This window comes from Acomys russatus, chromosome 20 (assembly GCF_903995435.1).
Source record: "Acomys russatus chromosome 20, mAcoRus1.1, whole genome shotgun sequence".
In the NCBI taxonomy this organism is placed as follows: Eukaryota; Metazoa; Chordata; class Mammalia; order Rodentia; family Muridae; genus Acomys; species Acomys russatus.
Window position 1 is genome coordinate 22,782,180 of NC_067156.1, and position 133,727 is coordinate 22,915,906.

Sequence of the window (133,727 nt, forward strand, 5' to 3'; positions counted from 1 at the left end):
GAGACCTTTAGGTTTTCTTATATTTTTAGAACACAGTAAAAACTTATAAGAGAGTGTCTTGATAAAATGGTGCCCTAGTTTGCTTCTCTGTTGCTGGGATAAAACATTGACCCAAAGCAACTTGAGGAAAGAAGAGATTTATTTGGCTTGCAGGTCCTAGCATCGTACCGTTGACAGTGCAGAGGCAGGGGACTTGGGGCCAGGAACTGAAGCAGAGAGCACAGAGGAACACAGCTTACTGGCTCGTTCCCGATGGCTTTCGCAACTTGCTTTCTTACACAGCTCATGACGTCCTGCCCAGGGGTGGCTGAGACCTCCTACATCAATCATCCATTTAAGAAAATGCCCCCGCAGATGTGCCCACTGTCCGGTCCAACAGGCAGTCACTCAGTTGAGGTTCCCTCCTTCCAGGTATCTCCAGTTTATGTCAAGTTGACAAAAAGCTAAGCAGCACAGATGGACTGGGGGCATTGGTTCAGGTTAAATGATTGCTCGTGTGGCATGCTGGGTAATGAGTCACATGGTTGGGAGGGGTGAACAATGCTTCCCCTTGGTGAAGTAAAGGACATTGCAAAAGTGGAGACTAGAGGAGAGACTTGGGATGACTGAGGCTGCTTCTCCAGGACAGTCAGTTGTAGAGACAGATCCAGGGCATGATCTGGCCTTGGTTTGCCCATCACTTTCTGTCTTCGTTTGTCAAATTCTCTTATTAACTGATAAGACATACTCTCATCCTCAGTAATCATAGATTTATTTCTATTATGTACACCTACTGTCCCGGAAGGAGATCCAGATTTTGTTATGAATGAGTGTTGGCTCTTATCAAATTTGTTTTCCGCATCAGTTGATAGCGATGCTGTGTGAATTTTCTCCTTTCGCCTGTTGATATGTGATAGACCGTGTGTAGTTAGGATAGATAGTAGCTATCTATTTGGCCATATTGTGTACTTTTAAAATGCATTTTTATTTGACATACTAGCCCTTTGTTGAGATTTTCTGTGTCTAAGTTTATGAGAAAAGTTGCTCTCTAGTGTCTTTTATTGCACTCTGTATGGTTTTGGTATCAGCGTAGCACTAGCTTCTGCAAGTGAGCGTAGAAGCATTCCTTCCTTTTCAGTTTTTTTCTGGGAGGGATTGCAGAAAGTTAGTAATAATTCTGTAGATATTTGCTAGAGTTCCCCAGTTGAAACCATCTGTATCTTCTTCCAGGGCATTTTAATGACAAGTTCAATTCCTTTAATGGATATAAGACTATCCTGTTTCACCTCGTTTGAGTCTCAGTAGTTTGCGGTTTTCATAAATTGGTCCATTTTCTTCTAACGTTGTCGAATGTGTCAGTACGACTGCGTGGGCAATGTTCTCTTATTCCCCCAATGGCTGCTGGAACGGTGTAATATCCTGCTTCAGGACTGACATGGGTGATTTTTGTCTTTTCCATTTTATTTTGTCAGGCTTGCGAGGAGCCAGGCTTTCGTGTCATTAATTTTCCCTGTAGTTTTTTTTTTTCTTTCAATTACGTTGATTTCTGCTTTCATCTCTATTACTTCTTTATGCTTGTTTTGGGTTATTTTATTCTTTTTTTTTTAATCCTCTAGATCCTGAAGACTGTAGTATAGATGATATCTTGAATCTATTTAATGTGATCTTTTCTTCTCTTCTTTTTTTAGAAGACTAATGTATTCATATAAACACATAAATGAACAAGCACAAGCATGCCACAGCAATGGAGGGCAGAAGACAACTTGCAAGCATCAATTACTCCTTCCACCATGTAGGTCCTAGAGTTCACACTCTGACATCCAGGCTTCACAGCAGACACTTCCACCAGCTGAGCCACCCTCTCCTCATCCCCACCCCTCCCTACCCCCAGTCAGAGTTTTTCTGTGTAGCCCTGGCTGTCCCAGAGGCCTGCTGAGCCATCTTGCTGGCCCTGTCTCCCTCTTTTCTGATGTGCTATGCATTTTCCTTAAAGAGCAACACCTTAGCTTTGTTTCACAAATTTTGATGCCTTTTATTTACATATCACCCAGTTTATGTTTTATTTTGGTTTTGATTTTTTATTTCCCTTGAAACCTCCTCTTTGACAATATTTTTTAGAACTGTGTTGTTTAACTTCCACATGTAACAATGGCCTCTGGCTTGGAACCTTCGTGTTATAAGGCTAAAAGCGCTACACTGTTAGCATGTCCTGGAAGCACTTCCTCCACCATAATGCTTAGCAGTAAGACACTGCACATAGCAGAGACTGTGAATAAACATTTGCATCTCAGGCTCAACCTCCTTATGGAAGTCACAGGGAAGTCACCGCAGCTACTCTTAGGACACCAGACACAAAAATAACTGTGACAGGTCGTAAGTCATACTAAAAAGAGATAATGCCTTTAACCAATTGGGGTTCCAGAATGTTACTTTTATAGGTTTCACAGAAGCTTATGAACAGATCCCTGAGACACCTTCCATCAACTCAGGGCCCATGTGAGTTATGCTCTATGACACTTAGCAGTCATTAGTTTCATCAAAAAGTAAACCCTGCTGCTGAGACTTTAGTCGACCAGAGAGAAAGGAAGTAGACATTTGTACCTCACTTGCCATTTTGAAGTAGCAGCTTCTGAGCTGTCTTTAAAACCTTACTATTAAAATTCCCTAGCATATCCAAGAGTAGCAAAGACAACAGCATGAATAATTGTCATGTTCCTCGTTCAGCTTCTAAAATTATTAATTTTCTTGGTTTTGGTTGAGTGCTTTCAGTTCAACACACACACACACACACACACACACACACACACACACAGAGAGAGAGAGAGAGAGAGAGAGAGAGAGAGAGAGAGAGAGAGAGAGAGACACAGACCAGACCTCATTTATTTCCTCATGTATGTATCTAATGAAAAAAGAAGAAGAAAGGGGGGGGATGAGGAGGGGGGATGAGGAGGGGGAAGGAGGAGGAGGGATTTGTGACACACGCCTCTAATCCTAGCACTCAGGAGGCAGAGGCAGGTGGATCGCCATGAGTTCGAGGCCGGCCTGGTCTACAAAGCAAGTCTAGGACGGCCAGGGGTACACAGAGAAACATGTCTCAAAAAAAAAAAAAAAAAAAAAAAAAAAAACAAACAAACAAAAAAAAACAAGATGTGAACCCAGCTAACAATAGTATTTTTAAATCAAAGGAAAATTATAGGCTATGAAAAAAGATGTGTCCTCTAGACATGGATGGCCATCAATAGACTCACAGAAGGAATGGGCCACTTAAAAAAAAAATAAACACACATACTAACTTGTCCAAGTTGAGATAGAATAGAAATACCTAAAATACACATTTGTGGATTTGTATCCTAGAGTTTCTCGTGATGGCTAGGCTCTTTGCCGTTTATCAGTTTCCCTAACCATATACTCATATATAGTCATATTTAGATAACATTTCTTGACTGTTCATATGGTAGTTAATGGTATATATCAATTTAACTAGATTATGGAATGCTGGGGGTGGGGACGTGGGGGGGGGGTGATGGAGGCAAGCTCCCCCCAACCCCCCCATGTCTCCTGAGGCGATCTGCATTTGGTAGGCTGAATGAAGCGTTCCTCAGCAGTGTAGCTGTCTTCCTGCTCCAGCCCTTACACACAGGTAGTCTTGTTAGGAGTTTTCAGATTCCAACCAGGACTTATACTCACGACACACTCAAGTCACAGAACTTTGGACTCACCGAACTGTATCACTGGGTTTCCTTTTGGCTTGCAGACAACAGATTATGAGATTCCTAGGCCTTCATAGGCCAATTCCTACACACATACACACACTATATCTATACACATACACACACATACCATACACACACACAAACCCCACATATACAACACACACACACACACCATACATACAACACACATAGACACCCACACCCATACCCCCCACATATACAACACACAGACACACACCATACATACATACATACACAACACATAGACACCCATACCCATATACCCCACATATACAACACACACACACACACACACACACAGACACACACACACACTATTGGTTCTGGTTCTCTAGAGACCTTTGTATAATATAGCAGGTACTAGGCACTTTCACATACACTACTTCATGTACCCTTTGAAAATCAGCCTGAGGTAGATGTTACCATCCCCATTTCTGAAGGGGAAAAGAGAAGTTCAGAGGGGTAACTTGGCCGAGGCTGCACAGAGAAGACAGAATTTCTAGTTCAAATATTCTCATCATCATCTTCATTTGCATTTCTCTTTTAAGGTTCAAAGTACTTCTCCAGTTTACAAAATGGATAAAATTTGTGGGAAAAGTCCTTAATCTAATTTAATTTATCTTCCAGCTGCAGAATTCTATCTTAACTCTCTTCCTCTGTTTAGAAGTCTATGTACTGTACTGACATTCCTGGTGGATCAGTTGAGAGCATATGTGGCCACTCACCACACGTGAGCACTAAGCACTTAGAATGGGGCTAGTGTGCACGCTGAAATGATATTTGGACATACTGAGTTAAACAAAATACACTGTCAGGTAGCTGGAGAGATGTTTCTGAGGTTCGCAGCACCCTCGCTGGGCAGCAGCCAGCCACCTGTACCTCCTCCAGCTCCAGGGAACCCCGTGACTTCTTCCAGCCTCAGGGAGCACTGCACTCATGTCCACAGTCCTTCTCCACATACACACATGACTAAAATCTTTAAATCATATGATCAGGGCTAGGAAGTGGTGGCAAGTGCCTTTAATCCCATGCAAAAGGCAGAGCCAGGCAGATCTCTGAGTTCAAGGCTAGCCTGGTCTACAGAGTGAGTTCCAGGACAGCCAGGGCTGCAGGGAGGAACCCTGTCTTGAAAACACAAAAAAATACAATAAAGTATGTTACTTTAAAATATATTTTTATTAATTCCTTGAGAATTTCATATATATTGTATTTTTACTATATTCACCCCCAACTCTGCTCAGATTCATCCCAGATCCACTCCCTACCTCCAACCCCATCCTGACCTTGTTTTTTGTTTTCTTTTGTTTTTTGTTTTTTGAGACAGGGTTGCTCTGTGTAGCCTTAGCTGACCTGGAAGTCACTCTGTGGACCAGGCTGGCTTCTATCTCAGAGATCCCCACTTGCCTCTGCCTCTGGAGTGCTGATTAAAGATGTGTGCCACCATACCCAGCAGTTTTTGTTTTTTAGATTTTAAATAAGACATCAAGCCCAATTTGTGCTGCCTTTATATTCAAAGACATAAGACCATCCACTAGAGCCTAGTTAACCTATCAGAGGCCACACCCTAAAAAAAAAAAAAAAAAATACTGCTCTGGATCACGAGTTCAAAGCCAGCCTGGTCTACAAAGCAAGTCCAGGACAGCCAAGGCTACACAGAGAAACCCTGTCTCAAAAAAACAAACAAAAACAAAACAAACAGACAAACAAACAAACAAAAAAAACCTGATCTGTTCTTCCCTAGAAACTATTAAGTGTCAACAACCTCTCAGCTAGGAGTCAAGGGTCATGACCTCCACCCTACTTCAACCTGGACTATTGACTGGCTTGATCTCGAGCAGGTAGCCACAGCCTTTGTGAGTTCCTGAGGGCAGGAGTCCTGTATGTACAGAACACACTGTTTTACTCTGGTCTTCCCCAAACTTTGACTTCCAAAATCTCTCTGTCCTCTCTTCTGCAGTGTTCCCTGAGCCTCAACTTGAGGGTTCACTTGTGGTTTTAAAAAAACAAAACAAAACAAAAAAACCAAAAAAAACAAAACAAAAAACCTTTCTTAATGTGTCTCTTGAAAATCTTAAACCACAAGTGGCTTACATTGTATTTCTGCTGGACAGCATGATGCATGCTCAAGTTGTGTCAATCATGTGTGCCCACTGAAGCTGAAAGCTAGTGCTGTGAGACACTGTGACCCTCTATACTATGCCACTGGGAGTAGCGGCAGTGCCTATTTCTGTATCTAGTCTTGGGGGCATCAGAAACAATATTTAATGTCTAACTTATGAGGCATTACACTCTCAGTGTAGGTTCCCACATCCAGAAGTGCTACAGTAGAGGCTTCCTGGACCCATTGTGAGCGTTGCAATGACCATCGCACATGAAGAGCCTACAGGTACCTAAGAGCCCTCTAAGAAATTCTTTTCCTGTGAAGGCTCTTCATGGCGTTCCCTTCTCTGGCCTGCTTCACAGGATAGCTCCTCCTTTCAGCATCAACAGTGAATAAGATGCAAGACACACTTGTGATCCGCTAGTGAGATTCTCGCAGTGAAGTGGCCTGCCTTCTCATCCACACTGGAGAATTCTCTGTGGCAAGGACTCCATGATGGTTTGAATGAAAACGGCTGCCACAGGCCCACAGGGAGTGGCACTATTAGGGGGTGTGGCCTTGTTGGAAGAAGTGTGTCACTGGGGGTGAGGGGAAGGGCTTTGAGGTTCCAGATGCTCACGTCAGGTCCACTGTCACTCCCTCTCCCTGCTGCCTGAACATCTGGTTGTGAAGCTCTAAGCTCCATTTCTAGCATCATGACTGCCTGCCTGCTGCCATGCACCCCTGCTGTGACAGTGATGACTTGAACCTCCGAACTGCAAGCCAGCCCCAACTAAATGGTCATGGTGTCTCTTCACGTGGATACAAACCCTAAGACAAGGCCTGTGTTTCACATAATTGTTCTTAGCATCTGTCAGACCCTCTCCATGATGTCACTGAACAAAATACTTGTTATCACTACAGACCTCTGAATTAGGCAGGGGGATCGTTGTCTGTGTTGGTAGACAAAAGAAACTAGTGCTTTAGTGACCCCTTTTGAAGCCGGTTTGCTGTCAAGTGGGAACAGAAGCCCTACAGCCGCCTCTCTGTCCTTCATTCCAGGCTCTGCCACACACATAAGTGGCTTGTTCATTTCCTAGGAACCCCAAAATAGATATCACAGGCTGGGCAGCATAAAACAGTGTGTACACTCAGGCTGCTGAAGGGTGGACAAGGGCAAGTGAGGTGTCGCCAGAGCGTGCTGCTGGCTTTCTCTGGCTTGCTGATGACATCAGGCTCTCCTTGGCGTGTGGTTGCACTTCTCCAATCTCCACCCACGTCTCCCCCACCCCCAGTCTGTCTCTTTCTTTCTGCCTCCATCTTCACGTGATCGCCTTCTCACACAAACACACTCACTAGGTTACTTTTCCCACTGCGCCATGGCTCGGTTTGCACTTGGTTGTGTCACTAACGAGCCTTCTTTCAACTATGATCACATTCTCTGGGGGTCAGAAGCTGAACCTATTTGGGGATGAGCACAGTTCAACATAAGGTAGCGCTGTCATGGTTCCGTTTCCGTGATCTGCCCCAAGGCTTACACTATAGTGAGAAAGAAAGCAAAGGTGAGTCGGAAATCGTCCCATCTACTGCTCGGTTTATATATGGACTGACAGAGTTTGGACAGCATGTGTCGTCACGAATTTAATGTATCTCTTACCTCAAAGCAGGACTGAATGGTCCCCAGAAATAAAATGGCAGCTCTATTCTAACTAGCGCGACTCTCTCTAGCCATCTCAAACAAAGATATAGGATTGTGAGAAATCAAGTGAAAAAGAGGTTGGTGCATTGATCCTGTAACTCCTCCAGAAGGTTCCTTTGGGGTGCAAGGAGCTGATGGGAGATTAGATGAGAGAGCTGGTCAAACACATCAGGGAAGCCTAACGAAGACGTAGAACTAGCACTTAGGATCTGCTCCGTTTTCCAGGCATTTTTTTCCTTCCCCACACTGAAAATGTACACCTGTTTTTAAATAAAAATACAAACATTTAGAAATGAAAAAGGTAAAATGGGCGCTGCTCTAGTCTAAGAGAAAAGAATGCCAGCGTGCTTCTGTCAGGACCTCAGTGGTAATCCACGCAAGAACAGCATAGGACGGGCAGCAGCTTAGGCACTCAATGGAAGCCGATGACAGAGTCAATTGCCAAAGAAGCTGTCTGTCTCCACATCCAATCCCCCTAAACCGGAAGGGCACACCTAGGCTCTGGGTCAGCACTATCTCTAAAAGTTTTCTTGGTCAAGTGACTTAAACTCTTTGGTTTTGCCCCAGTGCGAAGTGAGGATGGCTACCTAGCTGGACTATAGTAAAGATTAAGATGTACCATAGGACAACAGACACACAATAGACATCTCATTAATTTAAATCTTTCCTTTGTCCACCCCTACAAATATATTCAATAAAATATCTGTCTACCGATCCACTCCCCCAACATTAAAGAGTGATTTGCATTGTTGTAAAAGCCAGTAGGTGAAAAACAATATAATAAGCTTCTAACTACTCAGATTCGGATTTCCACATTCATCCATTCAACAGACAATTGGGCAGCCACTCTTGCCAGTCATGGTGTTAAAAATAAACATCTCCCCTCTCTTAGGGAGTTTGCTGTTTAATGAGGAGATGGTGAGCAAACAATACATTCATAATTTAAAAACATAGCCAGACACAGCGGCACATGTCTGTAATCCTAACACTTGGGAAGTAGAGGCAGGATGATCACAGTGCATCTGAGGACAGACTGGGACAGACTTGCTCTCTCTCAAAAATGAAATAAACCTGGAGGGCCAATTACAGTGGCACCTACCTATAATAATGGGGACGCTAAGCAGGAAGACCGCCGCCGGTTGGAGGTCAGCTGGGTTAGAGTGATACCCTGTCTCAAACCAAAGACGATGTTCAAAAACATCCTTTGTGCCGTGGAAGAAATGACAAGCTGTGACGATGATGAATCATGCACAGGACAGGAGACAGATTTAGTTAGGAAAGGTGACTGAGTGGCCTTTCTGGGGTGGCAATTAAACCCTAACCTGACAGATAACAAGAACTTAGACACCTTCCAGCTCTTTCCACGCAGACTACTTTTTTCGGTCCCTCCTTCCCTCCAAACTCAGTCCACCTGAAGGTCCTGTTTTTCTGTCCTCTTGAAAGGCTCTGTCCCATGGCATCTGGTCAGTCAGTCTTAGAGTCATCCATTACCTGTGGGGAGAGACTGCTCAGACACTGTTGACTAGTGTCCGGTCTCTTTCCCGGTTTGCTCTTCTCTTATTCCTTATCACTACCATTATTTTAGGTTTTTTTATTTTTGTCTATTTCTTTCCACTGGAGTGTGGACTCCACAAGTTTATATTCCCCCATTGCTGTAACCCTAGACTCGGGATCATTATCTGTAAGAGAGATACCTAAAGGCTACTTTTTTTTTTTAAACACCCAAAGAAAATTATGCTGGACACTTAACGCAAGGTAAAGAGCTGCTTCAGACAAACTGGGATGGCGTCCAGAACAGGTAGGTTTGGAATTAAAACCGGAGATGAGGGCCGGAGGGGCACCAACGGACCAAAACTCAGTTTGTCTTTTCCATTGGGCAGGGCCTCCCTTTGCTCTAGGGCCCATTTTCAATCATTTTTCTATAATCAGTGCCTAGCCCAGGACCTGGCACTTGGTAGATGCTTGATACGAACGGATGCTCACAGATTAACCGTGGCATACACAGGAAACGTCTACTAATTTGTGTTCAGCTCAATTGGGAAAGGTGAGCAGGTCGGAGACTTAGGACCCCCGGCTCAGAGAAGACAAGAGGCTAGCCAAATACCGCAGAGGCTGGGCTTCGGCCGCTGCGGCTGCGCAGTCCAGTCCCTCGCTCTCGAACCAGCGGGACGCCCGCCCCCGCCGCTCCCACCGCGCGTGCGCACTGTACGCTTCCCGCCTCCAGCAAGATGGCGAAGACCGTGCACTGAGGGGGCGGAGTGTGGCTGCCGGAAACCCGGCCGCTGCCTTGGAAGAGCTACGGGCGAAGGCCCGGGAGCAGCGGGCCACGGCTAGCGAGATGCTGTCCCCGGGAAGCGCAGTCGGCTCCCGCTGAGGAAGGTGGAGCGAGGAGTCGCCTTTCCAGCGCCCCCTATGTACGCCTCCCTGCGCTCGGGGCCGGTCGCCGCTTTGCCCGCCTCGGTACCACCCGTGACTCTCGGGGCCCCGAGCTCCGGCGGCGACCGGGGCCGAGTCCCGCGGGAGGGGAGGCGCCCAGGCAGCGCCCGTGCTTGCGGCCGCGGAGCGAGCGTCTGGCAGGTGAGTGCGGCTGCGCACGCCGGCGACTCCCACCCGGGCGGCTGCTCCCCGGTAGCCGACACCCCCTCCCCCGCCCCCCGAGGCCCGGTTCCGCCGCTCTCGGGTCTGCACGTTCCTGGCCTGCCCCTCTCCGGCCTTCTGCTTGCTGGCTGCCTGCCGGCTCACAGGTTCTCCTTCCCGCACCTCGGGCCATGGGGTCGTGGATCCCGCCGCCCTCGCTCGCACCTCTCCTTGCTTCGCAGGCAGCCTCGCCCCTGCTAGCAGTCTTCTGTCCCGCTCTAGGTGCGTGGGTCGGGTCGTCCAGCCCGTTTCATTCGCCTTTCAACCATTTTCTTGCTTCCTTTTAAAACTTTTGGGAGCTGGGAAGGTTATCCGAGCCTGGCTTGTGGTGTTAACGGAGGAAAGGCTTGTTGTTCAGAGGCCGGTGGGATCCGTTCTCGTTGAGTTAGAGCCCCGGTAGACTGGCATGGGTTCAGAGTCTGACCCCTGCCTAGTGGAGTCTGCGGTGGATGGCAAAGTGATTGTTCGCTTCTGAAACATTAATCTCTCCCCACATATCAGTCTTTGGTCTCAGCTTTTGAGGAGGAGGCATGAGTTTTGTGGGGCGTTAGGTTTTGTAGATCCACTGAAAGAACTGGGGAGTGTATAAACGTAAGATAACACACAATGTCACAAGAAAGAATAAATGATTTATACTCTTTAGGTATCAGTCTTAAGTGGGCATGGAAGCTTTAGAGTTCCCAATGTGCAATCCTTGTGTGTGTGTGTGTGTGTGTGTGTGTGTGTGAGAGAGAGAGAGAGAGAGAGAGAGAGAGAGAGAGAGAGAGAGCGCACTGATGGGGAAAAGAATTTTAAATTAAAAACTATTCAAATTTCTTTTATTCTCAACCTTACTAATGCTTAACAGCACGTATAGCTCTTGATAGTCTCGATAACGTTGGTTTGTGCTAATCTCAGCTTCCCCTCAAGGATAATGGTGATTACTGATACCAAAAAACCGTCCTTGCCAAAGTTTGCAAGTGCAAACTGCCCGTCAGAGTGGAGGAAGTTGTCTAGTAGTTTGTCTCTGTCCCTTTACTTGGATGTGTCAAGAGTCCCAAAGCGGGCTTACAAATACTTAGACCTTTCCCTTCGAGATTGCAGATGAGTGGGGTCTTGAAAGCTAGTTTAGAAGGCTGGGCCCTCAGCTCAGTGGTAGAGTGAATTAAAGGTTTAGAAATAGAATTGCCCACTTTCAAAGAAGAAATCTTGCTGTCCTGGAACTTCCTCTGTAGACTAGGCTAGCCTTGAACTCACCGAGTCCCGCCTGCCTCTGCCTCCCGAGTGCCGGGATTAAAGGCGTGCGCCACCTTTAATCTCATTTGTTTGTTGGTAGCCTTCGCTCTTCCACCACTGAAGACCGTGCGCCCTCCGGTCTTGTCTGTCACCCCTGTGCTGTGCTTTTAATTCAAGAGGGAAGTGGGGCCTTCTGAACTCCAGTGGCTGAGAAAAGTCTCAGCTAAGGTTATACTTGGTCAGTTTCCCAGGGCTCCCCCCCCCACCCCCGCCATGTTAGCTCCTTATTTGTTCATATTTCAGAGGAGAAAATGTCTTGTCTTTGCAAGAGCTACCCCTTCCCATCATGTTTACTCAGAACTATCCATTATTACTACTTGGAAGCCTCCTCAGTCTCTCCTTCTCCATCCTATATATATGTTTATGTTTCCCCCTGAGCTGCCAGGTGCCGATCTACTAGGCCATCCCGAATTCCAAATTTTCCTTCAGGCTTCTTTCATCCAAGGACTCTGATGTAGTCGGGTAAATCTTTCAGTCTTGGTTTTGACTCGTGTTAAAGCTGTTTATTAGTGGCTGTGGTCACAGTACCACTTAGACTATTCTGTACCTATAAAGTGGGATGTAATCGTTACCTTGCGCGATGCACATAGAGGGAGTTAATATGTGCTAAGTGGCCGTGTGTTTTGACTCATCCTTATCTTCATCTTTCATTTTCACAATGAAGTCACTGAAATGGAAGTTCCTTGCCGACTCACTATGCTGTGGGGCCTTCGGGATAGGCCAGCAGGTAAAGGTGCTTGCCTTGGAGCCTTACAGTCTGTCCCAGTTGGATCCCCAAGACCTCACTTGGTGGAAGAAGATAACCAACTCTTGAACGTTGTTCTGTGCCCTACATTACACACAGATACACGATAAATAAATGTAATTTTAAAAAATGACTAGAGAATATTAAGCACTAAACCTAATGGCAGTTCTGTGTCATTTTTGGTTTCTCTAGACAATTTTTAATTTATATCATACTCTATACAAATAAAAGACTGCAGCCCACATGGAGTCGGGTGAAAGAGCCCTGCTTACGTGCATAGTTCATGCCGCCAAGGCAGTATATGATGACTCTGTAACCCATAAAATAAGAATGTATTCGGCATCCTCTCTGAGTTCCAGCTTTGTCATTTTAAGCATCCCTTGGCATCTAAGGGAGATCTGGTTTCGGAAATCCCATGGATGCCAAGACTCTTACATAAATAACATATTGTTCACATATAATTTCTGTGTATCATCCAAATACTTTGTCATCTCTGGATTATTTATAATACAGGTTGAACAATCCTAAATACAAACACCTGAAACCTGAAAAGCTCCAAAACATGATTTTTATTTTTTTTTATTTTTTTAGCATCAACATGACACAATTGGAAAATTCTACTTATGACCTCATGTGACAAGTCACAGTCAAAATGTGAGCACGTTAAAAATATATACACTACTTTCAAGTTAGGTGGCTAATAAGTACATCTGTATGCAGCATAAATGAATTTTATGTTTAGGCTTACAGATCATCCCTAGGATAGCTCATGCATATCTAAAATCCGAACTTTTTAATCTAAAGCATTTTAGATAAGAGACTATGTATCCAATGCAGTGTAAATGGTAATTAAACTATGTTTAGAGAGTAATGGCAAAAAAGGCCATACATGTTCAGTGCAATGGAAAAACTCCTCCTAATTGTTTCTAATCCACTATCAGTTAAATCCAAAGATTCAGAAGTTGTGAAATGTACAGTTCACTATGTTTTCTCAGTCAGCAAATCTAAATATAAATGTCACTCATTTAACAAATATTTTAGGTAGAGTTCCTGTCTAGATGTGTGGGGCCCTGGGTTGATTCCCAGCACCTCACAAAACAAAGCAAACAAAACCCAACTACATTTGAGGCGAACTGTGTAACCAGGGCAGCAGGAATAGAGAGTCAAAAAGCCCGTGGACTCTGAGCTTACTGTTAGTAGCCAACAGTACGTCTATGCACAGGTCACGCTTAGGCTTTGAAGTAAGTCAAATGGATAAATCATCGGTCAAGGACCCGAACGGAGGGAGTAGTGAAAGTCATGGAAGGGTCTATTGAGGGCGGGTCCGGATTGTCCTTGTCAGGATTTGAAATCACCATTACACTAACTTTGCAAAATAAATCGACCCTTATTTCTGCTCAGAAATACTTTGTACACACCGAGTTGGAATTACTTCTTTGAATGCTTGTTATAGTCCAGCAGAGAAAACATCACTTTGTCATGTGTAGTCATAGAGCTGGGTGTTTTTTCTTTGTGGAACAGTTTTAACTGAAGGTTTTACAAATTAAATTTCTCCTTCTCTTACCCTCTTTCCTCTCCTTTACTGGGAATTGAACCCGGTGCCTCACACAAGACCAGGTAAGCTCTCCACCACTGAGCGATGCCTGCAGTACTGCATTGCTCATCTGTGTGCGCAGGTGAGTGTGGAGGTCAGGAGATGGCCTCGGGCGTCCTGTCTGGAGCCATCTGCCTTGCTTGAGTCAGGATCTCACCTGGACAGGAACCCCAGGGGGCTTCCTAGTTAGGCTAGGCTGGCTAGCCTAACTGTATAGCTGTGTACCATCAACATTACTTAGAGCACCGCATGTATTTACTTTGTGATCTTAAAGAACCAGAAGCTCAACCTTTAGAATGTCCTCCTCTCTGCTGGAGAAGTCTTCGTTTTCCACTCTTAAGGTGCGTTTGCAGAGGACTCTGGGTTAGCAGCTTCCTGTGGAGTGCGTTCCAGGTTGAGAGCTGCTTTGTGTCAGCTCGTTCACTTCTTAGCGACACCGTGGCTCTTTGCTCTTTCTTTCTTTTTTCTTTCTGAGACAGGGTCTTACTGCATTGCCTGGCTGTCCTGGAACTCACTATGGAGACCAGGCTGGCCTCAAACTCAGAGATCTGCCTGCCTCTGCCTCTGCCTCCCAAGTGCTGGGATTAAAGGAATGTGCCACCACACCTGGCTGACACCATGGCTCTTAGTATTTCCTTTTAAAATAATCTTGTCATGTTCCTTTTAAGGAAGGAGGACTTTTTAACTTTGTCTTCTGCTTTACTGTTCTGTGATGAGGCAAGTTTTGGGCTTCATGAGTGTATGGATCAGCTCTCTTTTTAATTAATTAATTAATTCACTTTACATCCCAATCATAGCACCCTCCTTCCCTCCCTCTTTCCCCTATCCCCCTCCTACTTCTCAGAAAAAGGAAGTCCCACCCTACTAACCCACCCCAGGACATCCAGTCACATGATGACTGAGCACATCCTCATTCCCTGTGTCCTCTCAAGGCAGCTCTGCCAGGGGGAAGTGATCAAACAGCAGACAACAGAGTCCATGTCAGAGACAGCCACTGTTCCCCTTACTAGGGGACCAACGTGGAGACCAAGCTGCCCACCTGCTACATCTGTGTAGGGGGCCTAGGTCCAGTCCATGTATGGTCCTTGGTTGGTGCTGCAGTCTCAGCAGGCCCCTCTGGGCTCTGCTTAAGTTGCCTCGGTTGGTCTTTTTGTGGAGTTCCTGTCACCTCTAGGTCCTTTTATTCTCTTCCCTTACTTTTCCTTCCCCCACCTCCACTTTGCCACAAGACTCCCTACACATCACCCAGTGTTTGGTTGTGAGTCTGAGCATCTCTTTCAATCCACTGCTGGGCAGAGCCTCTCAGAGGACAGCTGTCTACAAGCATAGCAGGGTACTATTGATAGTGGCAGGCCTGGCTCTCTCCCATGGGCTGAGTCTCAGGTTATCAGTTATCAGTCCCACACATTTGTCAGCCAAAGGGCCTTCAAATATCACCTTTGCTCCAGTGTTCTCTTTTGTCCTTAATAAGATTCTGCTTTAATATGTGAAGATCTTCCTGCCTTTTGTGTGCTCCTGTTTTGTCTTACAGGCTTTATATTTGGACAGTTTTATCCTCAAAGTACCCATTTTTTTTAACCTATATTTACTATTTGATTACTCACCCAGTAAGTGTTTAATTTAGATTATTTTATAGTCCAAATATTTTTCAAAGCTGTGCAACTTTTTATAGCTTGCAATTCCATGCCATATACATATGTGTTTATATACACATATACGTGTAAGTTTGACCATTATCCTCTTGAATGATAATTATGAAATTATACTCTGTTAATTCCAATGTTTACAGATCTCTGTGGATCTGTTGGAAGAATAATTTGACATAGAAGATGATGTTAATCTTTTTGTGAAGATATTTATTTGGTATTCCCAAGAGGTTAGGCTATAAACCCACCTTAATTAAATTTTACATTGTTAGCTCTGCTTGACTACCTGCATGCCTTATTTATGTATGGCCAGAGTTCATGATTTCTTTTATGAATTGGATGTGGGAAGTGACCTGCAAAGGTCTCCAAGGTGGCGCTGTTAGGAGCTCTACTGTGAGATGTTTAGTATTGGTGTTGTCCTCTCATGGGTCACTTTGCTTTTGGGCCTCCTGAGATGAGCTGCTTGCTCTGACTGGACAGCTTCATCTTGTGCTGCTCACCAGAGTCCCAGAGTAGTGGGCCCAGTCAGTTACGTGGAGTCTTCGCTTTGTTAATTACTCAGGTGTTTTGTTGATGACAACGCGTAATATGGTCTCCTAGTTCTTTTCTATCTTAACACAGAGGGGACTTTGAGAACCTCAGCTGAAAGCCAGAGATGTTTTTACTACAGTACTGTTCTTGTCTGGGATTCTTACTTAGCTCCCAGTCTTGCAGTGCAAGCAGCAGTAAATGTTTGCTTGTTTTTAATAACTCAAAAAAAAAAAAAAATCAAAAGTGGAGATCACTTTCCTGAGCTCCAGCTTCTAATGGGTTTGAACTGATTATTTCTCATTGTGTAAATAGCTATTTAATACCCTTAAGATTATTTTAATATCTAACTTAAAATCATTTTCAGAGGGATAGTTGGTCTCAATTGCCTGATGTACTGTTTCTACACGCAGACGTCCAGACATTTGACAACTTATTCAAAGAATACTAAAACATTCTTCATTAGTCATTTCTTGTGAAGGAGGTGTCCATCTACCCTGGCAGGACATAATGTGAACGCTGCAGAGTGGGATGTTACACGGACGGAGAGGACAAGCACTGAGTTTACAAGGCCTGCCAACAAATTGTCCTTTAATATTTTTGCTTGTAGTTGGGTATGTTTTTAATAAGTAATGTTAGAACTCTTGTGCTATTTAGATGTTCTGATGTTTAATATTTGAATTTTGATGTTTAATATGTTACATATTTATTTTGGGCTGTGGGTGTACACCTGTGTCACATGCTTATGGAAGTTCAAGGACTATTTGGGGCATCATGTGTGTCCCTGGGATCAAACTGAGGTCAGCACCTTTATGCACTAACGCATTTAGCCAGCCCAGGGTGTTGTAAATTTTATTCTTTTAGAGACAGAATAGGAATTTTAAATCTTACACATCTATAAAAATGCACAATTTTACTTGAATTCTGAATTTAATTAAAAATAGAAGTCAAACTTCTAATTTAGAAATTCTGGCTTTACATTGGTGGATGGTCTTCCTTGTTTGAAAGGCAATGTTGGAAATTTAGAATAACATCCATATTTAATAGTTATTCGACTTGATATTCATAACTGATAGCATGAAATACTATCTATATTTGCAATTAAATCGATGCATCAAAAAAATACAAGCTGGGTGTGGTAGCAACATACACCTTTAATCCCAGCATTTAGGAGGCAGAGACAGGCGGATCGCTGTGAGTTTGAGGCTAGCCTGGTCTACAAAAGCGAGTCCAGGACAGCCAAGGCTACACAGAGAAACCCTGTCTCGAAACAACAACAACAACAAAACAAAAACAAAACTAGCCCTCTTGGGAAGGAAACCTAGAATTTTTTAACTTTGCTTGATTCTTTTATTCTCTGCCAAACGAATGTACTAAATTGAAGCTCCACGCTGATTACTTCCCTCGGCTCCCTGCTTTGCTACAAGTTTTGTTCACCTGCCTTCAAAACACTGGCTGATGAAGTAAGAAAGAACTGTAGAGTCAGAAGACACGCGCAGCAGGACTCTCCTGTGCGCTCCCATCTTCAGCCTGTTAAACTGTGTGCCATCATCTCCTGGGGGCTCCCTGCCCTGTGCCACTCCCGCGGCAAGGCCAGGATGATGACTTATCAGTGTCTTTTCAGGTGTGTTGAATGGTTAATACACCTTGATAATTTATGTATTTGTTGCCAGTGCAGCTAACTAGATTTCATGCATTCATGGGTGTATTTTAACATCTTGGTTTTTTGGTTTTTTGGTTTTGGTTTTGGCTTTTGGTTTTTGGTTTTTTGAGACAAGGTTTCTCTGTGTAGCCCTGGCTGTCCTGGACTAGCTTTGTGGGCTAGTCTGGCCTCAAACTCATATTGATCCGCCTGCCTCTGCCTCCCGAGTGCTGGAATTAGAGGCGTGTACCACCATGCCCAGCGTATTTTAATTTCTTAAAGTTTGCTACCTGATGTGTTCAGGTTTTGAGTCAGTCTCAGCCTTCTGTCTGTCTTTGAAGCTGTTAATTTCCATGCCAATCCCTAGCCTGGGCTGTCTGAGCATTTCTTACCCAAAACGCTTGAGACTAGAAGTGCTCTGGATTTTTATCTTTCCTTCCTGGATTTTATAGTATTTATATATGCATAATTTAGGGATGGGACCCAAGTCCAAACATGAATTAGTTTGTATTTCTCATCATATACCTCAGGCTGTGTATATATACATATACATATACATAGATTCTTTTGGTTGGGCTAGGGTCAGCCCTATGGCCTAATGCCCCATGGTAAGCACATACTGTCTTGCTGTGTATTTTGTACATCAGTTTATATTTTGACTATAGACTGTTACATGAGACCAAGTGTAAAATTTCCAGTCCTGTTGGTACTTCCAAAGTACTGGATTATGGAAAGTTAGATTAGTGGTTTTCAGATTAGGAATGATCAACCTATTTTTTTCTGAAAATTTGTCCTTAAATAGCAACCTCAGCAAAGCAGCAGTTATGTTAATTATGTACCCCAGACCAGGAGCAAATGGTACTATCCACTCTCATAGCACTAACGTTTTTACTTAGCAATCCTATCATCTTATTTTCAAAGTCTTGTCGTGCTTGACTGACATGTATAATGCTCAATTTTCCTGTTACATTCTTTTGTATACATTGATATGGTTTTAGTACCTTTATTTAATTAACCCTAGGACATTCTACCCACCTCATTTAATTATTTCTGTCTTTGCTGTAGTTTCATTTCAGAAAATCTTTGATATGTTTTATAATATTCCGGTGGCCTTTCAATAGTTTATTTCTCCAGACGCATTTCTCCTACGCCTTCTCTGACATCAGTTTACGTATTGATAGCGTTTAAGAATATATTGGTTAAAAAAAAAAAAAAAAAGAATATATTGGTTATCCGCTGACACAGTGTTCTGTGTTTGAAAAGTGTTACTGTGGACAGAAATCTTAAAATTTATTATTGTTTAAATAATTTATTTCATTTTATATGTATGTGTCCAAGTGTCTATAAGTCTGCAGGATCCTGAGGTGGTCAGAGGGGCCATCTGGTCCCCAGAAATGGAATTACAGACAGTTGTGAGGAGATATGTGGGTGCTAGGAACCAAACCCATGTTCTTGGTCAGAGCGGCACTTAGCCACTGACCACCTCCAGCCCCTAAAGGTATTCTGGTTACTGTACTTAGTTGGTTTGCCACGTCTCACTCGCATATATGTTCTAATCATATGTCATTTTGGGTTGAAACTAAGTTATGATTTTCATAGAAATTTAATACTTAAAAAACAAGTCATGTTATAGGAAAATCAAGTCTGTAACAGCAATATAACATTTATACCCACATTAAAATTCCTTTACTTTCATAAAAAATGTATGCACTTTCTGTATTTGTAGAATTTTTCTCACAACTTAGTGTTATTTTATCAGGAGTTGCCATGTTATGATTTCCCATTAGTTTCTATTGAGCTAATGAGTTTTTTGGTTCAAAATAGAATTAGATCTTTGACAGAGTTATATCCTAATGTAGTCAACAACTTGTTCATTAAATGTAAGGGCGTTAAGGACTGAACTTTAACCGTGAAAAGAATGGCTTTTTACCATCTGTAACCAGTGTTCAACGTTTGGCATTCTGTGCCTGGAAAAGTATATTGCTGTATGCTATTGTTTTTCTCCTAGTCTGTTTCATTTTTATTGAATTTCAAATTAAAATGTTTTATTTGACGTATGCTGGCCATTAAAAGCCCTATGATTCTTGAACTACAGCCTTCCAGTTTATTATTTGATCTGTAGTTACCATTTACTTTGAGTATTTGATATAATTTAATTCTTACCTAGTAGATGTATACTCATTGTCATTTTATTGAAATTAAATACCCACCATTGGTATAAGAAAAATCTGTTGATGATAAATAAATATATTCTTGTATCTATATAAGAATTAATTATCTTTGGTTCTTAGAGAAAGAAAACCTGGATTTAAATTTGGCTGCTGTCTTAGTGTTTTGTTAACTGTGAAGAGACACCGTGACCACAGCAACTCTTGTTAAAAAGAACAGAAAAAAGAAAGAAAGCATTTAATCAGGGCTTGCTTACAGACTCAGAGGACCAGTCCGTTCTCATCATGGCAGGAGAGTTCGGGGTAGAGGGCAGGTGTGCAGCCACACCCTGCAGCAGTAGGGACCAAGAGATGCTGGGAAAACCTAGAGGCCAGGTCCGCCTTGGTTGAAAAGGTGCCTCAACTGCTGTCCCTGGTCTAAAGCCCAACATCCCAGCGTTCTATTGATCATAAATAAATAAGGGATGGTGTATTTGACATTGGGCGTCGTTATTGGGATGAGGGGGATCCAAAAGCTGGAATGTTGGCCAGCTCTGGGAAGAACAGGCTGGTTTGCTTGCTGTCCAGGCTTTGTGGGACAATCTGCGCCTAGGAAACTGCAGGCCCAGCTGAAGCTGCCTGTGAGGTTAGGCCAGAGCCCTTGTGTTCTGGATGCAGCCCTTGAAGAAACACCTGGACCTGGCAGGATGTTGGAACAGTCATATGATAGAGACAGAAGATAAAGTTTTAAGGGGTTTAGGGAGAGAATGTTTTTTCCTTGGGTGTGCATTTGAAACTTTTAGGCCCATGGTCTTGGTAGTTTGGGGGGGGGGGGGCGGAATCCCAGGACCAAGAAAGGGAGACTAGATCCCACCTCAGGAATAGGCAGGTCTGGAGGGAAACAGGCAGCTGATCGACAGTGCTTATCTGGAGTCCATCCAACCTGAGAGACTTGGATTCAGGTGGATTCCCTGAAGCTTACAAAAAAACTTTTTAAGTTTACAAAAGAAACAAATTGGCCTGGGAAGACAATTTAATATCTGATTAATATTAAAGCTCTGAGCTTTGCAGTCTTAAAACAACAGTAGCACAGTGAGGGAAAGAAATCTGAGGCGTTTTTTATTCCTTTTATGCACTTTAAATCACTTCCTTACACCCTAAAACACTTTTTTATATCCTCGTAATGCCTCTAGCCTTCATAACTTGCATTGCTAACCTTAAAACACTTTCTTAGACTCCCAAACACTTTCTTAACTCCTCAAAAACTTTCTTATGTCCTCATACCTTAGGCTTTGTTAGATCCTCGTAACTTACATAAACTTGACAGCCTCAGGTGTCATTTCTTAGGTGCCAGCTATGAGTTTGTAGCTTGCTAAACAGGCTAGGTTGGCTGGCCAGTGAGTTTCAGGGATGATTTTGTCTTGTCTCTCCAACAGCTGGGATTGTAAGTGCATCACCATATCCCAGAAGTGTGTCCTGGAGCTGAACTTAAGTCCTTGTTGCTTACAAGATTAGTGCTCTACCAGTTGAGCCATCTCCCCAATTAGCGTCACTCCATGTTGTGGTTTTTTGGAGCAGGTTTTTTTTTCCGTGTAGCCCTGGCTGTCCTGGAACCCATTCTGTAGACCAGGCTGGCCTTGAACTCACAGAGATCAATCTGCTCGGCCTTCCAAGTGCTTGGATTAAAGGTGTGTACAACTACCAACAGGCTACCACTCCCATTTTAAACATAAAAGAGTTCAGCTATATCAAGAAACAGATTTTAAAATGTTTTATGTGTTAGTGGGTATTGCGTGCGTGCAGTATGCATTTCAAAACTGCAAGTATGTGTATAGAAAATGAAAGTAAATCTTGTATACCTGCCTCCCAGCCATCCAACAAAACAGAGACAGTCAGTTACCAGTTTCCTGTCTTTTCAAGTTCTAGCTCACAGAAACACAGATTTCAAAAAACTGCTACGGATATTCTTTTGGAGGGCAGAAATTTATATAATTGGAGTATTAGCATTCAGGAATTTGATGTACTTAAGATTTTTCATTGATATCCTGTTCACGCTACAGCAGACTTTTTATTTCAAACACTGTAAAGGGGATATCAGAAGACAGTAACCAGCCTCTGCTCACTTACCACTTCTGTTTGGAAATCTTACTGTTTGGAGTTTAAAAGTGACTCCATGCCAGGCATGATGGCACACACCTGTATCTCAGCACTCGGGAGGCAGAGGCAGGCAGATTGCTGTGAGTTGAGGTCAGCCTGGTCTACCAGGAGAGTTCAGGACAGTCAAGGCTACACGGAGAACCCCTGTCTTGAAAAGCCCCGCCACCCCCCCAAAAAAAAAGTGACTCCAGAGATGGCAGAGTAATGTGGCTGGAGCAGTTCAGTTGCTAGCTATATGGACAGGGGATTTCAAGGAATTTCATTGGGAATTACCAGGGCAAGGCAAGAGAATCTGAGTCTTTTACTAATAGCATCTCCTTCATCACACAGGTCAGCTTTATGCAGAATAGAAGAGCACACACAAAGAAAAGCCTTGGCTCCAGTTTTAAAGTCACTGGGGATCATCTTGGAGAGTGGTTGTTGTCCCTCAACATAACCGTACACATAAGGATTAGAGTAGCGTTCTTGGTTCAGAGTCTGTAGGCACCTCAAGGATAAGACTTTCAGGATACTTCTATTATTTATGCATTACTTGCTGGCTAGAATAGTGCTTGCTGGTCAAACCCAGAGCCTTGCCCTTTACCACTGAGCTGTATCCCCGGCTCCTGCTTTCCTGAGACAAAGGTCTCTTAGTAGCACAGGCCTCCATTGAATTCCCTGCGTAACCCAGGCTGATCTCCCCTTCCCTTCCCTCAGGTTGGGATTGCCATTACAACATGCCCCACCATGCCTGGTTTGGTAGGATGATGAGGATGATGATAAGAAAATGAAGTCGGAGTAGCTCTTGCTGATTTTCTCTTAGATATTGTAGGACACAGTCTCTGACATAATATTAGGCATGGTTCTCCAGAGGAAGGGAAGCTAGACAGAGCGGTGTGCTGGGCCTGGGAGGGGAAAGATGGGAATCTGAAAGGTGAAGACAAAGGACCGAGGCCGGTGCAGTTTGCTCCGAGTAAGAAGGCCTGTGGGTGGGGGAGGAAGGCTAGGAAGGGCTGGCAGATACCCTGGAGTCAAAGACACAGGGAGCAGGAGTGCTGCTGCCTTAGCCCAGGAGACAGAAGTCACCCTTCTGTCTTGGCTCTGTCTGCATCTCAACAGGCTACACGATGCCTGCCCACATGGATGAGGCCAGAGCTTTACTGTTTGCCGACTGAGATGCTCGTCTCTTCCAGAAGTATTCTCATAGGTACATAACTAGAAACAATACCAGATAGTTGGGTATCATTAACAGTCAAGGCAACACATAAAATTAACCATCACGATAGCTGTTACTCCTTTAATCTAGCCAATGGGTTGTCATGCAGAGCTCAGTGGGCATAGGGCATCTCTCACTCACAAAGGCACAAATTCTAACTATTGTATATCAACTTAAGATGTAGAATTGAGTATGCTGCTAGGATAGTATGGAAGAGCACGGCTGCCGCAGTATAAGATGGAATTGGAAAATTATCCATTGCTCAAAGAGAGCTGTTGAAAGGCTGAGGAGAGGACTGTCAGTTAGCTTGCTCGCCACATAAGAGATCCCAGCCCCCATATAAAAAGCCAGACATGGCAGCATGCACCTGTGATCGCCACACAGGTGAGGCACACACACAGGAAGATCCTTGGGCCTCCCGGCCCACCAGCCCGGCCAAGTTGGTAAGCTCCAGGTTCAGTGGGTGAGGAGCAATGAAGAAGGTATTGAGCGTTAGCCTTGGCCTTCAGGCACATCCAAAGCAATAAAAATAGCCAGAGGCATTTTTAGAAAAGAACTTGAAATAATTAGTTGCAAGAGAGTGTGACGACAGCAAAGCCTGTGGATCACGTGTTTATTTAGTTTATTGTTTCATGCATCCACGTTAAATATCAGCTGGGGAGTTGAATATTCAGGGGAAAAGATTAAACTCCGAGATCCTCCATCCCTGAGATAACTAGTGAGGAGGCAGGGCTAGTGAGTGGAATGAGGGGAAACCCTTAGAACATGGCACAGGAGCCAGGACTTGAAGGCGGCTAAGAAGGAAGAGAGTGGCCAGCTTTGTCGAATATCATGACAAAGATGGACTCTGGCCATGCCTTTGACAGCGATCTAAGATCAAGGAGGGATTTGTAAAGTGAATAATGCTGGTGTGTGAGGGAATGAAAGGAAGTAAGAGAGGAGAGAAGACAGTTAAGAAGCTGAAGAGAAGGCAGACTCTGCTGCACAGGTGCTGGACTTTGATAGGAGCAAGGGGACGTAAGGAATGGAACAGATGGTTGAGTGTGGTGGCTCAGGCCTGGAATTAGCAGCACTTGATAAACTGAGGCAGGAGGATTTCTGTAAGAACAAATCAGCCTGGGGAAAAGAATTGGAACCAAAAACCCCAGCCACAGTGGTATAGGCAGCTGGGTCTGTGGTGGCCATAGTGATGTTTGCGCATGAGACTCCACCCCCACCGCCCAGCTGCATGTCCTGAGTATACAGGATGTTATTGGCAGTGAGAAAACTCATCAAGTCAGAGCAGAGCGGGAAAGGCAGGTTTCCTGAGAACTCTGCAAGGGGGGCCCAGTGCCGCCATAGGAAGGAAGTTGGCTGTGTGCATGTGCTAATGGCCTGTTTTGTTCATTTGCTGTTCCTAACATATAATTGGTTGGTAGGTTTGACTCGAGTCAGGGGCAGGATTTGTAGGGTGGCAGTTCCGTGTTGGAAGTTCGTGTTCAGCCACACCTTTTCCGTAGTGTCCGTCAGCAGCTGGGACTGGGGCTCTTTCTTGTTTATCGTTCGTTCTCCTGTAAGCAACCCGGCAAACTTACTGGTACCCCAGCTGCTCTTGGGTGGAATCTTTTCTTTGGTCTTCGGTGCCCTCTGAATCTGGGTAAATTAGCCACTTATGTCTCCTCAGGAAAAGACATGCTACACACAATTTTAAAAAGTGTGTAATATCTGGCAGATTAAGTAATTTTCACAGCTTTTTTTATTGTTAAATAACTCTATTAGTGCTGGAGAGATGGCTCAGCGGTTAAGAGCACTGGCTGCACTTCCAGAGGTCCTGAGTCCAATTCCCAGCACCCACATGGTGGCTCACAACCATCTATAATGAGATCATAGAACACTCATAGACATAAAAGAAATACATTTTTAAAATAATTGTATTCTTTGAAATTTTCATGCACGAGATGTTGAACATACTTGTCTCTCTCAACCTCCAATCCCTTCCCATCCAACTTTGAGATTGCTTCTTTTTCTTCTTTCTCCATCAAGTTCAGCTGTGTTGTCGGCTAGTCAAGGACTGGGATCTGCTGCGGTGTGGTCAGCCTAGTGAGGGACATCATTAAAAAGCAAACAACTGACTCTTCCTCCCAGCTGCCCCCCCCCCCACACACACACGAAGGTTGGCATTGCCCCTCTACCTTCTAAAATAGAGGAAAACGAATAAACAAACAAACAATACTATTCTGGCCCTAAGAACAGTATGTTGCTTGCAAAATTCTGAATGCACAAAGGAAGTAGGCTCCTCTCTGGCTCTGGGAGATGAACAGTAAGAAGTGGAGCAGAGCAGGCTGCCTCGCTTTACATTTATAACTATAGACACGAGAGGGTGTTCAACACTGCCCAGCAGGGCTACTCTATTTCCTAGACAGCTTGCTTTCCTACTGGGAGTTTTTCATGTTTCCTCAAACCTATAACAAATCTATTTTTACTACCTATGAGATGCTCAGTAAAAGAGCAGCTTCACTGAGATAATAAAAGCAACTGGATTTCCAGGCACAATGGGGCAGAAGCACATACACACTCACAGTGACTGTGACAGCATGCACAAGGCCTGCACAAGCTCTAGCCACACAAAGTCCCAGCAGATAGCGTGTGTGTTGTGTGTGTGTGTTGTCCGTGAGTGTGTGTGTTGTCTGTGTGTGTGCGCACGTGTGCATGTGTGTTGTGTCGTGTGTGTGTGTGTGTGTTGTCGTGTGTGTGTTGTCCGTGAGTGTGTGTTGTCTGTGTGTGTGCGCGTGTGCGTGTGTGTTGTGTCGTGTGTGTGTGTGCGTGTGTGTGTGTTGTGCTTGTAAAAAAAAAACTTTGTATTCTTAGTCATGAAAGAACACTTAGAAAGATGTTCCTTTTCTGCCCCACTTGCTTTCTTGGGCCAGTCTGTTTTTATAATTAAATAGCAGAACTTTGGGGAAAGATTAAGAAAAGGCCCCTTTTATATTGTATGGGGTATAGGATGATTTAAGGTCAAGAAACGTTTTGAAATCGGTTGACTAAGATATCAGTTGAGAGTGTGAAATGAAATTTAGTCCAAATTTTGAATCTTACTTTTGGTGTTTCAGTAAATTCTACCTGACCTTGGATACCTTTACAAAAAACATTTTAAAAGGATTGTAAAATTATATGATGTTTCAGTTCTAAAAACATTAGTTGGACTGGGAGTGTATTTAGTGGTAGAAGACATGCTTAGCGTTCAGAAGCACCCGGTCCCCTGCACCAGGAGAAGCCATCAGCATGCTATTTGAGGAGGGTTCACATGGGTGCATTGCATTCAGTCTCATTTCTGGGAATCCATTGATTAGCAACTTGTTCTCTTACTGGAATGGATGACATCTGCCTGTTACGTATTACCTGTAGTAGCCCAACACACCCAGCATCTCCTGTTCTGAGAGGCAGCATCAGGGAAGGGTTAGATTTGTTCTCCATTTAGTGAACTTGGGTTGTTTGGCCTCTAATAACAAGCACTTATCCTCAGATATACAGGCATTAATGTTGAAAGTTGAGCAGAAAGCGAGAGGAAGGGAGGGTACTGAAAACAGGAAGGAAATGGCGACTTGTCCCTAGGTGCTGCTGATCAGTACAAGGCAGTGGGACAGGATTTGCATTTTCTTTAGGGGGACAAGCTTAGGGAGTGCAGGCATGTGCCGGGGGCCGGGCACATCCTGCGATCCAGCGCTCACTCAGTTCAGGGCTCCAGTCTGTGCCTCAGGAGACCTGGTCTCAAAAAGACAAAGCAAAACAAAACAAAAACAAACAAACAAACAAAAAACCAGAAAGGATACAGACAAATGGAATTGGGAGATATTGACATGAAAATTAATCTTTTGACCCAAGAATTTGCTTTAACGTTCTACTCATAGTATTTATTAGGCACTATCTTGATTCTTTTATAATCCAAGTTTAGGATTTAAAGTTAAATATAAATAAAAATTTTCCTTGCCAGTTCTGATATTTTAAATGCTAATTTATATTATAAGCTGAAGTATTTCATTAAATAACCTAGGCATGTTTATGGTAGGTGAAATATTAATGAGAAGTTTTAATCCTGTTTTACCAGGATAAATAATTTCTCAGAAACAGGACTCTGTGCTCTTCACTCTCAAATAGCCCTCCCTATGTATTCATGTCAGATAGATAGATAGATAGATAGATAGATAGATAGATAGATAGGTTGATTTTGCATGAGAGGAAACATACTTGTCTTCCCCCACTGTCCTTCCATCCCAAATAATCTGCCTTTTTATGTCATGTGAACACACATACACACATGCAGGCGCGCGCGCACACACACACACACACACACACACAAACTTGTACTTTACATATGAGTGAAAACAAAGTATTTGTCTAAGCCTGGTTTATTTCACTTCACGTGGTGATCTTGAGTTCTAACCATTTCCCTGCAAAATGGTACAATTTTTGTTTTTTTCTATAGCTAAATAAAACCCCTCCCTTGTATTTTTACCACATTTATCTATAATGGACTGTTAACGTTAGCTTTTATTCTGCTGGCTCAGTTGTTGTCTAAGAGGTTTCCTATCTCCTGCTAACCTAGGCCTAGTCCTGGAAGCTTCTAGCCTCTGTACAGTCTAACCTAGGTCTAGAATGTTTTCAGCCTCTGAGACTTACTGCTTAATGAGCTCACCCTTACTTGTTCTTTCTGAGCTCTGGGCTGACTGGCTCAACTCAGCTGTTCTGGCTCAAACTCTTCTCCCAGCTTACTTATTTAATCTGGCTTCTCTCTCAGCCCAGAAGTGCTCTGCTTGGCTTCAGATTAATTTTAGCAATCTGCTCTTATCTTCTGGCTTCTTCTAAACTTTTGGCTTGTTTCAACTTCAGAGTTCTCTCTCTGCAACCAATTTCTCTATTACTATCCTGGTAAAAAAAACTGCCTCCTCTCCTTAAAACTGCCTTCAGAAATAGCTTCCTTTTCCTCTCTCTCCTTGTGAGAGTTGAGCATATCATGTTCTGTCAAATCTTCTCTGATTCGTCATCTTTTCTGCCACTCATTAGACATTACTTTCAAACATGGGTGCTTCCTTCTACAATCTAACTTTACTTTCAGGTGGGATTAAAGGTGTGTATCTCCACGCCTGGACCTAAGCTTTTCTTTACCTTTTCTATACCAGGCTGTCCTTGAACTAGATCTGTTTGCCTCTGTCTCCTGGATTAAAGGCGTGTTTGTATTCCAGCTGGATCATACAGACCTAGAAGATCTTTGAATGTGATCGCTTGTCAGAACAGCTATGTTGTGAATGAACATTCCTCCACCAATGGACAGCTAGCCTGATTCCATATTTATTGTGAATATTGCCACAGTAAACACGAATGTTCAAGCATCTTGGTGATATGTTGACTCAGGTTACTTTGGGCATGTACCTAGGAGTGGTGTAGCTAAATCCTTTTGGTGACACTAGTATTAATTTTTTGAGAAACTTCCATGCTAATTTCTGTAATGACCGCAGTAATTTAATTTACAGTGCACCAGCAGTGTGTAAGGATCTGTGTCTGGCTTCCATTGCATCCCCACCTCTTCACTGGCATTTGTGGCTGATTTTTTGGCATTCTGACTAGAGTGAGACGTAATCTTGCTAGTGTGTGTGTGTGTGTGTGTGTGTGTGTGTGTGTGTGTGTGTGTGTGTGTGTGTCTCGGGCTGGGGAGAAGGTGGGGTGATACGTGTGGAGGCCAGAGGTCAGCGCTCAGCATCTTCTATGCTTTCTTCCCCAAGCCCACTCCCTGCCTTTTTTTGGACTTGGAGTCTACTGAACCTGGAACTTGCCAAGGCAGCTGCCCCAGCTAGGGGCGCCCTGGAGTCCCCCTGTCTGCTTCCCGACACTGGGGTCTGAGGCCCTGACCACTACACTCAGCCTCCAAACCCAGGGCCTGGTGCTTGAGCAGGAACACTTATCTCCTCAGCCTAAGTAGAATTCTTACCTGCATGAGATGGCTGAAGATGTTAATTTTTAATGTATTTTTTTGGCTACTTGTATTTCTCCTTTTGAGAACTGTTTGTTGGATTACTGGGTGTTTTTGTTTGATTTTTAGAGTCTTTTTAAAAAATACATTTTCGATGTTCAGCCCCTGTCCAGTATATAATAGACAGATGTTTTCCTCTTCTGTAAGCTGTTTTCTTTATTGTATGGAAGCTCTTTAATTTTATGAAATCCATCAGTCAACCTCTGCTTTATTTCTTGAGCTACTTTCTCCTTTTCAGAATGTCCTTGCCTCTGCTTCTAGCTTGAAGGGTTTTCCTTAGTTTTTTTTCCCCTCTAGCTGTTTTTAAGTTCCAAGTCCTACATTAAAGTCTTTGATCCATTTTGAATTTATTTTTGTGCAGGGTGAGAGATAGAGATCTAGTTTTGTCTGTACAGGTGGCTGCATAATTTTCCCAGAATCATTTGAGAATGTCATTTTTTTTTTTTTTTAAGGGCACTTTTTTTTTTTCATGCCTTTGTCAAAATCAGGATGTTTATTTTCTGTTCTTTTTTCTGTCCCATTCACACACTGCCTGTCTTTGTAACTGTACAGTTCTGATTTTGTCACTGTTGTGTGAGTATATTTTATCATTTTTTTAGAGTTGTTTTTCTGTTTCTGCTAATAATTTCATTAAATCCTCTAAATATCAATGAAATTATTCACAGAAATAGAGAACAACTATAAAAGTCATACGAAAGTACAAAAGACCCCACATAGCTAAACCACTCCTCAGCAGAAAATGCAATGGTAGAGGAATCATAATACCAAATTAAAAACATACTTTAGATTTAGTAACAAGTTTTGTTGCTAAGAAAGAACAGGTTATTGTGTGCTTGATACTGGAGCATTAACAGTTTAATATAATAAGAGTTTAGAAGAAAATTACTTGCTTATACACAGATTTAAAGGTTGATAAATAAAATTCCTACTACAGTCTATACTGTATTCTTTTTCTTATAAACACATTTTTCCAGCTGAAAAATACTTTCGACCATTACACTTAAACTGTAAATTTCATGGATATACTTTCTGATTATTTTTCATTTTGAGTAGGAAGAAACACCAGTCCTGTTGCATTTTGTAAATTTTTACTCTAACTGTACATTCTTCCTTATTAAAAAATACGTATTCCATTGCCTGTAGAATGAAGCTTAAAAGTTTGGCCTAATGGGTAAGACCAGGCTCTGCCCGTGGCACCTTCAGGTCTGGTTCTGTCGCTGCGTTCCCTCCAAAGCCTTTCCTTGCTAAGCTAGGCACGGCCTAACCTGTCATTTTTAACCATAAATAACTTGCGTTAGCTTGGGTATTAAGACCACATTACACGGGCCTCAGTCTTGTCTGAGTTTATTAATTGATGATGTGTTCCTCCTTATGTCGTTTACATTGATACATTGAACAAACTACATGAAACAATGACTGTGCCACATCTGAGTGAAACGCAAGGGCAGGAAAGTCTCGGCTTCTGTCCTCATGGAGTTTACCTTCTAGTTTGAGAAACAATGAGAAGTCAGTCTAATAAATGTGTAGATGGAACCTTCTCTGTTTCAGATGCTGTGAGTAACTACAGAACACCGTGGTGTGTGGTAGAAAGTTTGAGGTTATCAAGGAGAGCGTCTTTAGAAATGGAGGGTATAAAGGAGCAGGCATTAAGTTTTGGGAGCAGAGCTGTCTGTTGATTACTGGGGCCCTACTCATGGTAGGCAAGTACTCTTCCACCGGGCTGCATGCGCAGTCCTTTTTTCTACACACATGCACATATCCACACACAGACTTGCACACACACACACACAATTAAAAATAAAGATGTTTGTTAAAATGTTAGGAGAAAGCGCGGCGCCCGGGCTGTAGCTCAGCGATGCATGCATGCACAAGGCTGCTTCACTCCCCAGCCCCCGGCCGCCACAGTTAGCTCCGATTGTACACAAAATGCATAATGTATTTTTATGTCACGTGAATTATGTAATTATGTTATTGTCTGTATCATTTTAATCGTTTTATAAAGGTATCAAAGGTACAGTTAGCAGTCATGAGGCCTTTTAACATTTTAGTAATATACATGATATTGAGTAGTTTGTACAATGTGAGTTGTTTTGGGCTCATTTGGTTTTGGTGGAACTAGGATTGAACATAGGAATAAACACTATCATTGAACGATGTCCCTTCCTTTTGTTTTCTGTTTGTTTCCAAAAAATTTTTATTTTATGTGCATGGGTATTTCCCTACAGATGTGTTTGTGTCATGGGCATGCTTGGTGCCTGCTAGAGGCCAGGAGAAGGCAGCATATACTCTGGAACTGTGTCTCTTTGTAGGCAAGAATCTGCTGCTTGAATTCCTCAGGGAAGAAAGAGAGGAGGTTATCAATTAAAGCAAGAGTCAACTAGGGGTATCAAAAGAAGCACTAATTTTATCTCACCTCAAAAAATTAAGTGTTATTGCTAATATTGTTGTCAGCTCCTTAAACCATCCATTTTTAAAAAGATGTATTTGTGTCTATGGGTGCGCGCGCACGCACCCCATGTATGAATGGGTGCCCTTTGAAGCTGTAAGAGGGAATAGGATCACCCAGAGATGGAGTTAGAGACAGAGGGAGCCTCCTTATATGGGAACTGAACTTGGGTCCTGTGGAAAAGCATTCTTTAACCACTAAGCCATCTCTCTAGCCCCTAAACTGCAAGCCTTAAGTTAGGCTTGATGAATATATAAGATATAGAGCATACAGTTGAAGACTTAAGAATCCTATTAATCTTACTAGGATGTGTGTGTGTGTGTGTGTGTGTGTGTGTGTGTGTGTGTGTGTGTAATATATATGTAAGAAATACCCAATAAATATGCTGGGATTTTGTTTTTGTTTTTGAGACAGAGTTTCTCTGTGTAGCCTTGGCTTTCCTGAACTTGCTTTATAGACCAGGATGGCTTCCAAACTCACAGGGATCCACCTGCCTCTGCCTCCCTGAGTGCTGGGATTATAGGCGTGCGCCTAGAGTTTTTAAGATAGTAATTTTTAAAGATAGAATTCAGTTTTGAGGAAACTGGCTTATAAGAAAGGCCTTTATTGGATAATTGAGTTTTATTGAATAATCCAAGTCTTTGGGCTTTTTATCCTAGAACCATAGCAGCTCGTGAGCATATAATGGTCATAGCTTCTTTGAAACTTAGTCATATGATGGGCCGTGTGTGTAGAGTTACTCTTAACTCATAGCCTGAGCCTAGAGGACTTTTGGGAAATTATTTTGAGGAACTTTTGAAATACATTGTTGGTTTTGAAAGATATTTTTTCTTTCTGGAAGTCAATCCTGTGTGAGAAATTCCAAATTTGTCATAGATGATGACTATATAATGAGTCCTGCAGACTGAGTGGGCACTTCCAGTAACAGGATCTTAGAGGTCTCAGTGAAACCAAGCCAGTTCATGACACACGTTTGGGGTACAGTCAAGTTGATTCACATATTTCCTTTGTCCATTATGACTGTTATTCTAAATATGTTAAGATTTTAGTATCTAATTCTGATTACAGTTAAATGTGGTCATTGTGGAAGTCTTGACTTCCATGCAACAAATACGTATATAAAGACTAAGAAAGAGAAAAGACTCATAGCACAAAAGAAAAACAGAAACCCTCCCCTATAATCTTACCCTCAAAAGAATAACCCTATTTTTGTTGTTATTGTTAAGATTTCATTTTTATTTTATTTGTGTATTTTTGTGTGGTTCTGTAAACATGAGTGCATCGCCAGTTGAGACCAGGAGAGGGAGTCAGATTCCCCTGGAGCTGGAGGTACAGGTGGATGTGAGCAAGACAGATGGAGTGCAAGCGTGGTGCAGTTCTTAACCACCACACTCTCTCCAGCCTTTAATTTTCTACTACTATATATAATATTTTATAAAGTGGAATTGCCTCAAAAATGTTACTTAGCAGCTTCTTGTCGTACATACTATTTAAAAATATACAAAAGTTATATTAAATATGCTTCATTTAGAACTCTAAAGCTTAGCTTATTTTTAAAACTGAAGTAGATAGGGCCTAGGGAAGGCATGTGGCTTAGTTGGTAAAGTGCTTGCCTAGCATATAAGAAGCCCTGGGCTCAGTGTCTAGCGCCTCATGGGCGGTGGCGTATAGCCTTAATCCCAACTCAGGGAGGCAGAAATCCAAGGTCATCCTTGGCTTTCTTAAGTGTGAGGGCAGGCTGGGAGACATGAGATTCTGTCTCAGAAGTGTGTGTGTGTGTGTGTGTGTGTGTGTGTGTAAATTTTCTTTTAAGTCAAAGCGTAAATCAAACTTTTAAACAAGAACTTAATGTGATTCTTGTCCTTCTAACTCGCAAATCAGTAAATGAAATGTAGAGTATGTTGTAGGCTCAGTATGAACTCTATGCCTGGGAGGGTTTTAAATGTGCTCTGCATATACTAACTCCTGGTTTATGCTTGTTCTTGTTTTATAAAAGAAGAAATGTAATTACTGAGAGGTCAAGTGACTAGAGGGTGGGAGGAGCAAAAACAGTCTAGGCTAGGACTCTGAGGTCAGACACAAGTCACTGTGTTCTGTCATCATGGCTTTTCTGGTAGCTGTCTTAAATACCGGCGTAAGTAGAGTTAATTTACCGAATAAGTTAATGGTTTGTAATGTCAAGTTATTCATTGTAATTCACGGACTAGAATTGTTTCTCTGCTGCTTGTGAATCAAGGGAACGAAATCTAATTACCGCCCCTCCCACCGTCAGTATCCCGCATCCCGTGCGAGGCTTCCCACCCTGGAACCTCCTGGTTATGGGTGTCAGCTAACGTCGGGCTCCCTGGGTTGCTGCCTGTAGGCGTGTGAGGGCCCCCGGAGGCTTGGGGGTCCCACTGACTGTGGGGTCTGGGCGGTGGGGTGGGGTGGGTCTCTGCCCTGCTGTGAAGCGCGGTCAGAAGCGCGAAGCAGCTGTGTAATCCGCTGGATGCTGACCAGGGCGCTCCCCATTCCAGTCAGGAGCCCGCGGATTGGCTGGGCGCAGGCACACGTGACCGACATGTGGCTGTATTGGCGCAGCCTGCCGGGGTGTCACTGGAGACAGAATGGAGGTGCTGCCTGGCTCGAAAATGGGGTAGGTGCCGCGCTGTGATGGCCAGGCTTGATGCAGGGGAGAGGGAGGAGGTGGTTTTCCCATGGACTGCCTTAAACCGGTGACCTTTCCTTGGCACAGGGTCTGCTGCCTCATGCCAAGCCTAGGAGGCAGGGGCGTCGTCCCACTCCTCTCCCCCTTCCCCCCACTGCAGCACAAGAGATGGATTTCCTGTGCTTCTGATCCTGGGATTTTGACAGAAGAGGAAGAAAGGGGGAGGGTAGAAGTGGGAAGGGGAGGCTGGGGAGAAAGGCGTTTTGTTTTTTATAATGCCTGTTGACAGTGGAGTGGAATAACAGTATCTAAGGAAACGAGTAGAGGACAACAAAGAATGGAGCATATTCATGGCGAGGAGTGAAAGCTCTGGCCCTTTGAAAGGCGGCTTTTCCTCCCTGGCCACAAGGACACGGGCAGTGGCAGCCAAGAGTGGGCATACAAAGCTGCAGCTGATGGCTGGTGTGGAATCAGGTGGAGGGGCCACCAAGGATGGGAGGAGAAAGACATGTACTGCGGAGGCCAGGTGATCCTTTGGCTGACTGTTCAGTAGTAACGTGCCTGCTTTGTACAGCATGTAAGCGAACTCGCTGGGAGTAGGGTGGCAGAGAGATAGCAGTGTCTTTGTTAGCTACAGAATGCGGTGCTGATGGCTTTCTGTGGTGACTGCGCAGGGCTTTGCTGTGGGCAACTGCAGAGGAGTAAGCGCCCCTGAGCAAACAAATGCTTGATAGCAGCCCATTACAAGACGCCAGCTCAGACCTACACCCCACACAGGAGAAAACACGTATTTTGCTTTTTAAAGTAGAAGCTATATCAGATTATGAATTTAGGAGTAGAATGTATCAAACAGTTTGATTTTTTTTTTTTTTTAATGTCACGAGAGATGCCAGATACTTTGATTTAACACAAATCCTATAGGAAATATTAGTGCATTATGTATGGAACTGGATATTTCCCTTTGTTAGTCTAGCTTTTCTGCCATTAATTAGATCATTCAAGAGCAAATCACTTTAGAGTGTAAATGACTTTGTGAAAAAATTGTGGACAATAAATTTTTATAGGCCTGATACTTAAGACCTATATCAAGTAAATATCTATTTCTCTTCTGACATTTTAAATTGTAATTTAAGAAAATCTACAGGTAAATATTTTTGTGTACCTCTAGTAAGTTAGTGTCCATAAGATATACTCAGTATAAAGAATTCACATGACATTTACTTATACCTTTACTTGGGTGTCTAAAAGTGTCCATCTGTAGGTTGAATCTTCGCCTTATTTCTGTGAGTGTCTCCAGCAACCTCTCACATCTCCCGGCTCCCTGAACTACACTAGCAGCAGCTTTGTAGGACTGTCCAGGATAAGTGTCCTTCCAAGGCAGTCCCTATACAATATTGTGTATGTGGTTGTCTTAAGAGAATTTTCTATTTTGTCTCAGTAGTTTTCAAAATAATAATAAAAAATTATACTTGAGTAAATAATACAGCAGAAAAATCTTCTTGGCAACCTAGAACAGTTTTATTCTTTTCTGCTTTGCTCTTTGTTGCTGTTTTGAGCCAGTCTCATTGTGTAGTCCAGGCTGGTTTCCAGCTTACTGTGTGCCGCAGAGTGCATGCAAGCTTGGGGTCCTTCGGCCTCAGCCTTCCAAGTGCTGGAATTATAAGACTAGGCCAGTATGCCAGGCCTAACTTCATTCCTAAAAAATTTTTTTAAATGTTTCCATGTTAAGTGATTGTAGATGTCAAGATTAAACGTACTTGGGATAGCTTTTAAACCTGATAGAACCTTCGTGAGGATTAAAGATGTCACACTGAACTGACAAGTGAGATTTAATAGCTAACTCTATCAATCTCTTTAATCTCTGTCCAGTTTTTGAGTTTATAGAATTTTTACAGACATGTTCTCATTTAATCAACTAGTGAATGTAGCATTCTTTTAATTTTATATGCTTCTTATTTGGGTATGTCACATTATCCAAGGTCATCTATTGTATAAGAATAAGCACCTAAATCTTACTTCACTTTATTTCTATAAAGTTACTATCAATGTCTCAATGTACATCATACAAAATAGTATATAACAATTGATTTGAAAAGCAGTATCATTCAAGTGGACAAGAACCCCTACATACATGACTTTGAATATTTTGTTTTGATTTTCAATACAGGGTTTCTCTGTGTAGCCCTGGCTGTCCTGGAACTCACTTTGTAGACCAGGCTGGCTTTGAACTCATAGAGATCCGCCTGCCTCTGCCTCCCAAGAGCTGGAATTAAAGGTGTGCACTGCCACTGCCTGGTGAGGTTTTTTTTGTGTGTTTTTTGTTTTTTGGTTTGTTTTTTGTTTTGTTTTGTTTGTTTGTTTTTTTGTTTTTTGTATTTTTTGGTTTTTTGAGACTGGGTTTCTCTGTGTAGCCTTGGCTGTCTAGGCTGGCCTCGAACTCACATTGACTCTCCTGCCTCTGCCTCCCGAGTGCTGTGATTAAAGGTGCGGTGTTAAAGGTGTGTGCCACCACACCCACCCCCTGGTGAGTTTTTAAGTGTATGAGTGATTTATAAAAGATTTGATAACTCCATGACAGTTTCCTGAACTTGGTTCTCTCTTCCTACAGTGTGGTTTCCAGAGGTTAGACTCAGTCACCAGACTTGATGGCAAGTACCTTCAGCCACTGAGCCATCTTGGCAGCCCCATCAATTAGCATATTTATTAATTACTCTTATAAACATTTCTACTATATTAGATTGCAGTATCTTCCAAGTTAAATAGGAAATAGAAGACTAATTAAGAAAAGATCACTCTGTTTATAGAATAACATTCAGTGCTTCACTGAGCTTTTGTGGTCTTTAAAATTATCTGCTAATTGCTATATCTAGAATTACGTGACCTATTTAGAAATTCATAAATTAAATAGTCAAAAGTATATTTTGTAAAATAAATGAAGGCTATTGATGATTTTGTTTGCATGAATTATGATACAGATTTTTGTTTTACTATTTTTCTCTTTTACTGATTTTACACAATGTAACTAATAGTACAGTTTTACACATTTAACTGCTTTGCAACTGTAAATCTCACTTCCTATTGGGAGGACATGTCCAAGTGAAACCTATCTACACAGCACCTGCCATGTGATAGCACTTGATGTAGAAATATGCTCGGGCATATTTATTAGTGTGCCAGCCACACGCCAGACCTCAGGAAGGCGCTGAAGAACCAAAGAAAACCTGGGAACTAACCTCTACGAGTCTCAGTAAACTGCAATTTGAGTGCAGGTTGAACACTGACTGCTTTGGCTGGTCCTGGGCACCTTTTCAAAGGGTTTTATAATCTGAAATGTTTTCTGACTGGCAGGAAAGGGATGGGTTGGCCCTTGAGGTCCTGTATCCTTTGCAAGGCCTGCCTGAAGTCACGGACACCTTTGATCACCTCGAAGGCTGAGCAGAGTGGGCTCTAGGTCATTTAGTCCCAGCAGACAGTTACACATCTAGTTCTGCTTTCAGACAAGGGAGGGAGCCCAGTCGTGACGTGTTTTGTAGGGCTTCCTCCTCTTTATTTCCACCTCCTCCTTCCGTTCTTCCTTCCACATGTGCCTTGGGTTTGTAGTGCTGGAGACTGAGCCCTGCAGCCTTCTCTCTGCAGCAGCCTCTGCCCTGAGGCCATGAGCAGTTTGAAGTGTATAGTTCTGTAGTGTTGACTGCGTTGTGCACCCATAACTACCATCATCTCCAGAACTTTGCATCGTCCCTTGTGGAAACTTTGAGAACTTTCAAGCCCTATTTCCCTGGTCCCTTGACACCTAGCAGCCAGCACACTACTTTATACCTCTGTGAATTTACCTGTTGAAGGACTTCATTTAAAAAGACTCATCTATTTGTCCTTTTGTGCATGGCTTAATTTCAGCATAACGTCATCATGTATTGCTTAAATTATACCACATTTTAGTTTCCTGTTTCCGTTTCTTCCCTTTGGAAGGCTAAGCAATACTCTGTTACATGCATACTGCGTTCTGTTTATTCACACGCCTCTCAAAGTATGCTTCCATTTTGTCATGTGTGCTGCTGTTGTGAACATGCGTGTGCTGAGAGCTGTTGGCTCTGCTTTCATGTCCTTTGTGTGTTACCCAAATGTTTTGACTCACTGCCGTTTTTAAGACTTGCCCATTTTCTTTTTTGTCCATTGGCTTTTGTGGTGCTAACACAGTTGCTTAGCATCCCATATTCATTATTACTCTAGTGGAGGCTGTGACGTTCTTCTTTCTGAATTCTTCTTACACAAACTCTGCAATGGTATGCACTTGTTCTAGACTCCTCACGGGCTGTCTTAGCGATAGGCTACTATATAACAGTCAGCCTGGAACTTAACGGCTGACATGACATTGTGGCTTAGCTTGTACGCATTTATTGTTTCCGTGAAGCAGGAATTGGGGAGCATCTTGTTTGTGTGAGAACACTCCAATTTCTCAGAAAGCTGCAATCAAGATTTTGGTCACCTTGCCAGTCATCAGGTCTTGACTAGAACTGAGGCTGATTCCAAGTTGGCTCACTCACGAAGCCTCAGTTTCCCAGTGGCTGTTGGCAAGCAGCCCCAGTTGCTTGTTTTGTGCCGTTCCTTGGGCTGCTTGAATGTCTTCCTGCCATGGCCGCTGGCTTTCCCCCAGTGGACACAGCAGGAAGGAGGAGAAAAGAAAACCTGGTCTCAGAGTCTGTACGCCGTCACTTCTGCTGTCTTCCCTTTATTAAGAGATGTTAAGTCTAGCCTACAAAAAAAGATGAATTAGGCCTATTAAAGGAGTAGAGTCAGAATTTGTGTAAACATTTGAAGGTCATTGTATGGAGCAGCCCTAAGAGAAGTGGTTACCATACTGTCATTGCTTTCTGTCACTGTTGTAAAAAAATGACTACACACTTGGTCGGTGGAGTGGGTTAGTTATGTTTGTGGGGTTGGTTGGTTGGTTGGTTGGTTGGTTGGTTTTTTAGACAGGGCCTTGTGTAGCTCAGGTTAGCCTTGAACTCCTTATGCAACCGAGGATGGCCGTGAGCTGTTACTGATCTTCTGCCTCTGCTGCCGTTTTAGGTGCCTGCCTGGATCTGTGTGGTGCTGGGTTCAAGTCCAGGGCTTTGTGTGTGCCGGGCGGGTGCTCTGCTAGTTGAGCCCACTTCATGGTCTAAAACAAAAATGTACTCTTGCCCATTTTGGAGGTCAGAAGTTGACATGTTTTTCACTGGACCAAAGTCAAACAGCACTTCAGAAACTCTGCATTCCCTAAAAGCTATAGACAAGTATTCATTACTTTGCCTTTTTTATTTTTCCTAGCTTCTGGTGCCTCCTTCATTCCCTTTCCTCACCTTCGCTGTTGGCAACATAATTCATTTCCCTCTGAGTGTGACATTTTGTTTCCATTGTCACTTACCTTCTTCTGACTGACCCTTTGTCATCCCTCAGAGAACATATGCGATAACATTAGTTTTGCTACATAATTCAGGAAAATCTGCTTCACATGCCTTACTAATCATTCTGCAAAGTCTCTGTGGCCAAGGAAAGCCATGCACGTATGGGCTTGGGAGATTATGGCACAGACAGCTTCCTGGGTCACCATTTTGTTTACCCCAGTTATACTAACACAGCTTTTTTCCTGAAGCACTTTGAAAATAAGTCTTTTGTGAATGAATGTTACTTTTGAGGTGAGACTAAATTCACATTTTCATTTAAAGTATAATTGGAGAGTATTGTAATAGGTTTTCTATTCTCTATTTTTAGAATACTGGCTTTATCATCAGTTGACTGTTTATCTCTATATTAGCTACTTAAGACTTAGTCTATGATGGAAACTGAGAAATGAAGTTACTCTTTCATGTCTTTTAAGTCATGTTGCACCTTTTATGGACTCTCCCATCAACCCCAGCCTCCTTATCCTGTCTAATCAGCAAGCCGCAGTGGTGTTTATGTCTCTACCTCCATGGCTTCCTTGGTTCCTCCATACTATCTTTTAGCTAACCATGTGTTCTCATATATATTTCAACTTCTAAACTTTGATTATGGCATTCTTGTTATTGAACTCTGGGGGTCATAACCTATGCCCCAGGTCAGGTCTAGTCACCCAGCCTCAGCAATTAAAAGTGAGGAGCAGATTTATTCTGTGTAGCCACATTGGGAAGAGAGACAAATACATAGTAACCAGCCCCCCCAGTCCCATCTTCCTGTCCTGAAGTAAAATTAAAGTTCCAATAGAGGACCTAAGGGGTGTGCGTGACCACCACCATCACGGCTGACTCATCCTCGTCTGGACTTCAGTCTCATTCTGTAATTTGAAAGGTTTTTACAACTGTGAAATCTTTTGCCAGGAAACAAGTTCCCCTCTGGCTGAGGCCTTTTCTTTTTTCCCAGCATGAGATTCTTGGAAAGTTTTCTGTTTCTTTGAAAGTCCTGTTTCAGTAGTATGATAGTCACATTGAAAGGCACAGGTATCTTCGGAATATCTATCTTCATTTCTGCCAGGCCTGTTGCCTCCTTTCCTAGAATAGCATCCTCTCATATTTTTGTTGACGTCTGCAGTGGGCTGACGGATGAAGCAGTGCACAGAGTTGTGAGCAAGAGAACAGCACACAGCACACATATGCCTAATAGGTTTGTGTAGTGACCTTGTTTACCCTTTTCCAGGAGGAGCCTCCTGACCCCCGAATCCCAAGTGATTTCATAACAAGGGACATACTAGCTTATCTTTTATTTGCCCAGAGCTGTTGTAACAGTGTCACAGACTGGTGGTTTAGAACATTAGAAATCTGTGATTTTCCTATTCTGGATACTAGAAGTCCAAAGCCAAGGTGTTGGCAAGATTAATTCTTTCTGAAGACTCTAAGGAAGAAAGAACTTCTCTCTCTCCCTCTCCCTCCCTCCCCCCTCGTCTCTGTCTGTCTGTGTGTCTATCTCTCTGTCTCTCTCTCTCTCTCTCTCGTGTGTGTGTGTGTGTGTGTGTGTGTGTGTGTGTGTGTGTGTGTGTGTGTTTCAAGACAGACAGGGTTTCTCTGGCTGTCCTGGACTAGCTTTGTGGACCAGGCTGGCCTCGAACTCACAGAGATCCACCTGCCTCTGCCTCCTGAGTGCTGGGATTAAAGGTGTGCGACACCACACCTGGTGAACTTGTCTCTTTCTTAGTTTTTGATGCTTGCTGTGTCTATTAACTGGCAGTTACCTCTCCAGTCTGTTTTCATTGTCATGTAGTTTTCCTCCTATGTGTCTTTGTGTTTGTTTATTCACATGGCCTTGATTTGCACCAGTCATTGATTTAGGTCCCACTTTCATACAGTATCTTAGCTCTGTTGCTAATGCAGAGACACTGTCTGCAAAAGGTTCATATTTATAGGTTCTTGTGATTCAAACACAGTCCAACCCATTGTTGGAAATGAAAGTCAGCAACATACAAAAGAACACAGGAACAAAGCATAAATAGTTCTACAAGGTGATTTCTCTTTTTGAAAAAGGTTAGGAACTAGAACGCTGCTAGCCAGCATCCTCTCAAAGTGAAAACTGGCCCTGAGCTTTCCCTGACTTAGATGGAAACTGCATCTCATCCCCCTGATAGGGGCTTGACCTTACAGTCTGACATGATTGGCACTGTCAGCCCAAAGTGGAAAGGGGACCCAGCTGGGGCTAACTACTTTTGATAGAGAAAAGAGTTTCTTACACCATTAACCCCTTATACTGGTGTGGGAGTGTATGGATAATGAGTTATCAAGTATTTGTTGGCTCCATTATGTAGCCACGGAGAGGAATCTATTATTTTATTCTTTAGTAGAAAATTATCTTCGTTTTTCTCTGAATTGGTCTTTTCTGTTTTTTGCTTCTGTAACTGATAGTGCATATAATTTGTATTCTTTTTCTTATGCATTTACCTTCTATATGACTATTATGGGGACAATTTATGGAATTACAGAAGCTACATATTATATACAGACTTCTAACAGTGTGTGTGTGTGTGTGTGTGTGTGTGTGTGTGTGTGTGTGTACACGCATTAGCTGGGGAGACAAAACACATCAAAGTAAAACAGAGCATAGTTAGGCCAAGGTTTATCATGTTTACTGTTCCTTTGACAGGAATGTGCGTGGTTGACTAAAGGCATCAGGAAGGCTTAACAAGAGTAAGATATGTTGTAATACAGCAGAAACTAAAACAGTGTATCGTTCAGAAAGAGGAAGTGCACACACACTACAGGGATACAAAACCATATGCAGTAAATATTGAAGAAAGACGTAAGGGAGAGAGTTATATTGGGACCTATTAAAAGGTAAGTCTGGGAGGTGTCACCAGGTGAAAGAGACAGAAGGTAGAGCCTGCGTGCTCATTAGAAACATAAGCCTTCGACATCAGTGTCCTGGCCTTTTGGTCTGAGTTCTTGGGAGTTACTTGCCGCTCGGGACATCCCTTTCTTCTTAGCTCTAAAAGAAGAGTGATGCCTACTTCATGGGTAGTTGGAAGGGTCAAAGGGGATAATGGACTTCACACAGCACACTCACAGCACATGACACATACTGTGTGGATTTCACGTATCAGACACATAAGGACATGGGTAGAGAATTTAGATAGTGTGCCATAGCTAGTAAACAAGCTATAGAATTTTTAGAATTTTATGCACTCTCCAAAAAATTTCTAGGTAGATATTCATGAAATTTAGTCATGCTCCTGAGTACTAAGCAAAGCTTTAAAAAATTAATGCTAGTTGTTTCCATTGCCTCCAGCCAGTCTCATAGGCAGCATATCAGAGACGATAAGGAATGGACCTGGAGCTGAGAACATCCTTGAAGTGGCCTCCAGATCAGTGGTTCTCAACCTGTGGGTCAAACGACCCTTTCACAGGAGCTGCCTAAGACCATCAGAAAACATTTACATTATGGTTTATAACAGCAAAATTAGCTATGAAATAGCAACTAAAATAACTTTATGGCTGGGGGTCACTACAACATGAAGATCCACAGCATCAGGAAGGCTAAAAACCACTGGTCTAGGTGAAAGAGGAAACCATGAGTGTTCCGGAAATAAAGAGGGCACTTACATCTAAGACCTGTAAAACATCAAGGCTATATAGTCAAAGAAAAGTTGGTGTCCTTAACAGTAAAACTATTAAGGAAGCCAATATAGAAATATGTTAATAAAAGGAAATGAATGTTCACATTAACTATAAGGAAAAAAAATAGAAAACACAAGACTATGTATTAGTAAAAGAGATTTGACACCAATGGTAAGGGTCAATGAAATATATGAAATCCTACCAAGTTTAAAGGAACAAAAGGCTAGACAAACATGAATGAGAAAAGAAGACCAAGAATTTTAAAATGAAAGAATAAGTACAATGCTGCAATGCACTTAGCCGGTTAGAGGAAGCAAATGGGTAAAAATTAGCATGAAGACTGAGCTATTGAAGACATTTGTAAGCAGTTTAAAGGATCTTTCTTCCCAGAAGGAACTAACTTTCTGATTTGAATCCTAGCCGGTTTTCACAGGTTAGTATTCAAACTATTCCAGAGCACAGTAAAAGAGGAGACACACATCTCTTTGTTTTATGGATGTAGCATAATCTTTATTCAAAATCCTATCTTAAAGCACTGTGAAAATTGCCAGTTGTGGTGTAACATGCCTTTTTATCCAGCACTTAGGAAGCAGAGTCGGGAAGATAGCTGTGAGTTCAAGGCCAGTCTGGTTGACATAGCTAGTGCCAGGCTGGCTAGAGCTACATAGTATAGTCTCAAAAGGACACACACACACACACACACACACACACACACACACACACACACACATGCACACACACACACATATACACACACATACATACTAGTTTCTCATTTTGTAAAAAATGTACTGAAATATTGAAAATTCAAAAGAATTAAGCATGAGCAAGTGAGGTTTATTTCAGGAATGGAGGATGGCCCAACGTTAGGAAAACTTTTTTTTTTTTTTTTTTAAGACAAGGTTTCTCTAATAGCTCTGGCTGTTCTGGGACTTTCTTTGTATATCAGGTGGCCTTGAACTCATAAATATCTGTCTGCCTCACCTCCAGAGTGCTACAATTAAAGACATGTGCCACCATGCCCGACTGAAAACATACACTTTCAAAGAGGAAAAAAAATTCAGCCACTTTTATAGGGAAGAAAAGTCCCTAAATATGCTTAAATATTTATTTTATGAAATCTAAGAGTAAGAATTTTAAATGCTGAAATTGTAAGTGATTCTTGTTAAAATCAGGAATAAGATAATTTGTTGTAACATTTTGTAGTTTCACGCTAATAATATGACAAAGAGAAAGGAGGTGAAATGTGTCTTACAGTTTATACAATTGTATATGCAATAGATCTGCTAGAAAAACTTAAAAGTTGTAGTATTGATGATCCGAAAAGGTTAGCTGCATATAGGACATACATGATTTGATGTAACCTTTTTTTTTTTTTTTCATAGAAACTCAAATTGGGAAAAGAGAATAAATTGCTCTGGAAAGCATATGCCCTTTCTTGTGAGGGAATTTAGGAAATTTCACTTAAGGGGCTGAATGGAGAGTTCTGAGACTCAGTATGGTTTAGTATCATAGAAATTTAAGTCTTCCAAACATGTAGCTACAGAAAGTAAAACTCAGCATAAACCTTATGTAGACTTTTAAATGAAATTATAACATTATATGTTAATTTAGGGAGAGATAGCATGTTTATGATGCCGAATCTTCGTATGCAGCCAGCCTTCCCACTGTTGAAGATCTGGTATAAATTTACAGCAGTCATCTGTATTTTTCCAATGGATTACTTCTATAAAAATTAAAGAAGCTATAAATTTATATATGGAAGCATGAATAACAGTTCTTATAAATGAGATTAGCTTCTTTTATTTCACTTTCTGCTTGCACACAAAGGAAACGTTTCTAATGTTAGTGCTACAGTGTTCGTGTGCCATCCCCTCCACCTCAGCTGTATCATCGCCTAAGGTTTGTCTGACTGCTGCACTTACTAATTTGTGCTGATACTGCTTTACTCTAATGTTGCCGTATAAGCAGGACTGGTAGGGCTCACATTAAAGGAGTGGAGTGTCTGGTGGTGGTTTGCTGTCAGGGCTGAACCCAGGGCTCCTCACCCACCAAGCGTGCACACCACACTGAGCTGCAGCCCCGGCCCAGAGCAGCTCTTCTTTTCTATTATTTTCAATAAGCATGGAATTGAAAAGAGCCTCTTCTCCTCTCCTTCCTAGCTCATTGATCTATGTGGATCTACTCGTATGCCAAGTGATAAAAACTAGTAGTAACAGCTTTGCCCTGTGAACCCTCCAACCAAGTCTCTGTGCAGACTTTGCTGGCCCTGAGTTTATGGCCACACCACACACAGCCCCCCCCACACACACACACACACCTCCCCATCCCCTCACCCCCACCCCTCTCCAGTGCTGAGATTGACAGCAAGTATACACCACTGTGCCCAGCCGTATTGTAAATCTGCTTAGATAAGTGTCCTGTCTCTTTATGGGGGTCAATTTGATAATTTATATATTCTGGTATGTTGTCTACTTCCTTGAAATAGTCTCAGATTTGTTTGACTAACAGTCTCTTATCATCTGATGATTTAGGTGGTCTTTTATGTTTACCTGGTTTTCCATTGGTATTTATTCCATTATTATCTAAAAGTATTGATGGATACGTGTCTTTTCTAAAAAAACCAAGATAAGGAGTTCTATTACTAACAAAAACAAAAACAAGCAAAACCAGCAACCCCAGACTTAAATTAGTAATAATGAATCCCCCACATTTAATCCTGATTGTGAGCGTCTGTTTTGTTCCTTGCCTCACTTCTTGCATTTGGCTAAGAGTCTAGATAACAGTCCCCGTGTGCTTGCTTTTGCCCTACCTCATATTTAGGCATGAGCAGAGATTTAATTAGCATCTTAACTATAGAAAAGCAAGTGGAGGTGTTTGCATACTTTCAGTAAAGTCAGGGTTTCCCCAAACACAAGGCATGCTGCTGGTATGTGGCCAAATAAGCTTCTTTCCTGTGCTTGTGTGGGTGCTGGGGATCGAACCCAGAACCTTGCACATTCTAGGGCTGGAGCATCACCTGCAGCTCCCAAATTCAAAAAAGTTGTTGAATGACTTTCCAGTTACACTATTTGGTATGAAATAGTGGGAAATGCATTCTCAAATAAATGCATGAGTTCACAAATTTTGTGTAGAGCAGATACAGGTTAAGGAGTGAACGCTTTCAGCCTCCTAGACGGGTGTAAGGTGGAGTGTTCCTCCGTGAGCCAGCTCCACGCTCACAGGTTCCTCAGGAAAGGCGAGGTCATGAAATAGTCACAGTAAGTTACCTTGTCAGATCCCCACTTGTCAGGTGATTTCAATGTGCTGCTTATTTCTCCACCTGTTTATTAAGCAGAGAAATTATTAACCCTGTGCATTTCTCCTTGTCTTCAAGAGTTCTCCTTGGTCCTGCAGGCGTGGTTTACTTCTGCACTTCTCACCCCTGGCGTAAGGAAAGACGGCTTCACCAAAGATCTTGCTAAGAAGTTACTCTACACCTGTGCCTTTATAGCCCATTTACTAGGATTTTTGTTTTTCAGTCTATATTTTGTTACTGACTCCTAACAACGTTCCTATCTGTTCTATTAAAGCAGTTGGTAAATGCCCACTTACAGGTTGAAGTAATGAAGGGGCAAAAGTTAGCTGATAGATGACAACACCCAAGTCTTTGACCTGGGCTTCCAAATGCAAGTGTTCATTGCTTTCCTATGGGTGGTCTCCAGGCAGGCCTCCCCTTCTCGGGCATCAGTGACTGGCCTTGTAGAACTGACTAGATCCGAGTCCCTTGATTTGTTGTTAGGGTCCCCGAGCTGTCCCACTGCCATATTGCCATGACTAGCCAGGGCAGTAGGCAGCCTGCAGTGTTCTAAATAGATTCCTTTCCTTTTACAGAAGCATTTTACATCAAGATCTTTACATGTATATAATATTTTTGCATTAAACAATTCAGATCTTTGTTTTGTTTTTCGAGACAGGGTTTCTCTGTGTAGCCTTGCCTGTCCTGGACTCACTTTGTAGACCAGGCTGGCCTCAAACTCATAGCAGTAATTCACCTGCCTTGGTCACCCTGACTGCTAAGATTAAAGGTGCACACTACCACACCTGGCTAATTCAGAATTGTTTATACTTAATTTTTTACTCCAAAGTGACTTAGCATTAAACTAAAAAGAAAAGCTGGGCTTCCCAAATCTTTCTTAATTAATCCTAATATCCCTTGTATCTATCTATAATGTGTCATGCCAAGGACCTCTTATTCCTGAGCTGTTTCGTCTATAATGTGTCATGCCAAGGACCTCTTATTCCTGAGCTGTTCGTTCTCTTGTCTTCACTATTCTCTCCTCTTTCTTTGAAGTCTTACTTCTACAGTCATCCACTTTGCTTTTTCTAGTGTCTTTTAGCATCAGTTTGAATACAGAACATTTTTGCCATAGAATGGCTGCAGTTGTGTGACATCCTAAATCTTTAGGACTACTTCAGTATGGATGATGTTTAAAGATAACCCTTCCATTAAATAAAAGTGGTAGAAAGTGGTAGAAAGGACTCTCATTAATATTCTGGCTCTGAAAACCTATGTTATGTCCAAATGAGAGACTAAAGTACAACATCACCTAGACAAATTCTTCATCCATGGCTGTATTCTGTAAGTTTGACTTACAGGACCAGGTAGAGCATTTTTACCTGTGGAAATGCAAGGATCTTCAAATAGGACCAAGGCACTGCCTTCGCTTTAACCCTGTTTCTCTTCAGCCCAGACCCCGTGTTCCATCCGCTTAGGAAACTACTGCTGCTTGGATGACATCGCCTGGAGACCAAGCCCACAACATAAGCACCATTCCTCCTGTCCAGAGAGTTCTGCTTTCCTTGTCTCTTTCTTCAAAACAAGCAGCTACTCCATTCTCAGTAGTGAATCTCAAAATCCTTTTTAACCTTATAGGTCCAAGGGTAGCCAAGGATGGCTGCAGCCTCATATGATCAGTTGTTAAAGCAAGTTGAGGCACTGAAGATGGAGAACTCAAATCTTCGACAAGAGCTAGAAGATAATTCCAATCATCTTACAAAACTGGAAACTGAGGCATCTAATATGAAGGTATCAAGACCGCAACTTTTAATTGTAGCTTGTCCACTTTTATTATTCCCTCTTGTAAACTTGGCATTGCTGAGATGCTCTACTTACTCAAAACTGCATGTATACGCTCTTAAAAACGCTCTTAGTGAGTGAGGTAATCTGCCGAATCATACAAAGAAACCAACCAGCCTTGGTGACTAGTTCATTCTCAGTTTTTAAGTTTAAAAATAAGACCCCAACTTCATCATTCTCTTAGGTGTAGTGGAAAGGTTTTCTGTATAGCTCATAGTATTAGCGTTGTTTTGCAGTGTATCTCAAAAATGACATTGTCGTATTTAGAAAGCACAGGTATGAAGCCGAGGTGAGGGTTTCCATGGCACTTCAAGCCCAGCCAGCTTGCCAGATAGCAGGAAAAGTCAGGGAGCATTTAGTGTGTAGAGGGGAAAACCCTCCATCTTCAAGGTAATTGATTAAAACTTCACTTACTTTAACTTCTACTTAGGCAGCTTCCCACCAGATTTGGTAATTTCATAAAACTGGGGATTGTCAATAGCAGTGTTTTACTTCCGTCCCTTAAAGAAATCTACTTTGTGTTGTTCCTGTTACTTGGCTGTTTTAACATCCTATGCCTGGCTTTCCCTCTGAACACTCTCCATCCCTCATCCTTACACGTTCCTAGTCCGTCTACTGCTTTCTCTAGCGTTTCAGTCTCCTGTCTAGACGGCTGTGTATCACTGAAGAAGCTGTTCTCCTTCCTGCTTCATCTTTAGCTCCAGTGTCCTAACACTTCAGACTTTTGGCCTTCCGTACTTTCTTTCCTATCTTTCCTTTGATCTTTTCCCCATTCTAATTGCCATAAAACTCTCTGGCAATAACATCTCCAAAATACTCATTTCATATCCTTTTGGAAGTGGGCAAACTATAAACAAAACACCTGTTTTTCCTACCACTGGCTACATATCAGTGACCTAGAACCCCTGAGTCAGTTACCTAACAGGTTAAAAAAAAGTCCATTTGTTATCTTAGCGCTCACCTACGCAGTGCACTTTAAACTGCTCTACAAGCATATGGGTCTAAGAGTTCAAGGATGAAAGTACAGATACACTGGTCTGTTTAACTGGTATACTCTGCAGACCTCCTCCCGGAGGACCTGTATAGACAGTAAAGATCTGATTTGTAGTACAGAATTCAGATCTAGCTTTTAAGTTTTTGTTTAATTTCTTAATCAAATCCAAAAGATGTTTTTAAAAAAACACTTTAGAGGAGACATTTTAATTGACACTTGATCTCCATGCTGAAGTAGAGTGTCTTTCAGAGTGATCATATGAGACACACAAGCACCTACCTGGGCTATCAGGCTGTGTGTTTATTAAACTTGGCCCAGTCTATATGAAGAGTAACGGAATTTAAGGTGCGCCTGGATTCAGTGATTACTCGACTGTGTTTCTGCACACATCCTTGCATTCCGTGTGTTTCGTTAGGATTGGGCTTATGGCTTCAGCAGTTACAACCTTCAGTGAAGTTGTTTATGAGTCACTTCCTTAACGCGCTCTGCTGTTAAAGAGCAGAGCTGTGGCCTGTTTGGTGTTACTTTAATTTGTGAAAAGATGCTTTTGAAACCATTGGTGCTTTCCATGATTGGGTAGGGTTAACGTAGTACAGTAGTTATTACCCCTAAAAAACAGTTCGTAGACTTTAGGACACATACAGTCTCACAAAGCATGTTTCCTGACTTTTAACCTTCTAACCACAAAGAAGGCAAGACACACCTTCAGATTAAACTGGGGAAACCTAAAGTGTAAGCAGTAGTACCACCTGCTGGCAGAAGAGGGTACTGTCCTCTGCTGGTTAACACGACATCACTGTACAAACAGAAAAGCCGTGCGGTAACAGCCAGGAGGATGCATATACAAAAAGTTAGGGAGCTGTGAGAAGACCGCAGCTTTCAGTGTATTGAGGAAATAGTTCCTTTAGGTATAAGCTTGGTACTGTGGCTGTGTTTACAAAGAGTCCCTGTGTAAATATACCTACTAAAACATTGTAAAAGAAATGAGATGCCAAGTCCCCAAGCCTGAGATTATTGGTGGCTTTCTCTCTGGGGACATTGACTGAGTACAAGCTGAGCTTTATCTCGGCACCAGCAGACAGCTTTGCTGGGAGGAAACACACCTGAGGCAGGAGAGGAGAGCTCCAGGTCATGGCTGCCCTTGCTGTAGACACCGAATCTTGTAGGAGGTGGGTCAAGGGAAAGTCATAATACAAGCTTGCTACAGGCAGAGAAACTTTAGTTTCACAAGGAATTTGCTAGATTTTAAACTTTTTAGACTAGCTGAGATTAAAAACTTCAGCTCCAAGGACCAGATTTTTGGTGCTGAAAAGGTAAGTGGCACCAGAACACAAGCAGCAGTGGAGAACCATGGTGAGCTGCACAGGGGCTGCATCTGCTGTGCCAGACATGGCTGCTGCTTGAGGCGGATGTCACATTACGTGTCGAGGTTACGTAAGGCAGAAGAAGAAGCTGACTTGCCATATTTTCAGTCTAAGTAAAAAAAGGCATGCTCAAGAAACCCAGTCAGATTTGAATTACCTGAAAACTAAATTAGGTTCAAAGTATTCACTGTGTCTAGTACATGAGAGAGCGCAGCCGCAACAGTGGAAGAGCAAGTTCTGCAAGAAGAGTGCACGTACCCTAAGTCTGTCTTGTTTATCTACACACCATTGGCATGCCATCACGTTCCCAGAAATAAAACGGTAATCAAGAAAACAACATAGGTAATTCAAAAGGAATCCAGAAGTTGGAGTTAGTCCCGGATTCTTTACATAGATATAACAATGTCTTGAAAAAAAGAAAATTGACAAAATGCCAGAAATAAATGTTTAACAGGGAATTATATCTACCATAAAACAAATCAGGCTCTCTGACTCAGGAAACACTCCCAGAAGATTTCACCTCAGCAGTGCTCGTCTCTTCTTAATCACCAGTAGTTTCTCAGCTCCGGCTGACCAGCATCGAGTACCACAGCAGATCAAAGCATTCACTTCAGTAGTTCTGGTGTCTTGTTAATCAAAGTAACAAATGACCCAGTGGAAACGTCACAGGCCAGGCCTCTCTCTTCTGTGCTGCTCTCAACATTTCTTACTTTCCGAGCTCCTACAGAGCAGCTCACCAAGATTTCAACACTCAGTGGCTTTTTTTAGCCCAAAGTTCCATAGTCTCCCCTAAAACATGGTCCGGTCCGTTACAGCAGTAGCCTACTATCCCGGCACCAATTTGTCAGTCAGGTTACATTCCTGTGGTGAACACCATGACCAAAGCCACTTGGAGAGGGAAGGGTTATCAGGCTGACACCTAACGTCACAGGTCACCATTGAAGTCAGGGCAGCAGCTGATGCGGCTGCCATGGAGGGGTGCTGCTTACTGACTTGCTCCTCTTAGCTTGCTCAGACTGCTTTCTTTCTCTCTTTCTCTCTTTCTTTCTCTCTTCTTTCTTTCTTTCTTTTTGGTTTTTCAAGACAGGGTTTCTCTGTGTAGCCTTTGGCTATCCTAAGACTCGCATTGTAGACCAGGCCAGCCTCGAACTCACAGCAATCCACCTGCCTCTGCCTCCCGAGTGCTGGGACTAAAGGCGTGCACTACCACCACCCGGCTTCAGACTGCTTTCCTACAGAACCTAGGACCACCAACCCAGGGATGTCCCCACCCATCAGTCACTAATGAAGAAAATGTACCATAGCCTGCCCACAGCCTGATCGTAGGGAGGCATTTTCTCAGTTGAGGCTCCCTCTTCTCTGATGACACTGGATTGTGTCAAACTGTCCTAAAATTAGCCATTACTGGCTTCATCAAAATAAAAAGCATGTATCTTCTAGGAGGCTACAATAAAAAAACGTAAAACAGGCCATCTTTGACTGAGGAAAATAATTTACCACACTACATATATATTTGACAAAAGAACTTATTTCAAAATGTATAAAGATCTTCTATTATAAACAACAATAAGATACTGAATTTGAGGAACTGATCAGCAGGTGTGCTGCTGGCATCTGCAGTAAGAAGAGGCAGGAGTGCCATTTCCCAGAAGCCCAAGGCCCCAATAGCCTCGTACATCTGGCTCAGCAGCCTCAATGAGATGGAAGAGAACTGACTCCCAAAAGTCTTCTGCCCCGAAGAGTGTACTGAACACACACTGAGCAGGCAGACAGGTAGGTTTAAATAGCCAGTTTTTTGTAGCATGGCCTCAGAAATAACTCAAAAGGAAGATAAATGGTCAGACACACTAATGGACAGTAGTTCAAGACAGCCTGTCATCAGGGAGTGCAAAGTAGTGTTGCTCCTGCTCAGATAATTAAGATTTAAAAGACAATTCACACAGATTGGAATATTGAGATGCTTACACTGCTGGTGGGCCTATTTTACACACACACACAAACACACACACACATACATATCACAGCAGCAGTTTCTTTTCAAGGCAAACCTGTGATTTAGTGTTTGAACTCTGAGAAATCACCCCCAAGAGAGGTAAGTGTCCACTAGCTACTTGTACAGAATGATCATGCCAGCACTCTGCCTAGCAGCCTTCAGATTGTACCATCCAAGTGCCCGGCCAGGAGAAGAAAGAGTAAACCAGCCGTGTGTGCACATGGTAGACTACCATGCTCCACCGAAAAATAGTCAACGGATACATGCAGAAACATGGAGGCACCTTACAGATAATGGTGTTAAAGTAGAAACACAGAGACTCAAAGGGCTGTGTACTGTCTGGATCCAGGATAACGGCAGTTTCTGGGGACTGGAGATGTATTTGCCAGAGCTGAGGGGCCAAGGCTGGGAAGGGTCAGCCGTCAGGGACTGGAGATTGCTGCCTGTGCACGTTGAGCCTCGGACCAGAAGTGCAACTGGGGTTGTTTTTGTTAGAGTCGGCATAGACTATTCATTGCAAGCTGTGAGTAGTGTAAGTCAGGGTAGGTGTCATGTTAAGGCAAGGTAGCCGGATGTGAGTGAGTTGCCATGTCCAGCTGCTCTTAAGTGATGAGTAATCACTTAACAACAGACACATTGGAATAACTTGATATTTTGGAGATTTGCTACTCTTAAAACACTGAAAAGCCAGGCACGGTGGCACATGCCTTTATTCCCAGACAGAGAGACTCTGTCTTGAGGGGGAGGAAAAAAAGCTTAAAACTGTAGCATTAAATTTCACTAGTTTTTGTTTACATTGCTGCTTTTATCAATAGACTTCTGACATGTACAGAGGCTTTGGTGTTGGCCCTGAGAATTAAGCCTAAGGTGACACACATTCTCAACAGAAAACCCAGCACAGAGACTTACGTTCCACAGTTACTTACTTGCTGTGTACATGATGTACATGTGTGTGTCTCTGTGTGTGTCTGTGTCTGTCTGTGTGTGTGTGTGTGTGTGTGTATGTGTGTGTTTTGCACATGTGGAAGTCAGAGGACAATGTGTGGGAGTCAGTTCTTTCCACCACGGTTCAGATGCAGATTGTAAGTCTCTCTTCAAAGACTTAAAACATTGATTTTATTACAAGTTTGAGTCCGTCCTTCCTTCCTTCCTTCCTTCCTTCCTTCCTTCCTTCCTTCCTTCCTTCCTTCCTTCCTTCCTTCCTTTGACACAGGGTTTCTCTGTGTAGCCCTGGTTGTCCTGGAACTCACTCTGTAGATCAGGCTGGCTCAAACTCAGGGATCCACCTGTCTCTGCCTCCCAAGTGCTGAGATTAAAAACGTGCGCTACCACACCTGGCACAAATTGTGAATGTTAACTAGTTTTAAGATTTTAAAAATGTGAACACATATCAGAATCACTCCATTTTTATAGGTATTTGGAGGGGGACTAATGCTCTCAAACTAGGATTTGTGTGTCCTACGTAAGCACTCTGCTGCTGAGCTTTACTGCCACTAGCCCACTGATTTAAATTTGTAATTCTATCACCAGAGGTAGAGAGAAGCTTTCTCCCTGCCCATTCTATACAAATGTGTTTAATGGGATCTTTATTTGCATGCTCTGTTTTGCTGCATGATACACTGCGGTCTTCAAAGATTGCTGCAAGTGGTTGCCATAGAAGGAGAATTAGAATACTGGGGGAAAAAACCACAGGTTGTCTACAGTGGTAGTCTCAGCCTACTGAAGAGGTGAAGTGACCTCAGGTTCACAGTTAACCATGGCATGTTCTGTGCTCACTGAGGAGAAGTGTCCCCATAGGAGGATAGCTCCTTCTCAAGGTAGTGACACACTCTGGAGATGTTCAACATGAAGAGCATTCACCTTCATGTCCCCACACCTTCCTACCCAAGCCTAGCAATAACAGCGTGGCCTGCTCTCTGAAGGGTTATTTGTTGTCAGTTCTCACAGTGACAGGACAAGGCAGAGCAAGCTGCCCCTCCAGTGTTGGCTCACTTCTCACCAGGTCCCTTTCCCATACAGCAGCTCTGCCTTTAGTTCCAGGGCTGCAGTCAGTGCATTTTCAGAATTAAATGGCAAAACCGAGGACATGCTGGAAGTTTCGGTGGCGCGCCTCAGCACATGGAAGTATAAGTAAGTTACCAAGGAGCACTGATAAAAGTTTATAGGCGGCCGGACACAAAAGCATTGTGTAGAAAATTATTTCAAACATTATTTGTCCCTTTGGTTTTTTTTAGAACATTTTATGTGAGAAAAAAGACAGTGGCATCAAGGGCAGGGGCGGCTAGCATGCAGTTATGTGAGGTCTGCTCAGGTGTGGCATGGCACTTGAGTGTTAAGTTACTAAACTACAGACTTTGTCTCCTGGTCATGCAGGTGCAGGCCTGTGTTTTAAGTGTGTCTTAAGTGTGCTGTGGAGTGTCTTGCATGAAGACTCCTCAAATCACCACTGTAACAAATACCACTATTATTGTTATTGGGATATAACAATGAATAATAGGCAGTATATTTAATATCCAGTATAGCTTATGGCGTGTTGTCAGTGTGAGCTGAAATAGCTTTCTCTCCATCATATCTAAATGCCAAGGAATACAGATCATGTCTTCAAAGGTTCTTTAGCATTTCCTGCTAATGCACTGTGCTCTTTTCAATAGGAAGTACTTAAGCAGCTGCAGGGAAGTATTGAAGATGAGACTATGACTTCTGGACAGATTGACTTACTAGAGCGTCTTAAAGGTACGCATTTTAAGTATTTTAAAGCACTGTTTTGGACTCAGCTTAACTCAAGGTTCAGCTGACTCAGTGAGGATGCTGGCCTCAGCTCTCGCGCCCACCTTCCCCTCCTCCGCACGGGGCCTTGGCTGTTGGATGCTAATAGATGACAGGCTGCTTGCTTGTTGTTTCTGCTTCATATCATTGCCTTTACATTTTCTCCTCGAAAGTTCTGATCTATTTTTAAGATTTATTGCACTCTCCCAATCACTAAGTGTGCTCCAGTGTGCCCCATGCCACAGGCTCCGTGCAGACAGGCTCGCAGGGGACTGTCCTTTTTGCCTGTCCTGTGCCGTTTCCAATAGAGTCTGTTTAAAATGTCTTTATCACTTTGCTGCCTAGAAATTCCAGTGCCAAATAGGGACCCTGCTTAGTAATACTCAAACTAGACAAATTACCTCTTGAGTTCCTAATATTATCTACAGGGAATCTAAGGATGACATTTTATGCAATTTTCCCTTTATACACTTGTTTTCTTTATGACTCAAGCTGACCTTGCAGGGAAAATTTCAACTGTTCTAAATAATTACTTATTCAGTTGTGTGTATAAACCTGAGGGTTCAGTTTCACAGTAATGTAATAGCTTTAGGAATATTTTACATACAGTAGTTAACTACATAAGAATTTGTCTCTGTTTAGAATTTAACTTAGATAGCAATTTCCCTGGAGTGAAACTACGCTCAAAAATGTCCCTTCGCTCCTACGGAAGTCGGGAAGGATCTGTATCCAGCCGTTCAGGAGAGTGCAGTCCTGTCCCCATGGGGTCATTCCCAAGAAGAGCATTTGTAAATGGAAGCAGAGAAAGTACTGGATATTTAGAAGAGCTTGAAAAAGAAAGGTAACATTTGTTCCTTATGCAGTAAGTACTGTGTGTGCATGCGTGCTCCTCCTTAGCTGTTTTATAATGTAAGCTACAGAGGAGGGTTGGATGGCAGGCGACAGCCTGTGCCTATAGAGCATTTTCTGTTTTAAACAGCTCCCTTTCCTCTCTCCTCCTCTCCTCTCCTCCCTTCTCCCCCCCCCCCCCCCCCCCCCCCCCCCCCATTGCTGTTTCCGTCTATCTCTCACATTATCTAGCCTTGGCTGTCCTGGAACTCACTCTGTAGACCAGGCTGGCCTGGAACTCAGAGATCCACCTGCCTCTGCCTCCCTAGCGCTGGAATTAAAGGTGTGTTACCATGCTTAGCTTGTTTTAAACATGTTAATGATTATGTTTACAATAGTCCTGAAAGTGGAAAGGACTTTTCTTGACATTCTAAAGACATATTTGATTACTTAAGTATTCAAACATTGTACACATGGTGACACCTTGGTATAGTAGTGGGCATGGCTATCTTCTAAATAATCCGTACCTTGAGTAATACTCTAAATCATAGTGTTTGTATCTAGTTAAATATATGAGTGACTTACAATAGAATTTCTTTCAAATAAATTCAGTAACTACTAGATACTGTGTAAGGAACTGCACTATAGAAGGCAGAATTAACCAAATAAAATGGTTCTTTGCTTAGCATTTTCCACATAGACAAAGCATTGCTTAGCCTGTGGAGTGAGCTGAGATTTCCTGCAATGAAGTATTAATTTTCCTTAAGTTTGAGTTCTGTTATTACACATGGCAGAATCATCAAGACATTTCCAAGTGTTGTAGGACTAAGTGTCAGGTGGCACCTTATACCTAGAAGTTAGACCACACTTGCTATTAGCTTAGGCAAGGCAACACGTTCTGTATTGTTCTTCTGTAAAACACGGATACAGTGCTTGTGAAAGCAGAATATTAAGATATATATAGCAAACAGGGCCTGGAGAGATGGCTCAGCTGTTAAGAACAGTTAGTGCTCTCTAAGGACCCAGGTTCAGTTCCCAGCACTCACATGGTGGCTTACAGCTGGCTGTAACCAGGGCCTCTAACCCAACCCCTCTTCTAACTTCCATAGGCTGCACATGTGTGATACACACACATATAGTTAGGTAAATCACATATGCATAAAAATGCATATATATACATATATGTGTAATATGTAGAGGAAGTAATGCAGCGTGTTTCACTGAGAAATGAAGGCATTATTTTTGACTTGGGGTGTAACCCCTCCCCCCCCCCCAGTAAAACTCACGTAGCCATGTGGACTAGGAGGGGAGGGGAGCTCCTTTTCATCTCTTACCTGCGCCCGTCTTTATTTCTGCCCTGAACCTGGGCTGCCAAACACTGCCCTGATCCCGAAGGAGAGAGCTGGGCTCCATGAGCCTCCACCTCCTTCTGCACTTGCATTCCACGAAGAGGCAAAGGGCACGTGAGCGTGCTGGACTCGCCAGGAACGTGCTCTGGTGATGACATTAGCAGTAGAGAATTTCAGAAGAAGTGACTTTTAAAATGGATTTTACTGTAAGTGCTAGGAAGCCTAGCAGCTATCAGTAATGAGGACCTGACGAAAGTGTTGCTTTTACCACCGCTGCCCTGCTACTTTAGGGGGATGCTCTTGGCTCCTGCTCTGGCATCTTCATGTCTTGCCAGTTCCTACCCACTTACTTCCTCATGGTATCTTTGAGGGTGCTTATCTTTGAAACTGTTCCTCAGGAAAGGCAGTCTTAGCAAGAGCAAAGCCTTCCACATACATTTGTACTTGTTCCAAATGTTTCCCAAGGAAATACCAAGCAGCCTTAAAAATATGGCATCATCAGAGTGGGGAACATCATTGTGTGTGGCCCAATTCCAGGTCCCATAATAGAAAATAGTCACAAGTCTGACTATGTGAAAATCCTGATTTTTCCAAATAATAAAATTAATATAAGTGATGAATTGGAAAACAAAAAACAAAAAACGCATATGCAACCTAGTGACCAAGTTCTGCCATGCTCAGAGTAGATCCCTCTAAATGAGAAGGGGTTATAGAGCAGGTTGGTTTGCAAATTCGGAAAACTGCCTAGTCTCATACACATTAAGCGAACTAAGTTAAATCAATTAAAGTCATGATGGTATCTTGGGGGTTTTTTAATCCAGATATCTAAGACTCCAGAAATTTTGTCTTACGCTTACATTCATGAAAAGTGTAGGTTATACAGTTGGCATAACACCTTACTAGGACAGTAAGTTAAAAATGAATGCACCCTAAGAATTTATCGTGTGTGTGCTTGAACATGTATGGAATTAACTATATAGACGTTCATGTAATACTTAATATTACATGATATAATATTTATGTAATTTATGTAATATGGTGTAATATTTATATTGCAAAATATTTAAGAGGCCCTAAGTGCTCCTGAGCAAAGCACTGGCCATAGTATAGCTCCTTTATGGGTTCATCAATATTGTGAGATACATAGTGTACAGGCAGCTTTCAAGAGGTCTTTTGTTCTCATATGGAATGCCATCCCCCACCCCCAGCAGACAGGCTTGGTTTTTTAAATGAAAAAAAAAAATGTATAGGACAGCATATACACTAATAATCTGGTGTTTATGTTTTTAAATGTACATGTAATTATATATTAGTCTTCGCATTTTTATTGAAAACAACACAAAAAATTATAGCATGTATTGCTTGGGGAAAAGAGGCACACAAAACAATAAGAGCTTGTACTTTCCAGTCCTGTTGAGTTCTCTCTCAGCCACAGCCTTTTGTTGTGTGTTTATATTTGTAGTGGTCAGGTATATAGTGGGGCTGGGTCTTCAGGCATTACATAAATTCATCTTGAGAGTCCCAGCTTGTCTCAGAGTAGCTCCCTGTGGCTGTGAGCCTGATGGCTTTCTGCAGTGTTGTTGCGCAGCAGCTGACTGCAGTGCCCACCGCTGCAGCCCCCATTTCATTGCAGCTGGTCTTAACTGCTTTAGTGTGGTGTCCATTCTTCTGCTTGCTCTGAATCCTGTCCAGTCTGCCCCTTTCTCTCACCTCTTAGACTCTATGACAGACAGCCTTTGGCTGAAGCAGGTGACTGGTCAGGATGTGAACCGTCTTATTCAGGGAAGGAGCACATTTGACACTCAGATGTCAGTGACTGTAACCCTAAGTCCTTCTGCAAAACCCACGTCAGTGCGCTTTCCCTAGTTACCGCTGTCTTCCAGCAACAGCTGGTGAGGTACTCTTGGGCAGTGTGTATTAGCTTCTGTAAACTTACCTTTCTTTTAAACAGATCATTACTCCTTGCTGATCTTGACAAGGAAGAAAAGGAAAAAGACTGGTATTATGCTCAACTTCAGAACCTCACGAAAAGAATAGACAGCCTGCCTTTAACTGAGAATGTAAGTAACTGGCGCCACAGCCTTTACATTTAGTGACTTGGTCTTTGACAGGACTCAGCTTATCTATGAAGAATTCAAGACAACTGAGTTTGGCATCATTTATATAATGTAATGTGTCTTAGTCAGCTTCTAGCCTACATATATAATGCTTAATGAGTACTTTTTGTTGTAGTTCTTGCTTTGTTTTTGTGAGACTTTGTTTCTGTTTTTGACACAGAGTCTCACGTAGCCTGGGCTGACTTCAGACTTGTTATATAGCTGGAGAGGACCTAATCCTCCCGAGTCCTGGGATTACAGGCCTGCTTCACCGTACCAGCTTGCTAATTAATTTTTAGTAGAAGATAAAAATTTACTGTGCGCCAACAGATATTTATTTTAATCCCACATGAGTTTGAATCCAGATTCCACTTGGACAGCTATGTTTTTAATTGGTAGAAACATTATGCCATCTGCTTGGGTTTTCTGTACAATACAGGAATCATGCCAGATAGTTTTTAGTTGTAAGATAATTTGAATCTTACTCTATCTAGGTATAAATGCCAGGATCTATAGTCATGGATCTTACTGTGTTTGTGAATTCTGTAATCCTTTAGTACTAAAATGCACTTATGTTTAAACATTTTTAAATGGAGGCAGTGAGATGGCTCACAGGTAAAAGGGTTTATGTCTAGCTGGTGACCCAGGCTCAGGTTCAGGAAGATACTTGGGAGTAGGAGCAAACTAACTTTGACAAGTTGTCCCCTGACTTCCACATTCATGCTGTGCCATGCACGTAGCTCTGAGTCGATCCCAAGCCCCTCATAAGCTGGATACGATGGTACATGTCTGTGATGCCCAGCACAGCTCCAGAGATAAGCCTGAGACAGTGGGGACAGAAGAAAAGAGAAACTTACATAGGCACACAGAAATCATAGACAGGATGGAGAAACAGCACCCTGCAAGCTCAGCAGGTTTATTATAGTGTTTAATAAGGCACACAGGTAACAAGGAGGCAGGCCAGCTAGTCTCAGTAGGAGCAGACTCTGTAGGGGAGCCGTCTTCAAGCCATCAACATCCAGAGGGAGACGACTGTGGTGGACATTACCTATTCACACTATCAAGAGTTCACACTCAGACCAGGGGGAGGCTTTGCCCTTTCCCATGGGCCTTAGGTGTGGGGTCCTTGACGTGGCCATGGCCATGCTAACAGCACACATTTACTCAGGACTGCACATACTCAGGCCTTCCTCTGCTCCCCACATATAATCTTAGCACTCAGGAATTTGAGGCAGGGGCATCAGAAATTCAAAGTGTCATAGCTAGAGAGATGGCTCAACAGTCAGGAGTCCTCACTGCTCTCTAGAGGATCTGGATTTGGTTCCCAGCACCCACATGGAAATTCACAGTCATCTGTAACTCCAGTTTCAGAGGATCCAGTGCCCTCTTCTGACCTCTGTGGACACTGGCACACATGGCATACACACACATACACACAGTACCTGTACACGTAAAATAAAAATAAGTAAATTTTTAAAAAAATAAATTGAAGGTCATCCTGAGCTATATAGTAACTTGAGGCCAGTGTGGGATACATGAGGTCCTGTCTAAAAATAAAAGAAGAAAAAGCTTCTAAAATGCATTAATATTCTCAAGGTGTATGTTTCATCAATATTCTATGTAATATTTAAAAGGGGGAAATAAGTCAGGGGTGAGGCTCATGCTCTTAGCCACAGACTCCAGGAGGCTGGCCCCGAGGGTACTCGTGAGTTGCGGGCCAGCCTGGGCTGCCGTAAGATGCTGCCTCAGCATAAGCCTCATTCTTAGCTTCGGTTTTCACTTTCTCATAGTAGTTATGAGAGAACACAGACAGTGGAAACAGAAGGAAGTAAAGCCTTCCAAAACATAGGTAAGTCGGTCTCCTGAGTGCAGGAGCTTAAAGTGCTTGCTTTCCTTGAGCAGTCAGGGGGCTTAAGAGGAAGAGAAAGGCGCTTTTCTGACGGCGTCCTTTAGGCTCTCCCTGGCAGTCATAAAAAAGAAACACTTACTGCAGAGCTTCTAAGATAAGCGAAGAATAAGGGACCCAGAAGCATTTGGTGAGATTTTAAATTTTATGAATAAAAAAAGCACAGCATGATTTTGTTACCATTGACTTTGGAGAATATTCAAAATCTAGAGCCCCATTGTTTCTAGGAAGTAAGGGTCAAGAAAGGGCTTTGGTGTGTATTATATCTCAAGAGCACTGGGTTACTGTCAGAAGATTGAAAGTTGCCAAATAAATTCACTACTCACTGTTCATTACATGACCGCTTGAAAGAATACACAGTCGTTATGGACCATTTGTAGCATTAGTACATTTAAGCCTGCTGGAGTCCTACAGTCATGTACTGTACTTTGCTTTCTTATTGGGAAAACAAGTTAACAAGCACATCCATATAGATACATTTATCTGCTTATCAAAATATCATACCAATTACCAACTCCAAACCACATAATTACAACATGCTATGTCACACTTAGCATTTTTATTTTTGCAGGGGTGGTTGGGAAATAGAGGACAAATGAGAGAAATAACAGTATAGATTCAAAGAGAAAAAAATGACATTCAGTGGGGCATGACACTGCTTGTCTTTAGTCCCAAAAGCCCAGTACCTAGAAGACAGGAAGGCAGGTTTCTGTGAGTTGAGCTCAGCCAAGCAGTGAGGCCCTGGCCAGCCAAGGCCACATAGTGAAGCCTTGGCTCTAATAAATAAATGGCATGCAGGCCCCTCCATCTGTCTTGCATTCCTAACTTCAGTGTGCCTACAAGAGTGCACTCTGCATAGGAGTGCTTTGTTTGAGCTTAAAATGACGACAGTTTGGAGTGCTTGGGCCAAACATGCCAAGATCACACTCCTACAGAGAGCATGAGGAGTGTGAACAGTCTACAGTGCTGCCTCATCCTCTCCATGCCTCCGACCGTCTCTGCTACCTGGATGCCTGGCAGTTACCTCAGAACGAGGAGCCATGACCAGTTAACACCCACTTTTTTTCCCGCCTTTGCTTTATGTTTTGATTTTTACCAGAGTCAATGTTGATTTTGTCTGGTTTATTAATTTTTAAAATATTTTTTATGTTTTTTTCTTTTTCAAAAGACTTATTTATTTTTATGTAGGTCTCTAAGAGTGCCAGATCCCCTGGAAGTATAGTTAGAGACATTTGTGAGCTGTCATGTGGGTGCTGGGAATCGAGCCTTGGTCCTCTGAAAGAGCAGCCAGTGCTCTTAACCACTGAGCCATCTCTCCCGCCCTAATGTTTATATAGTATATATGCTTTTTTCTTATTCCATTTTCTTCATTCTCCAAATGGAATTTTTTTCTCTATTTATCCTGTACACATGAGGCTATTAATCCTTACTTTAAATCCTAAGGTTTCGGGTAATGAAAAGTTAGTTGTTCTGTGGGGGCTTTTTGTTTTATTTCTCATGTTGTCCATGTTAATATGCTAGTTTAGTTAGAGGTAGCATCTAACATAGTCCAGTTTTCCTGAACTCCTGGTGTAGCCAAGGATGACCTTGGATTTCTGATCCTTCTGCCTCTACTCCCTGAGGCTGGGATTACAGGCATGTGCCACCATGCCTTGTTCTGTGTGGCCCAAGTTCGATGAGTACCAACTGAGCTGCATCTGCTGTCCCAAATGCTAGTTTCAGTAGTTCCTCAAGGCTGTGGGGTGTTGTTCAGGGCACTGCACTTGCCTAATGTGTACTAGGGTCTAGCATTGACCTCTAGCACCACAACAATTAATTGCGTGCCCCTTCGACAGATAAAAATCATAAGGGGGCAGAAGTTAGGGCCACCCTAATGGCCAATTACATATTTTTAACAAAACAGTCTAAGGTAAAGCCATTTTTACTTTGGGGCAGCTCCATATCTCCTCAGGGACCCCAGCTAGGCCTGGTGCCAATACTTGGGTTTTAGGGTTCCTTGGAGAGAAAAAAAAATAGATCTCTCAAATATGGTGACTTACATAGTTATTTACTCAGTTTTTAATCTGACACTTGTGTGCTTTTTGGTTTCACTATTAAACAGTGAGGAATTAATATGTTGTTTGTGGTTTTAGTTTTCCTTACAAACAGATATGACAAGGAGGCAACTGGAATATGAAGCAAGGCAGATCAGGGCTGCAATGGAGGAGCAGCTTGGCACCTGCCAGGATATGGAGAAGCGCGCACAGGTGACTGGCGTACTCCCGCACTGTACACACTACATCTCTGCTCATGTTTCTTAAACTCTGTTATTCCACTATCTGTAGCCAGGGTGTGGATCATTAATGGGGCACTTGTCTTATGTACAGAAGGCCATTGCTCCACCTCTGGCACCATGAAGGGAAAAAACTGAAAGTCTGTCTTATGTTGACCCCACTTCAGGATAACAATCCCTCGTGGCTGTTGGGCAGTGTTGACATAATTGTGCCTCTGCTAGTTCACTCAGCTATTACTTTTTCTGCTTTGAATTACAGGGGGGAAAGTGCTGGCTTTCCAGAAGCTTCAGCTCCTTAGAGGTTGTTATTTCTTATCATCTAAGTGGTTTTTTTGTTGGGGGGGATTCGAGACAGGGTTTCTCTGTGTAACCTTGACTGTTTTGGACTTGCTTTGTAGACCAGGCTGGCCTCGAACTCACATCAATCTGCCTGCGTCTGCCTTCCTAGTGCTGGGATTTTATCATCTAAGTTTATGTAGCAGCATTCAGAAGTTTTTCAAAAAATAAAAATAGAAGCAGAAGCAGTCCTTGTTTGAGAAACAAACAAAGGAGGTATGAGGAGAACCTAAGCGAAGATGACATGAGGGATGAGGATGGGAATAAATCACACTAAGATCAAGAAAGAACATCAACTGGTTTTTCTGTGGAGCACCTCTCTGGACACAGATGTGTGTGCCTGGCTGGTGTGATAGCCCTGTAGAGGACAGGTGTGTGCCTGGCTGGTGTGATAGCCCTGTAGAGGACAGGTGTGTGCCTGGCTGGTGTGATAGCCCCGTAGAAGACAGGTGTGTGCCTGGCTGGTGTGATAGCCCTGTAGAGAAGGCTGGTGTGATAGCCCTGTAGAGGACAGGTGTGTGCCTGGCTGGTGTGATAGCCCTGTAGAGGACAGGTGTGTGCCTGGCTGGTGTGATAGCCCTGTAGAGGACAGGTGTGTGCCTGGCTGGTGTGATAGCCCTGTAGAGGACAGGTGTGTGCCTGGCTGGTGTGATAGCCCCGTAGAAGACAAGTGTGTGCCTGGCTGGTGTAATAGCCCTGTAGAGCACAAGTGTGTGCCTGGCTGGTGTGATAGCCCCATAGAGGACAGGTGTGTGCTTGGCTGGTGTGATAGCCCCATAGAGGACAGGTGTGTGTTTGGCTGGTGTGATAGCCCCGTAGAGGACAGGTGTGTGCTTGGCTGGTATGATAGCCCTGTAGAGGACAGGTGTGTGCTTGGCTGGTGTGATGGCCCTGTAGAAGACAGGTATGTGGCTGGCTAGTGTGATAGCCCTGTAGAACAGGTGTGTGGCTGGCAGGTGTGATAGCCCTGTAGAGGACAGGTGTGTGCTTGGCTGGTGTGATGGCCCTGTAGAGGACAGGTGTGTGCTTGGCTGGTGTGATGGCCCTGTAGAAGACAGGTATGTGGCTGGCTGGTGTGATAGCCCTGTAGAGGACAGGTGTGTGGCTGGCAGGTGTGATAGCCCTGTAGAGGACAGGTGTGTGCTTGGCTGGTGTGATGGCCCTGTAGAGGACAGGTGTGTGGCTGGCTAGTGTGATAGCCCTGTAGAGGACAGGTATAATTACTGCCTTGTCTTGCTTTACAGTGAGCATGGAGAATTTTTTAGTTTTACTTTTCTAAAAAAAAAACTTTTAAGACATACTGGAAGAATAGTCAAAGATTTTATTTAAATAGCAACTTATAGTACAAACTATTATTTGTATGGTGGTATAAATACATACTTGTTTTGTTTTCTTTTTTCTAATTTTAAGTTTTTTATTTTATTTATTTATTTTTTATTTGATTAATTTAATCAGATTACAACTCAATTGTTATCCCATCACTTGTATCCTCCCGTTCCTCTCTCCCTCCCACTTTCACCCTATTCCCCTCCCCTAGGTCTATGACTGAGTGGACCCTCCTCCCTCACTATATGGTCATAGGCTATCAAGTCTCATCTTGGTAGCCTGCTTATTCTTTCTCTGAGTGCCATCAGGCCTCCCCACCAAGGGGAGGTGGTCAAATATGAGGCACCAGAGTTCATATCCGAGTCAGTCCCCGCTCTCCATATAACTGTGGAGAATGTCTTGTCCATTGGTTGGCTAGATCAGAGTAGGGGTTCGATGTTTACTACTTGTATTGTCCTTGGTTAGTGCAATAGTTTGAGCAGATCCCCCTGGGCCCTGATCCACCTGTCATGATGTTCTTCTTGTAGGTTTCTAGGACCCTCTGGGTCCTTCTAGTTCCCCATCTCCTATATTTCTCTTACCTAGAGTCCCAGTAAGATTTCCTCACATCTATCCCAATCTACTGGTAAGTGAAGTCTTTCATGGGACATGCCTTTTGGGCTAGTGTCCAATTATAAGTGAGTATATACCATGTGAGTCTTTCTGCTTCTGGGTTAACTCACTCACTATGACCATTTCTAGTTCCATCCATTTGTCCACAAATTTTGGGATTTCCTTGGTTTTAATAGCTGAGTAGTGTTCCATAGTGTAAATGTGCCACAGTTTCTTTATCCATTCTTCAACTGAGGGACATTTAGGCTGTTTCCAGGTTCTGGCTATTAGGAATAAGGCTGCTATGAACATGGTTGAGCATATGTCCTTGTTGTGTGGTGGAGCATTTTCTGGGTATATTCTAAGGAGTGGAATACCTGGGTCTTAAGGAAGCCCTATTCCCAGTTTTCTAAGAAAGAGCCAGATAGATTTCCAAAGTGGTTGTACTAGTTTGCATTCCCACCAGCAATGAAGGAGTGTTCCTCTCTCTCCACATCCTCGCCAGTGTGTGGTATTGCTTGAATTTTTGATCTTAGCCATTCTGATGGATGTAAGATGGAATCTCAGAGTAATTTTGATTTGCATTTCTCTAATGACTAAAGATGTTGAGCATTTCTTTAAGTGTTTCTCAGCCATTTGATAGTCCTCTGTTGAAAATTCTCTGTTTAGTTCTGAGCCCCATTTCTCAATTAGGTTATTTGGTTTGATGGTGTTTAATTTTTTGAGTTCTTTATGTATTTTGGATATTAGACCTTTGTCAGATGTAGGGTTGGTGAAGATCTGTTCCCAGTCTCTGGGCTGTCACTTTGTTCTGTTGACAGAGTCTCCTGCCTTACAGAAGCTTCTCAGCCTCATGAGGTCCCATTTATTAATTGTTGACCTTAAGGCCTTGGCTGTTGGTGTTCTGTTCAGGAAGTTGTCTCCTGTGCCAATGTGTTCCAGGCTCTTCCCCACTTTTTCTTCTAACTGATTTAGTGTCTCTGGTTTTATGTTGAGGTCTTTAATCCACTTGGACTTGAGTTTTGTACATGGTGACAAATATGGGTCTAATTGCATTTTTCTACATGTAGACATCCAGTTAGACCAGCACCATTTGTTGAAGATGCTATCCTTTTTCCATTGAATAGATTTGGCTTCTTTGTCAAAATCAAGTGACCATATGTGTGTGGATTCATTTCTGGATCTTCTATTCTATTCCATTTACCAACCAGCCTATTGCTGTGCCAGTACTATGCTGTTTTAATTACTGTTGCTCTATAGTACAGCTTGAGATCAGGTATGGAGATTCCTCCAGAGGATCTTTTATTGTATAGGATTGTTTTAGCTATTCTGGGTTTTTTGTTTTTCCATATGAAGTTGAGAATTGATCTTTTAATGTCTTTAAAAAATTGTGTTGGTATTTTGATAGGGATTGCATTGAATATGTAAATTGCTTTTGGTAAGATGGCCATTTTTACTATGTTAATTCTCCCAATCCACGAACAAGGGAGATCCTTCCATCTTCTGATGTCATCTTCAATCTCTTTCTTCAGAGATTTGAAGTTTGTTTCAAACAAGTTCTTCACTTGCTTGGTTAGAGTTACTCCTAGATTTTTTTATATTGCTTGTGGCTATCGTGAAGGGTGTAGTTTTTCTAATTTCTTCCTCTGCATGATTGTCATTGGTATATATGAAGGCTACTGACTTTTTTGGATTAATTTTGTATCCAGCCAATTTGCTGAAGGTGTTTATCAGCTGTAGGAGTTCTCTGGTGGACTTTTGGGCTTCACTTACGTACACTATCATAACATCTGCAAGTAGGGATAATTTAACTTCTTTCTTTCCCATTTGGATCCCCTTGATCTCCTTTTGTTGACTTATTGTTCTGGCTCGAACTTCAGGAACTATATTGAAGAGATATGGGGAAAGTGGGCAGACTTGTGTGGTCCCCGATTTTAGAGGAATTTCCTTGAGTATCTCTCCATTTAATTTGATGTTGGCTATAGGCTTGCTGTATATAGCCTTTATTATGTTGAGGTATGTGCCTTGTATTCCTGATCTCTCCAAAACTTTAAACATGAGTGGGTGTTGGATTTTGTCAAATGTTTTTCTGCATCTAAGGAGATGATTATGTGGTTTTTTTCTTTCAGTTTGTTTATATGGTGGATTACATTGATGGATTTCCGTACATTAAACCATCCCTGCATGCCTGGAATGAAGCCTACCTGGTCGTGGTGAATGATGTCTTCCTTGTATTCGTTTTGCAATTATTAAGTATTTTTACATCAATGTTCATAAGAGAAATTGGTCTGAAGTTCTCTTTTTTTGTTGGGTCTTTGTGGGATTTAGGTATCAACATGACTGTGGCCTCATAGAATGAATTTGGTAATGTTCCTTTCTATCTTTTGGAGTAGCTTGAAGGGTGTTGGTATTAGCTCTTCTTTGAAGGTCTGGTAGAATTCTGTGCTGAAGCCATCAGGCCCTGGGGGTTTTGTTTTGTTTGTTGTTGTTGTTGTTGTTGTTGTTGTTTTGGGGGGGTTGTTTGTTTGTTTGTTTGTTTTTTGGTTTTTTTTTTTTTTTTTTTGGTTGGGAGACTATGAATGATTGCTTCTATTTCTATAGGAGAAATAGGACTATTTAATTTGTTTATCTGATCTTGATTCAGTTTTGGCAAGTGGAATCGATCAAGTAAATTGTCCATTTCCCTTACATTTTCAAATTTTGTGGCATATATACCTTTAAAGTAGGATCTTACGATTTTTTGTATTTCTTCAGTGTCTGTTGTTATGTCACCCTTTTTATTTCTGATTTTGTTGATTTGGATAGTGTCTCTCTGCCTTTTAGTTAGTTTGGCTAAAGGTTTGTCTATCTTGTTGATTTTCTCAAAGAACCAGATTTTGTTGATTCTTTGTATTGTTCTCTTTGTTTCTAATTTATTGATTTCAGCCCTGAGTTTGATTATTTCCAGACGTCTGTTCCTCTTAGGTGTTTCTGCTTCTTTTTTTTCCAAAGGCTTCCAGCTGTGTCGTTAAGTTGTTTATGTGGGATGTTTCCAATTTCTTTTTAAAGGCACTTAGTGCTATGAATTTTCTTCATAGCACCACTTTCAGTGTGTCCCACAAATTTGGGTATGTTGTTCCTTCATTTTCATTGAATTTCAGGAAGTCCTTAATTTCTTCCTTTAATTCTTCCCTGACCCAGGTGTTTTTAAGTAGAGAGTTGTTTAGTTTCCATGTGTGTGTAGGCTTTTTGTTATTTCTGTTGTTGTTGACGTCCAGCCTTAGACCATGGTGATCTGATAGGATACGAGGTATTGTTTCAGTCTTCTTGTATCTGTTGAGGCTTGCTTTGTGGCCTACTATGTGATCAATTTTGGAGAAGGTTCCATGCAGTGCTGAGAAGAAGGTATAATCCTTTGTGTTTGGGTGAAAATTTCTGTAGATATCTGTTAGATCCATTTGATTCATGACGTTGGTTAATGATGTTATTTCTCGGCTTAGTTTCTGTTTCATGACCTATCCTTCAGTGAAAGTGAGGTGTTGAGGTCTCCCACTATTAATGGGGATCAATGTGTGGTTTAAGCTTTGTTAATAGTTCTTTTACAAATGTGGGTGCCCTTTTACTTGGAGCATAGATGTTCAGAATTGTGATGTCATCTTGGTTGACTTTGCCTTTGATGAGTATGAAGTGTTAAGTTATTTTTCATACATACATTTTGGTCATATTCTTCTCCTCCTTCGCCTTCAAGGTCCACTTCATATTCCCTCTCTTAAAGCCAAACAAAACCAAAGAGGGAAAAAGAAAACCATGGAGCCTGCTTGGTGTGGCCCAGCTAGTTACTCCTGAGTGTGTGGCCTGCCTGGGGTGTGGTTCATTAGCTTCTTGGTTAGGAATGGGATTTATGTTAGAATATGGTCATGGCCAGTTAACACCTGTAACATGGCACATCTCACAGTCAGTTTGGAATTAGTTATGGTAAAGTTTATGTGCACATACATGTATCATGCAAGTATTTGTGTATCTGTTATCAGATCACAATTATTATAGATAGTTCTTGCCTTCCTGCCCACATGACATTCCGGTAGATTAGTGACTTAAGTGTCAAAGTCAAACTTTCACCTTTTGGTTGAAAATATTCACAAACATATTTCTGATACTAAGTAGAAAAGAATTTCTTAAGCAAAATGAGATTATAAAGTACAGGCTGATGAATTTTACTATAAATAAACTAAGAATTTATCTTCGTAAGACCTACCAATCAGGATAGTGACAGTGATGTCATAAACTGGAACCTGTTGTGAGTTTCCAGAAATAAATGCTATTTACAATTAGATTTAAAGCTGAGATTTTCATAGTTGTGTTTTTAAATGTCAAACAGACTGGATTCCCCCCACCCCACCCCCCACAAAAAAAAAAAACCTCTGAGAACTATCATTGGCTTTAGGTAAATTTGCATTCTAAGACTGTAACCATGAGTTACTTTCTTTCCTGCTAATGTCCTTGTTTTTAGAGATCCTTAAGAGCCTGATAAGATAGTAGGCATGAAAATTCTTGTTATACACAATGCAGATAGATATATTCCAGGGTTTCTAATCTGTATCCCATAAGAGACCTTAGTGTGACTTCTTTCTAGGCCATTCTGTTAAGATATATGCTGGCTGTTGTTCTTTCTGCATATGGTATATTTCATTTTGGTTGTTAACATTTTAGGAAATTAATTTTGTATCTCGAGTAACATGAATTTTCCCATTGAATAACCATATGCAAATGTTACAAACAGGATGAAAAGACAGCTGATAGAAAGGCTGGCTTCAAGTGACAGCAGTGCAGGATGGTGTCTCAGGTGTACACAGGTTTTGAAAGCATATAGTCATAAAATAGAATGTGCACTAAATGCCCAAAAACTCCTTCATAAGAGCTGAACAAAAATGACAGTGACTGGTGTTAATAGCTGTGAAGGAGTGGTGGCCCCAAGAGTGTATCACAGCTAGCACAGTGCAGGACACAAAGAAGCCGTTATTCCTCAAAAGCTTCCACGCTTGATGACGTTTACAAAGGATGCAGAACTCTCAGTGGCTGGAAGGATGCTACAGCCCTCCTCAGTCTGGCTGGATCTAAGTGGGCTTTTTTTCTAGTAGCAAATGTTCTGGATTCATCTCATAGACCTCAAATACTACACAAGGTCCTAACTTCTTGTCTGGTTAAAGTATGTAAGGTGTGCTATATAATGGGAGTAAAAAGATGAGTATGGAAATGTTTGTAACAAGTCTGAGAGTTATTTTCTTTCTACATAGTGAATACCTACAAATGAGTTGAAAACAAGACAGCAAACACCAAATAGTCAGATGTAGTCCAGGCTTTTTGGCACACACACACCTTTAACCTAGCACTCACGTGGCTGGAGCAGGAAGGTGGAGTTGCAGGCCAACCTAAGCTACATATTAATTCCTCTCTAACAAGAGGAGTTCAAATGTGGATTGTTCCACCTTTAGACAAAGTTGGTTGGTTAGTAGTTGTGGAAAATGCTGGCACTTAGGTCTAAATTAAAGAGCTAAAATTGTAAAACGTTTGAGGCCTTAAGAGAGAATGAAAAGCCAGGCGCAGTGGCTCAGTGGGTAAGAGCACTGGCTGCTCTTCCAAAGGACCTGAGATCAGTTCCCAGCACCCACAGCTCACAGCTGTCAGTAGCTCCAAGTCCAGGGGATCTTACACACTCACACAGATACACAGGCAGGCCAAACACCAATGTATACAAAATAAGCATAATTTTAAAAAAAGAAAAGCCAGGCGCATGCCTGTAATCCTGGAGCTCAGGGAGGCAGAGGCAGGAGGATCTCTGTGAATTCAAGGCCAACCTGGTCTACAAAGTGAGTCCAGGACAGTCAAGGCTACACAGAGAAACCCTGCCTCAGGGGGAAAAAAAAAGGCAATAAAAAATCGTTCTCATAAAATGTTAGAGCATGGGGCTGGAGAGGTGGCTCATTGGTTAAGAGCACTGGCTGCTCTTCTGGAGGACCCAAGTTCAGTTCCCAGCAGCCACGTGGTAGTTCACAGCTGTCTGCGGTCTGGCATCCTCCCACAGACATACAGTCAGGCCACACACCAGTGCACATAAAAATAAATAAATCATTAAAAAAGCAAACAATAAAAAAAAAGTTAGAGCACCTGTCCTTTAAAAAATAAAAAGGGAAAATATTTTTAACAATTTAAATTAAAACAGTCAATATCTCTAAAATAAAAGCCTTCCTGAGGATCAATTCTTAAAGACAGCCCTTGTTTTCAAATGGCCAGAGGACGGGCCAGCAGTGTGCTGAAAGGACGGAGATGTCCAGTACAACTGTAGAAATAACTGGTAAATACTTCAAGGAAATTCAAAGCAAGATCCTTTCCTGGTTCTGCCTCTGTGCAGTTGTCATCTCTGTTCTCTTACTTTTTCAGCCTGTTAGTAAAGGCTGGGGAAATGCCCATCGGCTTGTGATAGAGCTGACTTCTGGGCCAGTGTGGTGTGCATACCATTAATCCCAGTACTGGGGAGGCCAGCCAGGACTGCATTAAGATCATCTTTAAAAAAAAAAAAAAATCAGAATGCAGAAAGCAATCACAGATGACACGTGTTTCAGCATACCATGTTTCAGTGGGTTTTTTCCCACAGTGTGAATGCAAAACTGTACCATCTTTTGTGGCTCTTGTATTGCAAATAAAAGTAATATTCACTTGGAAAGCAGATGTCAAAGGAACACAAGGCCACTCTGCACCGCACAGCAAATTCTAGGCAAAGCGGGCTAAGTAAGAAGACCTTTTGCCTGAACAGAAGGACTGGTCAGGTGCAGTAGGAACTGGGAAAGTCCTAAAAACAGTAACTTTTAACAGTAACTTTAAGATGGGTAAGTTCTACTGTTTAAATAAACCCTGTTGTTCAGTAAAAACAAACGAGATTTTTTTTTTCTTTACACCTATGCTGTGTTTTACCTGTTAACACTGTGTATTTTGATCAGGGTTGTGATCGCTGGCATGAAACACCATGCGCAGAAGCAGCTTGGAGAGGAAAGGGTTTCTTTGCCTTGTATATGCATCCCAAGTCATAGTCCATGAGGAAAGCCAAGGCAGGACCTCAGCTGGGAACCCGAGGCAGAGGCTGTGGAGGAGTGTTGACGGGCGTGCGCAGCCTGTTTCTTATAAAACCCAGGGCCACCAGCCAGGGCTGACACCACTCACAGTGGGTTTGCCCGCTCCACCTCTACCCACTCCATATCAATCAGTAATTAAGAAAACACCCCACAGCCTTGCCTGCAGCCCATCTTGTGGAAGCATTTTTTCAATTTGAGGTTTCCTCCTCAGGTGACGCTATCTTGTGTCGAGTTTACAGAGGGCTAGCCAGTACAGTATATAAATTTAAAATTAGTATAATGGCTTAAACAACAGCCAGGCATGGTAGCTGAGAACATAATCCTTGTACTTGGCAGTTGAAAGCACGAAGATTACAGTGAGTTCAAGATCAACCTCAGCTACAGAGTAAAAGACCCTAACTTCAAAAAAATTTATTTCAAAGATTAAATTCAAGAATAAATTTTTTTTAACTGGGCATGGTGGCACAGGCCTGTAATCCCAGCACTCTAGAGACAGAGGCAGGCAGATCGCTGTGAGTTCAAGGTCAGCCTGGTCTACGGAGCAAGGCCAGGACAGCCAGGGCTACACAGAGAAATCCGATCTCAAAAACCAACCAAACAAAAAGAATGATGTTTTTGTTCCTTGAAATGCTTTTTGGTTTTTGGTTTTGTTTTGTTTTGTTTTGTTTTTCAAGACAGGGTTTCTCTGTGTAGCCTTGGCTGTCGTGGACTCGCTTTGAAGACCAGGCTGGCCTCTAGCTCACAGCAGTCCACCTGCCTCTGCCTCCCGAGTGCTGGGATTAAAGGCGTGCGCCACACCCAGCTTCTTTGTACTCTTATTTAAAGTGAAGTCTTAGGGCTGGAGAAACGACTCAGTTGTTAAAGGAGCTTGCCGTCCTTCATAGAGCCCCCATGTCAGGAAGCTCCATGGGTACTCACACATGCATGTGCACACAACACACATGAAAATAAATGAATATCTAACTTGTTTTTTTATTTTATTTTAGCGAAGAATAGCCAGGATTCAGCAAATAGAAAAGGACATACTTCGTGTGCGACAGCTTTTACAGTCCCAAGCAGCTGAAGCAGAGGTTAGTAAACTGCCAGCTTGTTATGTGTCATGTGTGTAGCTCTTCCGGGGGGGGGGGGGGGTGTAGGTAATGTGGCATCACTGAGAGATGGACCTTCTAGAAAGAAACATTTTTATTTTTAGATTTATTTTTGCGTGCACGGCTGTTTTGCATGCACACATTGTGTTCATGTGGCAGTGCCGGATCCCCCTGAACTAGAGTCATAAACAGTCGTCAGCTGCCACGTGGTGCTCACATGCTCATATGTGGCTCTTCTCTCCGACCCGAAAACATTTTCTCCTTTTTCAGCAGTAAAATTTCAGTCTTCAGCATCCGCTGTCAATTTGTATAATCAAGTCACCAACTTAAGCAATCATTACCCTGTAAGTGGGTTTTTTCTTTCTTTTTTTTTTTTTTTTTTTTTTTTTGGTTTTTCGAGACAGGGTTTCTCTGTGTAGCCTTGGCCATCCTGGACTCACTTTGTAGACCAGGCTGGCCTCGAACTCACAGCGATCCGCCTGCCTCTGCCTCCCGAGTGCTGGGATTAAAGGCGTGCGCCACCACGCCCGGCATGGTTTTTTCTTATATGTAATCCATAGTAAGAAAACTGATCAGTCCTTATTGAAATGATAGTAAAAGCATTAAATGAAAAAGGTACAAACACCAGGGACATGGTCAGGAATAAAAATGGAGGCTCTGGAAGGGAGTTCACCAGACGTATCTATTATAGCACACTACAGGGAATAGGGAAAGCAGTGACACAGCCCCATGCACATCCTGGTCATAAAAGGTTCCTGACTGGCTAGTCAGGTCACCTGTGACTAAGTATTAAAAGGGGCTGAAACTGGTGATGGGGGTGGAGCCATGTGAGGTCAGATTTCCAGCACCTGCATGGTAGCTAGCAACCATCTGTTACCCGTGCCCTCTTCTGTCGTCCGTGGGTAGCAGTTTTGCATGTGGTACACATATGTACCTGAAGGCAACACCTGTTCAAGTAAAAATAAAATTTAAAAAGGAGCAAATGAACCCCCGAAACCACTCCACATTGTCTTCCCTTCTTCCTTCCTTCTTTTCTTTCTTTAAGATTTTGTTTATCTTATGGATGAGTACTCTATCTGCAAGTGCGCCTGCATGCCAAAAGAGGGCATCAGATTCCAGTATAGATGGTTGTAAACCACCACGTGGTTGCTGGGAATTGAACTCAGGGCCTCTGGGGGAGCAGACAGTGCCCTTTTCCTCTGAGCCATCTCTCCAGCCTCTCTCCACGTTTTCAACACAACTGCTTGCTGTTCCTCTTTTCAATCCTAACAGAAAACAAGTTGTCCCCACCCCCTACCCACAAGGGATAAGGATCTTTGACTAGATTACAGCAGGCCTGGTGTCGTTAGCTGAGGCTGGAGCTAGCGTACGAAAAGCTGCATCAGTTGGAAATGTAATTAATGGTGAAACTCCTGCCATCCTCCAGCCTTCTGTCAGCAAGCTTCTCTAAGAAACGCAGCAAACCCAAGAAAAGGGCTGAGGAGTCATCAGCAAAACACACCAGCGTGTCCAGTCTGCGCACACTGTGGCCAGCAAACTCCATCTAATGCTTTGTTGTTAGCCCACTCTTCAGTATGAGTAGACACTAACGACTTGTAGGCATTCTGAGAAGGTTCTGGTAAGATCACAGAACTAGTTTCATTTAGGGAGAGGGAAAGTTCAGAACTACAGCTGACCTTCATATTCACAGCAGGAGCAGAGTCTGACCGTGCACACCTGTAATCCCAGTATTGGGAGGTGGAGAAAAGAGGGTTAGGAGTTCAAGGCCAGCCTGGGATACACGAGATCCTGTTCCAATCATTTCACTCAACAGAATTTCTTTTAAAGATTTCATGAGAGTTAAAAACCACAGTCAAAAAATTAATTTTTTTAACAAGACAATGAAATACAAAATAGAATGGTAGGCAGATAAGATGGCTCAGCGAATGAAGGTCCCCACCATAGAGCTTGCTAACCTGAGTTCACTGCCTCAACCAAGGGCCCAAGTGGTCAAAGGAGAGCACCGACTTCTGCTCTTACCTCCGGGCTCCAGAGGCCTGAACACATGAACATACTCGCAGACTACTTAAACTTAAGTTTTCAGAAGTCATGCGCATTATACATAAGTAAAATAAAGGACATAAATCTATTTATAGAACCCCAGAAGACTGGGGGGATGGCTTAGTGGCTAAAGCACCTGCTGTGCAAGTGTGAGGCCCTGAGTTAGGACACCCAGAGCCTGCACAAAAAGCCCCAGGTGCATGGCATCACCAGAGCAAGCTAGCGCTACCCTCCCTCAGTGTGTAAAGTAGGGGCTAACCTCACGGAAGACACCCGGTGTCAGCTTTGGGCCTCCACAACTGCATTCACACACCACACACACACACTTTTTAATTAATGCCCAGAAAAAAAGTTGCTGTAAAGGTACAACTTAGCTACAGTAGCACTTAGGGGTAGAGACAGGAGAATTGCAAGTTTCAAGGCCAGCCTAGGCAACATAGGGAGACTGTCTCTCCAAAAACAAGACAAGACAAAAAAATAAAATAGATGAGCTGTGACCTGCTGCTGTGAGTGGGAATACAGACTGACTCTACATAGGTGGGCGAGAGCTGACTGAAATGATAAAAATATTCTAAATCTGGATTATGGTGATGCTTGGTACATTTACTGAAAATCATTGAATTGGACGTTCAGTGGGTATATATTGTGGCACTCAACTGCTTAAACAAAACTACTTTTAATTACTTAATTAATTGTTCTTAAGCCAAGCCAGTAATGCACTCCTCTTACCCAGCATGCAGGAGGCAGAGGCGGGGATCAGTGTGCAAGGCCTCAGCTACTCAGCAAGTCGAGAAGCAGCATGAACTACTTGAGCCACTTCCTCGGCTTCTTGGTCCTGTCACTAGGGCAAAAACTGTTTGCTTCACAGTAGGAACAGGAGTGGGGCTCCTCGGGAGGGCCGTCCACTAGAAGGCAGCCTCTCTTGTCTACAGAAGAGCGGTCATGGAAGTCAGTGACCCGAGAGTGCAGGTGGAGAGCAGCGGGACAGGGACAGGGACAGGGACAGGGAAGGAAGGTGCTGTCAGGTAGTGGTAGGTTGCACTTGGCCACTGCTCTGTGACCTTTAGAGACTTGGCCTTCTTTACCTGAGCGTCTGTTACAGGTAGCCTTTTTTGTTTGTGTTGGTTTTGGTTTTGGTTTTTTGAGTCAGGGTTTCTCTGTGTAGCCCTGGCTGTCCTGCACTCACTTTGTAGACCAGGCTGGCCTCGAACTCACAGAGATCCGCCTGCTTCTGCCTCCCGAGTGCTGGGATTATAGGCATGCGCCACAGCCGAGCCTGGCTTACTTACAGGCAGTCTTAAGGCCTATTTGTCTTTCTGTTTCCTCTCACTAATGGTTTAGGGCTTTGGGTACCATCTATGTGCTGCTCACTCTCGAAGTCACTTTTCTCGTCCTGAGCCCCAGATGCTTCGCTCTGTGTTCCTGCCCCGCAGCACCACTTAGGACTTGTCAAGGAGTTTCACTTCAGTGTACCAAAAACCTGATTAACAGTTGAGTGTGGTGATGCCCACTTTTAATCCCAGCGCTCGGGAGGCAGAGTCTGGCAAATCTCTTTTGAATCTGACTCAGTTTGAAGCCGGCCTGGTCTACATAGTGAGTTCCAGTCCAGCCTGGTCTACTTAATGAGTTCCAGTCCAGTCACGGCTGCCTAGTGAGACGTGTCTCAAAAACAAACAGAAAACTCCACCGTTTTACCGGCCATCTTCCTTCTCCTCTTCAGTCCCCGTCCATCTCGTCGGTCTCTGTAAATTGTGGGGGCTCGAGGGATCGTTAGAGCACTGTGTCATGCCCTGGAACCACTTTACTTTTTACGTTACCATAGCAAAGTGCCAGATATAAGCGAAGTGAGAGAGAAAGGGGTTAGCAATTGCGGTCCGTCTTGCTGGGCAGGGCGTGCGGCAGGAGCAGGAGCTAGCTCATCTCACTGTGCCACAGTCAGGAAAGGAGCGATGGTGCTGGCGCTCTGGGCTTTCCCCTTCCTCCCCTTTTTATTCAGTCCAGGACCCCAGCTCCTAAGTGGCACTGCCCACACTCAGGGCAGGTTTTCCCTCCTTAGTCATGCCATCTTTTCAGACACACCAAGGGCCACCCCAGTCAGCCTGGCACCCAGACACGTCACCCCGAAGTCATAAACCTACCCAACCCTCAAATAATCATGGTCATCATCTCTACACATTTCGTAGTCTCATCAGTTCTAACTGCATACAATGTAATGGCACCTGTACCATTTTTAAAAGGTGACCTACAGTGGCAGCAGTGATACTGATTGGACCAGAGAGAGCTTATTGTAATGATTTTTTTTTTAACTGTAAAGCTAGATTATGGTGATGCTGGTAAATTTATTGAAAAGAACTTGACTGATTACTTAATGGGTACATTTTGTGCCATTTGACTGCTTAAGCAGAATTGCTTTTAATTTTTTATGTATTTATTTTTTTTAGCCAAGCCATTAAGGCACTCCTGTTACCCAGCACTGAGAAGGCAGAGGCGGGGGATCAGTAGTTCAAGGCCCAGCCTCAGCTACATAGCAAACACTCCCCTTCCAACATGAAGGACGGGGTGTAGAGGACAGAGCAGACAAGTAAGTGGGGAACCAGCATGGCAGCGCCCAGTGCCGCCGCCTTTCCAGCTCTGCCTCCTGCAGCGCGCGCAGCCTCTCTCCCAGTAGGCTGTTTCTGCTCACATGTGCACACATCTGCTCACATCCTCAGGACCTCACAGTTTGCCATCTCCTCATTGCAGCTTAGGCTTCACCTTTGCAGCCTCTTGACGTGGTCTCTCAGGGGCTCTCGCTCTGCCACAGACCCCAGCAGCTTCCTGGGCTCTTGGTGCAAATTTCCATGAACTATAAATCCTGAAATTTGCACGCCTGCCAACCCATGTGGGCAACTCCCTGCGGTAGTGCTGCCAGCGTGAAGGGCAGTCTGGCCAGTCATCGTTGCTGCCTGTGGTGGCCGTTGTGCACCATGGCACAGAACCTGGGACGCACCTTCCATTGTAGTTTTTGGGCAAGTGGACAGCCTCATCTCAGTTTCTTCCCTTGCCTATGAGTGTACGTTTGTACAGCCTGGAGCCCTTGGTGGTGGAGCCACCTGCAGGGTGGGAGGCAGCTAATTGTGCCGGACTGTCTGCACCACTCCTGAATCTAGCCTCACACTCCTGCTTTTTGTTTGCCAGATTTCACGTTTTTCGTGTTTCTATTCTCTCTTTTACTGTAAACCTAAAAGCAACATGTGAAACCGTGCCACAGCCTGTATGTTAATGCTGTCTTAAATTTTCCTCTACCAAACAATTTTGCTTTAAGCCTCAAGTTTTTCAGGATGTGGTGAAAGCAGGCGTAGTTTTTGCCGGATGTAACGCAGCTGGCCTCCAGCCCAGCTCCTGTAGTCTTTGTTCCCCCGGGGAAGCCTAAGAGCAGTTGCTACTGTCTGCCTTTCTGTCGTCACTCCCACCAAGATGCTTCACTAAGCTCTGCTTAGAGTGGGTGTTAACCTGTGGGTCACAATCTCCTTGTAGGAGGGGTCACAAGGGTCACCTAAGACCATCAAAACACAGATCTACATAAGATTCCTAAAAGTAGGAAATTACAGTTGTGAAGTAGCCACAAATAAGCTTATGGTTGTGGTCAACACAGCGTAAGGAACTGTATTAAAGAGGCGCAGCGTTAGGAAGGTTGAGATCCCCTGGCTGACAGCGTTCCAGGCCTTGTGTAGCTCACAGACCAGCCCCAAAGCCTAGCGACCATGTGATCGGGGTCATGACAGCAGCAGCCTTGCTGTGCAGGCCATTTCATGTATAAGGTACTTTTCTCATCGCTGTGAAAAATTACCTCACAAAGTTGAAGGCTGCGAAGGCATAGAGTAGGATTGTGAGGTGGGGAATCACACTACCTCTGCAGTCAGAAAACAGGTGGATGCTAGTGTCAGCCACTTTCTCCTGCCCTCTGCATTCAGTGTCGGAACCTATTCAGGGTGGTCTTCCTTGTGAAATGTCTGTGGGAACGCCCTCTCACACATGCCAGGCTAACCAAGGTTAGCTGCCACACTAGTCTGGCATCCAACCCTGTCAGAGTTAGCCCTGTGGCTCCACCTGCATCTCAAATACGACTTGCCCTTTGTGATACATCAGCCTCTGCTTCACTAACGCCACATAACTGCTTCCTAGTTGTGACCTAAGCCACTTAGAATTTGACTTGGACTGTTTAGTGCTAGCCATGTGAGGCATCAGCCAGGTGTATGTCCAGTTGGTGGGGTACTAACCTAGCTCCACATAAAGCGAGGGATAGTGGCACACACCTATTATCCCAGCACTACAGAGGTAGAGTTATGAGGATCAGGAGTTCAAGATATCCTCAGCTACATAGCAAGTTTGAGGCCAGCCTGGGCTACATGAGAATCCAACAAATCCAACAAAATCGGTCCATCTTCAAAACTACCTTTTTTTAATTAATTAACTTATTTAATCACTTTATAGCCTGATTGCAGCCCCCTCTATCCTCTCCTCCCAGTCCCACCCTCATGCCCCCACCCCCACTTCCCTTTCCCTTTTCTTCTGAGAAGGGGAGCCCCCCAAAACTACTTTTAAAATTATTTTTATTCTGTATGTATGAGTGCTTTGCCTGCATATGTCTGTGCACCACATATGTGCTTGGTGTTAATGGAAGCCAAAAGAAATCACCAGATCCCCTAGGACTGCCACCATGTGGATGCTGGAACTCTAACCTGGGTCCTCTAGAACAGCCCGCACCCTTACCCACTGGGCCTTACCCACATCAGTTCTACTCATCATCTTATTTGTGGTGCTTCAGACGTACTGTGAACTTCCGATAGTCACAGGAAGTCAGAGCTCCTCCTGCCCCCGCTCCTTTGCTGCTCCCCTCGTTTACCTACCCCAGCCAGTCATCAGGGTCCTGCTCATCCGTGCTTCTTCCCAGGGGCAGGTGCTGAAAAAGCGCTCTGTCCCATCCTTCATGCGCCTCACAGCTTCCTTCATTACACTTGTCAAAGTTGTGACCTTGTCATCGCTGCTTTCGTTATTTGACAGTGTGTCCGACTAAACTAAGCCAGAGAGAAGACAGAATAGCAGCTAGTTTCAGTGGCGCTGCGTTCCCTAGCGCCTAGGACAAGCAGATAGTTATGATTTTTCTGTGAATGCATTGGCATCTTCACTTGTGCTGCTGTCGTGTCTTTGTGGTCTTCGTAGCCTTTGACTAGTTTGTCATTGGTGACTGTATTTCTACCCTGGTTAGTTTTAGTCTCTGATGCTTCTGAATTTCTAAGACTCACTACCCTTTCTGCTTAGCTACAGCTGCTACTGGCTTTGGGTGAAAATGGTACATGTAAGTTATTTTTTTTTAAGTTGCATTTTAAATGGTCTAGGAAGACTTGAGGGTTTAAAAATCCAGGGAAAGCATTTTAAAATACAATGATACACTTTTGTGTCAAATTGTTAAAATATAATCTTTATATTAGATTATGATGATGGTGGTGTTTTACAGAGTGGCCACTTTGTACTGTCTATTTTGAAATTACTGCTTTTACTGGGTATAATATGTAACTTTAATTCACATAAGAGATGGAGGGTGTATTAGAGTTTTTCGGTTTTGAAGAGCTTGTCATTTGATTTCATGTGACATTAGCAGAAGACATGCACATATTCTTTATAAAAATGTGCCTACACGGGAGCTATTTGTAAACTTAGGTGTTAGTGTAATTGCTTTATTTGCAGCTCCATTAAATGCCAACGCCATGTGACCTTGCAGCAAAGGATGGTTGTTTGCTCTAGGTGGGTTGTGTTCTGATAGTGAGGGGAGTACATCTGGTGGAGGATGGTGTGTCTGTGGACCTCTCAGAATCCTTTGTCTGTGCAACTCGAGTGCTCAGAGGAACACTTTAGCTTTCCTCTTACCAAGCCGTGCTAGAGGTTGGAAGTGGAGCGTGCATTTCTGTGCCTTTGTCAGCCTGTGTAATTGATTCATTTGGAGAGCTCTAAAAGCACACACGGTTTGTACATAATGATGCTAACTCCATGTTAACAGAGGTCATCTCAGAGCAAGCAGGAAGCTGCCCCCCAGGAAGCTGAACGGCAGCACGAAGGTCCAGGAATGGCAGAAAGTAACATGGCAACTTCTGGTAGTGGTCAGGTAGGAATCATTCTGTCATCTTCTCAAATTGACTCAGTATTAAAAAGGAGCATGGTGATGAACAAACCCTGCTTATTTCCTTAGGATGTACATCTCTAGAACACTCAGGGTCAGAGGACTATCGTTCCTCCTTATTTCATTGAGCTGCACTTTCTGATTGGCTGGGCTATTTCTGTGTTCTGATCATGTGTCTGTTGGTTGGTCTGCAGTGACTGCTGTGCATGGTTTTGGAAGGCATTTATTTCCGAGTACTTGGCCACGTTGCTGCTGGGTTGCCACAGCAACACTGTTTTCCTCTAAGGCCTCAGCACAGAGACTTGTTTCTGGGTTTTAACTATCACAAGGGCTCCAACAGTTCTTACTCTCTCTCTGATGTGCCTCAAGATGACACAAATCTAGAAATAAATTTTAACTGGAAAAGGTTATTCTGGGGCTTATAAATGAAAAGCTATATACTGCATCATGTTTAGCTAGAACTGTTATTTTTTTACCATCTGTACAAGTTGCCACCAATTTTCTTCTTTTGGTTTTGTTTGTTTGTTTGTTTTTCTTTCATTCTTTTTAGTTTTCCAAGACAGGGTTTCTCTGTGTTATCCTTGTCTGTCCTGGACTTGCTTTGTAGACCAGGCTGGCCTCAAACTCTCAGAGAACCTGCCTCTGCCTCCCCTAGTCCTGGGATTAAAGCTGTGCACCACCATGCCCAGCTTGCCACCAGTTTTCAATTAGTGGTTTATGGCAACTTTTCCTTCATGTGTCCTATATTTTTCAATTTTCTTCAGCAGACATTTTTATGTTGTAAATGAATGATATTTTTAAAATACAATTTCACTAAGTTGTCTTTCAGATAATTTTCCTACTATCAACACAAAAGATTAGTTTAATCTTTCTAGGTTACTTTTCATAGTGCTGTTTCTACCCCCAAAAGGTGAATGTTCTATTAATTCATTAATATGTAAAGTTTTTAAAACTTCCTATTTAAAAAAAAAAAACAAAAACAAAACCTTTGATTGAGCTAAAGAAGATACTTCAGGCTGGGCGTGGTGGCGCACGCCTTTAATCCCAGCACTCGGGAGGCAGAGGCAGGCGGATTGCTGTGAGTTCGAGGCCAGCCTGGTCTACAGAGTGAGTCCAGGACAGCCAAAGCTACACAGAGAAACCCTGTCTCAAAAAACAACAATTACACGAGGAGAGAGAGAGAGAGAGAGAGAGAGAGAGAGAGAGAGAGAGAGAGAAGATACTTCATTCCACATAACTGGTTAGTATTATAGAGGAAATTATCTAATGATGAATTAGGATAAAATAATGAAATTTAAATAGAAAGTTTGAGTTCTTTCTCTGTGTCACTGTTCAGGAAATCCCTTGAGAACCGTGTATCCTACAGTGTGGAAGGAAGAAGAGCTCAGTTTCATTTGCCGTCAGTTGTTCAGGCTTCAGATCATATTCTAATTACTGTGCGCCTTGAAAGTCTTACTCACCTGGTAGGCGCTGTCTGTACCAGTTAGATCTCTGCGATGCTACATGGAAATCAACTTTATGTCGATTATGCTCAGTATCAGAAATTGAGACTTGCAAATATAAGAGATTAGAAAGAAATTTTTATGAAGAAATGGGCAGGAAACAAGAGAAGGATCAGGAGGTTTCAGAAGAATGAGCACTGAGTGTCGGAGGAAGTCGAACAAGATTGTTAGAGAACAGAAGTCAAGAGGAGGTGCCAGAGAGATGGCTCAGTGGTTATTAGCACTGCTCAGTCTTCCTGAGGACCCAGGTTCGAGTCCAGCACCCACATGACAGCTCACTCCAGTCCCAGGGGATATAGTGTCCTTTTTTGGCTTCCAAGGCTACCAAGCATTCATGTAGAACATAAACATACAAGCAGACAAAACACCCATACATGTAAAGTTAATTATTTATTAATTTTTTGTACAAGTGAAAGTATTATTTTACTTTTATCTTTTTAAAATTAAATATAATTATATCATTTTCCCTCTTCCCTTTCTGTCTCTGCTGTGTCCATCTGTCTGTGCCCTTCCCTCAAACTCATGACCTTTTAAATTATTCTTTCTACATGTATGTACATATGTGCATATGTAAACAACCTGCTGAGTGTTTGAATGTACATGACTTCAGGGCTGACCACTGGTGTTGTATCAGCAGTGAAAGCACCTGACCCTGAGAAGACTGACCCTCCCACTCAAGGCAAAAGAATCAGAGACAACCCTGCTTCCACTATAAAGAGTCCAGAAGACCACCAAACTACAGAGAGCCTAGCTCAGACCCATATAGGCTCCGTGATGTCACTTCAGTCTCTGAGCCCCATGAGCCCTGCTTACTTGATTCCGTGGTGATATAACATCTTGAGACTTATTAACTTACTTTGTTTTATTATTTGCTACATAAACAAAAAACACTGGCATTCGTTGAAAATGAAAACCTTATTGATTTCCTCAAGATCACAGATTAGTCTACCAAACACTTACGCATTACTCGTACCACCTACCACTTGCACGTTCAGTCTGCCCTTTCTTTTACCCATTCTCTCGCCCTGTTCCGCCTTCCGTCTATTCTGTGAGAATGACCTTCACAAGTAATCTACTCTTTGTAAATTGCCTTTTTACTGCTCCCCTCGGTCCTCAGAATAAAGCTATCCTTTACCGTCTTTACCATGACCGTCATCAGCTACAGGGAACATCTCACTTTGCTCACGCGGGCTGCCGGTGCCCTTCTTTAAATCCCTCATATTTACGGGGCATCCTCCCCTGCAGCCTGTGCACCCTTCCGTCTGGTCCAGGTCGTGCTGTTGTTGTCCCATAGTGCTCTATTAACCCCAGCTCACGTGTGTCTCAGGAAACTCAGAACAACACTCAGTTACAGGTAGGCCATTGTAACATTTCCTCTCCTTGGAAAATGCCCACACTTTCAATTTTACATTTCTTTCTTTCTTTCTTTCTTTCTTTCTTTCTTTCTTTCTTTCTTTCTTTCGCTGATAGATGTATTTTCCCCCAGTAGACTGCAAGCTCCAGAAATGCAAGAATTCTGTCATGCCAGGAGTGGTGGTGGACAGCTCGAATCCCAGCCTGGGAAGAGTGAACCAGGAAGTCTTGAGTTTAAGGACAGCCTCGGCTATATACCAAGACCCTGTCTCAAAAACAACAGAAAGAACCCTAGCTATCTAGTCTCTGATAAATAATTAATGGTTAAATAACCGAGCGAATGACTAGGGGTTGCAAAGGAGACCTGATATCCTTGCTAGGAAAAGGATTTCTTGATCTGTGGTTAATTTCCTCAGGAAGTTAAGTTGGAGGAAAGGCGGGAAGTAACTTACTCAGGCGAATCCCTGCTTGTCTGGGTATAACTCCTTCCTCAATGGGCCTCGGTGTTGCTGTCTGAAGGTCTTTGATGAAGTTACAGACAGCACAGGGCATAATAGTTCACTCTGCATTTACAAGATAACAGTGCTTTTCACCCAGCACTCGGGAGGCAGAGGCAGGCGCATCGGTGTGAGGCCAGCCTGGTCTACAAAGTGAGTCCAGGACAGCCAAGGCTACACAGAGAGACCCTGTCTCAAAAAAAAAAAAAAAAAAAAAAAATGCTTTCAAAGTGCATACCTAATGTCATTACTGCATCCCTTTAGTGGGATGGGGTAAGCCTATCATGATTTATTTGCTACTGTTTCACAAATGTGTTTATATACTTTATTTGACTTTAGGCCTATAAATGAAAAATTTTTTGGTTTATATCTAAAATCTGTTTTCATCTCTTTGCCGCCTGTAATATTTCCATCCTCTCTTCTGTTTTTTTTTTAATTATTATTATAATTCTGATTTTGCCAGTCTGCCACCTAAAGTCCAATGACTCTACAGCTTGAATATAACACCTTTTAAAGCCCTGTCAGGAGCTTATTATTTAATCCAACCTATGGCCACACTAGACTGCACCATGCTCTCCGCCTTTTTTAATGCAGCTCTTTGTGGTGCACAGCAGGCCAGTGCTGCTCTGTTTTCCTTTGGTATTATGCACAGGCTGCTATGGTGTGTGCTGTGTCATGCTGCGGTTACTTACCTTCTTATCTTTCCCTAGTAGGATCTCAGTGAGCCCTTTCTAAACTGTAGAGCTTCGGAGCTGCCTATATTTGTAATCTAAATTACACTTCTACAATCTGCTTAATTTCTAGAGTTCAGCTACACGGGTGGATCATGAAACAGCCAGTGTTTTGAGTTCCAGCAGTACACACTCTGCTCCTCGAAGGCTGACGAGTCATCTGGGGACCAAGGTAACAGCAGGTTACAAACCCTCTTGTCAATGCTAGGGACACTTTGCTAAGATGGTCATTCATGAACATTCTCTAAAGAATTCTCACTGAGTCTCAGGTGGGCGGGGGGTGTGAAATTTTGTACAAAGCAGCACTAATAAGAGGAAGTGAAAATTATAAAAACTTCCAAATTGAGTGTCTGCTAGTTTCTTTTCCAGCTCGCTCTCCATTTCGCTGCGAGCATCCTAAGCTCCAGCCAGCCTGACATGCCCACACCCTGTGCTTTCCGCTTCCATGCCATGCCTGCAGCAGCACACAGCACTCTGCCCCACCATGAAGGGCTGTCACAGTCTGTCCACAGCTCAGGACTCTGAGCTCTGTATCTCCAGAAGACAATTTCTTAACTCCTAGAGGCTTTTTAGCCAATCTCCACCTTTATCTTTCTCAGTAACAGCTGCTGTGAAACTCCCTCTTAGATTGTTTTCCTCCGTCTTCAGCATCTCACAGTAGCTGCAAATGAGTGTTAATGGACATTTATTGAAATGGATGGAAACATCAGTGAAATTGAACATTAACCAGTGCAGCAAATATCTTAGATTATGGGAAATGTCTGAGAAGAAAATCACTTTAGTATTTTACTGTACTGGAATTCTAAGCGGTGTGCTTTCAGTCAGAACTGAAGAAGAACTACGTGTCTTCATGGTATACGTTGTTCTTTAACCACTGTGGCAAGTGCTAGGAAGCACTAAAATCACTAACATTAATTTAAGAGATTACACCACTGGTAGAGTGCTTGCCTAGCACGCCCAAGGTTCTCAATTAAAAATTAAAAGAAACGCCAGTCGGGGTGGCGCATGCCTTTAATCCCAGCACTCAGTAGACAGAGGCAGGTGGATCTCTTGAGTTTGAGGCCAGCTTGGTCTGTAGAACGAGTTCCAAGACAGCCAAGGCTACGCCTCATCTGAGGGGTTTGGAGAGGGTTAAGGAAATGAATTCAAGTAGTTTCTACGGGGCCTCTCTGGGGTGAACCAGGAAGGAGTTGTCTCTGCATTGTGTTCTTAGCCCTCCAAGAAGAGAGGGAGAAGGAAGACGCTGCCTCAGGGTTAGCATCCAACATCAACACAGCACTGACTCTCAGCACATGGACCTTGGCACTCACAGTGTATTTCCTTTAGCTGCGGCAAAATAATATGCCAGCTTTGTTATGCAATTTGAGTGCAGACTCCTGTTTTATATAGTTCCCTGATATTCAGGAAAAGTCAGATAAATTAACTAGTATCACACAGCTTACTTAGAAGTCATGGAGCCAAACTTTGAACCTAGGTCTGCTGAAAACGCATTTATCCACAGTCCTGTCGCTGCTGTGGTAGAAGGAGCATCACTGGAAAGTGGGTGTTTACACATTCAGAGCAGCACTTTGTAACCTCAGCAACACGAGCTAAGTCGTCCTGTTACGCTGTAGGACATTAAGCAGTGCCCCTGGACTTTACCTACAGAATGCCCCTAACGTTCACACACCACTGTTACAACCAAAAATACGTCTCAAGATACAGCCAGTTGCAGCCGGGTATGGTGGCGCACGCCTTTAGTCCCAGCACTTGGGAGGCAGAGGCAGGCGGATTGCTGTGAGTTCGAGGCCAGCCTGGTCTACAAAGTGAGTCCAGGACAGCCAAGGCTACACAGAGAGACCCTGTCTCGGGGGGAAAAACAGACAGAGCCAGCTGTGTCCCTGTGGGCCTCTGACTTACACAGATGATGCATTCTTTGCATCACACGCCCTCTCCTTCTGTGGCGTACTGTCTAGCTGTGAAGGGAAGCTGGGGACACCCCGTGCTAACCAGACACTGTTTTTCTTCTTCTAATTTGCTTCTAAGTTAATCCTTCCAATTTCTCAAAGCAACTAAAACCAGTCGCTTTTCAAAAGAAAACAATGACACATCTTAGCTTTGCCAATCTGTGTGTGATTGTGGCATTTTTCTTTTTATGGCAAAATAATTTTATATAATAATGGAAATCATATCAATTTAAATGTGCTTGCCTAGCACGCCCAAGTGCTAGGTGAAGTGTAATGCTTGCAGAGATTAGAATTTAGTAGATTATAATTGTTGCAAATGTTTTATGTTGTTTAGAAATAAAATACAGTTTTAAATTATATAAAGAATTTAAATTAAGCACATTCCAGAGAGAGGGAAAGAATGAGAATGTGAATGAATGAGTGTGTGAGAGAAAGAAAAAATAATTATTTTTATTCATACTAATTAGTTAGCTTTAGCTGATACAAGTAAATAGCAATTTCAGTACTGTAAGAACCTGCTTTTTTATTCACATAAACCATCTGTGGATGTTATTTTGAAATAGCTCTCATCACTTCATCCAGAAAAGGGTTTTTTGGTTGTTGTTGTTGTTTGTTTGTTTTAATTTTTAATGAATATAGTAAGTAATCCCGTTCATCACTTCATTAGATCTGGCTTTTGGGTACTAAAGTCATAATTTTGTTTCTAAACTCGTTTGGCCCACAGGTGGAAATGGTGTACTCATTGTTGTCAATGCTTGGTACCCATGATAAGGACGATATGTCACGAACTTTGCTAGCTATGTCTAGCTCCCAAGACAGCTGTATATCCATGCGGCAGTCTGGATGTCTTCCTCTCCTCATCCAGCTTTTACATGGCAATGACAAAGACTCTGTATTGTTGGGAAATTCCCGGGGCAGTAAGGAGGCTCGGGCCAGGGCCAGTGCAGCACTCCACAACATCATCCACTCACAGCCCGATGACAAGAGAGGCAGGCGTGAAATCCGAGTCCTTCATCTTTTGGAACAGATACGCGCTTACTGTGAAACCTGTTGGGAGTGGCAGGAAGCCCATGAGCAAGGCATGGACCAGGACAAGAATCCAAGTATGTTCTCTGTAGTGTGCATCACAATGCGTGTTTCAAAGCATGTGCTGTCTTTAGAATAGAAGGAATTCATATTAGCTAGCTAGTGCTGCTAACCCATTTTTAAGGCTTAAATTTGCATTTCTTTAAAAATCTTTAGCAAAAGAAAATGTTATGTGTACTACTGTGCAGTCAAAACAGAACAAAGGTGACCTGGCTGAGCAGGCCTTCCCTTCCTCTCTCGCTGCCCCATTGCTTTCCCCAGAAGAGGACCGTCCAGGCAGGGGCGTATATGAGTAACAGCAGTCCCCGCTAGACCCTCCAGGAAAGCGTTTGAGAAGAACAGACCAAAGGAAAGTTGAAGTTACAACATAAAGAGTTGGTTTGGTGGCCCATGTAGGTAATCTCTGCATTTGGGAGATGCAGACATGAGGATCAAGAAAAGTTCAAGGTAATCTTGAACTACAGAGTTCAGGGCCAGCCTCTGTATGAGACGCTGTTGCAAAGAACTACAGAAAGAAAAAAACTATTTAGAAGAGCTAAAATCAGTGTAAGCAGTTAAGTTGCATTCTGGACTAATTCAGCTCAGGAAAGTGATTTCACTTAAGTTTCTTCAGCTACTAGCAACCAAACCATAATCTTTTCTATTTTCATATCTGCGTTCACTGGACACACTCTACCTCTTGTTTTTTGATACTCAAATAGCCTTATGAAGTAGAAAAAGGAAATTGTTATTGCCTCCATTTATAAATAAAACTGAGGCTTCCGCTAAAAAACACTTTCATGTCCTTGAATCTATATAGCAGTAGTTTTCCTAACCTTAATATAAAGATTATTTCAAATCTTAAAAATGTGTAAGAAAAAAGAGCAGGGGTGATTTTGTTAATCCACACAGGGGCCTTGGTGTGAGAGCTGATACACAGCTTGTCTAGAGAACAGTCCTTTTTTGTGAGGGGGCTGGTACCCACAGTTATCTAATAATTCACATCATTGCTTCTGAAAAAATACTTTGTGTCAAATAATGACTTTGAAACCTTGCATATAACATTAAAGATGAGTGTATGTTTTCTTGGATACCCTTTTCTCTACATGTTTACTTTGTATCTGTCTGTATGGGAAATTCTACTGGATATCACATACGTATGCAGCCATATACTCTTAATTAATGACCATAATGGTTGTTTACACTGAAATTAGAAACAAAGTATAACAGTATTATGTCAAAATGTGTGTATTCTTTTATGAGTCATTAAAATGATTATGCATACGAGCTACAGCAAAGCCTATGAGAGACCTAGTCTGACAGTCTTGGTTAACACTGACAAGTAGCAAACAAGCTTATGGAGCCAAGAAAACCCCTTGATGCAGTTGCTCTTCTACAGCTGTGATGTGTACTCATTCATCCAGTAAATATCTGTGGATGTACTAGCCTTCTGTACACTAGGGCCATACCAACAGCCTCTGCGTGCTTTAACAGGGTAATAGCATTTCTTTTAAGATAACAAAGTGTCACGGCGTAGGGAATTCTATTTTTCAGTGCCAGCTCCTGTTGAGCACCAGATCTGCCCTGCTGTGTGTGTCCTAATGAAACTTTCCTTTGATGAAGAGCACAGACATGCAATGAATGAACTTGGTAAGATGAAATGGTTTCTTAGTGCCACAAATAAATGCTGCTGAATTTTTAAAACACAAGAGAAATTCATTACTATAAATTTAGGTGGATACGTTGAGATAATGTAAGGTTACTAACTTTGATCAGCTGTTTCCACCCATATAGGAAAAGGGAAAAAATACTGTACTCTGGTCTTAATGGGAGAACGGGTCCTTACCTTGGTCTCCATGGCAAGAGGACTCCTGAATTACAGAAATGTCTTATCTTAACCAGAGATGGAAAAAAATTACCAGTGGAGCCCCGTGTCCCTGCTGCCCAAGTAGACCCTGTGTCGTCTCTGATGAAGGGGACAGCGGGAATGATTTGTTAAGGCGTCATTGTTCGTGTAGTCTGTCAGTCACTTTAGATGAACACCAGGAAGAACAGTTACTAAGATTATAATTTATCTTAATGATGATCAGCATTTTATTGGATTTTCACTGTGGTTTGCACTAGTGTATGTAGAAAGACATGTTCTAATTGAAGTTAGAGATATTTCATTAATTTGATATAAAATACTCCTCTAGGTACATATCACATCCTCTAAGCCCTATGTAATGATTGAGCGCCCTTTTTTTTTTTTTTTCATGTAATGGTTTTCTTTAATTTCTAGTTTTATTTTACACATGTGTTTATAAATTGCATCATGCTGAGCCATCTCATGTGAACTAGGTTCCTCTAGTCACACAAGCACTGCCCACTGACTCCTGCCGCAGGACAGCGGTGCCCGCGCTTGTGTGCTGCTTGTGTCACATTACATCCCAGCCCCGCGCCTTGCGTTCTTACCCTTGTTGTTATTCATCATTCACTGTAAAAGTGGCCAAGTGCAGAGCGTGAGACTCAGGCCTGCCCTGCAGCAGTGCCTCCTTCCCACAGGCCCACCTGATCCTCGGTCCAGGTCCTCTGACACCTCACTTAATCTTATGGGGTTTCCCCGTTTCAGTACAGTCTCAGCATTTGTGGATTTTCCTCCCCTAATTCCAATAATTATGAAAAAAGGATAAAACTAACAACCAGGAAAACTCAGTTTTAAGATATTGCAAAGATTTTTCTATAAATGTTCATATGTTCCACTGGACTATAGACTAGGACTGACACATTAATTATCTGAATTTCAGAATAAAACTTAGACTCAGTATTTGTTCCTCTTCTTCTTCAGGTAGGAAGGCTCCCCGGGGCATTTCATCACAGGAGCTAGGTCAGGGGCTTTCAGGTGAGGAGCAGGACGGGGCCTCTGGGGGTGTGACTGTGGGGACGTAGCCACAGGGGTTATCTTCCTCTCACTCCTCGCCGTCAAATTCGCACAGGGGCAAAAGGAGACTTCAGGTTTGTGAGTCGGGAAAGAGTCTCAGGCAGATCCGGCAGTGAGGAGTAAGGAAGCACAGGCCTATTAACTGAGGAAGCGTTCATGAGCCTCGGCAGTAAGGAACTCAGGACTCGATGTTCGCACCTGTTAGCACCAGAAGTTCCCGACCGTGACATTAGCCATGGGTATTTGCTAGTTCCCAGGCCTGTCCCAGAAGGTTTCCTAGGCACTGGAGTTCTCAAACGATCAAGATACGCCCTGGCTTCCAGGGAAAACATAATCTACTGACATGCATCTTTTACAACATTTCTAGATCATAGCAGTCGGCAGAGGCGCTTGGAGGCCAGAGAGATTGCCCGGCTGTAGCAAACAGAGCCCCAAAGGAGCAGCCCAGGAATCCCACTAAGTAATCAGTCCAGATTATGCTTATGATTGTGAAATGGAAGAGTGGGCTACAGAATATTGATGTGGACCCCTGAAACTCACTTTAGAATAGGACATACCATGCTAGTGATGGCTATCCAAGCCATATGATAAAAATTATATACTGTTAAAACTTAAATCTCTTGTCTTAACTAAGAGTCTAAATTATGGGTTCTGTTTAATACCATTTGAAGCACTTGAACCTTCCTTACCAGTAAGGTAATGGAGCGCCTTATCAGTAAGAAGCCCAAAAAAAAAAAAAAGAAGAAGCCCATTGAGACTGCTACTTCAAAACAGACAGCAACAAAAATACTGAAGGATATACTCACCTTTGCATTGGAACATACTGATTTTTCTTAGGGTAATCAGTTTTTTATCCTGTCAGCCATGAATTTGCATCGTATTTCAGTGACTCCTTTTGTACTTTTAACCTGTGAATTATATCCTTTGCCTCAGAATTCAGAGGTTGGTTGGTTGGTTTGTTTTGTTTTGTTTTGTTTTTTACTGCCTAAATTATAAAAGGATCTCTTATCTAACACTCCCAATTTTTACTAATTTTTTCATCAGTCATAGTCTTCTTAGTATTGTTGACATCTGGTATATCCTCCTTTATTCTTTGTTTAAAATTAAATTCTAAAATTGATATTTTTGGATAGAAGAGGTCTCTGACAACTTAACGCTGTCTTAGCACCTTCTTTGGACCACTCTATCTTTCTCAGGAAGTAAGCCAGACACTGTACTAGGCAGGAGGTAAGCCAGACACTGTACTAGGCAGGATTCCATGCAAAAACAAAGTATCGTGTGTTTTACTTGGTTTCGAGGTCCTTCTTCACAGTGCTCTACACCGTGAGCACACATGGGTGTCCTGGGCCACCGCCGTCAGGTCTTCAGTGACTCCCCAGTCAGTGTCCTGGGTCAGAAGCATCGGTTTCTCCTTTACTCAAGTATACAAAATCCTAGCACTCGGTGAAGCTCGGCCGGAAGCTCTCCTCCTCTGCCCCGGTGCTACAGCAGCTGTTCCCAGGGCTTCACTTACCGTGTTAGTCACTATTCAGATTCACATCTCGGTCTAACGTTTCCCTCCTAAGTTTCATGTTTTGGTGACAGGCACTCTGTCACCAAACCCTTGGATGTGTTCATACTCATCTGACTTCGTCCTTTCTGTAGGATTCTAGACACTTCTAACTGAACTCTCACAAACAGAATTTGTTGCCTCCATACTTAAATCTGTCTCTTCCAGGGTTCCTTTTGTGATTCTAATAGCCCAGCTGCTCAAATTAGAATCTTAGAAAAATCATCCATGACTCCATTTGTATCTCCTCCATTTAGTAACTGAGCATTTTAATCCTGCTTCTTGAGTATATGTGTCGCCAGGCATGGTGGCACACACCTATAACCCCAGGACTTGGCAGGTAGATGGGGTTTGATCTCTGAGTTCAAGCCCAGTCTGGTCTACATAGGGAGTTCCAAGTCAGTCGGGGCTGCATAGTGAGAGCCTGTCTCAAAATCAACTGTGTGTGTGTGTGTGCACACGTACATGTATAATTGTTATTTCTCATCCTGCGGCAAGGCACTGTTGTCTCTCTGGTTCTGCATATTTTGTCCTGCTTTTAGCCGTAAGCCATTCTGCGCATTGCCCCATCTTGCTCACTTACAATGTATCTCCATTGTACTCTCTGTCTAATGTCCTTAGTGTGGCATGGAAAGCTTCATGTGACCTGGTACCTGCCTGCTCTTGCCACTTCACTGGGCGCCCCACTCCTTGTTGGGCCCTTACACAGACTGATTTTTCTGCCTAGACTAATTCTTTCTCCTCCTTCCCCCACCCTTGTTAGGTATCAGTCATCCATTAGATTTCACCGTAAACGTTGTCTCGCAGATCTTTTCCTTGAGGCCTTCCCCACTCCAGTGTAGGTGCCTCACACTCACGTTTCATGAAGACAGGGCCTAGGTTTGGTTCACTGGCTGCTCTTATCCATTAATGCAAATAGATGGAAAATGTTCTTAAATGTGGTTTGGATTAATTTCTTGCCTGCGTTCAGAGAATTGTCTGTCATAAAGGTCTGTGAGAATGTTCCTAAAATCAAGACACCCTGTCTACAGTTCTTAGCGCAACATAGAACGTCATTTGTAAATGTGCAGAGCCTTCTGATAATCTCTTATTGCTGTTCACAAAATGTTAGTGCACTGGTCTTTCAGGTTAGTGAGTGGCCTGCTGAGACTTACACACATCTTTTTTAAATGCCTGAGCCACCCCTGTAGTCTAACAAGCCAGCATCCCACGTCCCGTGGGACCGATTTTGATGATGAATAACCCTACACCAGCTCTGTGCACTGTTACCTTTCTTTTATTCTCATCCTCACCGTTTGCCTCACTTTTTTAACGCTTTCCTTTGTTGTCTTCCCTTTTCCTTTCCCATCTCGCCTTCTCCTTCCCTTCCTAGTGTTGCGCCCTCACTGAGCACACCTGCTGGTCACGTACTAGAAGGGAAATGGCAAGTCCTAGTACAGTTGACGTTTTATAGTATCAAAGGAAAGTAAGAATATTTTTAAAGAAACTTTTAGAACTTTGTAGTAGGTTGAACAGATCATTCTTTTCATGAAATAAGTTTTGCTTCAAGCAAAATTCCACTTAAACATTTCCTTATTCCTGAGGAATATTATTCGACACATTAAAAAAGTATTAGGCCACAGTATATGACAATGGAAAGTAGAAAGACTAGGGTTAACAAATCGCCTTCATTGTTGGCAAGGTACAGTGCGTGTCAGTGACTAGAACCAAGAGCGGGCGGTGGAGACTGGCAGGCAGTGGACTCGTGCTGCCTGTACTTCATAGGACACAGAAGTTATTTTCAGCCATTTTGGTGGTTTTTAATTCTAAAGGCAAATTTAAACTGTATATTCTCATCTTTTGAGATTTTTTTCCCCCTGGTTTTTAAGTTAACCAAATACAGCAGTTTACTTGATTCTAGACTATTGTGTTTCCTTTTGCCCTTGTTAAATTAGGGGGCCTGCAGGCCATTGCAGAGTTACTGCAGGTGGACTGTGAGATGTACGGGCTGACTAACGACCACTACAGTGTCACTTTACGACGCTATGCTGGCATGGCTTTGACAAACTTGACCTTTGGAGATGTTGCCAACAAGGTATGTCGTTTATAGATTTACTTCTCAAGTTAGCTCAGTTAGGAGTTATTTTCATATAAATGACTTTTCAAACTAAAAAAACAAACACTTATGACTGGTTTTTGGTGTCTCCCACCCCACCCCAGTTGAACAGTGACTAATAAAAGCACCTTTCTCACCACTGCATATCCCTACTTAGTGGGCTGTCTTCTGCCTAAAGAAAGCAAAAGCACACCTGAAGATGAAACGCTGTGCTGAAATTACATCGCTGCACCAACAGCATTGCTCCTCATACTAAGGGTATAGGCAGCAAGTGCAGGTCACCAACACTGTAGAAAGTAATAACTCATAAAATCCCATTCCCAGGAGGGAGAGCAGAGTCCTGTAACAATACCCATACTGAGTCTGTCAGACAGGACACGGTGCTCTGTCCTTTGCTTACCCTTACTCAGGATTTTGCTTGGTTTTTCCAGTTAGGTAAAGGAAATAGACCACAGAAATAGGATCATCTGTCTTTCATTTAGGTAACCTTGTTCTGGGTCTCATACAGGTAAAATAACATCTGTGGCTGAAGTAGAAAGCAGGGTTAAATTCAGTAGCTAGAAAGAAGCAGGTTCAGGCTGGCTCACTGCTGACGCTGCTCCGCATCTCCCGTTCCAGGCTACGCTGTGTTCTATGAAGGGCTGCATGAGAGCGCTTGTGGCCCAGTTAAAATCCGAAAGTGAAGACTTACAACAGGTACTGCTTAGATTCTCTAATGTTTCTTGGATATTAACAGGATAACATACGGAGTTCTGTTAAGTTTTGGCTCAGTACTTAGTGGTTTATGTTAAAGTATGATTCCATCAACACTTCAGGAAAAGCATTATACTGAAGTAATTCCTTTGGCACTCTGGTAATGTGTGAGAAATTTACTATGAGCAGAACATTTAATATTACTGTCAATCATGCTTATTGTACAAATGAGTGTGTTTCGCTTGTGACCTTTTGATGCATGCAAATACCGTGCTTTGCTCTTGTAGGTGAAGCATTCCTAACTCAAAACCCAAAACCCAAAACTTTGTTTTCTGCTAGTATGACACCACATGTGGAAAATCTGTTTGCACACTGAGTTATTAATATCTATGGAACATAATCTCATACCCAGAGATCTCACACATATACAGATATTCAGAAAGCCCAATTTAAAATCAAATCACTTATGATGCCAAGCATTTAGATAAGATGTATTTAACCTGAAGTAGATTCCTACTTTTACAAACTCTAGCATTAGAAACAAAAGTGAAACTAGTACGAATCATTTTTATATGCACGTTATTCTACACTTGATTATTTACAGGTTATTGCAAGTGTTTTGAGGAATTTGTCTTGGCGAGCAGATGTAAATAGCAAAAAGACATTGAGAGAAGTTGGAAGTGTGAAAGCGTTGATGGAATGTGCTTTGGAAGTTAAAAAGGTAACTTGAAAAATGTTTGGTTATAAAACAATTCAAAAAAATGTTTCATACTATAATAAGAAGTCAGCAGCCGCTGCCTTCCTAGTGCTGGGGTTAAAAGTGTATTCCACCAAAGAGAGGTCCTGTCTAAAACAAGGTGGAGGGGGGCTGGGGAGACGGCTCAGTGGTTAAGAGCACTGGCTGCTCTTCCAGAGGTCCTGAGTTCAATTCCCAGCAACCACGTGGTGGCTCCCAACCATCTATAATAAGATCTCATGCCCTCCTTTGGCGCAGGTGTATTTGCAGAGAGAACACTGTATACATAATAAATAAATCTAAAAAAAAAAAAAAACAGAAAACCAAAAACAAAGTGGAGGCAGGGGCCAGTGTCAGAGGTTGTCCTTGTTGCTGTGCAGCAGTGGCACGCACACACCTATACAATCACGTGTATACTTACCATTCGCCTCTACACAGAGCCATGTGTAAATGTGCATAGGTTCTCTATAAAGATACCTTTGCAGCTGCTAAGAAGTGGCTCGGACTAACACTCAGGGAAGATATGAACAGCCACTAAGTGCTGAAGAGGATACAGGGTAGTGTTTGTCATAAAAGCTACCGTGGGGTGCTATTATTCATATCATAGTGGCTTGAAGTGAAGAGATGAACCACACATCAAGGCTGCTGAGCAGCTGGAAGCCTTCTGTAATGTTGCTGGGAATGTGAAATTGCATAGCACTTGGGAAAATATTTGGAAGGGATTTTTATGTTAAACATACCCCGGCCATACTACACAGCCATTCTACTCTTAAGAATTTACCCACAGGAACAAAACTAATGTTCTCACACAGATTTATTACATAAATGTTCTTCATGATTTTGTAATGTCCAAAAGTCAGAAGTAACTGTAATGACTGTTGTTAGGTAAACAGAAATTCACAGCTATAAAAAGAACAAACTGGTCTTAAAAGTATTACATGCCTATAGCCCCAAACTACCTAGTAGGGTATGACGGAGGATTACTCAAGCCTGGGAGTTCTAGATCATCCTGGGCAACATAACAGGGTGCTGGCTTAAAAAATGAGTGAGTGAGTGAGTGAGTGTGTGTGTGTGTGTGTGTCTGTGTCTGTGTGTGTGTGTGTGTTTTCATGCTATGTCTTCCTCAGTCCCCTTCACCTGGTTTTCTGTTTGTTTTCAAGGCCAGGTCTCATGCAACCCAGGCTGGAACTCACCATGCAGCCAAGGATAACCTGGAACTTTTGACCCTCAGGCCTCCACCTCCCAAGTGCTGGGAGCACACGCACATGCCCCTCCCCTGTTTTACATGGGCATGGAGTTCAAGCCCAGGGTTTTGTGCATGCCAAGCAGGCATCTTACCTGCTGAAGCATATCTGTAGCCCTCTACCTTACTTTTTTAGTTGATTTTATATGTGTGAGGTTTTTGTCTGCATGTATGTCTGTGTATTAGATGCGTGCCTGGTGTCCTCAGAGCCCAGAAAGAAGGTGTTCGGCCCTCTGGAAGAAACAGCCAAGTGCTCCTAATTGCTGAGCCATCTCTCCTGGCCTGTTTTTTTTTGGTAGGGTCCTCTGAATGAGCCTGGAGCTCATCTGTTCAAGACTCACTGGACATCTGTTGGCATATTTTGTATGCGACTTTATTTGGGTTCTTCTATGAACCACCCTTCTCCACCCCAATCCCTTCCAACACCTCAACATGAAGTAGGAGAGACAGAAGGTTGACGAGGAGAGGGGTGTTGAGATGTTCTTAGACTACTTCCTGCTGATGAGGGGCGTTGAGTTCCGTGGGGCCAGTCCAGTCTTAGTCTTCGTCAGGACATCTCCAACTTCTTCTTGTCTCTTTTCTCTCGACTACTTGACAAACTAGGAGCAGGACCAGCAGGAGGAACAGCCTCGCCCCACTGGTAGGGTTGTGGTATTCTTGTACCTTCTCTCGAATCCTCAGAATTAACTATCTTCAGCTGTCAGAATCACACCCCTGCCAGAGCACATTGGAGGCAAATAGTCTGCTGCTGTGGACAGTCGGAAGCAGCCCCATATCCCACACCTGGGATTAAATAAAAAACATGTTTACATAACAGGATTTTAAAGACACCAAAATTCTCGCTACAGACATCGACCTGTCTTTGCCTTCCCAATGCACACTGCCACACGCAGCCTTTTACATGGGTTTTGGGAAAATCAAACTCAGAGACTCATGTTTGTGTGGCAAGCATTTTAGCAGATGAACCATCCCCCAGCCCAAGAACAAATTATTAAAAAACAAATAATAAGATATATTTTAAAAGACTTCTCCAGTTGGCTTTTGTTTTTGTTTGTGTGGATGCGTGCATGTCTGAGCAGGTCAAAGAACAATCTCAGGAGTTAGTTTTCTTCCTACTGTGGGCTTAAACGCCAGTCACCAGGCTTATGTGGCAGGTGCTTTTTTGCTGAACTATCTCGCCCACCCCCCAGTTATCATGCGAATGGGCTCAGCAGCTATCTGCAGCCCTGTGTGGGATTTCTTTGGTTCCTGGGGTTCTCTTTAGCGTGTACTTTCTGAAATCCAGTCAGCAGCACCAGGTAGAAGTCTGCAGAGGGAGAGGTGTTAGTTAACCTGTGCTCATTGTGGAGGAGGCTAGTCTTGAAAGCAGGTCAGTGGCTGTCGAGGGCCTGGGGTAGAAGGAAGAGATGGGTTGAGAGGCCCATGAAGAAACCTTGGGAGGTGTAAATGTTTGTCACTTGATTGGAGTGGGGGATTTGTGGATGTATATCTACATTAAAAGTGATAAGAATGTATATGTGAAAGATGTTTGGTTTGTTTTCTGCAATAATAACTCAATATAATTGTAACAAAAAAATCAGTGCAGTACTTCACACTTTGCTGTTTGCTTAGATCTGTTAGTCCTTCCCTCTGTGTGCTTCATCTTTAGATCTTTCTTACGTTTTCAGCTGTCTATAAAAATCTACATATTTTAAAAATAAAAAAAATTTCCATTGTTTCTAACCACTAGAGCAATTCTTTTACTATAATGATGAAAAGTCTTGGATGAGTCACTCGCCTCCATCCTTAAGATTCCTCGTCCCTTTCCTTTGTCTCGGAATCTACTTAGGTTTATTTAACTAGGTTTTCTCTCCCCTCTCCCTGCACATTATACTTTCTGATCAGTCACTATACCAAAGCTCCTTTCCTTATTTCTAATCTCTCCTCATTTCTTCTCCTCCTGCAGCCCTTCACATCCCTCACTCGTGCCGTCCCACGTACACTGTGTACACAGTTGTACTCCTGAGCAACACCCCCAGCCCCCCCCAGCCCCCCAGCCCCGAACTTCTTTAAACCAGGTCCTTGGCCTTGGCTTAAGTCTCTGGAGCACCTTGTGTTTGTGTACCTTCGTCTCCCACTTTTGAGTCAGCTGCAGTTTTTCTCACTCAGCTTTTGCCACTTTCCCTGTTGATCATCCCGTCTTTACACTCCCATCACATTGTAATTGATACTGAGTTCAGTGCCTGTGTGTGTATGTGTGTTTGAGGGGTTTGTTCCTGTTGGTTTGAGACTGGGTCTCATACAGAGAAGCTGGCCTTGATTTTGTCCCAGTCCTTCCTATCTTAGTGTGAGCTGCCACACCTGGCTGACTGTTACGGGAGGCTGGCCGTCTGTGTAGGGCACCTGAGTGACGGAGCGTTAGGCGCTGTGTGTCTGCATACAACACTGGGCTCCAGGCTCCAAGTGGCCATTGTCCAGTTGGCAGTTTAGCTTTTGTTCCTGCTGTTCTCGCCCCACATCCTCCTCCTCCTCCTCCTCCTCCTCCAGTGCTGTCACCCTTGTGAGCTACTTACCTTAAACTCACACTGCAGTAGCCTTCTTTTTAGAGTACTGTTTTACATCTGTATTGTCTGGAGTGCTTCTTGTTCTGATAGGAACAAACACATTTCTAATAAAGAATCCTTGGGGGTATCATAAAAAGAAACACTGACATTTGGAGTGTGAGAAAATGTAACCAAATATCATTAATTGTATATCAGAGTGTTTCTGTGGCAATTAGAATTTTTGTATGTTAGGGAGTCTTTTTATAATTACTTTGTAATTACTTCTAATTTTTTAGGAGCTTTAAGAATTTGTACATTTTCTAGTACTTTTCAGATGTTAGGTTATTTTTTAATCATCGGCATATGAATACATATATTTGTTTTTAATACAAATAGGACATTATATAACTGCTCTGCAGTGTGCAGTCATGTCGTAAGTACTTAAATGCCTTTTCCTATCCACAGGTAGTATGTGAAGGTGTTTTAACTGATTTTCTGTTTTCTTGATAATATTATCAATTCTGCTTTATGTTCTGGTTCATTCAAGATAAAGGGTCATTAGTTTAATATTGTGTTGATTTATAGAAACAGCACTGACCTAAATTTTATTTTGAGTGAACGTGTTGGTAAATGAAAAGTTTCTGATTTACTAGTGAGGAATGTCAGAAGGAGACAAAAAGAAAACAGGACTCTAACTACATGACACATACTCTGTTTCCATCATTAATAGGAATCAACCCTGAAAAGTGTCTTGAGTGCCTTATGGAATCTGTCTGCGCACTGCACTGAGAATAAAGCTGACATATGTGCTGTGGAGGGAGCACTTGCATTTCTGGTTGGCACTCTCACTTACCGGAGCCAGACAAATACTTTAGCCATTATTGAAAGCGGAGGTGGGATATTACGGAATGTGTCCAGCTTGATAGCGACAAACGAGGAGCACAGGTACATGCCAAGTGGAATATTGCTTTTAAGTGGATTATTATAGAGTCTATTTCTTTGTAAAGACCTAATTCTAAACTGTTTTGTGTCGTTATGAAAGCTCTACACAAAGAGTCATTATTGTAGTGCAGAGATAACTATCAACTCCTATAATAACTCATTCACATCTTGTTGCTAGTAAAGTTCCAAGTGTCTTAATAAAGTTCAGCGTGTCCTAGAGGAACCTACAATAGGTAAATGGTGGTTGAGAGAGTCAGCCATCTGTAGAAAAGAGACTAAAAGTCAGAACACTTTTCACTCTTCCCTACCTAGTTAGGTAGCACAGAGGAGTATAAAGGTAACAAAGGAAAAACTGAGACTGACCTCGGAAGTGTGAAGCCTCAGCATTTTTCTAAGTGTCTTAACATCAGTGACCAGCGTGCTTAATCATCCGTTATTCACCCAGTCTGCTAAACTGTGAGGCTTCGGAACACACTTCAGATTAGGGCATACACTGTTGTTAATCCTGTAAACATTATGTTTTTATAATGTATATCAATTCACTGCATGTTCTCATCTTCAAAGACATGCATATATCTGTTCTATGGCAACAAAATATAGGTGTTGTTCACAATTTATAATTTAAGTTTTTGGTGCATAAACTGGAAGCTTCATGTCAGTTTCTGCTATGCAAAGAACACTGTAGTTCACTAAATCCTTTGTTGATATTGAACTAGCGAGAAATATCCACCATGGTTTTTCTTTTTATTCATTTTTATTAGTATGTATTATTATACAAACATTGGGTTTTGAAGGAATGCACATCTCTCAAAGACCCAGAATTTGAGGTTTTTGTTTTTTCTTTCTTTCTTTTTTTTTTTTTATACACTTTTTTTTCTTTTCTTTTCTTTTCTTTTTTTTTTCTTTTTTCTTTTTTTCTTTCTTTTTCTTTTTGGTTTTTCATGACAGGGTTTCTTTCTGTAATAAAGCCCTGACTGTCCTGGACTTGCTTTATAGACCAGGCTGGCCCTGAACTCATGGAGATCCTCTTGCCTCGCACCCACCCCCACCCCATCCAACCCCCATCCCCAACTAATGCGACTAAAGGTGTGTACCACCATGCCCAGCCCTGCTTTTTATATTTTAAAATCTATGCTTCATGCTACTTGATGTTTTTGTTTTGTTTTGTTTTTTAATAATGCTTATATACACAGTCTGCCAAAGAGCAGACAAAGGACTTGGCCCTATCACCAAAACAGAGATTACTTACTCTAGAAAGGAAGTTTGCTAGTCTAGATGCATACAGTGTGCTCTCTGACTACATAACAATCTGTCAGTCACTTGTCTTCTGCCTCAAGACATCTCAATACTCAACACTGTTGCTTCACTGTATATTAAATTACCACAGTCCCTGTTTATGATTTCATGATATGTTTATAGTCCTTAAATTAGAAAACTATTATTATGTGAATGTAGAAAACATATCTGCTCAGCCAGGCATGGTGGCGCATGCCAGTAATCCCAGCACTGGGAGGCAGAGGCAGGTGGAGCTCTGTGAGTTCGAGGCCAGCCTGGTGAATTCCAGGACAGTCAAGGTTATACACAGAGAAAATCTGTCTTGAACAACCAAAAAAGAAAAAAAAGTCAGGCTGGAGAGATGGCTCAGAGGTTAAGAGCACTGTCTGCTCTTCCAGAGGTCCTGAGTTCAATTCCCAGCAACCACATGGTGGCTCACAACCATCTATAATGTGATCTGATGGCCCTCTTCTGGCAGGCAGGTACACATGCAAACAGAACATTGTATACTAAATAAATAAATAAATTGGTTTTTTTTTTTTTTTAAGTAAAAAGAAAATATATCAGCTAAAAAAAAAAAAAAAAAACAATCCTTTTCTTATATAGGACAGAGAATAAATGGAACGCAGCAACTCTGTCACTGCTTTTGGTCTGATAGATGATACTGTGAAACAGTAAACATTAAATGAACCAAGAAAACAAAAGGAGAGGCAGCACACTTGTGGCTCACAAGACAGCTGATGCACTCATAGCATGCCTATCGTGTTTACTAGTCTTCCTTGTGTTTAAAATTGTTTTCTGTCTCTTTTTTTGTCGTCACTAATCACATTTTCCCCTTAACCTTATGTGTTTTTGTTTTAATTCAGACAAATCCTAAGAGAGAACAATTGCCTACAAACTTTATTACAGCACTTGAAATCTCACAGTTTGACCATAGTGAGTAATGCATGTGGAACTCTGTGGAATCTCTCAGCAAGAAACCCTAAAGACCAGGAAGCTCTGTGGGACATGGGGGCAGTGAGCATGCTCAAGAACCTCATTCATTCCAAGCACAAAATGATCGCTATGGGAAGTGCAGCAGCTCTAAGGAACCTCATGGCAAACAGACCTGCAAAGTACAAGGATGCCAATATCATGTCTCCTGGCTCAAGCTTGCCGTCTCTTCACGTCAGGAAACAGAAGGCCCTGGAGGCAGAGTTAGATGCTCAGCATCTATCCGAAACCTTTGACAATATTGACAACTTAAGTCCCAAGGCATCTCATCGGAGTAAGCCGAGACACAAGCCAAATCTCTATGGTGACTATGTTTTTGACACCAATCGACATGATGACAATAGGTCAGACAATTTTAATACTGGAAACATGACTGTTCTTTCACCATATTTAAATACTACAGTATTGCCCAGCTCTTCCTCATCAAGGGGAAGTTTAGACAGTTCTCGTTCTGAAAAAGACAGAAGTTTGGAAAGAGAACGAGGTATTGGCCTCAGCACGTACCAGTCAGCAACAGAAAATCCAGGAACCTCTTCAAAACGTGGCTTGCAGATCTCTACCACTGCAGCCCAGATCGCTAAAGTTATGGGAGAAGTATCCGCCACTCACACCTCCCAGGAAGACAGAGGCTCTGGTTCTACCACCGAATTCCACTGCGTGGCGGATGAGAGGAATGCAGCACGGAGAAGCTCTGCTTCCCATGCACATTCAAACACATACAGCTTCACTAAGTCAGAAAATTCAAATAGGACATGCTCTATGCCTTACGCCAAAGGGGAATACAAGAGGTCTTCAAACGATAGCTTAAATAGTGTCAACAGTAGTGATGGATACGGTAAAAGGGGCCAAATGAAGCCATCTGTTGAATCCTACTCTGAAGATGATGAAAGTAAGTTTTGCAGTTATGGTCAATATCCAGCTGACCTAGCCCATAAGATACACAGTGCAAATCATATGGATGACAATGATGGAGAACTGGATACACCAATAAACTACAGTCTTAAGTACTCAGATGAGCAGTTGAACTCTGGAAGGCAGAGCCCCTCACAGAATGAAAGATGGGCAAGACCCAAGCATGTACTCGAAGATGAAATAAAGCAAAATGAGCAAAGACAATCAAGACCCCAGAACGCCAACTACCCTGTTTACTCTGAGAACACTGATGACAAACACCTCAAGTTCCAGCCACATTTTGGGCAGCAGGAGTGTGTTTCCCCATATAGGTCTAGGGGAACCAGTGGTTCAGAAACAAATCGAATGGGTTCTAGTCATGCAATTAACCAAAATGTGAGCCCGTCTTTGTGTCAGGAAGACGACTATGAAGATGACAAGCCTACCAACTACAGTGAGCGTTACTCTGAGGAAGAACAGCATGAAGAAGAGGAGAGACCAACAAATTATAGTGTGAAATATAATGAAGAAAAACACCACGTGGATCAGCCTATTGACTATAGTTTAAAATATGCCTCTGACATTGCTTCCTCACAGAAACCATCATTTTCATTCTCAAAGAGTTCATCAGCACAAAGCACTAAGTCTGAACATACCTCTCCAAGCGGTGAGAATACATCCACAGCTTCATCTAGTGCCAAAAGGCAAAACCAGCTGCATCCAAGTTCAGCACAGAGAAACAGTCAGACTCAAAAAGGGACCCCTTGCAAAGTCCCCTCCATCAACCAAGAAACAATACAGACGTACTGTGTAGAAGACACCCCCATATGTTTCTCCAGGTGCAGTTCGTTATCATCGCTGTCATCAGCGGAGGATGAGATCGGGTGTGATCAGACAACTCAGGAAGCAGATTCTGCTAATACTCTGCAGATGGCCAAAGTAAAAGAGAGTGATGGAACCCGATCAACTGAAGATCCTGCAAGCGAAGTTCCAGCAGCATCCCCAAATACTAGAGCCAAACCGAGCAGACTCCAGGCCTCTGGCTTATCCTCAGAGTCAGCCAGGCACAAAGCTGTTGAGTTTTCATCAGGAGCCAAGTCTCCCTCCAAAAGTGGTGCTCAGACACCCAAAAGTCCCCCAGAACACTATGTCCAGGAGACTCCACTTGTGTTCAGCAGGTGCACTTCTGTCAGCTCACTTGACAGCTTTGAAAGTCGTTCCATTGCCAGCTCTGTTCAGAGTGAGCCATGCAGTGGAATGGTGAGTGGCATCATAAGCCCCAGCGACCTTCCAGATAGCCCTGGGCAGACCATGCCACCAAGCAGAAGCAAAACCCCTCCGCCTCCTCCACAAGCAGTCCAGACCAAGAGAGAGGTGCCAAAAAGTAAAGTCCCTGCTGCTGAGAAGAGAGAGAGCGGGCCTAAGCAGACTGCCGTGAATGCCGCAGTTCAGAGGGTTCAGGTCCTTCCAGATGCTGATACGCTCTTACACTTTGCCACAGAAAGTACTCCAGATGGGTTTTCCTGTTCTTCTAGCCTGAGTGCTCTGAGCCTGGATGAGCCGTTTATCCAGAAAGATGTGGAATTAAGAATAATGCCTCCCGTTCAGGAAAACGATAATGGGAATGAAACTGAAGCAGAGCAGCCTGAAGAACCAAATGACAGCCAGGAAAAAGAGGGAGAAAAGCCCGATTCTGAAAAAGACTTACTAGAGGATTCTGATGATGATGATATTGAAATATTAGAAGAATGTATCATTTCAGCCATGCCAACAAAGTCATCACGCAAAGCCAAGAAGCTAGCCCAGACTGCTTCAAAATTACCTCCACCTGTGGCAAGGAAACCAAGTCAGCTGCCTGTGTACAAGCTTCTGCCGTCACAGAACAGACTGCAGCCCCAGAAGCATGTTAGCTTTACACCAGGGGATGATGTGCCCCGGGTGTACTGTGTAGAAGGGACACCTATAAACTTTTCCACGGCGACATCTCTGAGTGATCTGACAATAGAGTCCCCTCCAAATGAGTTGGCTGGCGGAGATGGGGTGAGAGCAGGTGTTCCGTCAGGCGAATTTGAAAAACGAGACACCATTCCTACAGAAGGCAGAAGTACAGATGAGGCTCAGAGAGGAAACCTCTCGTCTGCGGCTGCACCAGACCTGGGTGACAGTAAAGCAGAGGAAGGAGACATTCTTGCAGAGTGTATCAGCTCTGCCATGCCCAAAGGAAAAAGCCACAAGCCCTTCCGAGTGAAAAAGATAATGGACCAGGTCCAGCAAGCATCCATAACTTCATCTGGAACTAGCAAAAATCAAGTAGAAACTAAGAAAAAGAAGCCTACTTCCCCAGTAAAGCCCATGCCACAAAGTACTGAATACAGATCACGTGTGAGAAAGAATACGGACTCAAAAGTTAATGTAAATACTGAAGAAACTTTCTCAGACAACAAAGACTCAAAGAAACAAAACTTGAAAAACAACCCCAAGGACTTCAGTGATAAGCTACCAAACAACGAAGACAGAGTCCGAGGGGGCTTCGCTTTCGATTCGCCGCACCATTACACCCCGATTGAAGGAACTCCTTACTGTTTTTCACGAAATGATTCTTTGAGTTCTCTGGATTTTGATGATGATGATGTTGACCTTTCTAGGGAAAAGGCTGAGTTAAGAAAGGGGAAAGAAAGTAAAGATTCAGAAGCCAAAGTTACCTGCCACACAGAACCAGCCTCAAGCCAACATTCAGCTAGTAAGCCACAAGCTAGTACAAAGCACCCAGGAACTAGAGGACAGGCTAAGCCAGGGCTGCAGAAGCAACCCACTTTCCCCCAGTCCTCCAAAGACGTGCCAGATAGAGGGGCAGCAACTGACGAAAAGCTGCAGAATTTTGCTATTGAAAATACTCCAGTTTGCTTTTCTCGAAATTCCTCTCTGAGTTCCCTTAGTGACATCGACCAAGAAAACAATAACAAAGAAAATGAACCAATCAAAGAAGCGGAGCCTGCTGACCCGCAGGGAGAACCACGCAAGCCCCAGGCATCTGGGTATGCACCCAAGTCATTTCATGTTGAAGACACCCCTGTCTGTTTCTCAAGAAACAGCTCTCTCAGCTCTCTCAGCATTGACTCTGAGGATGACCTGCTGCAGGAGTGCATAAGCTCTGCAATGCCAAAAAAGAAAAGGCCTTCAAGACTCAAGGGTGACAGTGAAAAGCAAAGTCCCAGAAATATGGGTGGCATATTAGCTGAAGATCTGACACTTGATTTGAAAGACATACAGAGACCAGATTCAGAACATGGCTTATCTCCCGATTCAGAAAACTTTGACTGGAAAGCTATTCAAGAAGGGGCCAATTCCATTGTAAGCAGTTTGCACCAAGCCGCCGCGGCCGCTTGTCTGTCCAGACAGGCTTCATCTGATTCAGATTCCATTCTGTCACTGAAATCCGGCATCTCCCTGGGGTCGCCTTTTCATCTTACACCTGATCAAGAGGAAAAGCCATTCACAAGTAATAAAGGCCCAAGAATTCTCAAGCCTGGGGAGAAAAGCACATTAGAAGCAAAAAAAATAGAATCTGAAAATAAAGGAATCAAAGGTGGGAAAAAGGTTTATAAAAGTTTGATTACTGGAAAGATTCGATCTAACTCAGAAATTTCCAGCCAAATGAAGCAACCCCTTCAGACAAGCATGCCTTCGATCTCCAGGGGCAGGACGATGATCCACATCCCAGGGCTCCGCAACAGCTCCTCCAGTACAAGTCCTGTCTCTAAAAAAGGCCCACCCCTCAAGACCCCAGCCTCCAAAAGCCCAGGTGAGGGTCCCGTAGCCACTACTTCTCCTAGAGGAACCAAGCCATCAGTGAAATCAGAGCTGAGCCCTATTACCAGGCAAACTTCCCAAATTAGTGGGTCCAACAAGGGCCCTTCTAGGTCAGGATCTAGAGACTCCACTCCCTCAAGACCTACACAGCAGCCTTTAAGTAGGCCAATGCAGTCTCCAGGACGAAACTCAATTTCCCCTGGCAGAAATGGAATAAGCCCTCCTAACAAACTGTCTCAGCTGCCCAGGACGTCATCCCCTAGCACCGCTTCAACCAAGTCCTCGGGTTCCGGGAAAATGTCCTATACGTCCCCAGGCAGGCAGCTGAGCCAACAAAACCTTACCAAACAACCAGGCTTACCCAAGAACGCCAGTAGCATCCCCAGAAGTGAGTCTGCATCTAAGGGACTGAATCAGATGAGTAATGGCAGTGGGTCTAATAAAAAGGTAGAACTCTCTAGAATGTCTTCGACTAAGTCAAGTGGAAGTGAATCGGACAGGTCAGAAAGGCCTGCATTAGTACGCCAGTCTACTTTCATCAAAGAAGCCCCAAGCCCTACCCTCAGGAGGAAGCTGGAGGAATCGGCCTCCTTTGAATCCCTCTCTCCGTCTTCTAGACCCGATTCTCCCACCAGGTCACAGGCACAGACCCCAGTTTTAAGCCCTTCCCTTCCTGATATGTCTCTGTCCGCACACCCAGCCGTTCAGCCGGGCGGGTGGCGAAAGCTCCCACCTAGTCTCAGCCCCACCATAGAGTATAACGACGGAAGAGCAGCAAAGCGGCATGACATCGCACGCTCCCATTCCGAAAGTCCTTCCAGACTCCCAATCAATCGCGCGGGGACCTGGAAGCGCGAGCACAGCAAACACTCCTCGTCCCTTCCTCGAGTCAGCACTTGGAGAAGAACTGGAAGCTCGTCTTCCATTCTTTCTGCTTCATCAGAGTCCAGTGAAAAAGCCAAAAGTGAGGATGAGAAGCACATGAGCTCCATGCCAGCGCCCAGACAGATGAAAGAAAACCAAGTTCCCACAAAAGGGACATGGAGGAAAATCAAAGAAAGTGACATTTCTCCCACTTCCTCAGGTGCTGCCAATGGTGCTGAATCAAAGACTCTGATTTATCAGATGGCACCTGCTGTTTCTAAAACAGAGGATGTTTGGGTGAGAATTGAGGACTGCCCCATTAACAACCCTAGATCTGGAAGATCTCCCACAGGTAACACCCCCCCAGTGATCGACAGTGTTTCAGAAAAGGGAAATCCAAGCAGTAAAGATTCAAAAGATACGCAGGGAAAACAAAATGTGGGCAGCAGCAGTCCTGTGCAGCCCATGGGTCTGGAAAACCGCCTGAACTCCTTCATTCAGGTAGATGCCCCAGAGCAGAAGGGAACTGAGACTAAAGCAGGACAGAATAACACTGCCCCTGCGGCTGAGCCTGGGGAGCCCCCTCTAGCGGAGCGTACCCCTTTTAGCTCAAGTAGCTCCAGCAAACACAGTTCACCTAGTGGGACTGTCGCTGCCAGAGTGACCCCTTTTAATTACAACCCAAGCCCTAGGAAAAGCAGCGCTGACGGCACTTCAGCCCGGCCATCTCAAATCCCAACGCCAGTGAGTAACAACACAAAGAAGCGAGATTCAAAGACCGACAGCACCGAATCCAGTGGAGCCCAAAGTCCTAAGCGCCATTCCGGGTCTTACCTCGTGACATCTGTTTAAAAGAGATGGAAGGACAGACGTAGGAAAAGCTGGTGTTAATCACAACTGCTGTAAAGAGACTTTATTTCAAAGAAAACTTTAAAGGTTGAAGATTTTTGTAAATAGGTTTGATTCTTGTTAGAGGGGTTTTGTTCTGGAAACCATATTTGATAGTACACTTTGTCCTCACTGGTCATTTTGGGAGGCACACTTGTTAGGTAAGAAAAAAATGGTAAAGCCAAGTACATTTGTACAGTATGTTTTACATATATCCAAGTAGCATCCATCCCACTGTCCTTTAATTATCGCTTGTCTTAAAAATAACACTACAGATAGAATCTATATGATATATTGCTGTTATCAATCATTTCTAGATTATAAAATAAACTTACATCAGGGAGAATTGGTATTTATGCAAAAAAAAATAGTCCTTGTGAATCCATCTAATGTCATAATTAATCATGTGGCTGTGAAATTCACAGTAATATGGTTCCCAATGAGTATGTTTACTCAGCCTGCTTTGCTTTACTGCATGAGTGAAACTGATGGTTCAATTTCGGAAGTAACGACTAATGACTCTGTGGTCACATGGTGTGCATAGAGATAGCTACAGTGCAACAATTCACACGGTTGGTGTGTTTTTTTTTTTTTTGTTTTGTTTTGTTTTGTTTTGGTGTGCTCAGATCTGTGTAACTGTAAACATTGAATGAAACTATTTTAACTGAACTAGATTTTATGAAAAGTAGGTAGAATTTTTGCTATGCTGTAACTGTTGTACACTCTGGTATGTGAGGTGAGATGGCTGCTCCTTTACTAATGAGACAGGAACCTTGTCTCAGACTAAGTGAACATTTCAGAATAAATTATTGATGTATGTAAACTATTCCTGAAATCGGTATTTGTTTGAAGGGTCTTATTTCACATTTGTATTAATAATTGTCGAAAGGGCCTCTTTTAAAAGCTAAATGTAAATTTTTTTCTTCAGATTCTATGCATTAAGAGTAAAATTTCCTCTTACTGTAATAAAGACAATTGAAGAAGATTGTTGACACTTAACCATTCCTAAAATTTATTTTTGTGTAATTAGCACCTCTCAATGTTTGGTATTTTTCCACTTTTTTTTTTTTTTCTTACTCCTTTGGAGTTTAATTAAAACAAATGCTTCTAATAGCACAAGACTAGGCACTGGACACATAGGCCCACATAGGAGATCTCCTTTTCCTTAACAGACTTCATACTTGAAAAACACTTGATCCTTGACAGGTACCAGTTGTGTCTCTCAGGCTTTGCCATGCGACTGTCTTACCCTGTCCTCCTCCGTGTTGACCCTGGGTCTGAAATTAGCACCTACTACCACCTAAGGCAGAGTTTTTGCAACCGGTACAGTCAGTATTTTCTCATGCCCAAAAAATACAAGTCAGTAAAATTTTAGAGGTAAATTTAATGCTGTTATGATGATTTTTAAGAAGATATTCAAAAGAGGGCCAGTGAGATGGCTCCGTGGGTAAAGATGACTGCCTCCAAGCCCGAAGACCCGGTTCAATTCCCAGGACACACATGCTGAAAGGGAAGAACCAGCTCAGTAAAGTCAGCCCCTGCCTGTCTTGGCGCATTTGTGTGCGCACGCACTTCTTTTGTAAGCTATCAGGAATATTTAAGGCTATCGAGATCGTTCAGCGGGGAAAGCCTAGTGACCTGACGTCTGGCCCCTGAAGCCACGTAAAAGTAGACGCTACCCTCTCACCTGCACACATGCACCAGAATTAGTAAAACAGAAAATCAAAGAGTTTTGATTTTTGTTTGTTTTTAATTCCTGCCTGCTAAGGACCACTTGATTTTTAATGGGTACAAAGGCGGGATGTTATCAAGTGCTGCCCACTTCCCATTTGGCAGAGGAAACTCGTCATGAATGAGAATGCACTGAAACACTTAATTAGCCAAGAGCTTCAGGTTTTGTCAGGCTATCTGAATTGTTTCTTAACGGTATTCCGTAATGTTCTCCAAGGTTGTCATAAGCAATGGGAGGCCGGAATATAGGTTGTACCTGGTTTTCTTTCATTCCTAGTTTTCCATTAGAAATCCTGCAAGTCAGTTTTTATAAGCCACTTCGAGTATTTTTGTCAAAGACGAGGTATTAGAATGGAATGCCTTTTCGTTCATGTTTTAAGAACTTAATGTTTGAGGTGAAAGAGAGAGAGGGGGGTCTGTCTGTGCTGGCCCTGAAATGAGGTTGTTGGCTGGGGATAATGGCTGTGAAAGTAATCTGTTCAGCCTTGAGACTGCTTTCACTGGATGGTGCCCCAGCTGATAGCAAGCCAAGTACTCCCAGCTTCTGTTTGGTTCAGACAGCAGCACACAGCCCAGTGCTGAGGGTCAGTTACTAGTTAGAATGCTATTAAAATTAAAAGTGCAGGAGCCTACTTAGCTTTGGACTGCAGCAAAGAAACCTAAGGTAGCCATTTAAGACAGGTGTGTTTGGATCGCCAGACGTGTTTATTAAGTCACAGTTGGGCCACGTGCTCCCGCTTTGCCAGAGTTGATCTGCAGGGGTCTATGAGATTTTGCATCTCTACTTAATTTAGAGGTGGGTGGTATGTGGGCTTATGGTATGGGGACCTTACTTGGAGAAATACTGTCCTAAGGCACAGCAGAGCTCTTAACAGTTAACACTGGACTTTTAATCTACCAAGTACGTTCTCTTTCTTGGCATAAAAGACTTGACACTGAGTTGTCCAATCCCGTACGTAACCTGTGTCACCTCACGCAGGAAGTAAACCGTTTGACCAATGAACACAAAAGTCTCAAGATGTCCACTACATCTGAGAACCAGCTCTTGTCCCCTTTGAAACAGCTACTGTAAAACTAAAAATAAAAAAAAAAAAGAGCCTTCACAATATTTAGTTCAGATATGTGCTAAGAGACGTGAAAAGGGAAGATCAGCTTTAAGTGAAAGGAAAATAGTCAATTTGTTAGTACACAGTAGAAAGGATTAATTGATGAAACTTTACAAGTTACCAGGGCACTAGCTGGGTAAATAATGAAATAAAAGATAAGCCCTGTAGGTATCAACCAGCCCTGAAAGTACTGCCGTGTAAAATGTGGATCTTGTTACCACAAAGTTAGTTGAAAAATGAGTTTGCTGCTGAAAATGGGAGACAATTGCCAGGGTTTCTTTGTAGCTAAGAAAAGAAGAGAGTATCACAAATGCAAAAATTAAGCTGCTCAAAGCTGAAGAAGGGTTGGCATGGCCCGATAATTAAAATCTACCACACAACTTTTCAGAAGTCGAGGGAGCTGGAATAGAGTGTGTATTCTTTCTTTCTAGTGAGCCTGTTTCCCTTGTGTGCCGACCTTGGAAAGCTGCTTGTCATGTGGAACTCCCTGAACTGTGACTTCTGTAAACCCAGCTCATTTTCCTTCTGTTCTAACTCTGGTCTATAAAAATATGTTCTGCTTATTGTTAGGCCATCGATGCATCTTTCAGACTGTACGTTCTCTATCTGTAATACTGTTCTTGGTGCTAAATAGATTTTCTTTCCTCTGATATTCAGGATAATTTTCCTCTATATTTCTGTTCACTTGTTTTCTTGAAGTTATCTGATTGTTATTTTTAATTAAAAATACTTAATGTATACTAGTGAAGGTTGCCATTGAATGTAAGCAACACTAGTAAGAAACATCTGTTGAAAGGAACCGGCATGAGCTGCCCATGTACACATTCTTTTAGGACCTAAGTGCTACTCCACTGGTGAACCCCTGAAGACCTGTATGACCGACCTGGCTTAGATAAAAGCTAAATTGGCTAGGCTAGTCAAATTGAGGTAAAAGTCACACATTCCTTGGCCTGGTGAGAGGTACAAACACTTGTAGGGGGGTCAGGAGTTGAAGGTCATCTTTAGTTAGAAGGGTGGAGGCCAGCCTGGGATCTAAGCTGGCTCCCAGCCCACCTCCAGGTTCAGTGAGAGGCCCTACTCTCAAAGGGATAATGCTGACTGGTAAAGTAGGACATTGACCTCTTCCTCTGCCCTCAGTGCGTGCAAGGCCTGACCACACGTGCACATACACCACACCCAGGTTTGGCTGGTGACAGCGGTAACAGAATGTCTGTAGACTAAAAGTAGACAGCTGTGACTGGCTTATGATGGCGTAACAAGCTAAGGAGAAGGAAGGGAGCAGATTGGGGAAGGAGGGGTGTCAAGAGCAATTAAGAGACCAGCACCAGCCGTTCCACTTATTCCTGCTTTGGCTTTTCCTGGCTTGACATTTGTGAAGAATTCCTGAAGTAACTTGAGGCCAACAAAGCCCCACTTAGACACATCATAGTTGGGTTTTGATAGTGCTGGGGAACCACTTCTACCAGTGAGCCACACTCCCAGCATAAACTGTTGTTGTTTTTTGTTTTGTTTTTTTGGTTGTTGGTTTGTTTTTTCAAGACAGGGTTTCTCTGTGTAGCCTTGGCTGTCCTAGAACTCACTTTGTAGACCAGGCTGGCCTCGAACTCACAGCGATCTACCTGCCTCTGCCTCCCGAGTGCTGGGATTAAAGGCATGCGCCACCACTGCCCAGCTCGCTGAACTGTTTCTTAATCTCAAAACTAGAAGAAAGAAAGGAATGAGTCACCTCCAAAAGAAGGGACGGCCATCAGGTTTCCACAGTACTAAAGGATGAGATTACCACAAGGCAGTGAAGCAATATGTGCAGCCCTTGGAAGAAAAAAACATCCCATTTGTCTAAAGTACTTTTATCATTCTGGGATTCTTTAAGGCTTTTTTTTTTTTTAATCCTCTAATTGACAAGCTGTTTATAATTAGGTTTCCTATTGCTGTGGTAAAACAACCATGACCAAAAGCAACTTGGGGAGAGGGGGAGTTTATTCCGCTCACAATTCTATATAACAGTTCATCATCAAAAGGAGGGCAGGAACTAACACAGAGCCAGAGCCTGAGGGCAGGAGCTGATGCAGAGGCCACGGTGGGTGCTGCTTACTGCCTTGCTCCCCATGGCTTGTTCAGCATGCTTCGTGGGACCCAGGACCACCAGCCTAGGGATGGCCCCACCCACAATGGGCTGGGTCCTCCCCCATCAATCACTAATTAAGAAAATGCTATATAGTCTTGCCTACAGCCCCATCTTATGGAAGCATTTTTTCACTTGGGATTCTCTCTCTTCTTGGATGACTTTAGCTTGTGTCAACTGACAAAATAATCCAGCATACAAGGTGTATGTTTAGAATATCAGATAGCTCCCAGAATCTGAGGACTAAAAAACTGAGTCTTGAGAATTACAACAAAGTTTTCAGAACAGACACAGTCAAGACCTGGCTGCTGCTCCTGACACCAGTAGAAAGCGGGTGTGGTGCTCACTTCATGCTGCTGGCTTCAGTGAGGGTAGGTGGCATACTTAGAATCTCTTAAGTATATCAGATACTTACAATGTCTGAATCTCCTGGGAGCATTTTAAAAGCACTGGGAAACCAGAGACCATGACACAGCTGCAACATAGCATCAGTTACAGTAAATAGAGAGGTAGCAGTTGAAACAATTAGAACTCTTAAAAGCAAACAAGAGGGCGTGAGCGTGGGAGAACTGACTTGGCAACTTGTCTGCCCTGCGTGGGGTGGGGTGGGCAAGGGAAAGATGCCCTATCACCCCCACAGAACAGGCAAGAGAGCTGGTCCTGTACTTCAGTGGCAACAACACTAGCAGGCCCTGCGCAGCACAGTTAAGGCTGGCCCTGGTTGGGGGTTGGGAAGGGTGTGGGTGAGCCAGCCAGGAGGGCAGGGTGTAAGAGTGGGAGAGCTGGCCCAGCCCCTTGCCTGCTGGAGGTAGGACCTTGCATCTCACCCGGGCAGCACAATAGAGCTGGTTCTGCTGGTGTGGGCACAGGTGAGCCACCCCGAGGGTGTCAGAGCAGAATCTGGCTCTTGCCAGCTTTGACATTGGATGGGGCAGTGCTGGAGAGCTTACCCTGGTGTGGGCGGACCACCTCCACTCAGATGCCTCTCAGGCCCAGTTCCAGGGCTTTGAGTTGGCCCAACCCAACATCTACCCCATCAATGACCTGCTGGAGCAGAGGCCTGTCCTATAGATCCAAAGCTGCAGGATCTCCATGGCACAGGGCAACAACAGGATATCCGAGAGGAGTCCTGGTGAAGATCCACTATTGATAATGTAGCAGACGCTAGAAGCTTCCAACCAGGCAAATGACTAATTTCAATGAACATTTGCAAGCAAAGAAACGTGACGAAAAGGATGTACTGTGAGACACACTGACACACTACTGCTTCCACAATGATTTTTTTTTTCCTTTTGGGGGGAGGTTGCAAGGACAGAGGAAGGGTATGGGGGCACGTGGAGATGACTGGGACTGAGGTAAAAAAGCAAACCAGCAGGTAAATGATTGTGAATCTCAAACCAAATAACTCAAAACAGAAACAATGAAATGCATAGTAATTTTAATCTTTAGATTAAACACTGTAGATTATTCCAAGCCCAAACTGGGAAACAAGGGTTTGAAGTATAAAAGCGTTTAAATTCCTGAGGATTCCTCCACAGGGGGAGAAAAACACTAGTAAGACGCTTGTGCTTCTATAAGCAAACCCCACCCAGCACCTGTGCCCAGCCCTAGTGAAACTCACTGCATCATGACAAAAAGACATGAAGCAGAAGGGGGCTAGCAAGAGTGGGAGGAGGACCAGAGAGTAGTGGAGAGTTAGTATCTCAGCTACATTACGCATATGTATGAAATTGTATTAGTTATACAAAACAGTGGGTTTTACTGACAGATATGCTAATAAAACATTCTAAAATAATTATTTCATCTTTTAGATAAGTAAGAGCAGATGACAGAATTAGTTACAGTGCATAAAAGGGTAGAGTAATATATAATTATTAAGCATATGGTTAACCATTATCAAACTGAATAAAGTAAAATCTTCCACTAACATAAGACACTAAGAGCAGGGCATGGTGGTGCACGCCTTTAATCCCAGCACTCAGGAGGCAGAGGCAGGTGAATCTCTGTGAGTCCAAGACCAACCTAGTCTACAAAGAGAGTTAGTTCCAGGACAGCTAGAAGAAACCCTGTCTCAAAAAACTAAAAAACAAACAAACAAAAGACACTAAATGATGCAGAACTGCAGAGATAGCAGCACTGGCCTATGTTTGCAAAACTATATATGCTTCTGGAGGAAAGGCACTAAACATGAATAAAACCAGATGGATATTAGTTATGAAGCACTCCATACGTGCCAGATGACACTCAAAGAGAAACCAATTTGGACATGATTGTATACACCCATAACCCCAGCACTTAAGAGACCAAGTGAGGCAGGAGACTCACAAATTCACAACCAGTCTGCCCTGGATAGTGGAGACCTTGTCTTAAAAAACTCAGAAGGCAGAGGCTAGCAGCTTGGTCTACAAGGTGAGTTAGTTCCCTGCCAGCCAGGGCTACACAGTGAGACCCTGTCTTAGAAAAAGTCATTAAGCTTGTCTGGGGAAGGACTCAGTCTTTGAAAGAAAAACAAAGTTGCCTACAACTTGATTTTAAAGAACTGGTCCTGTTAAATGAAGCTTCCTCGGTAGGTTTGTTCATGATGAACTTGATAGATTTGAGATCCGTACAGCTAACCCTGAAATTTGGATGTGGAGATTAGAGACAAATTTCTAGTGTTGCTTATGATAAACAGAATTCGGCATTCTTGGAGTAGTCCAGGAATGAGTTCCTGCAAACGGGAGAAAAGAAAGGAAATGAGAGGTTGTCCAGAGCCCCAGGCAGGACAGGGCAGCCAAAGTGTGGGAAACAATATACACTGTTTAACTCACCACAGATCTTTTTTTTTTTTTTAATATGTCTCTTCATTGATTTATCACTTGTGGGTTTTTGTCATTGTCTATTGTTTTGTGTTGTTTGGGGTGGATTTATTTCATGGAGGTTTTCTGTTGCTGTTTTTGAGACAAATAATAGCTAGCTGAGGCGGGCCTTGAACTCTCCCAATTCTCCTGCCTCAGTCTCACTTGTACAGAGATTAAGGGTATACACCCCTCCCACTTTATTCTCTTGTTCTTAATTTTCAGGCTATGTTCTTAACTAGTAATATAGCTTTTCATATTGCCAATAATAGTTACTAATTGTAAGTGTACATTAGATTTCAGTATTCATCATTGTTTTCTTTTCAGCACATGCCCTTGGTTTTCTTCAGTTTTTACATTAATTTGGTGTGGTTGGAGAATTTCCTCAAGTAATTGTTTTCTTAGAAAAGCTAAATTATGAATATCCTTTCTAAATCTACACTTGGTTTATGTTCTGGGACACAGTTATGTAGTAGGGTGCAGATGGGGGCCCTTTCCTCCCAACCCTAAGCTCCCAGAACAACTCAAGAGACTCAAAATATTATCCACAGATACCTAGTCCATAAAGCTAGGCTCTTCCCTGACCAGTCCACAACTCAAAATAGCCCATTTTACCAATCTACATTCTACCATGTGGCTTGTTACCTGTGCTCAGGTGTTATATGTCTGTCCTCCTCACACATTGCTGACTGAATCTCTCACCCTTCCTGTCCCAGAATCCTTTTTGCCTGCCGGATGTCCCACCTCCTATTTCCTACCTAAGCTATAAGCCATCAGAGTTTTTATTGGTAGGTGTTGTGTCCATACAATACGCAAGATAGTCTCTCAACAGGTTTAAAAGTGCCCTCACATAAGTATAATTTAGATAACAATTTTGGCCATATTGCTCTTCCTCCTCAGAGTTCTTATTTCTAGCATTTTCTATTGATAAGTTCACATTTCATAGTGGGTTTTATACTACCTGTATCTTTATAGGAGTTATCTGTTACATTTGTTTTATTACGGCTATATTTGCATATTGTATGGGTGTCCATGTGCCGCTGCATGTGTGTAGAGCTCAGAACAATTTGTGGGAGCTAGTTCTCTCCTTCCATTATGTCTTACATGTCTCTGTTTGCTTGTTTACGTAGTCACATATGTATTGTCATTTGCAGTTCATCTTCTAAGAACCATCCATTTCATTAGCCTATTTATTATTTTTTAATTTCTTGTTTAGTTTTTTGAGTTGTGTATTGTAGATATCAACCCTGTGGGACGTACAACTAGCTGATATTTTTCTCTCACTCTATAGGCTGTCTCTGTTGGGGTACACTGTATGAAGGTGTCTCTCTGTATATTCAGTTGTTGATTGGTAAACTGACAGAGAGCTAAGTACTGGCCTGATCTTGGTGTTGTTATTTCTATGGCCCATCACTGGTCTTATATTTTATAAATATTCATCTTTCCTCACTTGCCTATTGGTTCTAATAAAGAGCTGTCACTATCTGGGAAGGAATTAACAGGAGAACTTCCAGAGAGAGAAAGAGAGGGATGCTTGGAGAAAGCAAATAGATGGATCCTGTTCACTGATTTCTTTTCACATGTATCACGTGTGTATGTATTTGGATGAAGTTGTGCCATAGCACATGTATGATCTGAGGACAATGAAGAAATTGGTTCTTTTCCTTCCACCATGTAGGTTTCAAAGACTGAACTCAGCAGGAGTGTGAAAGATCAGGCTAGGCTATGGGTTCTAGCATCTTAATTAAATAGATTAGTGGTAAAGGGTTAATTAATTCAGTCATGTTCAGAAGTCCAATAGGTTCTTCAAAGAAGTATTCATTGCTTGAGGGGACAAGCCAGCTCCCCTAAGATGACTACCCTCGCCACCTCATGATTGGGTGACTTGACTATAACACTATACTATTCTTGGAATCCAAGGTGACTGAAGATTTAGGACATTGGCTGGAGGCTTTCGGATCCATTGGGGAGGGGGTCTGGAACAACATTATAGAAGCTGACAGGGAAGGAGCCTCAGTTCCTCCTGCCCTCCCTTCTGCCTTTACCTCCTGAGCCATCTCACAGCCTCAGGCTTTTAGCCCCCTCATAAACCGAAGTGAATCAACACCCTTCAGCAAAAGCAACTTCTATGTTTGATTTCCCGTTATGCCCTGTAATACAAGCTACTTGGGAGACTGAGCCCAGAAGACTCAAAGCAAAAGTTCCAAGACCAGTCTGAACAATAGGAAAAGCATAGTAACACCTCGTCTCAAAAACCAAACCAAACCAAAAACCCCAAAAACATATTCTGTAATCCTGAAATATTTAAGCTAACATTCTGGAAAATCAGACTCAGGAGGATCACTCCCACCTTTGTATTGTTTTATCACTGTTATGAGTGTTTCACTTGCATGTAGATCTGTGCAAAAATGAGTGTGGTGTGGTGGTGACAGAGCCCCTCAAGTTGGAGTTAAAGGCAGTTTTGCCACCCAGATTTATTCCTTTATTTGGCCAATTCCTCCTCCTGAGGCTGACTCCCAAGGGCCAGCTATCCAAGTATTGAAGTCCAGCCATCAAACCCAGCTTTGGCTCACCTAATTAACATGCCCAATCAAAATTAAATACCTCATCCTAACACTGGGTTCTCCTTGGTACCTTTATAAATCGCCATTTGCCTATGTGTCCGTCTCCTCCAGAGGCAGTCCTTTGCCCCCCAGCGACAAATACTGTCCCTTGTTCCCTCCCCTTCTCCCCTCATCTCTATCTTCTGTCTTTGGCTCTTATTCCCTGCCCTCTGGGGCAAATAAATCTCCTTTGTACTGAGAACTTGGTCATGAGCCCTACAGGGGTAAAAGAGAGATAAAGATTTTCACGTAGAAGACATACTAAAAGGAAAGGCATCACTGTTCTTTAAGACTTAAGCTGAAAAAGAGAGAGAGTTAAACTGAAACCAAGAAAATTATTTACATCTGCTAGTATAACTCATCTTTTAAGCTTTCTCGAATAATTTCTCGATTTACTGTTATTTATGTATTATTATAATTATCTCCCCCCCCCCCGCCCCCGCCTCCAGCTTTTTAAAAAAACCAAGGGCCCCGGTACGGTGTGGAAGTTATATCACCTTTTCCTACTGTTTCTCTGCTTTATGAACTTGAACTGTGACCACCTCTTGGTGGTGTTTCCCTTCACCTACACATCAACTGAACAATGACTGCAAAAACATGAATTTTAGGGTGTGGCGCTTTAAAAGTTTAAAGATGTGTATAGTTAAATGTTGAACATTCCTATTTATACAGCACAGTGCCACAAATACTACTAAGTGCACTTCTCTTAAAATTTACCTTGTTAAGTCGAAAGCAAGCTGAGGGAACCGGGAATATATAAATGAGCATAGAAGGGCTTTTTCCTGCCAGATCTAACCGGTATCTTGTTCCAAACTACTGAGGCTCCTCTTGGTGAACAGCCCCGCCATATCAAGTGAACGCACACGGCGGGGTGTGGAGCAAACCGGGGTTACTTCTGAGAGCTGAAAGGGGACCCGCACCTGCACAACCTCTTCTCGCGAGAAGACCGCTTAACAAGCCACGTCACTCAACGCCGGAACCAACTTGTGAGGGAAAACCCGCCAGCCGGACGCTTGGGTAGGACTTCCGCCGGAAGGATTGGTTAGCGGTCTCCGAGCTCCGAGTCGACTTCCTGCTTGGCCTGCTGGGCTGGCGCGGCTGTCTGAGCTCCGGTGGAAATGGCTTGCGCGGCGGCGCGGTCTCCCGCCGAGCAGGACAGGTGAGTCCTCGGGAAGGCTGGCCGCGGCGTCACTGGGCTCGGGGCTTCCTTCCCACCGGAACCCCGGCATCCGCAGCTCCCGAGCCGGGGGAGCAGCACCCAGTTCCCCCGTAGCTGTGGCGAGCTTTGCGGTGCGGCAGGACTTGACGTTGAGAGGCCAGTCGCGCCGCGAGAAGCGCGTTCTGCGTTAGTGTTTCTTTGAGAGAGGCTCGCCTCGTGCCTCGTGAGGTCTTCCTTTTGGTGTAAAGAACGTGCTCCAGCCTCAGGGACTCCTGACAGGCTGTTGTGTCGTTGTGTCAAAGTAGCAGTTGCCCGCATTGTTTTACTTCAATCGTGTGTGTGTGTGTGTGTGTGTGTGTGTGTAAAAAATTATGGTATAAGATGTCTCCGCTATGGCGATGAAATTATCCCTTTTAAATTACCACATAAGTTACCTAGCTGTGCTTTGTGTGTGTTTGTGACAGGTTTATTTGTATCTACCCTGCTTATTTAAATAATAAGAAGACCATAGCAGAGGGGAGGCGGATTCCCATAAATAAGGTGAGTGTCTGATACCTAGGCCATTGAAGGCTTGGGGAAGGTTGGTTTGTTATGGCCACGACTGCTTCCTTTTCACTGTCTTTCTTTGAGATTGAAGAGAACCCCTGCAAAATGAAAGAGAATTCTCTGTGTAGCCTTGGCTGTCCTGGACTCACTTTGTAGACCAGGCTGGCCTCAAACTCACAGCGATCCGCCTGCCTCTGCCTCCTGAGTGCTGGGATTAAAGGCGTGCGCCACCACCACCCGGCATGAAAGAGAATTCTTAATGGCCCGTTTGTAAAGAAAAGAAGAGGTCTCTGTAGAGTTGTCACGTCTTAAAAACCATGATTATGACAGTTGTCTCAATAAAAGCAAACTGATAGCATCGTATAGCACAACGTGTGCAGGATGCAGGCTCGATTTTTTAAAGTATAGGAATAAAGGTTTGTAGATAAAAAGCTTTTTTTTTTTTTAAGAGGTGTATAAAATCACTTTAAAGTTAGTACTTTACTACTTTGCAAAGTAGATGTAGGGATTTGGGGGGGAGTGCTCCATGGAAGAGCTCTTAGCATAACATGTGCAAGGCCCTAAGGGATTTATGTTCTGAAAGATGTCATCTTTGGATAGGAGAACCCTAGTTTGGGGCTGGTCTAGTGACTTAGGCTTAGAAAATGCCCAGTGCTAAAAAGAGATCTCACAGAACTTTATGTCGTATTCTCCTTTTAAAGAGGTATAAGGTTTTATAATCAAAGGAGGTCAGAAGCAAAGAATTGGCTATTTTTATATTAATTTCTTTCATCTGGCTGTTACTTCAAAGAGTACAATCCACCTTGCCACTTTCTAGCACTGTTCAGAATAGTGCCCAACATCAAGGCAGCGGGACACCCTGAAAACTTTATTTTAAAAAAAAGTTCATTCATGCATGGCTAAGACTCACAGCGATCCCCCTGCATCTGCCTCCTGAGTGCTGGGATTAAAGGCGTGCATAGCTAAGAAACTTTAAAAAGTCTTTAGGTGGATTGAATGCTTTTCATATAGGGAATAGATCTGGGTACAGCACCCAGATTTAAGAAACATTCCCAGGCAGCATGAAGGGAGATTCTTCCTGTGTCCTTCTCTGTCTCCTCGCTGCGTTCACTCACATTCCAGCGCCACAGGTTACCTTGGGCTGGCTCTTCACTTTGTATGTATGGGGTTATTCATTGTGTATTTCTCTTTTTCACTGATCTATAGAACTACGAGACATATTCATATTCTTACTGGAATTTTTGCATGTTGTGACGCTTGGGAATGAATGCAAGTTCTCCGTCACTAAGCAGCACCCGCAGCCCTTGGAGTATAGTTTAACTGTAATTGTTCCAAGCAAGAGTTTCTTAGCAGCAGCAGCACTGACAGGTTCTGTTTTAAAGATTTATTCTATCTTTATTGTTGCGTGTGGGGATGTGCACGTGTGACTGACTGCAGTCACTGTGGAAACCAGAAGAAGGTGTCAGATCCTGTGAGCTGGGCTGCCTGATACAGGTGGTATGGCCTGAACTTGGGTCCCCTGTAAGAACAGCATGAGCCCTCAGCCGCTGAGCCGTCTCTCCAGCCCCCAGTGACGGTTCTGAGCCAGATTAATTGTTTGTTGGAGGTGACTGTTCCGTGCATTTTGAGATGCATTTTAACTTCCCCCGCCTTACCTGCTAGGTAACAGTTCCTTTTCTTTGTCTTGAAACAAATCTGTCTACCAACATCCCAAGTGTCCCTGGGATAGAGAGTGTGCAAACCTCCCCTGCCACAAAGTACTACCATGCAGAACTGCGCTGTAGGAATCTCACACTGCTTTCTTCTAGTTAGAAGATAAATTTGGTGGCTGCTAGTGTGAGACTGTAATAAATAGCCTTGTTGGGCTAGAGAGATGCCTCAGCAGGTAAGAACACTTACTGCTTTTGCAAAAGACCTGTTCCCAGCACCCACATGCTGGGTCACAGCCATCTGTAACTCCACCTCCAGAGCATCTAAGGCCTCTCTGACTTTTATGTACACTGCACAAAAGTGGCGCCAAAACATACATAAAATAAGTACAAGAATTAAGACAGACCCAGTGCTAGTGTGCACACGCCTGAGCTTGTCTTTGCACTTCTGTTGAATATATACTTAGGTGGCAGGCCACAGGGAATCATGTTCGGCTTTGGCAGCTAAGAGTCAGTATTGTGGAGTGCTTGTATGAGTAATCGCTCTAGGTGCTGCATACGCCCTGATGAAGTCCTTCCTCATGCAGTTCTGTTGGGGGAGAGACGTGCAACTGTGTTATTCTTAAGGGTGTGTTAATATTTAATAGTAATAAAGGACACTAGGCTTTAGTCTATTTTGGTCATAATATTATAAATTACTTACACAGCAGTAGAGTACTAACTACCTAAAACTCAGCTGTTGAGTGTTTCTGTTTCTAACTGTTCAGGCTGTAGAAAACCCCACTGCTACTGAGATTCAAGACGTATGCTCAGCAGCTGGACTGAATGCATCTCTGGAGGTACGCTGTGAGTCTCAGTCACTGCTTCACACCCGCCCACTCGTGCAGCAGCTCCCTGAAGGCCTGTTTTTGTCTCGTTTATTTGTGTTAGAAAAACAAAATGTACTCCAGAGAGTGGAACCGTGACGTTCAGTACAGAGGCAGAGTCCGCGTGCAGCTCAAGCAGGAAGATGGCAGCCTCTGCCTTGTGCAGTTCCCATCACGTAAGCCTTTGAGAATGCGTGCCGGGGTCTGGGCAGGTTATCTTGTACAAAGGTATAAACACCACACATTTGTGGCCCCAGCACTCAAGAAGCTGAGGCAGGAGGATTGCTGTAAGTTCAATACCTGTGTAGGCTACAGAATGAGCTGAAGACTAACCTGAGCAACTTTTTAAGGCCTTGTCTCAAAATAGAAAACTCAGGAAATCTAGAGTGTAGCTCAGTGGTAGGCTCCACCTAGCAAGCACAGGGATCAGCGCAGATAGATAAATAAGTAAATAAAATCTAAGGAGCAATATTGAATGAAAAAGGCAGACTATGTAGAGTGGTGCCACTGATGTTAACGTACATATTAATACTGTTGCATATTGATGAACATATTTGTTATTAACAGAATGGTTTTTAAAATGAACTAGAAGCTAAAATATCCAACTTGGTTTTTGTTTGTTTATTTGTTTTGTTTTTCTGAAACATGGTTCCTCTGTGTTATCTTGGTTGTCCTGAACTTGCTTAATAGACCAGGCTAGCCTTGAACTCACAGTGATTGCCCACCTCTGCCTCCCAAGTGCTGGGATTAAAGGCGTGCGCCACCACACCCAGCTAAAATACCCATTTTTAAGACAGTAATTCCCTAATGATGAGTAGTAAAGTAGGGTGGGGAGTGGAGATGAGGGACATGGTGAACTAGAGTGATGGCTCGGAGGGTAAAGGTGCTTGGTAACCTTCATTCAGTCCCTGAAGAAGCTCATAAAGGTAGAAAGAAAGAACGGACTCCACAAAGTTATTTTCTGACCGTCACGTGTGCACTTTGACGTGCATGCCTACACATACACACAGTATGTGCATGAATACACAGGTTGATGGCTTTTCTTCAAAAACAAAGTGTCCCATCATCTTTAATATCTTATTTCTTTTTTGTTTTTAACTTTTTAATGTATCTAATTTACAGCTGTTCACTTAATTTTCCCCCTTTAGTTTAACCTCTGATTTCATTAAAGTAAAATTAATTACAGTGTCAGGCTAATTGACAGTGTCATTGTTTGGTTTTAGTCAAATACAAAGAATTGGGTTTTGTACATCGATTATTGTCAGAAACTTAAGATCCTGACTTAAGAATGATAGCTAGACCTGGGAAAGTGGCTAGCTGGTGGACGCTTGCCTAGCAGCCCACGTGAAAGTGTTTTCTAGTGTGTGTTTTCTCTTAGCACTTTCCCTTACCACCTCAAAGGACTCAAAATAGACACACAAGGAAAGCTTATGATCTGAAAAGCAGCTAAAAATTGTTGAAAAATAATTCCTATTTCTAAACAGATTTCAAAGCTGTGGAGGTTGGTATGTTGGAGCAAAAATGGTGGCTGGTAGGTAGAGCAGGAGTGGGGAGTTTGTGTGTCATTGTCATCTGGGTTTAGGAGTGAGGCCCACTGTTTGTTGCTTAATGATTTCTCTCTCTCTCTCTCTCTCTCTCTCTCTCTCTCTCTCTCTCTCTCTCTCTCTCTCTCCCTTCCCCTCTCTCCCTTCCCCTCCCTCCCCCCTCCTTCCCTCCCTCCCTCTCTTCTTCCTGTTTCAGTGTAAGGAACAGTGCTGCTCTGTTAAAGTTATTTTTATATAATTTTGTTTTCCAGTTTCTCTCTTAACCCAGCTATCACACAAATAATTGAGACTCATGTTTGTTTATAATAAACTTCACAACACAATAACTGAGCAGCTATTATTCTATTTTTTTAAGATGTATTTATTAGTATACAGTGCTCTGCCTGCCTGTACAGCTGCAGGACAGAAGAGAGCATCAGATTGGATTGTAGATGGTTGTGAGCCACCATGTGGTTGCTGGGAATTGAGCTCAGAACCTCTGGAAGAGCAGTCAGTGCTCTTAACCGCTGAGCCATCTCTCCAGCCCTATTATTCTATTCTTAACCCTCTGAGCTAATTTGGTTTCCTTCTAGCATATATCCCAGAGATACTTGCACTTTGTAGCTTTCCTTGCTGAGCTCTCTCTCTTGGTCCTTCCTGGATATCTGTCCCTGGCCGAATTCCCTACTACTACTTCTCACTCCTCCTCCCCTGGCTAGCAGGAAGTCCAGCCCTATTCTCTCCTCTGCTCAGTAATTGGCTATAAGCTGCTTTATTGGCATACAAGAGGAAAATTGGGAAGCATTGTTTACACAACATTGAGCCAGGAGATTTTTAGACTAAGGATGGCAACCAGATATGGGGTGGGGGTTTAACAGAAATCAGCATTTAAGTTACGCAGTAACCTTTTGCCCGTGTTGCTCTGTTTCTCGTTTGCTGTGGTAAGTCTCTGTTGAGGTTTGTGTTGGTAGCAGGACCAAGACTAGAACTCTTGTTTCAAACTTAGTGTTTTATATTTCCATTTGGCTCCCTTAAGCATTTCAGCGTGGTTCCTGCTTACACTCTGGTCAGGAATCTGTGATCTGTTAAGCAGATTACAGTCCACAGTCACTTGATTCTTACAGCCACGGCCCAGTCTTTCCTAATGAGGTTCAAGTCGGTAACGTGTTATGATTTGTTTCTGTGGCTGCTCCACTGACCACCTTGTGTCGCTAGGTAAAGCAGTGATGCTCTATGTAGCCGAGATGATTCCCAAGCTGAAAACAAGGACACAGAAGACAGGCGGCGCTGACCCGGGTCCTCAGCAAGGAGAGGGGAGTAAAAAAGGGAAAGGAAAGAAAAAGAAATGATGTCGTGTGAACGTGAAGCGCACAGCCCTACTGTGAGAGACGTGGGCGTCTTTGCATCTGAGGGAACAGCGGTTTGTTTGTCATTTAACTGAACTGTGAACAAGTGTGTCTCCCATCTTCATCAGCAGAGTTAACAATGAAATGAGTTTACATCAAAAGTGTGCATCTAGCTTTTATACTGTAAAAAGGAAAGACTGTGTGTGTGGAAGAAAGAAGAATATTTTTTAACAGCTAATGACTGTCCCATAAGTTACTTGAAATCCGTTATCTGTTTGTCTTCTATGTAAACATATATTTCAGATAAATAAGTTTAATAAAATTTGAAATACACATTTTGTTCACCTTTTAAGTTAATGAAATAAAACATTTAAACTGACTTTTGTAGCTTTCACTTATGAAGCAGTTAATGCCAGTAGAAAAGGCTAATGACTAAATCTAGTTGAGGTGTGGGCAGTGCGTACAGCAGAAGGAAAGTGGGAGGGCAGCGAGAGCTCCACCTGTTAACCTGCTGTGGCCATCAGCAGTGCAGTTGCAAGCCTTAGACCTGCTTCTGTGCTAGTCTTAGGCCATTGTTTCTGGGCTGGAGAGATGTTCAGTGTAAAGATCTAGGGTTAGACTCCTAGTCCCCACGCAAGAGCCAGGTGCAGGAGTGTCGGAGACAGGCAGAGCCCAGCACCAAGCTCCAAGTTCAGAGGGACCCGGCCTCATAAGATGACGTGGAGAGTGATAGAGGACAGCGCCAATCTCTGACTGCCACACACACATGTGCGTGAACACACACCACACACACAAAACATTTCCAAGCCAATGTGGTGTCACACACCTATAATCAGTCTAGCATCCTGGAGGCGGAGGCAGGAGGATCAGAAATTGAAAGCCGGCCTCAGCTACATCCAGTTCCAGGCCAGCGTGGACTACATGAAAAGCTCAAAACAAAACAGGCATTGTTTCCACCAGAGTTTGAAAAAGGACCTGGGTTTTTTAGCACCGGGAAGTCTACTTTCTCTGAAGAAACTAACTTGAAAAGGTTCTTCTGAATTCATTTCAAAGCACTTCCTGGAATGGTGGCTTTGAGCTGCTGTGGCATCTGTCCTAGGGCACAGCATGACTGTTGTTTGGCCCTCTTGAACTCTGAGCACCAATGAGTCCCAGAAGGAGGTGCCCACTAAAAGCCAATTAACTTAGCCATAGTGCCCCACCCTTCCTGAAGACCTACAGGGAGCTAATGGTGTGGTGCTGGAGCCTGGGGCCAGGCCTAATGCACACTAGCTTGCATTGTACCAACTGAGCCACATCCCTAGCAGAAAGACTAAAAAGAATGGGTTGGTTGGTTGGTTGATTTGCTTTTTCAAGACAGGGTTTTGTGTAGCCCTGGCTGTTCTGGACTCACTTTGTAGACCAGGCTGGCCTCGAACTCAGAGATCATCTGCCTCTGCCTCCCAAGTGCTGAGATTACAGGCATGTACCATTGCACCCAGCTAAAAGAAATGCTTTTAATTACTACACTCACATGCACACAGGACATATACGGAACTCAAAGAAGGACTTGCAAGAACCATTGCTCTCCTTCTACCATGTGGGTCCTGGGAGTCAACCTCAGGTTATCAGCGTTGGTAGCAAGTATCTCTACTCAGACCTTTAATTGTTTTATTGTGTCTATTTGTTGTATGAATATACACATATGTGCCTGGGTATACCTGTGTCATAACACACATGTAGAAGTCAGAGGAAAACTTGCAGAGATTGGATCTCCACTTCTACTATGTAGGTCCCAGGAAGCAAACTCAGGTCATCAGCTTGACGGCAAGTGCCTTTACCCAGTGAGCCATCTCACTAGCCTAAGATATAAATAGAAAAGAGAAAGCCTGGCACAGCATGGCTCTCGAGACAGGGGGACACGGTGCAGATGAGAGCAGTCCGCTGAGTGCTACGGGAGCAAAGAAACTAAATGCCGTACCACCCATCTGTGTGGGTTGTCTTGTTGCTGCAGAATCTCACAAAGCAACACAAGGAAGGAAAGGAGGGGGAGGGGGAGGGGAAGGGAGTGATGGAGAGAGAAAGAGTGATAGAGACTAAGGGGGAGGGGAGGAAAGGGAGGGAGGAGGGAGGGGAGAGGAGGGGAGGGCGGGGAGGGTTTATTTTAGCCCACAGTTGGAGGATACATCCTGGTGTGGAAGTCCTGGAGGCCTAAGCTCGAGGCATCTTGTCACATTACAGCCACAGTCAGGAAGTGTTGACCACTTGCGTTCAGCTCCTGTGCCTTCTTCCTTTTATTTAGCCCAGAAACCCAGCCCATGTGTTGCTGCTGCCCACAGTTAGGATGAAAACTAAGAAAGGGGCTCATCTGGGTGACTTGACAGCACATGTGGCAAATGTGTAAGAAAGTTCTCAGGAAAACTGGCCGGAGACCAAGTGCAGTCTGTGAGCTTCGGGAAGGCATCAGGGCAAAAGCAAAGCCACACAAAGGCATGGCCAGCTTCCCTCTTGGCCTTAGGCAGAGCCAGCCTTGGCCCTGTCGAGCCTGGGTGGTAGTAGGGAGATGCCTGGCAGCCTTGTGGCTGCACCCCAGGATGAGGAGGCTGGATGGCTCATGGAGAATGACCGCTCATGGGGAGGGCTAAGGAAGTGCCTCCCACCCGCATGGCTGTGCTCGACATGACACTTGGAGAAAACAATTGCTACAGCTGTGGGGCCTTCTCATGCTTGTTGGACCTTGCTAACATTTTCCCTCTTGGCTGCTCTGTCCTGAGATCAGCCAGCACTTGCATGGCATGGTGGGCAGTGGGCTCTCCGTGGCTCTGCATGTGGCCATGCGCAGCAGCAACTGCTCCAAGTGAGGCATTAACTTTCATCTGCAGAAAAGGATGGTCCCGTTCTGCTTCCTGCCTTCCCCCATCATACACATGCGCATTTGCCATCTCCCTGTCCTACCAGTGCAGTTCCTACCTTAAACACTAGTACAGGTGGCGTTATCATCCAGTCCAGCCACAGCTGAGTCCAGAGGTGCTTCTACAGCCAAGTGTGGAGGAGGCATGGCAACGTCGCTCAGTCCAAGTACTCAGCTAACAGGTGAAGGCTCATGGTCAGATACCAAGAACAGCAAACATGGGGGAGGGAGGGAGGGAGGGAAAGAAGACAGAGACAGAGAGACAGAGATGGAGAAGTCAGCAGAGATAGCAATGGTTCATTAGTGTTGTGAAAGCTTTGGTTTATATATAAACATGTTTTTGTTTTAATCCCAGGTGTGGGATACCGTGGCTGCTCCAGTTTGTTCACAGCTGATAACTGCCTCCTGAGAGGGTGCGTGATGAGCGCGTGATCTTTGTCAGCTGGGAACTACCTCGTGCAGTGGTGTGGTCTTTGTCAAAGAGGATAAAATCCAGACCCAAAGAGAGACTGGGGGCGTTCTCCAAGAAAGAAGGCAGCTGCTGGTGCTTTCCCCCAGCCCGCACCCCCACCGCTCCTGGGTGCTGTTGATGCAGTTGAGCGAGAAGTTGGAAATATCCTGAAATGAGGATTGGACTTGCCCCAAGGAACCCAACAACCCTGAACGGCAAGGAGTAGCTAAGGAAAACTAAGCCCCCTCCACTAACCTTCTTTCTCTCCTACCTGGTGTTGGGGGTGTCGGAAGGGATTGGGGTGGAGTAGGGAGAAAGATTCAAAGAACCCAAAACAAAAATAGTTGTTTAATAGTACACCAACATATTAGCACCTCCCTTGGGAACTTGTGAAAGTGCAATCGAACTGGCCCAGCCTAGAGTTCCAATGCACTGAAGAGAATCCTTAGGTGATTGTTGCATGTATTAACGTCGGAGACATGGTGAAGTATGTTTCTTTTATTATTTACTGGTTTTTAAAATTTTTGTTATATTAAGTGGAAAATCACTGTTTTCTTTGAAATTGGAAATTTTGTACTTTAACTTACTTAGTTTTAAAAATATGTCATAAGTTTGACTACAAATTATCAGCTGTCAGAATATTCGTACAGGACCAAAGAAGGGACTCAGTGCTTGCTGTGTAGGCTTGACGATGTGAATTCGGTTCCTAAAACCCACAGGTTGGAAGGAGAAAACTGACTCCCATTATGTTATACCCAGACCTCCACACATGATGCATGTGGCAAGCATACACATACACACACACACACACACACACACACACACACACACACACACACACAAATACACACACAATATGTGGGAACTTTACTTTCCTAACCCAGATTTTGGAAATTTTTCAAGTAAATGCAATAAACACACACTGAATTTGGCTAGTTCCTTCCAGTCATCCCCATCTGTGCCTTCAGTTATGAGAGGTCAGCCACTCTGAAACACAGTACAGCGCACTGCAAGACATCCTGAGACCAGAGAGCCCTGTGGGCAAAGGGGCTGGCCACCAAGTCTGAGTTCCGTCCCCTTTGGTTGAAGGGGAGAACCAGATTATCCTCTGACCTCCACAAGTGCACTGTGGTGTGTATGCCCACACATGTAACACACTAGATGCAATTAAAAAAATAAAAAAAAAAACATTTTAGGAACTGGAGAGATGGCTCAGAGGTTAAGAGCACTGGCTGCTCTTCCAGAGGTCCTGAGTTCAATTCCCAGCAACCACATAGTGGCTCATAACCATCTATTATGAGATCTGGTGCCCTCTTCTAGCGTGTAGGTGTACATACAGATAGAGAACTCGTTCATAAAATACATAAATACATCTTTTTTAAAAAATAAGAAATAGAGCTGGGTGCTGTGGCACACTTCCCAGCAGAGCCAGGCGGATCTCTCTGAGTCTGAATCCAGCCTGGCCTACAAAGCAAGTCCAGGACAGCCAAGGCTACACAGAGAAATCCTGTCTTGAAAAACAAAAACAAAACAAAACCTCCATAAATAAAAAGTAAAAAATCCTGTTAAAAATCTTTTAAAGCTATTTTGAGAGACCACATAATCTTTATTAGCGTGTACTGCTGTAACTCTTCTGTCTTGCTCTGATTCTCACTTTGTCTAATCCATAAGCTTTGTCAAAGATGTACGTACTTAGGAAAGAACAGTCCACACAGAGTTCTACTCTCTCCAGGGCCGGGAGCTACAGCCGCTGGGAACATATGATAAAGAGGGGCTGCGGCACAGCCACATCTGTAGATCCCATCTGCGGTCAGGCGATAAGTTACCTACAGGCTATG

General features: G+C 43.2%; 2 protein-coding genes across 26 annotated transcripts; both read left to right on the forward strand.

Annotated features, from left to right (window-relative positions):
- The first annotated feature begins 9,778 nt into the window (after positions 1–9,778).
- Apc (APC regulator of WNT signaling pathway) lies at positions 9,779–111,625 on the forward strand. 23 transcript variants are annotated; one of them, XM_051163833.1, is made up of 18 exons: positions 9,977–10,069; positions 48,130–48,282; positions 55,336–55,417; positions 56,093–56,291; positions 59,579–59,687; positions 63,762–63,875; positions 68,284–68,367; positions 74,247–74,330; positions 82,426–82,530; positions 86,702–86,800; positions 89,299–89,677; positions 91,194–91,289; positions 92,467–92,520; positions 96,043–96,182; positions 96,822–96,899; positions 97,501–97,617; positions 102,128–102,342; positions 104,481–111,625. In XM_051163833.1, exons 2-18 carry the CDS (start codon positions 48,148–48,150, stop codon positions 111,022–111,024), a joined length of 8,634 nt encoding a protein of 2,877 aa, XP_051019790.1. In that variant the 5' UTR covers positions 9,977–10,069; positions 48,130–48,147; the 3' UTR covers positions 111,025–111,625. The 23 variants fall into 23 exon arrangements, with proteins under 23 accessions (XP_051019786.1, XP_051019787.1, XP_051019803.1 ...); XM_051163832.1 differs by lacking the exon at positions 9,977–10,069 and adding an exon at positions 33,984–34,143; XM_051163829.1 differs by lacking the exon at positions 48,130–48,282 and having other exon boundaries at positions 9,779–10,069.
- A 10,904-nt stretch (positions 111,626–122,529) lies between these two features.
- Srp19 (signal recognition particle 19) lies at positions 122,530–128,827 on the forward strand. Of its 3 annotated transcripts, XM_051163857.1 has the most exons (5): positions 122,530–122,618; positions 123,083–123,158; positions 125,581–125,652; positions 125,744–125,855; positions 128,418–128,827. In XM_051163857.1, exons 1-5 carry the CDS (start codon positions 122,578–122,580, stop codon positions 128,549–128,551), a joined length of 435 nt encoding a protein of 144 aa, XP_051019814.1. In that variant the 5' UTR covers positions 122,530–122,577; the 3' UTR covers positions 128,552–128,827. The 3 variants fall into 3 exon arrangements, with proteins under 3 accessions (XP_051019814.1, XP_051019815.1, XP_051019813.1); XM_051163858.1 differs by lacking the exon at positions 125,581–125,652; XM_051163856.1 differs by lacking the exons at positions 125,581–125,652; positions 128,418–128,827 and having other exon boundaries at positions 125,744–126,121.
- The last annotated feature ends 4,900 nt before the right edge of the window (positions 128,828–133,727 follow it).

Bases quoted from the DNA above. Each gene is read 5' to 3' on its own strand.
- Srp19 (XM_051163857.1), top strand. From the start codon at position 122,578: ATGGCTTGCGCGGCGGCGCGGTCTCCCGCCGAGCAGGACAG. The intron at 123,159-125,580 runs GTGAGTGTCTGA...CTAACTGTTCAG, and splicing joins GGCGGATTCCCATAAATAAG to GCTGTAGAAAACCCCACTGC. The intron at 125,653-125,743 runs GTACGCTGTGAG...TATTTGTGTTAG, and splicing joins GACTGAATGCATCTCTGGAG to AAAAACAAAATGTACTCCAG.
- Apc (XM_051163829.1), top strand. From the start codon at position 9,905: ATGTACGCCTCCCTGCGCTCGGGGCCGGTCGCCGCTTTGCCCGCCTCG. The intron at 63,876-68,283 runs GTGACTGGCGTA...TTTTTCTTTCAG, and splicing joins ATATGGAGAAGCGCGCACAG to TTTGTTTATATGGTGGATTA. The intron at 89,678-91,193 runs GTATGTTCTCTG...TCTATTTTTCAG, and splicing joins GGACCAGGACAAGAATCCAA to TGCCAGCTCCTGTTGAGCAC.